Genomic DNA, 144,179 nt, shown 5'->3' with positions numbered 1-144,179 from the left:
CGTGTATTGGTTCTCATGACTATATGCACAAACAACTATAAATTTATTCCCCAGTGTATTGGTTATAATGACTATATCAACAAACAACTGTAATTTTATTCCTTTGTGTATTAGTTATTATGTCCAATTTAGCTACTAACTGTAACTTTATTCCACTCTATCAGTTATCATTTTCATTGTCACAATTAACTCTAATGTTATTACTTCTATGATTCTATGGAGATCAGAGAAAGAAAAATAACAAATAAAATCAGAGAATTAGGGAGAAACAGACAGAGGGAGAGAGGAGAGAGGTAAACCGATAGAGGGAGGGAGAGAGAAACAGACAGCTTTTGCCCTCTCTCTCCGCATGGCTTTCCAGAAAGTGCAGACTGTTTCGATCGCAGGATAACTTCGGCTAAAGCAGGCAGTGACTCTTTCGATAATCGGGGTGGGGGGGGGGGGGCGTGGGGTGGGGTGGACTGCATCTTATTTCACCTTAGTGTCAGACACACACTATTTGTTAAACAGGTATGACATTTGCTCTCCGTTTTCATCAGATAACCAACAAGGAATCATTTTTTGAATTTGATCCAGAAATATTGAAGTTGATTTAATGATGCCAATGGAGGATTGGATAACTTGAGGAGATGTGGAGCTGTGTCCTCTCCTCACTGGGCAGACTGATCCTGGGTTTGTACCTCGACAGATTCGGCTTTTTCGATCCTGTCCCTTAATGTCACGATGCACAGGTTTAGTTCTCAGTCCTGAAACTGGGGACTTCCCAGGAGACCAGATGCTATCACTCTGAGATCTTCACGTACATTGTACCTTCAATCCTATTCATATCTTGACATCTGTAGCGTGGCTCATTCATACAGGTGGATTTAGATTTCATTCCATACTAGTGTTCGCTGTGGTTCAGTGGGAGCACATTCGATTCTGAACCAGAGGGTTGTGTGTTATAAGCCCGTTAGAGCGCTGGTATTCAGTGTCCCAACAAATACATGGCAAGGGATCAGATGAACCTTTGACCCTTCATCTTACCTCCTCAATAAGGAACCGTCTGGGTTTAACCTCCCAGCCCATGTCCAGAAGTGAATGATGCCTAATATTTCTCGCTGAACTGTCTTACATCTCCCAGTTCAGATTGAATGAGTTCACCTCACCGACCATTAATTAGGATCCACACAAGCTACTGAGCGAATGGATTAACACTTTCTTACCAAATCTTCAAAGAAGTCAGAGAGTAAACCATGAACAAAAATGGTTTATTGGCTTGGACATCATAATTACCGTTGTTTCAACATTGAGTATACCAATAATAAGTACATATAAACAGTTGTATACAGGGTCATGTATCAATCCTAATAACAATGAATAGGCTGATGCTTAACACAATGAATAACCGATTGTAAAAGCAGCTGAGAGTATCACCGTAATTCAGCATTAGCTGGATCACTGATTATCACATTATAATTTAGATTAGTGTCTGACACGACTGCCGATTGGTGAGATTAATTTAGGATTCATTATTTAGATATCTGACAATTTAACCCCATTAGATCGCCAGTCCAGGGAACAGCTTAGAGAATAAATTCACGTCGGGCGTTAGAGCAAAACGGGGACAGCGAATTGGCAGCTCGTTTTTCACTCCGCCTGATTTTACATTCCCGAGATGAGATGATAAACCAGGGCCCCCTTCATTTCAGTGGATGCAACTGTGGAGCCCCACCCTGGGCCCTTCCTGTCTGTACATTGACCCAGTGTCCCACTGCAGCCCAGACTGAGCCCCACCCTGGGCCCTACATGTCTGTACATTGACGCAATGTCCCACTGCAGCCCAGACTGAGCCCACCCTGGGCCCTTCCTGTCTGTACATTGACCCAGTGACCCAGTGCAGCCCAGACTGAGCCCCACCCTGGGCCCTTCCTGTCTGGACATTGACCCAGTGTCCCACTGCAGCCCAGACTGAGCCCCACCCTGTGCCCTTCCTGTCTGGACATTGACCCAGTGTCCCACTGCAGCCCAGACTGAGCCCCACCCTGGGCCCTTCCTGTCTGTACATTGACCCAGTGCCCCATTGGGACCATCCAGCCCCGGATATCCTGCAGAATCATCACTGTGGGACCGGGTGACTGAGTCTCGTGACCCTGCAGCTGGGCCTCTGACGTCACAATGGGAGACGACGCTCGCTCAGCTCGAGCTGGAAACCGTTAAAGGGCCGTTAGGATTTCAACCTGGAGCGCGGCCGGTTAAAGGGGAGGGACAGAGAATCGGCCAAAAAATTTCATATCATGAGACCAGGAATGGTTATAAATTGAAATGTTCACAAAATGAGACCGGGAATGGTTAAAAATTGAAATGTTCATATAATGAGACCAGGAATGGTTATGAATTGAAATGTTCATATAATGAGACCAGGAATGGTTATAAATTGAAAAGTTCATATAATGAGACCAGGAATGGTTATAAATTGAAATGTTCATATAATGAGACCAGGAATGGTTATAAATTGAAAAGTTCATATAATGAGACCAGGAATGGTTATAAATTGAAAAGTTCACACTTCCATACTCAGTCCGGGTCTGGTTCCCCGCAGTGACTCCAGTTGTTTCTCTCCCTTTGAACTGAACTGATTGTAAAACAGCCTGAAACAGATTAAAGATTAAACATGAAATAAACAGATTGAACAACAGTGTAAATAACAGGGAGACTGGGGATAATATTTCAATAATAATTACAGACAAATATTACCCATAAAAGGGACTGAATCCCATTGATATTTTATTTATTTTATGAATCTTGAACACAAACACTCACACGATCCGCTCCAGACTCCTGCAGGTCAGTATGAGGGAGCGGAGAGCGGGGACAGATCGGTCTGTGAAGGAGTTTGATCCCAGGTTCAGCTCCGTCAGTGACCGGTTTGTACTGAGAGCAGAGACGAAATCCTCGGTACAAGAATCTGTGAGACCGACACCATCCAGCCTGCGAGAGAAATGACAGGAATCAGGGTAAATCCCCATTATTTATTTGTATTACTAATTTTGCTGACATTAATGTACCCTGTTCAGCATCCAGTTATTATGAACATAATCTCACACAGTCTGATACTCACTCAAGTTTCTGTATTTTACAGTCCGGGTTCCTCAGAGCCGCAGACAGTAGTTTCACTCCTGAATCTCCCAGTTTATTATCACTCAGGTCAAGAACCGTCAGTGACCGGTTTGTACTGAGAGCGGAGGAGAGATCCTTGGTACAAGAATCTGTGAGATCGTTATGCCATAACCTGGAGATCAGAAAGAGAGAGAGAGAGAGAAATAGATTACAGCAATCAAAGAAAATTCCCAGTGTTTATTTGCAGTATTATTACTTATACTGACATTAATATACAGTGTTCAGCATTCAGTTATTATCAACATAATCTCACACAGTCTGATACTTACCACAGTTCCTGTAATTTACAGTCCGGGTTCCTCAGAGCCACAGACAGTAGTTTAACTCCTGAATCTCCCAGTTTATTCTTGCTCAGGTCCAGAGCCGTCAGTGACCGGTTTGTACTGAGAGCGGAGACCAGATACTCGGTGCAAGAATCTGTGAGATCGTTACCCCATAACCTGGAGATCAGAGAGAGAGGAGAGAGACAAGCAGAGATAACAGGAATCAGATTATACTCCCAGTATTTATTTGTATTATTATTACTTATACTGACATTAATGTACAGTGTCAGACATCCAGTTATTACAAACACAATCTCACACAGTCTGATACTTACTCCAGTTTCTGTATTTTACAGTCCTGGTTCCTCAGAGCCGCAGACAGTAGTTTCACTCCTGAATCTCCCATTTTATTGCTCCCCAGTCTAAACCCAAACAGACAGAGAGTGAAAAACAAACTGAATCCAATCCCCGATCTGACACAAATTTCTCTGATATGACAGGAAGCACTGAAAAATCTTCAGGAAATTAATAACCAGATTTCCCTGTCATTGACAATGAATCACACTCTGTCCAACGCCCCATATATTCAGAGACTGTCAGTAAATGTATTTATGAAATAAAGTGCTGTCTGTGGGAAGCCTTTAAATGTCCCTCAGTCCGGTCTCATTCCCTGATGATCAGAATTACCCTCCTGGAGGTCAGTGACCGGTCCCGTCATGTTTGGGGAAACTTGTCTCATTTCTGTTGCTTCTCAAATCCCAGATGTTATGGAAATGGGGCGATTTCCCCCGAATTAAATGATAAAGCAGTGATTACGTACATTTTATGCAGTATTTCATTAATCTGTATAATATCTCAGGGTGAGTTATATTGTGAAACGGCGCTAACGGCTGCTGTGAAATCCGTCCCACAGGATTTTATTTAACAAGAGGAGTTTATTCTCTCCTGTTTACAAGTTATAAATGTTCCTTTACGCCTCGTTTAAAGGGAGGGGAATCTCTCACTTTATTCCCATTAAACTGGCTCTACATTTATTCCAGGTGTAACGGGCCTGACAGTTTTTAGGGGAATTTTCTGAAGTTCCCTCCCCGAGCGGGGCCTCACACACTGGGGGCAGATTATGGGAAATTCCCGGGTTCACTGCCCCTGGTTCACCCAGGAACTTCAAGGTGTGTGAGGCCCCTCGCTGGCCGGTGTGTGTCTGTACTTCCTGGACTAATACCCAACAACCCGTGAGATTTTAACCTTTTTAAAGTCAGATTTTAGTTCCCAAATCCACTGAAGTGTCGGCCTGGATTAATGAGCGAGGGGCCTGAATCCACGACCTTCTGACTCAGAGGCACGAGTGCTGCCAGCTGGGTGAAGAGATGGTGGATGTGTTGGAGAGTGTGAAGGGCTGTGTCATTGATGAGTTAAGATAACGGACCGACGTCCTGCGGGGAAAGCTCAGCTCGCCCACTGACGGTTGACTGCCCGAAAGCTGTGTTTTGCTCTTTGTTACTGAATGTTTGGTGTTTCTGCTTCCCTCTCCGACACACGTTGACAGTCTGGTAAGAGTGTGGGATGCTCCGACACACAGACTGCTGCAGTTAATATAATTTATTGCAAATAAATTATCAGACTTTTTCAGTGACCTGTATTTACTGATCCGAAAAAGACTTAAAATCCCGACTTGTTCACAAGGACCCATATTAGATTTTCCAGTTCTTACGGAATTACTAACAGATCCTCTTATCATTTGTCATATTTGTGTTGAATCTGCTTCTCTCTGGTTTAACTGAACTGTTTGTTTCCCTTCATTACGGAGCAATAATTCAATCCGTGACTGTTCTACAATTGGCCTAACAGTTAGAGACAAATAAACAGTGACCTCAACTCCTTGCATTTGTGCAGTACGGGTTCCAGCCGCTGGAGTCCTTCACACTGAATGGAGCAGTTCCCCAGATCGAGGTGTTTTATTGTGTCACACATTCCAATGACATGAGAGAGCACCGCACAGTCAATAGGGGTCAGTCCCAATCCACTAAATGTAAGTGTTTCCACAGATCCCACTGTGACCCGAGCCAGTGTTTGATTCTGAGACTCAAACAGGTAATGGAGTGCGTTCAGGAGGTTCCTTTTACCAGTTTCGCTCTCTGTCTTTCCAGTCTCTCCTTCAACCTTCTCCTTCACCCAGTCAATCACTCCGCAGATTGATTGATGAAGAAATGGACCCAGAAACTCCTCCAGGGGCCGAGCTGACTGTGCGGAGGAGAGACCAACAACAAAACGGAGAAATATCTCAAATCGCCCATCTTCCTTGCTGTGGGCTTCACTGAGGCGTTTCCGGATGTCACCTGGATCTGCAGTCAGGAATTGTGCGAGTGCGGCTACAAACTCTTGGATGGTGAGGTGCGGGAATGTGTAAACCACACTCTGGGCAGAATCATCTCTCTCCAAAAGTTCCATCATGAACCCAGACAGGAACTGGGAAGGTTGCAGATTGTACTTGATCAAATCTCCATTTCCAAACACAATCTTCTTCTCGGAGACTCCAGTGAAGGCCATCTCACCGATCTTCAGTAACACATCACGGGGGGATTCCATCTCTCGGCCATGGTTTTTCAGAATGTTGTAAATATAGTAGGAATACAGTTGGGTGATGGTCTTGGGAAATCGCTGCTGTTTCCTGTCTCTTTGTGTGAAGAAGGGACCCAGTGACAGACCGAGGATCCAGCAGTAGGAAGGGTTGTAACACATGGTGTACAGGATCTCGTTCTCCTCCACATGTTTGAAAACAGCTGCTGCCACCGCCTGATCTTCAAAAAACTTGTTGAAGTATTCTTTCCGTTCCTGACCAACAAATCCCAGGATTTCAGCCCAGACACTGATCTCAGCCTTTTCCAATAAATGTAACGCAGTGGGGCGGCTGGTCACTAGCACTGAACATCCTGGGAGCAGCTTGTGCTGTATTAAACTGTACACAATGTCAGACACTTTAAAACGGCATTCGGGATCTGTGCACATGTACTGAGGTTCTGTATTTCTCCGATTGTCGGCAAAATCGATACTGTCCTTGAATTCATCTAAACCATCGAATATAAACAGTAATCCCTCTGGGTTCTTCCAGAGCTCTCCCAGAATATTCCTCAAGTAAGGATAGAAAATTAGAATCAAGTTCCACAAGTTTATGCGACAGTTAAGAGCGTTTAACTCACGGAATTTAAAACTGAAAACAAATTGAAAGTGTGGGTATATTTTCCCAGTGGCCCAGTCATAAACAATCTTTTGTACCATTGTTGTTTTTCCAATCCCCGCGACTCCGCTCACTGCTGCTGAATTCCCAGATTTGGATTTTCTCCGGGAAAAACTGCTCTGGAACAATTGATCAGTTCGGATCTTTTCCAGTTCTCTCCGGAGATGTTTCTTTCTCCACTCTTCATGGTCTCGGCCTCTTGCCAGCAGTTCATGTTCTACAAGTGTCCGATCTCGAACAGTAGAAATTACCGTTAGCTCAGTGTATGGAGTGACCAGCTGGAAAATCTTAACCTTCTCCTTTATTAGGATCGTGTTCACTCTCAGTGTTTCAGTTTGGACCCGGAGTGTTTCCTTGTGTTTCTGTTGAACATCTTCAATTAGAACAGACAGAAAGTGGTTCTCAATGTTAGTTGTATTGACATAAAAACAAATTCTCATTTTCACTTTACCATTCAGTAAAATGTTGCGAGATTGAATTCACTGCTTCAATAGAGCTGCGAGCAGGAAATTAAACTCAGTTACTGAAAACCTCGCTTGAAAATGAATAATGGCTGAGAAAAGTTTGAAATCCACACTTGATTCTAATGTTCACTGAACATGAAGATTTCTATGAAGGTGATATTTTCCCTCTGATGATTAATACTATCAGCCCTGCCCTGTACTATGGACATCACAATACAAATCCAAAGGTGATTCTGGTTATAAGAAACTGGAGGTTCAAGTGGAATAATTTATGAAACCGTCAGTGGTGCTAATCCTTTGCGGAAATGGGAAATAGGGTGTTGTGAGCACTGGGAGAGGGACAGGCTGTTAATGGGCAGAAGTCCCACTGTTATTGTATCAGACCTCGGGCAGGTTTTCTGTGATATTGTGGGCACTGGGAGAGGGACAGACTGTGAATGGACAGAAGTTCCACTGTTATTGTATCAGACCTCGGGCAGGTTATGTGGGATATTGTGGACATTGGGAGAGGAACAGGCTGTGAATGGACAGAAGTTCCACTGTTATTGTATCAGACCTCGGGCAGGTTATGTGGGATATTGTGGACACTGGGAGAGGGACAGACTGTGAATGGACAGATGTTCCACTGTTATTGTATCAGACCTCGGGCAGGTTATCTGGGTTATTGTGGACACTGGGAGAGGGACAGACTGTGAATGGACAGAAGTTCCACTGTTATTGTATCAGACCTCGGGCAGGTTATCTGGGATATTGTGAGCACTGGGAGAGGGACAGACTGTGAATGGACAGAAGTTCCACTGTTATTGCATCAGACCTCGGGCAGGTTATCTGGGATATTGTGAGCACTGTGAGAGGGGCAGATTGAATAGACAGGAGTTAAGTTACTGTTGTGTCAGGACTCGGGCAGGTTAACTGGGGCATTACGTACATTTCTATATTCACCTGTTCACAGGTAAAGATTACTGCCACTTTGAAGGTACAGAGGGGAATCAGAATGATGATGTAAATTACTCGGACTTTAGGTTGAGGGAGTGGAGAGAGGGTTTGGTGTATTTTGTTTGTGCAAGCGAATTCGGGATTGAAATGTTTCAATGGAATTCACAACATTATTAAGAACATAAGAAATAGAAGAAAGAGTCGGCCATCCGGCCTCTCGAACCTGTGCCACCATTCATTAAGGTCATGGCAGATATATCTCAAATCCACTTGCCCACCCTGTCCACATATACATTGATTCCCTTCGTGTCCAAAAATCTATCGATCTGATTCTTGAATACACTCAACGGAAACAGGAAACAGGCTCAGAATCAACGAAATAATTAATAATGGAGAAGGGAAGTCAGGGTAATTTTCTCACCCAAAGGGCCCGAGAGCCTGGGAAGGACACTAATGGGGCAGTGCAAGTGGGGTCAAGATATAATTGAACGTGTTTCTGTGGATGCACTGAGAGGAGGGGTCGGTGGGGTCATCTCTCTAACAGGGATAGGCTTATTTAGAGACAGGAAAAGGTCATTTGGTCCAATCATTCTTCTGTTATATTGTGTTTCAGAATTTGCGAACAATTTTTCAGTCATTTTACACCTACATCGAATGTACTTTGAGAACAGTCTTGTCATATCACCGATTAGAATTAATAATACCACTACTGCCCAAATCACTCAGTGTAATGTTAGAGCAGAAAACAGTCACAGTTCATTTCAACTGTTCTCCCAATAATTATACTCCGTTGTTTTATATTGGTCTGAATTTCCGATAATGCAGGTTTGAGAAATTTCATTGGGTCCAAAAAGGCCCGTGAGTTAAAGGACTATTATTTGAGTAGAATAAGATTCTCTTTCACTGCCGTCATTCATTCCATTGGGTCTAAAAAGACCCTGAGATAAAGGACTATTCTTTGAGTAGAATAAGTTCTCTCTTTCACTGCCATTAGGAAGCCAGCCCACAACTTTCGAATTACCCTGAACATTGTCTTTCCCTCACATTTCTGCATGGATTCATGATGTGTGAACATCTGTACATCTTCTCAGATCAGATCGAACACGTTGACATCTCGTTCTGTACTGTGAAATGAAACATTTTTAATATTTCGGATTTCACCAACTCGTTCCCGACAGGGGATTGTGAGCAGCTTTCTGGGGGCGCAGGGAAATCGTGAGGTCTGGCAGAAAGCACTGTTCATTAATTGTGAGCCCAGAGCATCGATGGGGCAGATTGGAGTTGTGTCGAGGATTCTCAAAAAATCAGGATACGGTAGCATAGTGGTTATGTGACTGGGCTAGTAATCCAGAGGCCTGGACTAAAATCCAGAATCATGAGTTCAAATCCCGCCACGGCAGCTGGCGAATTTAAATTCAATTAATTAAATTCAATTAATTAAAATAAAATCTGGAATTAAAATACTAGTATCAGTAATGATGGCCATGAAACTACCGGATTGTCGTAAAAACCCATCGCGTTCACGAATGTCCTCTGAAATGACCAAGCAAACCACTCAGTTGTAAAATCTCGCTACGAAAAGTCATAATAAGAATAAAACCGGACGGACCACCCGGCATCGGACCACGAGGCACCGGACACGACAACGGCAAAACACCAAGCCCAGTCGACCCGACAAGGTCCTCCTTACGAACATCTGGGGACTTGTGCCAAAATTGGGAGAGCTGTCCCACAGACCAGTCAAGCAACAGCCTGACATAGCCATACTCACAGAATCATATCTTTCAGCCAACGTCCCAGACTCTTCCATCACCATCCCTGGGTATGTATTGTCCCACCGGCAGGACAGACGCACCAGAGGTGGCGGTACAGTGATATACAGTCAGGAGGGAGTGGCCCTGGGAGTCCTCAACATTGACTCTGGACCCCATGAAATCTCATGGCATCAGGTCAAACATGGGCAAGGAAACCTCCTGCTGATCACCACCTACCGTCCTCCCTCAGCTGATGAATCAGTCCTCCTCCATGTTGAACACCACTTGGAGGAAGCACTGAGGGTAGCAAGGGCACAAAATGTACTCTGGGTGGGGGACTTCAACGTCCATCACCAAGAGTGGCTCGGGAGCACCACCACTGACCGAGCTGGCCGAGTCCTGAAGGACACAGCTGCGAGACTGGGCCTGCGGCAGGTGGTGAGCGAACCAACACGAGGGATAAACTTACTTGACCTCGTGCTCACCAATCGACCTGTCGCAAATGCATCTGTCCATGACAGTATTGGCAGGAGTGACCACCGCACAGTCCTCGTGGAGATGAAATCCCGTCTTCGCACTGAGGACACCATCCAACGTGTTGTGTGGCACTACCACCGTGCTAAATGGGATAGATTCAGAACAGATCTAGCAGCTCAAAACTGGGCATCCATGAGGCGCTGTGGGCCATCAGCAGCAGCAGAATTGTATTCCAGCACAATCTGTAACCTCATGCACCCGGCATATTCCTCACTCTACCATTACCAACAAGCCAGGGGATCAACCCTGGTTCAATGAGGAGTGTGGAAGAGCATGCCAGGAGCAGCACCAGGCGTACCGAAAAATGAGGTGCCAACTTGGTGAAGCTACAACTCAGGACTACATGCATGCTAAACAGCGGAAGCAACATGCTACAGAGCGAAGCGATTCCACAACCAACGGATCAGATCAAAGCTCTGCAGTCCTGCCACATCCAGTCGTGAATGGTGGTGGACAATTAAACAACTAACGGGAGGAGGAGGCTCTGCAAACATCCCCATCCTCAATGATGGCGGAGTCCAGCACGTGAGTGCAAAAGACAAGGCTGAAGCGTTTGCAACCATCTTCAGCCAGAAGTGCCGAGTGGATAATCCATCTCAGCCTCCTCCCGATATCCCCACCATCACGGAAGCCAGTCTTCGGCCAATTCGATTCACTCCACGTGATATCAAGAAACGGCTGAGTGCACTGGATACAGCAAAGGCTATGGGCCCCGACAACATCCCAGCTGTAGTGCTGAAGACTTGTGCTCCAGAACTAGCTGCGCCTCCAGCCAAGCTGTTCCAGTACAGCTACAACACTGGCATCCACCCGACAATGTGGAAAATTGCCCAGGTATGTCCTGTCCACAAAAAGCAGGACAAATCCAATCCGGCCAATTACCGCCCCATCAGTCTACTCTCAATCATCAGCAAAGTGATGGAAGGTGTCGTCGACAGTGCTATCAAGCGGCACTTACTCACCAATAACCTGCTCACCGATGCTCAGTTTGGGTTCCGCCAGGACCACTCGGCTCCAGACCTCATTACAGCCTTGGTCCAAACATGGACAAAAGAGCTGAATTCCAGAGGTGAGGTGAGAGTGACTGCCCTTGACATCAACGCAGCATTTGACCGAGTGTGGCACCAAGGAGCCCTAGTAAAATTGAAGTCAATGGGAATCAGGGGGAAAACTCTCCAGTGGCTGGAGTCATACCTAGCACAAAGGAAGATGATAGTGGTTGTTGGAGGCCAATCATCTCAGCCCCAGGGCATTGCTGCAGGAGTTCCTCAGGGCAGTGTCCTAGGCCCAACCATCTTCAGCTGCTTCATCAATGACCTTCCCTCCATCATAAGGTCAGAAATGGGGATGTTCGCTGATGACTGCACAGTGTTCAGTTCCATTCGCAACCCCTCTGATAATGAAGCAGTCCGAGCCTGCATGCAGCAAGACCTGGACAACATCCAGGCTTGGGCTGATAAGTGGCAAGTAACATTCGCGCCAGATAAGTGCCAGGCAATGACCATCTCCAACAAGAGAGAGTCTAACCACCTCCCCTTGACATTCAACGGCATTACCATCGCCGAATCCCCTACCATCAACATCCTGGGGGTCACCATTGACCAGAAACTTAACTGGACCAGCCACATAAATACAGTGGCTACAAGAGGAGGTCAGAGGCTGGGTATTCTGCGGCGAGTGACTCACCTCCTGACTCCCCAAAGCCTTTCCACCATCTGCAAGGCACAAGTCAGGAGTGTGATGGAATACTCTCCACTTGCCTGGATGAGTGCAGCTCCAACAACACTCAAGAAGCTCGACAACATCCAAGATAAAGCAGCCCGCTTGATTGGCACCCCATCCACCACCCTAAACATTCACTCCATTCACCACCGGCGCACTGTGGCTGCAGTGTGCACCATCCACAGGATGCACTGCAGCAACTCGCCAAGGCTTCTTCGACAGCACCTCCCAAACCCGCGACCTCTACCACCTAGAAGGACAAGGGCAGCAGGCGCATGGGAACAACACCACCTGCACGTTCCTCTCCAAGTCACACACCATCCCGACTTGGAAATATATCGCCGTTCCTTCATTGTCGCTGGGTCAAAATCCTGGAACTCCCTTCCTAACAGCACTGTGGGAGAACCGTCACCACACGGACTGCAGCGGTTTAAGAAGGCGGCTCACCACCACCTTCTCGAGGGCAATTAGGGATGGGCAATAAATGCCGGCCTCGCCAGCGACGCCCACATCCCGTGAACGAATAAAAAAAAAAGATCCTGCCAGGTGTGTATGGGCATTCACAGTGCATCAGGATCCTGCCAGGTGTGTATGGGGATTCAGAGTGTATCAGGATCCCGCTGGATGTGTATGGGGATTCACAGCGTATCAGGAACCTGCCAGGTGTATATCGGGATTCACAGTGAAAAGCATCCTCCCAGGTGTGTATTGTGATTCCCAGTGTATCAGGATTCTGCCAAGTGTGTATGGTGATTGCCAATGTATCAGGATCATGCCAGGTGTGTATGAGGATTCACAGTGTATCAGGATCCTGCCAGGTGTGTCTCGGGAGTCACAGTGTATGAGGACCCTGCGAGATGTGTATGGGGATTCACAGTGTATCAGGATCCTGCCAGGTGTGTATGGGGATTCACAGCGTATCAGGATCCTGCCATGTGTGTATGGGGATTCACAGCGTATCAGGATCCTGCCATGTGTGTATGGGGATTCACAGTGTATCAGGATCGTGCCAGGTGTGTATGGGGATTCACAGCGTATCAGGATCCTGCCATGTGTGTATGGGGATTCACAGTGTATCAGGATCGTGCCAGGTGTGTATGGGGATTATCATTGTATCGGGATCCTGCCATGTGTGTATGGGGATTCACAGTGTATCAGGATCGTGCCACATGTGTATGGTGATTGCCAGTGTATCAGGATCCTGCCAGGTGTGTCTCGCGAGTCACAGTGTATCAGGACCCTGCCAGGTGTGTATAGGGATTCACAGTGTATCGGGATCCTGCCAGGTGTGCATGGGGATTCACAGTTTATCAGGATCCCGCCAGGTGTGCATGGGGATTCACAGTGTATCAGGACCCTGCCAGGTGTGTATGGGGATTCACAATATATCAGGATCCTGCCAGTTGTGTATGGGGATTCACAGTGTATCAGGATCCTGCCAGGTGTGTATGGGGATTCACAGTTTGTCAGGATCCTGCCAGGTGTGTATGGGGATTGACAGTATATCAGGATCCTGCCAGGTGTATATGGGAATTCAGAGTGTATCAGGATCGTGCCAGGTGTGTATGGGGATTATCATTGTATCGGGATCCTGCCATGTGTGTATGAGGATTCACAGTGTGTCAGGATCCTGCCAGGTGTGTATGGGGATTCACAGTATATTGGGATCCTGCCAGGTGTATATGGGGATTCACAGTGTTTCAGGATCCTTCCAGTTGTGTATGCAGTTGGATTAATTGGAGTAAATGTACGAAGAAATCAAAATTCGGAGTGACTGTTAACTTCAAGCTACGCAAAATATTCTTTGCCTGTGAAGCCATGGCAACTCACAGATGTGTATGAAGTGCTTCAGTGTATCAGGATCCTACCAGATGAGTGTGTTTTCACAGGATTAATGACAAATCAAATGAATATCTATCCTCTTTCATTCGCCCTCTGAATTTCTGATTCCCAGATGCTGACAATCTCTGAACAAAAGTCTACAGTCAAACATTCTGATTCTCAGAAGTGAAATAAACGGTTTGAAATCTCCATTTCATCACTTACCTTTCAGGTGACTGGGTATTTCAGGTAAACCTCGTCCGATGTTCATATAATCAAATGGATCAGGACCTGTTTAAATCAATTAAATTTCATGAAATCAGATCTGTGTAATATTATAGTAAATTCTGCAATGTTTCAATCTGAAATTGAACTCAGCGTGTGATTTTACCGTACCAAGTTCCTGCATCTCTTTCAGTATTTTGTCCAACTTTGGTACCGTATGGTGCATTTTCACAAAGGATTCCCACATCACCCTTCGGGCCCGAGAGCCTTTCTCCATCACCAGATTTAGGAGAAGTTTTGAACTGTCCGTCCTTTTTCCCTTCTCCACGAGATCAATGACTTTCTGCAAAGAATAATAATGAATATATTGAGGAGTGGAGTGAAAGACAAAGACTGAGAATGAGAAGGAAAGGAGCTTCTCCGTGATGGGATCTCCCAGTTTATATTTGTCCCTCCTTTTCCCAGTCCCACTAAAACTGTTTCTCTTTTTTTTTTCAAGTCCCGCGCAAGAGTTATACCTGAACCGTTCCCTGTCCTTTGTACAGACACTGAACGATCCACTGGGTAGTTTCACCTCTTCGTATCATTGTTTCAGATTCACTGTATTTTCAGTTTGATCCATTTCTTTCCTATTTGACCTGTTTCTCTTCTGTCACATTCTATGTTTCCAAGATCTGATATCCTGTTAGTTCTGTGTTGTTTAAATAATCCAAACTCATTCCATGTCGCTCCCACTTACCCGATGTTCCTGTCCACTGAAATGCCTATCGTATGTTAATAACGAGCTGACTCCGTCCACCCCTCCTTCAATCGCCTGTTCTAGTCTGTCCCGGTAGAATTTCGTCAACTGGAACAGTTGGTAATCGTCGCACTTTGTCAGGAACTCAGTGATTGCAGTGTTCGGATCTGTGAACAAAAATGGAGAAAAATAAATATATTATCGACTTTCTATCCGGGCGGCTACATTTCCTCTTGTACCAAACGGCTGAAGCCTCCCGTGAGGCACATTGTCAAACACCTTCTGAAAACCCATGTACACCGCATGTGCTATATTCCATCGATCTGTATCGTCACCTCGCAACAAAGCTGTGTCAGTTTTGTCGAATACAATTTTCTGCAGCGAATCAGTTCCAGCCTCCCCTCATTATCCCCTGTATCTCTAAATGTTCACTTATTCGACCTGGAATTATAGATTCGAGGAGTTTGCCCACTAATGAGGGAGATTAATTTGTCTCCAGTTACCCCTTGACCATCTCTCCCTATTTTAACAGGGACATTACTTGGTCTCCTTCAGTCCACCTGGATATTTTTGATAACAAATGAGGATTGAGAAATTGTGATCAGAGTCCCTCCTATCACCTCTCTGACTTCTATTAACAGCCTCGGGTGCCTTATCTCTGTGCCCAGTGAATTATCCACCTCGGCGATGTTTCTCAGATCCAAATCCTTCTCTACAGTTATCTCTAACTCTGGGCCCAGTTCCTCCTCTCGTACACCAACATTTTCACTTCGACCATCATTGTTAGAAACTAAAGGAAATATTCTGTATCTCCCCAAAACTTCATCTCCAACTAGTTTCCCCTCGTTCCCCCTCTATCTCACCTCCACTGCTGGCGGGTCTGAAAAACCTACCGAGAATTGTGCTATTTCCCTTCCTACTTATGGATTCTATCTGAACACAGCTCCCTGCACCATCCTTATGTTCAAAACCTCTCCTTCTCTCTGTTCTACTTTAAGATTCTCCTTAAAACCTATCTCTTTGTCCAAGCTTTTGGGTCACCCGTCCTAATATCTCCTTATTTGACTCGGTTTCAAATTTTGCTTGATAATCGCTCGGGTGAAGCGCCCTGGGTCGTTTTACTACATTAAAGGTGCTTTATAAATGCAAGTTGTTGTTGTTATAGCTCTGTAATTGAACCTTTTATTAATATTGGCGTCCAGAGCCAATTTTCTCTCCCCTCAAAATGTTATAACCGGGAACATTTCGCTCTGTATCCTGTGAAATCTCAGATTCTGTCTTATAAATACCAGATCATATCTCTTATGCTTCTGACTTTCCAAATGTGTTTGGAATGGTATGTATATTCACAGACATAAAACACAACCATAACTCCGATTTTTTGGAATGTTCATCCGTTTTCGTTTATTTGCTTTTTTTCAAATATCAAGTGACGTTATCTCTTTGTACTTCAAAACCACTTTCATTTTTACCTGCTAAGAACTTTTCACTATTTCTGAAATCTTCTGTTCCCGCTCCAACAGTTGCATTAATTCCACTTTCCAGTCTCAGACCCGGATATTTCACATTCTTCACCCCTGCTCCATTCACCCAGTCTATAAAACCATTGTTGGTCAGTTCAGACCGTGACCGTCCCTTCCCTTCTCCCTGAACTCACTCTCATCCCCAAGACCGTGAATCCTTCCCTCCTGCTCCATTCACCCAGTCTGTAAAACCATTGTTGGTCGGTTCAGACCGTGACCGTAACTTCCCTTCTCCCTGAACTCACTCTAGTCCCCAAGACCGTGAAACCTTCCCTCCTGGTCCATTCACCCAGCATGTAAAACCATTGTTGGACGGTTCAGACAGTGACCGTCCCTTCTCTTCTCCCTGAACTCACTCTAGTCCCCAAGACCGTGAGCCCTTCCCTCCTGCTCCATTCACCCAGTCTGTAAAACCATTGTTGGTCGGTTCAGACCGTGACCGTCCCTTCCCTTCTCCCTGAATTTACTCTAGTCCCCAAGACCGTGAACCCTTCCCTCCTGCTCTCGTCCTGCAGCCACACATTGACCTGCTTCATATTTCGCCCCTTAAGCGGCCCAGTGGAAAACCATCCGCAGATCACCACCTGACGGCCTTTTTTATGTCCAGTGCATGAGTCTTAATATTCCCTCGATAAACGTATTTCTATCCGTGTTATTGTTTCCGACCATGGCGATTCACTACTTTCCTTTCCTTCCCTGAGGTGGTCCCATCTGTTCCATGATGTTCTTCCCTCTGACACCAGGTTGGCAACTTATCATTGGGGACCTGCTCAGGGTTGCAGAAGAGACTGTCTCTTCCTATGACTACAGAACGTCCCACCACTATCACTCTCCGATTCCTGTGTCCCACCTGCCTCTCACCCCTGCTCCACTCGGGGTGTCCTCCTGCTCCCCGGTCTCACACTGTTACTCAGGAAGACCATCCTCTGAGTCATTGCCTCTATCCACCTTACAGTCCCCAACACCATGTATCTATTGGACAGTTCCAGTACTCAGGAGATCCTTCCACATGTGACTGCACTTTCCCTCTAAATGGTCACTCACTTCCCACGATCGACACAGTATCTGAGCTGTTACCTCTTCCTGCGTGAGCTGCAGGTTGATGCTTGTGATCCGGGACATTTGTCAGGACACAATTGATACTTTAAAGAATTTTCTGAACCTACCTGAGCCCATTCTCATTCTTGGTGAAGATGTTGCATCTCCTCCCTTGCTTGAACCTTCAGCCATGGCGGTGACAGACCATCCCAGATTCTGATGCTCTGTGATAAATATATTAATTGGAGAGTTAGACAGAAATATCAAAATGTACAGGAGAACATTTCTTTGTTAAACATGACACCAATTCCCTCCCCGCCCCCGCCCACCACCCCCGCGCCCCTCCCCCCCCCCCCCCCCATCAGTACAACAGTTGTTTGCTCTGGGATCGAGCATTCCCCGAGTGTTGTGATCAACACTCCACATCACATATGACACAGACAGCTGCCCAGTGAAATCCAGTGGGCCCCGCTGATCTCCACAATTGAGTTCCAGATGGGATCCCGTCGGCCGTGACTCTGCACTGGGAGCGCCCAATATTTAAGATTTACTGACAGTGCAGGCCAGAACAAGCCTTATTCCTGAGGTAGTGAATAATTCTGCAGGGAAATATGGAGCGGGGTGATCATTGAAGAATTAAATGATCCATCACTCGGTTTTACACAATCTGGGGCAATTGGATTATCTTTATTCACAGGTTTGTGTTGAATATTTTCGATTGTTGAGTTTCGTTATTAAATTCGGATAGTTAATGAATATGATATCTATCGACATACACAACATATAGCTGGGTGTGATTCCTCTGTTTTTTATGGGCACTGACAGTGTCCGTGTGTTCATGGAGATGTGTCCTCTTGGTGCTTCTTTTGGAATATATTTACCACATCACTCATGGTGTCAGCACCTGTAAAAAGTGCACTGTCGAAGGTGAGGAGATTTACCACTGTTCTAATATTAACACTGATGAACACTGTAGGCGATGAGGACATTTACCACTGTTCTAATATTAACACTAATGAGCACTGCAGGAGGTGAGGAGATTTACCACTGTTTTGATATTATCACTAATGAGCACTGTAGGAGGTGAGGAGATTTACCACTGTTCTAATCTTAACATTAATGAGCACTGTAGGAGGTGGGGAGATTTACGACTGTTCTAATATTAACATTAATGAGCACTGTAGGAGATGATGAGATTTACCGCTGTTCTAATATTAACACTAATGAGCACTGTAGGAGATGAGGACATTTACCACTGTTCTAATATTAACACTAATGAGCACTGTAGATGGTGAGGAGATTTACCACTGTTCTAATATTTACATGATGTGGAGATGCCGGTGATGGACTGGGGTGGACAAATGTAAGGAATCTTACAACACCAGGTTATAGTCCAACAAATTTATTTTAAAATCACAAGCTTTCGGAGATTATCTCGTTCGTCAGATGAATGAATTTGTGTCCTCTTGGTGCTTCTTTTGGAATATATTTACCACATCACTCATGGTGTCAGCACCTGTAAAAAGTGCACTGTCGGAGGTGAGGAGATTTACCACTGTTCCAATATTAACACTAATGAACACTGTAGGCGATGAGGACATTTACCACTTTCCTGACACAGATGTTCTTTCCTCCCGGGCTTACCGCTATCACACGTGCCTGTCTGCAGCCAATTCGGTTCACACCACGTGTGAATGAACATGAGACAGTGGATACTATTGGCCCTGACTGCATCCCACCATCGTGCCGAAGAACGAGTTGACGCTCAGCCAAACTCTGGCGGTGCACTAATTATACTGGCTTCACCCGCCAATGTACAAGGTGGATCTGCTGTGTCAAGTGCACAGAATCAAGGACTATTTGGACCCGGAAATCAGCACCCTATTAGTCACCTCTCAATCATCAGCAAAGTTGTGGAGGGAGTTGGTCCATCAAGTAACACTCGCTCGTCAATAATCTGCTCACCAGTGCTCAGAACCGATTCCACCAGAACCACTCGGTTTCAGACTTCTTTATAGTGTCAATCCATAAATGGATGCGAGAGTGGAGAACCAGAGGAGAAGTGAGAGGAACTCATCCCGTCAACAAGCGGCGTTTGACAGGGTGCGGCACCAAAGAGCTCCAGCAAACTGAGGTCAACGGGAGTCAAAGGGAAAACCTCCAGTGGCTGGAATCATCCGGGCCACCACATTAGGTTATGTTGGTGGTTGGGGGCTGTGTTGTATGTTGCAAAGTGTCAACCTCCAACTGTTTGTTCATAAGCGATGTAATAATTCAGAAATATATTCCAATAATATTTTAAACAATAGGATTTTAGCCGGAGAGAATAGATTTGGCGGTTTTAGTCTCTTAAATGACGCTCCAACGGATGTTAATTTCAGGAAATAAACAACCTTTACACTCTGATCCGTGAGTAACTCCCCGACTTTCAATATAATTCAATTACTTCACAAGTAAACGGTGAAAGCCCCATTGGTCTACTTTAAAACGCTTTAATTGTGCTCAGTATATTCGGGGTCCTTACCTTGTGCTGCGGCTCCTGATTCTGGTTCCACAGTGTCCGGGTAAGTTCGGGATGTGGGGTCTGCAGGTTAATGAACACACCCTGGTTAAAGATCAATTACACATCACAGTCATAAACACGACCTTCAGCCTGATCAGTACAATCCCTCCCCGCCTTGTTCTCTGGTGTGGGGTTCGTTCTGAATCACACACCTTCTCATTCAAATTGAAATGGTCTGATAAATTACTGATATTTTAACTAAAGTCATTCATTCTTTGTGTGGAAAAAAATACCAAGTCCCCCCAGCTCTTCCATCTGTGGTTCAGATGACCCCGCAGTGAAACTTTATTCTGTAGCCGAATTCAGTTCCGTGTCGTCAATTCGATTTTAATACTCACCATAAAACCTGTTTATTATCGAACCATAAAGGGGCACAGATGGCAAGGGGCAAAGATCGCTGTTCGTTTATTGGGGTCAAACACCAGAGGGAAGGATACAGTGAACTCTCTGAGTTGAAAAGTTAAGTGTTTGGAATTATATTCCCTTTCGATAATTGACTGTTTTTGGCCCGATTCTAACTCTATCAATGTAACACATTCCGATCCCGTCTCTACTAATCTCAGTATTGGGTCTATTACAATGTTAATCTGATCCTTATTGCCCTGAATTTGTACAATTCCTATCACATGACTGGTTACAGTTGATTTTCCAATGATGACCATTTATTACCAAGAGAGCAATGATTATAATCTCCTGCAGAAAGTCTCCAGTTAATGAGTAACAGTCTCGGCCTTGATCAGGATATTCACACCCTTCAGTATCAGGATCCAGGTTTCACTTACTGGAACTGAATCAGCAAATGTGTGCGGTAAACAACCGACTTTTCAGTTCATTGGCCTGTTCATCTTTATTGGGGGTGATGGAATTTCACCTTTTCATTTAATCGTTGTTATAAAAGTTTAGGAGCGAGTTCGATTTATTGTGAGGCTGAGAAACTCTGAACATGAAATTCATTTCCAAATTCGTATTTGTATTTAATATAAATATTAAAAGTTCATACTACCCATTGCGACTCCTGCACGTCTGATTCCCCTTCCTGCTTCTCTGTCCTCCCACTCCGTTTACGGCTCCTCCTTCTTCGTGTCTGAAATCCCTGCCTTTTACCTGTCTACTCCCCCCACCGATTCTGTACCGGAACTTTAACATTTGCTACACCCCCTCCACCGGTTCCATATCTGTTTCTCCCCTTGTTTCCATTCCCTCAGCTATATGTCTGATTCAGTTCTAACTTGCCTTCCCCAGATGCACTTTCCATCCCACCTGCTCCGTGACTGAATGTCCCCCTGCACCTGTAACCGCCTCCAGTTCGACGGCCTTCCCCCACTCCTATCTCTCCCCTAACCCTATATTCCATCCCCACCTGCTGCAATCCTAATTCTCCCCTTGCCCTTCCTTTACTCCTGTTCGGTGCCTGATCTTCCTCACATCCTTTCGCCCTCCTGCTCTATAACTGATTCTCCCCCTCCTTTCCATTCCACCTTCCCCATGCCTGATTACCTTTCCTGCTTCCTTCCCCATCCTGCTGCATGTCTGATTCCCCACCCACCACAAAGGATGCAACAAAGCTATTCTAAGTACTCCAGCGTCACACGAAGTGCGAGGAGAATCTAACATCTACTGCACAGCCCATCCCATTTCATTTTCACCGATTAGTTACAGACTCGAGAAATAATCCCCACAATAATCCACCAGCATCAGGCTAATGTTTCTCTTCACTATTCTTATCTGTTTGGTCACACATCTCCATGTTAAAGATTCCACTTGTGGTATTTTGCCGATTTTTAATCTCACTCGGTTAAGGCCTCATTCTAAATTCCAATTATGCTGTGTTTGTCTTTCACTTCTATTTCCCCATTGAATGAATAGTTCACATCTGGAAGTTTTGGTGATGTGGCAGCAAGTCATAGATTGTCATGAAACATAGGAACAGGAGTAGACCATTCCGACCCTGGAGCCGGCTCCACTATTTTTGACACCTTTATTTATCACAAAATGAAACGAATCTAGAATCAAATCCGAACTATATTCTCAGTGTCGATGATGCACTCCAGCCCCCGCGGCGCCCACCGGTGGCGAAAAGCCTCAAGCGCATACCTGCTCGAATGTTGAGTGAGATCATGGCTCGTCTCCAGCTGAATGAACAAACCCTGGGTAAACATCAGTTACACATCACCGTCATAAACACGACCTTCAGCCTGATCAGTACAATCCCTCCCCGCCCTGTTCTCTGGTGTGGGGCTCGGTCTGAATCACACACCGTCTCAATCGGATTGAATTGTTCTGATAAATTACTGATCTTTTAACCAAAGTCATTAATTCTTTGTGTGGTAACAATGATTAAATTGTCCCCCAGCTCTTCCATCTGTGGTTCAGGAGACCCCATAGAGCAACTGTGCTCTGTAGCCCGATTCAGTTCTGTGTCCTCAATTCGATTTGATTGCTCATCATAAAACTTATTTATTATCGGAAAATAAAAGGGCAGAGACAGCAAGGGGCAAAGCTCGCTGTTAGTTTATTGGGGTCAAACACCAGAGAGAAGGACACAGTGAACTCTCTGTGTTGAAATGTTAAGTGTTTCGAATTATCTTGCCTTTCGATCAGTAGCTGTTTCTTTATCCCTATTTTAACTCTGTGTAACTGAATTGCATTCGGATCCCGGCTGTATTAATCTCAGTATCAGGCCCTTTATAATGCCAATCTGATCCTTATTGCCCTGAATTTGTACAATTGCCCTCACGGGTTATTTTCCTATTAACAACAGAGCAATGATTACGCAGGCAGAAAGGAAATGGGTGACCGCCAGGCAGAGTAAAAGGACTAGGCAGGTAGAGCAGGAGTCCCGTTGGGCCATCTCCCTCTCGAACAGATATAACGCTTTGGATACTTTTGGGGGAGATGGCTTAACAGGGGAATGCAGCAAGAGCCAAGTTCGTGGCACCACGGGTGTCTCTGCTGCACAGGAGGGGAGGAATGAAGTGGCAGGGCGATATTGATGGAGCATTCAGTTGTAAGGGGAACAGATAAGCGTGTCTGTGGCGGCAAACGCGACGCCAGGATGGTATGTTGCCTCCCTGGTGCTCGGGTCAAGGATGTCACGAAGCGGGGCTGCAGGTCATTCTGGAGGGGGAGGGTGAACAGCCAGTAGTCGTGGTCCATATCGGTACCAACGACATAGGTAAAAAGGGATGAGGTCCTACAAGGTGAATTTAAGGAGTTAGGAGATAAATTAAAAAGCAGGACCTCAAAGGTAATGATCTCAGGATTACTATCAGTGCCACGTGCTAGTGAGTATATCAACAGGAAAATAGACCGGATGAATGCGGGATGGTGTAGGAGGGAGGGATTTAGATTCCTGGGACATTGGGACCGGTTCTGGGGGAGGTGGGCCTTGTACAAGCGGGAAAGATTACAGCCGAGCAGGACCGGGACCAATGTCCTCGCGGGGGGTTTTGCTAGTGCTATTGGAGAAGGTTTAAACTGGAGAGGCAGGGGGATGGGAACCTGAGCGGGAAGTCAGAAAGGAGTAAAGTTGAGAACAGCAAGAGAGGGGAAGACCAAGGGGAAATTTTCAATACAAATAGTACAAACAGTTGTTCAAGAACAAGTGAAAGGGAAAAGCATAGAGGAGCAGAAAGAAAGCACTACAGATAAAGTGAAAACTCGAAGGTGTAAAACGATTAACCTAGCATCAAAGCTGAAGGTCAGGCTAGGGCGTATGCCCCAACTAAGAGTTCTAAATACAAATGCACGGAGTATAAAGAATAAATTAAATGAACTACAGATTCAGATTCAAATTGGAGGGGATGTCATGATAGCTATTACTGAGACATGGCTGCAGGATGGTCAGGATTGGGCACTAAATATAACAGTTTATAAGGTCTACAGGAGAGATGGGGAAAATGGAAGAGGGGGAGGAGTAGCCTCAGTGATAAGAGATTAAATCACTTTATTGATAAAGGAGGATATAACGAGAGGTAAGCAGCCAACAGAGGCCTTATGGGTTGAATTGAGAAATAGGAAAGGATCTATGACTCTATGACTCTAAGACTATAGTGGGAGTTGTGTATAGGACCCCTGGCAGCAGCTCTGAAGTGCTCGATTGTGTAAATGCAGAGATTAGACAAGCGTGTAACAAAGGCATAGCGATCTTAATGGGGGACTTTAACCTTCACATAGATTGGGAAAAGCAGACTAGCAACTGTCAGAAAGGCAGTGAATTGATTGAGTGTGTCCGGGATAGTTTTCTACAGCCGTATGTCCTGGAGGCAACAAAGAGGCAAGCCATACTAGATTTAGTAATGAGTAATGAACCTGATTTAGTTAACAGCTTAAATGCGTGAACATCTATCCAATAGCGTTCGGAATATGATCGATTTCAAGGTAGTGTTTGAAAGGTTAAAAAAGTGAATCAGCTGCTAAGATTCTAGACTTGGGTAAGGCCGACTTCAATGGGATGAGACAGAGACTGTCCACAGTAAACTGGGCAAATCTGTTAATGGGTAAAACGTCTGATGATCAGTGGGAAATGTTTAAAGAATCGGTTTGTATCCCTGAGGGGCAGGAACTCTACTTACCAAAAAAAAACAGCCATGGACCACTAAAGAGGTCAGGGACAGTGTAAGACATAAGGAAAGGGCATACAAAAAGGGAAAAAATTGCAAATGGGAAAGATACAAAGATCAATAAAGGGTCACAAAACAGATAGTAAGAGCGACAAAAAGAGAGTATGAAAAGAAACTTGCAAGGGATATCAAAACCAATACAAAGAACTTTTATAGTTATATTAGGAAAAAGAGGTTCGTCAGGAGCAGTGTTGGCCGTTTAAAAACTGAAGGTGGGGATATTGTCATTGACAATGGGGAAACGGCGGACATGTTGAATAATTACTTTGCGTCAGTATTGACAGTCGAAAAAGAGGATAGCATGCCGGAAATCCCAAGAAAACTAATATTGAATCGGGGACAGGGACTCAATAAAATTAATAAATTCCCACGTATGAGACTGTTAGCTAAGATAGAAGCCCATCGAATCGAGGTAAAAGTACGGACTTGCAGGCGTCAGAGAGTCGGGATAAATTGTGGGTACTCACATTGGCAGGATGTGACTAGTGGAGTCCCGCAGGGATCTGTCTTGGGGCCTTCGTTATTCACAATATTTATTAACGACGTAGATGAAGGCATAGAAAGTCGCATATCTAAGTTTGCAGATGACACAAAGATTGGTGGCATTGTAAGCAGTGTAGATGATAATATAAAATTACAAAGCGATATTGATAGATTTGGTGAATGGTCAAAACTGTGGCAAATGGAAATCAATGTAGACAAATGTGAGGTCATCCACTTTGGATCAAAAAGGGATAGAACTGTGTACTTTCTAAATGGTAAAAAGTTAAGAACAGTAGATGTCCAAAGGGACTTAAAGATTCAGGTACATAGTTCATTGAAGTGTCATGAACAGGTGCTGAAAATAATCAAGAAGGCGAATGGAATGCTGGCCTTTTATCCAGAGGACTAGAGTACAAGGGGGCAGAAGTTATGCTGCAGCTATACAAAACCTTGGTTCGGCCGGAAATCCCAAGAAAACTAATATTGAATCGGGGACAGGGACTCAATAAAATTAACATAAGTAAAACAACAGTAATGAAGAAAATAATAGCACTAAAGAGTGACAAATCCCAGGACCAGATAGTTATCATCCCAGAGTCCGCCGTTTCCCCATTGTCAATGACAATATCCCCACTTTCAGTCTTCAAAGGGCCAACACTGCTCCTGACTACCCTCTTTTTCCTAATATAATTATAAAAGTTCCTTGTATTGGTTTTGATATCCCTTGCAAGTTTATTTTCATACTCTCTTTTTGTCGCTCTTACTATCTGTTTGGTTAGACCGCACATTGAGTACTGTGAGCAGTTCTGGGCACCGTACCTTCGGAAGGGCATATTGGCCTTGGAGGGAGTGCAGCGTAGGTTTCCTAGAATGATACCCGGACTTCAAGGGATAAGTTACGAGGAGAGATCACATAAATTCGGGTTGTATTCTCTAGAGTTTAGAAGGTTAAAGAATGATCTGATCGAAGTTTATAAGATATTAAGGGGAACAGATAAGGTGGATAGAGAGAAACTATTTCCGCTGGTTTGGGATTTTAGGAGTAGGCGGCACACTCCAAAAATTAGAGCCAGATCTTTCAGGAGTGAGAGTAGAAAACATTTCTACACACAAAGGGTGGTAGAAGTTTGGAACGGCAATTGATACTCGCTCAATTGCTAAATTTAAATCTGAGATAGATAGCTTTTTGTCAACCAAAGGTATTAAGGGATATGAGCCAAAGGCAGGTATCTGGAGTTAGATCACAGATCAGCCATGATCTTATCAAATGGCGGAGCAGGCATGAGGGGCTGAATGACCGACTCCTGTTGCTATATTCCTATGTTCCAAAACTCCAGCTGGTGCCAGTTTGACTCCGTTTGTATCTTTAACTGTGGTGTATCGGTGATTTAATAGGAACAACAAATGAACCCTCTCCGTGCCTCTCACCGTAACAAGCTTGCCCCTCAGTAAGATCGCTGCCTGATTGGCAGCCGTTATGCTTCAGGATCAGGGTGGCCATTTTGTCTTAGCTTCATGGCGGCCAATTTGTTCAATATGACCATCTTGCCCCCAAGTAAGTTGGCCGCCTTGCCCCTCAGTTAAATTGCAGCGTTGTCCCTCAGTAAGATGTCCAGCTTGCCCCTCAGTAAGATGACTGCCTTACTGGTGTCCATTTTGTTTCTGGTTCATGGCGTTGAAGTTGTTGTTCAGAGATTCTTGGTTTCATGGTAACTACGGCACAAGAGGAGACCATTCGGCCCACTGTACCACTGCCGGCTCTTTGAAAGGTTTGTCGAATTAGTCCCATTTCCCCCTCCGCTCTTTCCCTACACGCTTTATGGAGGCTTTATAATCGTAGTTGTATTATGGAAATACATATTTATCTTTATATGCAAATTGATGCTGTAGTAGTTGCTGTAATATATAAATACAAGTTGTTGTTGTCGATCAAGATTGTCTCTCAATCTTTTACTCTTTGGATTCTTCTCCTTTATAAACTGGGCTTTGTTTCTGTGTAAATGAATGTTACTGAGAGATTGTCCCTGTAACTGAGTGAGGGATCATGCTGTGTATTAGGTTTAAAAAAAAAACGTTTTTGCTTTGTCTGTTTTAAAAGTCATGAATTAGTTTCAACTCTTTGGCTAATTGGAAAAAGCCACAAACTGTAAGTTGACCACAAAGCCCGTGCATTTTTTGCTACTTTACCCCTATATGTTGCAGGCTTTTTATCCACTGCTAATTAAAACAAGAGAAAAGAGCAAAGGTAAAGTTCGTTCGCCTTTGCAAACTGCAACATATATGGGTAAAGTAGCAAAAAATGCCCAGGCTTTTTGCCCACGGCTCCAGGAACAGAACAGAAAATGAGCACAGGGGCCATTTGGAACCTGCATCAAACACTAACCAGGACAGACAGACAGACCAGCACCTTTTAGGGGAGGGGTGTGAGGCAGTGGTGAGTGAGGGAGTGAATGGCAAAGCAGGAGGGAAACCCTGCAAACTTGTATTGGAGAGAGAGAGAAGCAACATTTGCTCTTCAGTCTGCCCTGAGTGTCTTTCTGTCTCTCTCTCTCCCAACTTTTCTCTCTTTTCTTTCGATTCTCTGCCTTGTAACTGGGGATTTCGTTTGTCAGTGGTGTTTGCTGAGAGATTTCCTGCCTGTGTAATGGAATGAGTGAGTGAGTGAGTGTGAGGGAGCCCTGGGCTCCTGCTGTGCCTTTGTAATCGCTTGCTTTGTTTTAATCTATTCCATTTCACTAGCTTTCTCTTCCTGCAGAGGAATATTTTTGTGGAAATGCTGTAACATGAAGATGTGCAAATAGAATTTTTGGTAGGACGATGATTCCTTGGACAGGAAACTTTCTCTCCACAGGGGACTGACCGAGGCCTTCACCACAGGCTGCACGCAATTAACCTCACGTGAGTTGTGTCCGGGTCACCGTGAGATCAATGGGACCACTGTGGGATCACGGGTTGCTGAGGGATCTCTGAGACACGGCAAGTTCACTGGGATACTATGGGATCACTGGGACACTGTGGGATCGGGACAATATGGGATCATTGGGTTGCTGTGAGATCACTGGGACACTGTGCGATCACTGGGACACTGGGATCATGGGTTACTGTGTGATCACTGGGACACTGCAGGTTCACTGAGATATTGTGGGATCACTGAACACTGTGGGATCAGAGGGACACTGCTGGTTCACTGGGATATTGTGGTATCACTGGGACACTGTGGATCAGATTAAAAAGGCTAATGGAATGTTGGCCTTTATTCAAGAGGGCTGGAATATAAAGGGATGGAAATTAAGTTACAGCTGTACAGAACTCTGGTTAGACAACATCTGGAGGACTTCATTGAGTTTTGGGCACTGCGCCTCAGGAAGGATATTGGAGGGGGTGCGGCGCAGATTCACCAGAATGATATCAGGGCGAAAAGGGTTAAATTATGAGGCCAGGTTGCATGGACAAGGCTTGTATTCTTCTTAATATAGAAGATTAAGGGGTGATCTAATTGAGGTGTTTAAGGTGATTAAAGGAGTTGATAGGGTAGATGGAGAGAAACTACTTCCTCTGGTAGGAAATCCAGAACAAGGGGGCATAACCTTAAAATTAGAGCTTGGCCGTTCAGGGGTGATTTCAGGAAGCACTTCTTGACACAAAGGGGAGGAGAAATCTGGAACTCTCTCCCACAAAAGTCTGTTGAGGCGGGGGGTCAATCCGAAACTTTAAAACGGAGATTGATAGATTTTTATTAAGCAAGGGTATTAAGGATTCTGGAACCAAGGCGGGTTGATGGAGTTCAGATGCAGATCAGCCATGATCTAATTGAATAGCGGAACAGGTTCAACGAACTGAATTGTCTACTCCTGTTCCTATGCAACAGACTCGTGGGGCTGAATGACCTCGTTTGTTCCTATGTAACATGCTCGAGGAGCTGAATGACCTCCACCTGTTGCTATGTAACAGGCTCCACTGGCTGAATGGCCTCCTCCAGTTCCTGTACAACAGTTTTGAGGGGCTGAATAGCCTCCTCCTGTTCCTATTTAACAGGCTCGATGGACGGAATGTCCTCCTGTTCCTGTGTAACAGGCTCGAAGGGCTGAATGGCCTCCTCCTGTTCCTGTGTAGCAGCCTTGAAGGGCTGAATGGCCGCCGCCTATTCCGACCGAACAGGCTTGAGGGGCTGAATGGCCTCATCCTTTTCCAGTGTAATAGGCTTAAGGGGCTGAATGGCTTTCAGTTGCAGTATAACAGGCTTGAGGGGCTGAATGGCCTCCTCCTGATACTATCTAACAGGCTTCGGAAGCTGGTAAGCCTCCTGTTCGTGTCGAACAGTCTCGAGTGGCTAAATGGCCTCGTCCTGTACCAGTGTCACAGGCTTGAGGGACTGCATGACCTCCAGTTCCTGTATAACAGGCTCCAAGGGCTGAAAAGCCTCAACCTGTTCCTATCTAACAGGCTTGAGGGACTGATTGGCCTCCTGTTACTGTGTGATAGGCCCGAAGGTCCCAATGGCCTGTTGCTGTTCCTGTTTAACAGCCTTGAGGTGCTTGCCGCCAATTCATCCAAGATGGCTGCCGTACTTGCCGTCATGCGGGCAGTGTGTAAATACACACATATATATGTTATAAATACAGATTGTTGTTGGTGTAATCGTAGTTGTTGTGGTGGTGGTCTGAATATAAAGGTTGCCACTTTGGGTTCACTCCGGTATGACTGGTTGCACTGTGGGATCAATGGGTACAATCTTCATTCACTGTAGGGTCGCTGTGGGATCGCTGGGGAGGCTCTGCGCGGTACTTGCCGCCATTTTGTCCAAGATGGCCGCACTACTAGCCGCCATTTTGTCCAAGATGGCCCAAGTACTTGCTGCCATTTTGCCAAAGGTGGCTGCGGTACGTGCTACCATTCTGGCCGTGTGTAAATATGCACGCATATATATCATATAAATATAAATATGATACATTTCTAAAAAGACAAGTTATTGTTGTGGTCCTGTTCTAAATATAAAGACTGCCAGGTTGGGAATCACCCTGGGGTGACTGAGTGCACTCTGGGAGCACTCTGAAGTGACTGGATGCAAACTGGGAATCCTGGGTGCAAACTGGGACCACTCTGAGCTGACTGGATTCACTCTGGGATACTGCGTGTAATCCGGGATCACTCTGGGGTGACTGGGTGCATGCTGGGATCCCTCGGTGCACTCTGGAATCACTCTGTGGTGACGAGGTGCACTCTGGGGTCACTGAGGGATCACTGTCGACACTTTGCATGGTAATTTCCGCCGTTTTGTCCAAGATGGCAGCGTAGTTGTCGCCATTTTATCCAAGATGGGTGCAGCACTGGCCGCCATTTTGTCCAAGATGGACACCGGACTTGTGCTCATTTTGTCGAACATGGCCGCAATAGTTATCGCCATTATGTTCAAGATGACCGCCGTACTTGCAGCTTTTTTTCCAAGATGGCCGCCGTTATTACCGCCAATTTGATCAGGAAGGCCGCTGGACAAACCCGCGTTTTGTCCAAGATGGCTGCCGTACTTGCAGTCATGCGGGCCGTGTGCAAATACACATCTATATGTTATCAATACAAATTGTTGTTGTTGTAGTTGTTGCGGTGGTGGTCTAAATATAAAGACTGCCACTCTGGGATCCCTCTCGGGTGCCCATTGCCTCCCCGAGAGGGGACCGCCCGAGGAATCCTCCAGAGGGGGCCGACGGAGGCCTCCCCCAGAGGGGACCGACCATGGCCTCCTCCAGAGGCTGCGCCCAAACAGGGTCCACGTGAGTTTGGTCTGTTTATTGCCTTGGGTTTAATTTCCTCTCTGGGCCCTGGTTTTGGGGCCTCGGTTTAACATGTTCCTGTTCGATTGTGACCGATGTCTAGAAGTGAATAATGCCAAATATTGCTCCCTGAACTGGCTGACATGACCGAGTTCAGATTGAATGAGTTCACCTCATCGACCATTAATTCGGATCCCCACAAGCTACTGAGTGACTGTATCAAAAGTTTCTTGCCAAATCTTCAAAGAAGAAGAAGTCAGACAGCAAATCATGCACAAGAATGGTTTATTGAATTGGAATTCATAATTATCTTTATTTAAACATTGAATATAACAATAATAATTACATATAAACAGTTGTATACAGGGTCACCAAGCAATTTAAACACATAATTAATATGCAGATACTGAAAACAACGAATAACCGATTGTAAAAGCAGCTGAGAGTATCACCGTCATTCAGCATTAGCTGGAACACTGATTATCACATTATAGTTTAGATCAGTGTCTGACACGACTGCAGATTGGTAAGATTAATTTCGGATTAACCATTCAGATATCTGACAACGCAATCCCATGAGATCGCCAGTCCACGGAGTAAATTAGAGAATAAATTCATCTTGGGCGTTAGAGCAAAACAGGCGAAAGCGAATAAGCAGCTCGTTTTCCACTCTGACTGATTTTATTTTCGATTGAATGTTGCTTTCACCGAAGAGATGTTAAACCAGGGCCTACTCTGTCTGTTTCAGAGGACGGAACAGATCCAGCAGCAATAACACAAGAAAAGATAGGGAGTCCCTGGTGTTCCGATGAACATTGATCCAACAGTGACCCAGTGTCCAACTGCAGCCCAGACTGAGCCCCACCCTGGGCCCTTCCTGTCTGTACATTGACCCAGTGTCCCACTGCAGCCCAGACTGAGCCCCACCCTGGGCCCTTCCTGTCTGTACATTGACCCAGTGTCCCACTGCAGCCCAGACTGAGCCCCACCCTGGGCCCTTCCTGTCTGTACATTGACTCAGTTTCCCACTGCAGCCCAGACTGAGCCCCACCCTGGGCCCTTCCTCTCTGCACATTGACCCAGTGCCCCATTGGGGACCATCCAGCCCCGGATATCCTGCAGAATCATCACTGGGGGACCGGGTGACTGAGTCTCGTGACCCTGTCGCTGGGCCTCTGACGTCACAATGGGAGATGACGCTCGCTCAGCTCGAGCTGGAAACCGTTAAAGGGCCGTTAGGATTGAAACCTGGAGCGCGGCCGGTTAAAGGGGAGGGACAGAGAATCGGCCAAAAATGTTCATATCATGAGACCAGGAATGGTTATCAATTGAAATGTTCATATAATGAGACCAGGAATGGTAATAAATTGAAATGTTCATATAATGAGAACAGGAATTGTTATAAATTGAAATGTTCACACTCCCACGATCAGTCTTTGTCTTGTGCCCTGCAGTGACTTCATTTGATTCTTTCCATTCTGACTGAACCGATTCCTCCAAAGCCTGAAATGGATTAAAGATTAAACAGAAAGTAAAATATTTAACAACAGTGTAAATAACAGGGAGACTGTGGTTAATATTTCAATAATAATTACAAACAAATATTACCCATAAAACGGACTGAATCCCATTGATATTTTATTTATTACATTAAACATTAACACAAACACTCACCCGATCCACTCCAGACTCCTGCAGGTCTGTATGAGGGAGCGGAGAGCGGGCGCAGATCGGTCTGTGAAGGAGTTTGATCCCAGGTTCAGATCCGTCAGTGACCGATTTGCACTGAGAGCGGACACTAGATCATCGGTGCAAGAATCTGTGAGACCGACATTATACAGACTGGGGATCGGAGGGAGAGAAATAACAAGAATCAGAGTAAATTCCCAGTGTTTATTAATAACACGATTACTGATACTAATAATAATGTACAGTATTTATTAATAACGCTATTACTGATACTGATAATAATGTACTTTATTAGTAACACTATTGCTGATACTAATAATAATCTACTGTGTTAGACATCCAGTTATTATATACACAAACTCACACAGTCTGGTACTTACCGCAGTTCCTGTATTTTACAGTCCGGGTTCCTCAGAGCCGCAGACAGTAGTTTCACTCCTGAATCTCCCAGTTTATTATTACCCAGGTGCAGAACCGTCAGTGACAGGTTTGTACTCAGAGCGGAGACGAGATCCTCCGTACAAGAAGCTGTGAGATCGTTATCCCACAACCTGGAGATCAGAGAGAGAGGAGAGAGACAGAGACGAGCAGGGATAACAGGAATCAGAGAACATTCCCAGTATTTATTTGTATTATTATTACTTATACTGACATTAATGCACCGTTTTCAGCATCCAGTTATTATAAACACAATCTCGCACAGTTTTATACTCACTCCAGTTCCTGTATTTTACAGTTCGGATTCCTCAGAGCCGGTGACAGCAGTTTCACTCCTGAATCTCCCAGTTTATTATTACCCAGGTTCAGACCCGTCAGTGACCGGTTTGCACTGAGAGCGGAGGAGAGATCCTTGGTACATGAATTTGTGAGATCGTTATCCCATAACCTGGAGATCAGAGTGAATTCCCAGTATTTATTTGTATTATTATTATTTATGCTGACACTAATGTACAGTGTTCGACATCCAGTTATTATAAATACAATCTGACACAGTTTGGTACTTACCGCAGTTCCTGTATTTTACAGTCCGGGTTCCTCAGAGCCGCAGACAACGGTTTCACTCCTGAATCTCCCAGTTTATTTCTCCCCAGTCTGAACACAAACAGACAAAGAGTGAGTAACAAACTGAACCACATTCCCGATCTGGCAATATGTCTCTGATATTACAGGAAACACTGAAAAATCTTCAGGAAATTAATTCCCAGATTTCCCTGTCTCTGTAATGAATCTCACTCCAGCCAGGGAATGGATAGAGTGAGATTCAAGGACTGAATCAGGGACTGTCAGTAAATGTTTTTTTCAAATAAACTGCTGTTTGTGTGAATCCTTTTAATGTACTTCAGTCCGGTCTCATTCCCTGCTGATCAGAATTACCCTCCTGGAGGTCAATGACTGGTCCCGTCATGTTTGGGGAAAATTGTCTGCTTTTCTCTGTTTTATCTGAACTGTTTGCTTCCCTTCATTAGGGAGCAAGAACAAAATCTGTAAATGTTCTAAAATTGGGCTAACAGTTAGAGACAAATAAACAGTTACCTCAACACCTGGCATTTGTACAGTGCGGGTCCCAGCCGCTGGAGTCCTTCACAATGAATGGAGCAGTCCTCCAGATTGAGTTCTTTTATTGTATCACAGAGTCCAATGACATGAGACAGCACTGCACAGTCAATCGGGGTCAGTCGCAATCCACTAAATGTAAGTCTTTCCACAGATCCCACTGAGACCAGAGCCAGTGTTTCATCCTGAGACTCAAACAGGTAGTGGAATGTGTTCAGGAGGTCCCGTTTCGCAGTTTTACTATATGTCTTTCCAATCTGTCCTTCAACCTCCTTCTTCACCCATTCAATCACTCGGCAGATTGTTTGATGAAGAAATGGACCCAGAAACTCCACCAGGGGCTGAGCTGACTGTGAGGAGGAGAGACCAACAACAAAACGGAGAAATATCTCAAATCGCCCATCTTCCTTGCTGTGGGCTTCACGGAGGAGTTTCCGGATGTCCCCTGGATCTGGAGTCAGGAATTGTGCGAGTGCGGCTACAAACTCTTGGATGGTGAGGTGCGGGAATGTGTAAACCACACTCTGGGCAGAATCATCTCTCTCCAAAAGTTCCATCATGAACCCAGACAGGAACTGGGAAGGTTGCAGATTGTACTTGATCAAATCTCCATTTCTAAACACAATCTTCTTCTCGGAGACTCCAGTGAAGGCCATCTCACCGATCTTCAGTAACACATCACGGGGGGATTTAATCTCTCGGCCATCGTTTTTCAGAATGTTGTAAATATAGCAGGAATATAGTTGGGTGATGGTCTTGGGAACTCGCTGCTGTTTCCTGTCTCTTTGTGTGAAGAAGGGACCCAGTAACAGACCGAGGATACAGCAGTGGAAAGGGTTGAAACACATGGTGTACAGGATCTCGTTCTCCTCCACATGTTTGAAAACAGCTGCTGCCACCGCCTGATCTTCAAAAAATTTGTTGAAATATTCCTTCCGTTCCTCACCAACAAATCCCATGATTTCAGCCCAGATATTGATCTCAGCCTTTTCCAATAAATGTAATGCAGTGGGGCGGCTGGTCACTAGCACTGAACATCCTGGGAGCAGCTTGTGCTGTATTAAACTGTACACAATGTCAGACACTTCACACCAGTCTTCAGGATCTGTGCACATGTACTGAGGTTCTGTATTTCTCCGATTGTCAGCAAAATCGATACTGTCCTTGAATTCATCTAAACCATCAAATATAAACAGTAATCCCTCTGGGTGCTTCCAGAGATCTCTCAGAATATCCCCAAAGTAAGGATACAGATCCAATATCAGATTCCTCAGGTTTATTTTACAGTTAATTGCGTTCAAATCGCGGAATTTAAAACTGAAAACAAATTGAAAGTGTGGGTATATTTTCCCAGTGGCCCAGTCATAAACAATCTTTTGAACCATTGTTGTTTTTCCAATCCCCGCGACTCCGCTCACTGCTGCTGAACTCCCAGATTTGGATTTTCTCTGGGAAAAACTGCTCTGGAACAATTGGTCAGTTCGGATTTTTTCCAATTCTCTCCGGCGATGTTTCTCTCTCCACTCTTCATGGTCTCGGCCTTTTGCCAGCAGTTCATGTTCTGCAAGTGTCCGATCTCGAACAGTTGAAATGACTGTTAGCTCAGTGTATAAATTGACCAACTGGAAAATCTTAACCTTCTCGTTTATTATGATCGTGTTCACTCTCAATGTTTCAGTTTGGACCCGGAGTGTTTCCTTGTGTTTCTGTTGAACATCTTCAATGAGAACAGACAGAAAGTGGTTCTCAATGTTAGTTATATTAATATGAAAACAAATTCTCAATATCTCTTTAATATTCAGTTTCACAGCTTCAATCGAGGTGCGAGCAGGAAATTTAACTCAGTTACTGAAAACCTCGTTTGAAAGTGAACAAGGGCTGAGAGAAGTTTCAAATCGTCACTTGATTGTAATATTTAGTGAACATGGAGATTTCTTTGAAGGTGTTATTTCCCTCTGATGGTTCATACCATCAGCCCTGACATGCACTATAGACGTCTCGTTTCAAATCCACGCATTATCCTCGTTATGTGACAGTAGAAGTTCTCGTGAATCAATCTATGAAATTGTCAGTGGTGCTGACCTTCTGCGGAAATGGGAAATAGGGTATTGGGTATCAATGGGAGAGGGACAGACGTGAATGGACAGACTCCCACTGTTATTGTATCTGACCTCTGGCAAGTTATCTGGGATATTGTGGGCATTGGGAGAGGGACAGTCTGTGAATGGACAGAAGTTCCACTGTTTAACCTATGTGTTAGGGCAGCTTTTAGAAACTGGACTCGGGTTGGCCATCTGGAATATTTTCTGAACTTCTATCGTCACCTGAGCACAAGTAATGATTACAGCAATTCTGAAGGTACAGAGGGGAATCAGAAAGATGATTTCAGGTATTCGAGTTTGGGTTGAGGTTAGGGTGAGGAGGTTTGATGTATTTCGTTTGGACAAGGGACTTCGGTATTGGAAAGTTTCAATCGAATTCCCAACATTAGTGCAGGAAACAGGCTCACAATCACCAAAATAATTAATAACGGAGAAAATTGAAAGTCAGAAATAAGAATGGAAATTAGAGTAATTTTCTCACCCAATGTGGTGGGGTTCGGGGGACCCAGGAACCAAGGAAAGACACTAAAAGGGCAGTGTAAGTGGGGTCAAGACATAATTGAACGTGTTTCTGTGGATACACTGAGAGGAGTGGTAGGTGGGGTCATCTCTCGAACAGGGACAGGCTTATTTGCGCAAAATGGCCTTTTCCTGTCCCTCATCATTCTCCTGTTATATTGTGTTTCAGAAATTGTCAACAATTTTTCACCATTTTACATCTAGATTGAATGTGTTCTTAAAACAGTCCTGTCATATCACCGATTAGAATTAGGATTAGAACTGCTGCCCACATCACTCAGAGTAATGTTAGAGCAGAAAACACTCACAGTTCATATCAACTGTTCTCCCAATAATGATACGCCGTTGTTTCATTTTGGTCTGAATTTCCTCTAATGCAGGTTTGGGAAATTAAAATATATTTCCATCAGTCATTCCATTGGCTCCACAGAGACCCTGAGTTAAAGGACTATTCTCTGAGTAGAATAAGTTCTCTCTTCCACTGCCACCAGTCATTCCCTTGGGTCTAAAATGACCCTGATTTAAAGGACTGTTCTTTTCGTGGAATAAGTTCTCTCTTTCACTGCCATCAGTCATTATATTGGGTCTAAAAAGACCCTGAGTTAAAGGGCTATTCTTGAATTGAATAAGTTCTCTCTTTCACTGCCATCAGTCATTATATTGGATCTAAAAAGACCCTGAGTTAAAGGGCTATTCTTGAATTGAATAAATTCTCTCTTTCACTGCCATCAGTCATTCCATTGGGTCTAAAAAGGACTGTTCTTTGAGTGGAATAAGTTCTCTCTTCCACTGCCATTAGGAAGCCAGTCCGTAACTCCAAATTACACTGAACATTGTCTTTCCCTCACATTAATCAACGGCACTGCTTTTTACTTGTGAGCACAGAACATCTGGGCAGCACTTAGCAGGTGTGTTTGGAGGCAGGAAGTGTCGGGATCCTACCAGTTGTGTATGGGAATTCACAGTGTATCAGCATCCTGCCAGTTGTGTATGGGGGTTCACAGCGTATCGGGATCCTGCCAGGTGTGTATGGGGGCTCACAGTGTATCAGGTTTCTGTCAGGTGCATATGGGGATTCAGAATACATCAAGAACCGGCCAGATCTGTACGGGGATTCACAATCTATCAGGTTCCTGCCAAGTGTGCATGGGAATTCACAGTTTATCAGGATCCTTCCACGTGTATATGGGAATTCACAGTGCATCAGGATCCTGCCAGGTGTTTAAGGGGATTCACAGCTAATCAGGAGCCTGCCAGGTGTGTATTAGGATTCAGAGTGAATCAGGATCCTGCCAGGTGTGTATTGGGATTCACAGTGTATCAGGATCCTGCCAGATGTGTAGGAGTATTCACAGTGTACGAGCATCCTGCCAGATGTGTATGTGGATTCACAGTGTATCAGGATCCTGCCAGTTGTGTATGAGGATTCACAGTGTATCAGGATCCTGCCATATGTCTATGGGGATTGACAGTGCATCAGGATTCTCCAATTTGTGTTTGGGGATTCACAATGTACCAGGCTCCTGCCAGGTGTTTATGGGGATTCACAGTGTATCGGGATCCTGCCAGGTATGCATATGGATTCACAGTGTATCGGAATCCTTCCAGGTGTGTATGCGGATTCACAATGTATCAGGATCCTGCCATGTGTGCATGGGAATTCACAGTGATCGGTGAGCAGTGTTTTGGATTCACTTAAGTTTACGGAGGATGAAAGGAGCAAAGCCGGCTCGGAGAGTATTGGAAAAATCGAGTCTGCAGGTGATCAAAGCACGGAGGAGGGTTTCAGCAGCAGATGAGCTCAAGAAGGGATGGAGATGGACGATGTTACTGAGTCCACATGATGCACTGCAGCAACTCGAAACGGCTTCTTCGACAGCTTCTTCCAATCCTGGAACCTTCACCACCAAGAAGGACAAGAGCAGCAGGCACATGGGAACAACACCACCTGGACGTTCCCATCCAAGTCACACACCATCCCGAATTGGAAATATATCGAGGTTCCTTCATCGTCGCTGGGTCAAAATCCTGGAACTCCCTTACAGCACTGTGGGTGAACCTTCACCACACGGACTGCAGCGGTTTAAGAAGGCAGCTCACCACCACCTTCTCAAGGGCAATTAGGAATGGGCAATAAATGCCGGACTCGCCAGCGACGCCCACATCCCATGAACGAATAAAAAAAAATGTGGAAGTAGGCGGTCCTTGCGGTGGAGAGAATATCAGATCGGAAGCTCAGCTTGATGACACAGCCCGACTCCGCCGTACGGACCGACACCGCTGCACGCCCCGACAGATCGACATACCGCCCCCGACCGACCGACACCGCCCCACGCCCCGACCGACTGAAACACCACCCCCACCGACCGACAGCGCCCCACACCGGTAATACAACCTTTAGCTGATATGGAGAAGAACGGACAGTATTAATACACTACCTCACACAGATACGGTGTGATATTGACAATAATCATCCGCAGTTCCGGCCACGATGGTATGAATCCTCCCAAACACTCCCCCGCTCCATTACCCTCACTCTCGGTACTGCCCACTCCCTGCTCTGCAGCACCCACCTGCCACTTTCTCCGCCACCCTGGACTGCAGCCTCCGCTTCATCAAAGGGGAAATCGGCATTGCAGCCTGTAGTCGCCGGTCAGCGGCCTGGGCACGCTCTTCCGCAACCTGGAGTCGGCGCACCGCGGCCTGGGACCGCTCTTTCGCGGCCTCTGCTCGCTTTTCCGCGGCCTGGAGTCGCCGATCCGCCGCGGCATGGGTTCTCTCTTCCGCGGCCTGGGGTCGGCGCTCCGCTGCCTGGGCCCGCTCTTCCGCGGCCTGGGCCCGCTCCGCCACGGCCTGCAGTCGCCGCTCCGCGGCCTGGGCCCGCTCTTCCGCGGCCTCTGCTCGCTCTTCTGCGGCCTCTGCTCGCTCTTCCGCGGCATGGGCCGGCTGTTCCGCGGCCTGGAGTCGATGCTCCGCGGCCTGGGCCCGCTCTTCCGAGGCCTGGGCTCGCTCTTCCGCTGCCTGGGCCCGCTCTTCCGCCGCCTGGGCCCGCTCTTCCTCGGCCTGGGCCCGTTCTTCCGCGGCCTGGGCCCGCTCTTCCACCGCCATCACAACTCCCCGACCACTTGCCTCTCCGCCTCCCACTCCCTGAACAGGGGTTTAAATAACAGGAGCCACGTGACCCCCTCCGTGCAGGCAGTGAATCAGTGGGGCGGGACCGGGCTCCTGATTGTTGGACAGAGATGTCAATCAGATTGAACCTAATAGCTGGGACCGAAACTGAAACCTCCTGCAGCCTGACGAAAAAGCATCCCAGCTTTCGTACTGAAGACTTGTGCTCCAGAATTGGCTGCGTCTCTAGCCAAGCTGTTTCAGTACAGCTACAACACTGGCATCTACCCAACAATGTGGAAAATTGCCCAGTTATGTCCTGTCCACAAATAGCAGGACAAATCCAATCTGGCCAATTATCGCCCCATCAGTCCACTCTCAATCATCAGCAAAGTGATGGAAGGTATCGTCGACAGTCCCATCAAGCGGCAGTTACTCACCAATAAACTGCTCACCGATGCTCAGTTTGGGTTCCGCCAGAACCACTCGGCTCCAGACCTCATTACAGCCTTGGTCCAAAAATGGACAAAAGAGCTGAATTCCAGAGGTGAGGTGAGAGTGACTGCCCATGATATCAAGGCAGCATTTGACCAAGTGTGGCACCATGGAGCCCTCGTAAAATTGAAGTCAATGGGAATTAGGGGGAAAACTCTCCAGTGGCTGGAGTCATACCTAGCACAAAGGAAAATGGTATTGGTTGTTGGAGGCCAATCATCTCAGCCCCAGGGCATTGCTGCAGGAGTTCCTCAGGGCAGTGTCCTAGGCCCAACCATCTTCAGCTGCTTCATCAATGACCTTCCCTCCATCGTCAGGTCAGAAATGGGGATATTCGCTGATGATTGCAGAATCTTCAGTTCCATTCGCAACCCCTCAAATGATGAAGCAGTCCAAGCCCGCATGCAGCAAGACATGGACAACATCCAGACTTGGGCTGATAAATGGCAAGTAACATTCGCGCTGGACAAGTGCCAGGCCATGACCATCTCGAACAAGAGACAGTCTGACCACCTCCACTTGACATTCAATGGCATTACCATCACCGAATCCCCCACCATCAACATCCTGGGGGTCACCATTGACCAGAAAGTTAGCTGGACCAGCCATATAAATACTGTGGCTACAAGAGCAGGTCAGAGGCTGGGTATTCTGCGGCGAGTGACTCACCTCCTCACTCCACAAAGCCTTCACAAAGAGGTTGATCCTCTCCAGGGGAGGATGGCAGTGGATTGAGAGGATGGCGGTGGATGTGGACCAGTTGATCTTCTCCAGGGGGAGGAAGGCGATGGATTGAGATGATGGCGGTGGATGCGGACCAGTTGATCTTCTCCAAGGGTGATGGATTGAGATGATGGCGGTGGATTGGGACCGGTTGATCTTCTCCTGGACTCTCCCATCAGTCAGCTCGCGGCCCCGCCGCTCGACACACGTCACACGCACGCTGTGTCGGTTTAACTGCCGCGCAACTTTAAAATTAGCAGCCACATGACCCGAGCCGACGTCCCCAACTCGAGGTCAATCAATCAAACGCGGGGCGGGTGCTGAGCCCCGATTGGTGAGCAGGGATGTCAATCAGCTACTTCTGATTGTATTTCCGGTCATTCACTTCTTTCTGGGCAAAAACACCAAAGGAAAAGCGGCCCCACCGTGACGAATAAAAGAATTGAAGGATAGGATTAGATCGAAAGAGGAGTGAGATAAAGTGAGCAGAAAAAGCAGGAAGCCTGAGGATTGGGAGCAGTTTAGAATTCAGCAAAAAGGAGGAAGAGATTGATTGAGAGGAAAACCAGAGTATGAGAGTAAAGGTGGAAGGAAGATAAAAGCGGACTGGAAAAGATTCTACAAGTATGTAAAAAGAAAAAGATTAGGAAGACAAGTGTGGGTCCCTGACGTTCAGAAAGGGGAGAATTTATTGTGGGGAACGAGGACTGACTGGGTTCAAGGGCAGCTGTCTGTGTCCCACCTGACGTGGAGCGTTAAATCAGGACACTCGAGAAATGCTCGATCCCAGAGCAAACCGATGGTGTATTGATGTAAAGGGGCATCCTCGCTCACACTCACTGATATACAGGGGCATCCTCGCTCACACTCACCGATATACAGGGGCATCCTCGCTCACACTCACCGATATACAGGGGCATCCTCGCTCACACTCACCGATACACAGGGGCATCCTCGTCACACTCACTGATATGAACGGTCATCCTCGCTCACACTGACTGATATAAAGGGGCATCCTCGCTCACATTCACTGATATAGAGGGGCATCCGCGCTCACACTCACTGATATAAAGGGGCATCCTCGCTCACACTCAATGATATACAGGGGCTTTCTCTCTCACACTCACTGATACACAGGGGCATCCTCGCTCACACTCACTGATATACAGGGGCATCCTCGCTCCCACTCAATGATATACAGGGGCTTTCTCTCTCACACTCACTGATATACAGGGGCATCCTCGCTCCCACTCACTGATATAAAGGGGCATCCTCGCTCACACTCACTGATAGACAGGGGCATCCTCGCTAACACTCACTGATAGACAGGGGCATCCTCGCTCACACTCAGTGATATACAGGGGCATCCTCGCTCAATCTCACTCTCACTCACTCATATATAGGGGCATTCTCGCTCACACTCACTGATTTCAAGGGGCAATCTCGCTCACACTCTGATATAAAGGGGCATCCTCGCTCACACTCACTGATAGACAGGGGCATCCTCGCTCAATCTCACTCTCACTCACTCATATACAGGGGCATCCTCGCTCCCACTCATTGATATACAGGGGCATCCTCACTCACACTCACTGATATACAGGGGCATCCTCGCTCCAACTCAATGATATACAGGGGCTTTCTTCTCACACTCACTGATATACAGGGGCATCCTCGCTCACACTCACTGATATACAGGGGCATCCTCGCTCACACTCACTGATATACAGGGGCATCCGCGCTCACACTCACTGATATACAGGGGCATCCTCGCTCCCACTCACTGATATAAAGGGGCATCCTCGCTCACACTCACTGATAGACAGGGGCATCCTCGCTCACACTCACTGATATACAGGGGCATCCTCGCTCAATCTCACTCTCACTCACTCATATACAGGGGCATTCTCGCTCACACTCACTGATTTCAAGGGGCAATCTCGCTCACACTCTGATATAAAGGGGCATCCTCGCTCAAACTCACTGATATAAAGGTACATCCTCACTCGCACTGGCGGGTGGGGGGGTGGAGCGGGTTGTGGGTTGGTGGGGGGTGTGGTGGGGGGGGAGGTGGGGGGAGGTGGGAGGGTGGTGGTGGTAGATTGGGGGGAATATTGTGTGAGTGGTTAGAACCTCTTAAAGGCAGACTGCACTTCTTAAAGGCAGGCTGCACCTCACAAAGTCAAGCATTTGATTCAGATACAAATCTCCGGGGTCATGTCTTCTCTTAATTAAAAAGGCTAATAGAATGTCGGCCTTTATTTCAAGAGGGTTGGAATCTTAAGGGGTGGAAGTTATGTTCCAGCTGTACAGAGCTCTGGTTGGACCCCATCTGGAGGACTGCATTCAGTTCTGGGCACTGCACCTCAGGAAGGATATATTGCCCTTGGAAGGGGTACAGCGCAGATTTACCAGTATTATATCGGGGCTTAAAGGGTTAAATTATGAGGACAGGTTGATTAGACGAGACTTGTATTTCCCTGAATATAGAAGATTAAGGGGCGATCTAATTGAGGTGTTTTAAGATGATTAAAGGAGTTGATAGGGTAGATAGAGAGAAACTCCTTCCTCTGGTGGGGGAGTCCAGCACAAGGGGGACATAACCTTAAAATTGGAGCTCGGCCGTTCAGGGTTCATGTCTGGAAGCACTTCTTCACACATAGGGTAGTGGAAACCTGGAACTCTCTCCCACAAAAGTAAATTGAGGCTCGGTGTCAATACGAAATTTCAAAATTGAGATTGATAAATTTTTGTTAGGTTATCGTATTCAGGATTCTGGAACCAAGGCGGCAGATGGAGTTAAGATACAGATCAGCCATGATCTGAATGAGTGGTGGAACAGGCTCAAGGAGCTTATTGACCTCCTATTGCTCCAATGCAATAGGCTCGAGGGTCTGAATGGCCTCCACCTGTTGCTATGTAACAGGATCGTGTGGCTGAATAGCCTCCTCCAGCTCATGTACAACAGTTATGAGGGGCTGAATAGCCTCCTCCTGTTCCTACTTAACAGGCTTCAGAGGCGAAATCTCCTCCAGTTCCTGTGTGACAGGCTGGAGAGCCTGAGTGGCTTCGTTCTGTTCCTGTGTAATGGGGTCGAGGAGCTGAATGGACTTCAGTTCCCATGTAAAAAGCTCGAGGGGCTGAATGGCCTCCTCCTTTTGCTATCTGAAAAGCTTGAAGCGTTGAGTGGCCTCAAGTTCCTGTATAACAGGCTCGAGGAGCTGAATGGCTTTCAGTTCCTGTATAACAGACTTATGGGGCTGAATGGCCTCCCTCTGATACAATCTAACAAGCTTGTGGGGCTGATTGGCCTCCTCTTCCTGAGTAACAGGCTCGAGGGTTAGAATGGCCTCCTCTTGTTGCTATCTGACAATCTTGAGGTGCAGGTTCGCCTCCTGTTCGTGTGTAACAGGCTCGAAGGGCTAAATGGCCTTGTCCTATTTCAGTGTCATAGGCTTGAGAGGCTGCATGACCTCCAGTTCCTGTATAACAGGCTCCAAGGGCTGAAAAGATTCATCCTGTTCCTATCTAACAGGCTTGATGGGCTGATTGGCCTCCTGTTACAGTGTAACAGCATCAAGGGGTTGAATGACCTCCTCCTGTTACTGTGTAACAGGCTCGAAGGGCTCAATGGCCTCCTGCTGTTCCTGTCTAACAGCCTTGACGTCTTGCCGCCATTTTATCCAAGATGATCACCTTACTTGCCGCCATTTTGTCCAATATGACCGCCGTACTTGCGGCCATTTTATCCAAGGTGGACGCCGTACATGCCGTCATTTTTCCATAGATGGCTGCCGTACTTGCCGCCATTTTGTTTAAGGTGGCCGCCTTACTTGCTGCCATTTTGTCCAGATGGCCTCCATGCTGGCCGCCGTTTTTTTCATGATGGCTGCCGTACTTGCCATCATGTTGGCCGTGTGTTAACATACATATCAAAAATATATTATACACATCTTATAAATACAAGTGGTTTTAGTTGTAGTTGTTGTGGTGGTGCTCTAAATATAAAGACTGCCACTCTGGGATCACTCTGGTGGAACTGGTTGCACTCTGGGATAACTGGGAGCATTCTGGGATCCCTGGTGCACTCTGGGATCAATCTGAGGTGACTGGGTGCAGTCTGGGATCACTCTGTGGTGACTAGGTGAACTCTTGGATCACTGTCTGTTCACTGGAACATTCTGGGATCACTGTCGTATCACTGTCGACACTCTGCATTGTAATTTCCCCCATTTTGTCCAAGATTGCTGCGTACCTGCCGCCATTTTGTCCAAGATGTCTGCCGCACTTGCCGCCATTTTGGCCAAGATGGCGGTCGTACTTGCCGCCATTTTGTTAAAGATGGACGACATATTTGCCTCCAGTTTTTCCACGATGACTGCCATACTTGCAGTGATTATTTCCAAAATGGACGTCGTTCAATCCGCCATTTTGTCCAAGATGGCTGTCATACGTGCAGCAATTTTTACCAAGATGGCCGCCGAACATGCTGCCGTTTTGTCCAAGATGGCTGCTGTACTTGACGCCATTTTATCCCAGAGGTCCGCCGTACTTGGTGCCACTCTGGTGTCACTGTGGGGTGACTGGGTGCATTCTGGGATCACTGGGTGTATCTGGGATCACTCTCGAGTGAATGGATGAATTTTGGGATCAATCTGATGTGCCAGGGTTCACTCTGGGATACTACGAGTACTCTGGGATCACTTTTGGATGACCTGCTGCGCTCTTGGATACCTGGGTGAACTCTGGGATGAGCCTCTGGTGACTAGGTGTAATCTGGGGTCACTGTGGGTTCACTGAGACGTTCTGAGGTGACTGTCATATCACTGTCGACACACTACGTGGTAATTGCCGCCATTTTGTCCAAGATGGCTGTGTACTTGCCGTTATTTTGTTCAAGATGACCGCTGTACTTGGCGCCATTTTGTCCAAAATGGTTGCCATATTTATGGCCATTTTGTCCAAAATGGCTGCCATATTTGTGGCGATTTTTCTAAGATGGCCACTGAACTTGCGGTTATTTTGTCCCTGATTTCTGCGTACTTGCCGCCATTTTGTCCAAGATGTCTGCCGTACTTGCCGACATTTTGGCCAAGCTGGCGGTCGTACTTGCCGCCATTTTGTCAAACATAGCCGACATATTTGCCTTCAGTTTTTCCACGATGGCTGCCATACTTGCGGTGATTATTTCCAAAATGGCCGTCGTTCCTGCCGCCATTTTGATCAAGATGGCCGCCGTCTTTGCGGCCATTTTGTCCAAGATGGCTGCCATAACTGCAGCAATTTTTCCAAGAAGGCCGTTACCAAGATGGCCGCCGAACATGCGGCCGTTTTGTCCAAGATGGCTGCTGTACTTGACGCTATTTTATCCCAGAGGTCCGCCGTACTTGGTGCCACTCTGTTATCACTGTGGAGTGACTGGGTGCATTCTGGGATCCGTGGGTGTACTCTGGGATCACTCTGGAGTAACTGGTGATTTTGGGATCAATCTGATGTGACAGCGTTCATTCTGGGATACCACGATTATTCTGGGATCAGTTTTGGATGACTGAGTGCGCTCTTGGATCCCTGGGTGAACTCGGGGATCAGTCTGTGGTGACTCGGTGTAATCTAGGGTCATTGTGCGTTCACTGAGACGTTCTGGGGTGACTGTCATATCACTGTCGACACGCTGCGTGGTAATTTGTGCCATTTTGTCCAAGATGGCTGTGTACTTGCCGCTATTTTGTTCAAGATGACCGCTGTATTTGGCGCCATTTTCTCCAAGCTGGTTGCCATACTTTCGGCCATTTTGTCCAAGATGGATACAATACTTGTCGCCATTTTGTCCTAAATGACTGCCATACTTGTGGCGATTTTTTCTAAGATGGCCACTGAACTTTCGGTCATTTTGTCCCAGAGAGCCAGCGTACTTGCAGCCACTCTTGGATCACTACTGCACAGTGGGATCACTCTGGGGTGACTGGGTGCATTCTGATATCCCTGAATGCACTCTGGAATCATTCTGGGTTGACTGAGTGCCTTCTGTGATCACTGGGTGCGACTTTTGTTTAACTCTGGGCTCACTGGGACATTCTGGGGTTAGTGTGAGATCACTGGGCACCCTCTGGGCGGTACTTGCCATCATTTCGTCCAAGTTAGCTGCCGTACACGCCGCCATTTTTTCCATGATTTCTGCCGTACCTGCGGCTATTTTGTCCAAGCAGGCGGCTGCACTTGCCACCATCTTTTCAAGATGGCCGCCGTACATGTGGCCATTTTGGCCAAGATGGCAGTGCTATTTGCCGACATTTTGTACAACATGGCTGCCATACTTACGGCCATTTTATCCAAGAATGACGTTGTACTTGCCGCTATTTTTGTCCAGTGTTGCAGCATTACATTCCGCCATTTTGTCCATGATTGCCGCCATATATGCCACCATTTTGTCCATGATCGTCGCTGTACTTGACGCCATCTTGTCTAAGATGGCTACTGTACATGCCTCCATGCTGGCCGTGTGTATACTCTGCGATCACTCTGGGGTGACTGGGTTCACTCTGTGATCCCTGAGTGCACTCTGGGATCACTCTGGGTTGACTGTGTGTACTCTGGCATCCCTGGGTATCCCCTGGAATCACTTGGTGCGACTCTGCGCTAACTCCTGGGTCACTTGGACATTGTGGGATCACTGTGGGATCACTGGGGCAGTCTGTGCGATACTTTCCGCCATTTTGTTGGAGGTGGCTTCGTATTTGCCTCCATTTTGTCCAGGATGGCTGCTGTACTTGCCGCCATTTTGTCCAAGATGGCCGTCGTATTACCGCCATTTTGTCCAAAATGGCCGTCATATTTGTGGCAACTTTTTCTACGATGGCCGTCGTACTTGCCGCCATATTGTCCCAGAGAGCCGGCGTACTTGCCGCCATTCTGTGTTCAATCTGGGATCACTCGAGGGTGACTGGGCTCTCTCTGGGATCAATCTGGGGTGACTGGGTGCTCTCTGGGATCACTCTGTTGTGACTGGGTGCTCTCTGGGTTCCCTGGATGCAATCTGGGATCACTGAGCAGTGACTGGTTGCATTCTGTAATCCCTGAGTGCTCTCTCTGATCACTCTGGGGTCCCTGGGACATTCTGCTATCAGTCTGGAATCACTGGGTGGGACTCTAGTTTAACTCGGGGGTTACTGGGACATTCTGTGGTCACTGTGGTATCACTGTGGGCACTCTGCGGGGTATTTGTCGCCATTTCGACCAAGATGGCTGCCGTACTCGCCGCCATTTTTCGAAGATTTCTGCCGTATTTGGGCCATTTTGTCCAAGAAGGCCGCTGCACTTGCCGCCATTTTGTCCCAGATGGCTGCCGTGCTTGCCGCCATTTTTTCCACGATGGCAGCATTACCTCCCACCATTTTTACCAAGATAACCGCTATACTTACGGCCATTTTATCCAACAAGGACGCCGGACTTGTTGCCATTTTGTCCAAGCTGGCTTCCATACATATCACCATTTTGCCAAGATGTTCGCCGTAGTTGCGGTCATTTTGTCCATGATGGCCGTCGTAGTTTCCGCTATTTTGTCCAAGGCGGTAGATGTACTTGATGCCATCTTGTCTAAGATGGCTGCCGTACTTGCCGCCATGCTGGCCGTGTGTAATTCTCTGGGATCACTCGGGGTGAGTGGGTGCACTCTGTGATCCCTGGGTGCACTCTGGGATCTTTCAGGGTTGACTGCTTTCACTCTGGGATCCCAGGACACACTCTGCTATCAATTCTGGTTGACTGGGTGCATTCTGGGATCACTGGGTGCACTCTGTAATCATGCTGGTAAGGCTGGGTGCACTCTAAGATCCCTGAGTGCACAATGGGATTACTATGGACTGACTGGGTGTACTCTGAGATCCCTGGGTGCACACTGGGATTACTCTGAAGTGAATGAGTGTACTCTGGGATCCCAGGGTGCGCTCTGGGATCACTGGGTGTGACTCTGGGTTAACTCTAGGGTCACTGGGGACACTCTGTGCCAAACTTGCCTCCATTTCGACCAAGATGGCTGCTGTACTCGCCTCCATTTTGTCCAAATTGGCGGCCGTCTTTGCAGCATTTTTGTCCAAGATGGCCGCCGCACTTGCCGCCATTTTGTCCAAGGTGACCGCCGTACTTGCTGCCATTTTGTCGAAGATGCCGCCGTGCTTGCCGCCTTTTTGTCCAAGACGGCCGCCGCACATGCTGCCATTTTGTCCAAGACGGTCGCTGTATTTGACGCCTTCTTGTCCAAGATGGCTGCCGTACTTGCCGCCATGCTGGCCGTGTGTAAATACTCTGAAATCTCTCTGGGGTGACTGGTTGCACTTCGGGGTCATTGCACTGTCACTCGGACATTCTGGGGTCACTGTAGCATCACTGGGGACACTCTGCGCGGTACTTGCCGATATTTCGTCCATGATGGCTGCCGTATTTGCCTCCATTTTGTCCAAGATGGCCGCCGTACTTGCGGCTATGCTGACCAAGATGGCCGCCGTACTTGCGGTCACTTAGTCCAAGATGGACGCCGTATTTGCTGCCATTTTGTCCAAGTTGGCCGCCGTACTTGCCGCCATTTTGTCCAAGATGCCGTCATGCTGGCCGTGTGTGAATACATATATATAGCATATATTTTTATGAATACGAGTTGTTGTTTTTGTTGTTGAAGTTGTGCTGTTGGTCTAAATATAAAGACGGCCAGTCTGGGATTCCTCGTTTCACTCTGGGATCACTCTGGGGTGATGAGTGCACTCTGGGTTCCCTGGGTGCAGGCTGGTTTCACTCTGGATGACTGGCTGTACTCTGGAGTGACTGGGTGCACGCTGTCATCCCGGTTGCACTCTGGGATCACTTTGGGTTGACTGGGTGCACTCTTGGATCACTGGATGCACTCTGGAATCACTCTGGTGTGATTGGGTGCACTCTGGGGTCACTGTTGGGTAACTGGGGCATTCTGGGGTCACTGTGCGATCACTGCGCACTCTGTGCGCAATATTTGCCTCCGTTTTGTACAAGATGGCCGCCGTACTTGCCGCATTTTTCCAAGATGTCCTGCGTACTTAGAGCCATTGAGTCCAAAATGCCGTCATTTTGGCCGAGTGCAAATAGATTTATGCAGTATATCTATATTATATATCATAAATGCAAGTTGTTGTTGTAGTAGTTTTTGTGGTGGTGGTCCAAATATAAAGACTGCAACTCTGCGATCCCTCTGGGGTAATTGGGTGCACTGTGGGATCCATCTGGGCTGATTGAGTGCACTGTGGGATCCCTGGGAGCAGTCTGGGATCACACTGGGGTGACTGGGTGCACTTTTCTGTCACTGTGATATCACTGGGGACAGTCTGTGCGATACTTGCCGCCATTTTGTCTAAGTTGGCCGCCGTACGTTCCGCAATTTTGTGCAAGATGGCCGCTGTACTTGCCGCCAATTTGTCCAAGATGGCCACTGTGCTTTCCGTCAATTTGTCCAAGATACTGCTGTGCTGGCCGTATGTAAATAGACATAGATATACATTATAAATAGAAGTTAGTGTTGTGGTGGTAGTCTAAATATTAAGACTGCCACTCTGGGATCCCTCTGGGGTGCCCATTGCCTCCCCGAGAGGAGACCGGCCAAGGACTCCACTCCCAAATGGGAGCGACCAAGGCCTCCCACAAAGGGAAGCGTCTGAGGCTCCCCCAGAGGGGACCGACCGAGGCCTCCTCCACAGGCTGCACCCAAACAGGGCCCACGTGAGTTTGGTCTTTTTATTGCCCTGGGGTGTAATTTCCTCTCTGGGCCATGGTTTTGGGGCCTCGGTGTAACATGTTCCTGTTCGATTGTAACCGATTGTGATTTAACCAGGTTAAAGCCTGGGGTTAAAGTAGCCCGGCCTGCAATGTTATACAAACACGTTAACCCACTGTGAGACAAACAGGGGCTGAGAGGAGATTAACGTCGGAAACGTGAACCCCTCTCGGGGCTTCGAGGGTTTGTTATAATTTCAAAATGATGCTTGTGTTTCGGGGAGAAGCGACAACTTTGAGGGGACAAAGCGGCCATTTGAGGGGTTTTGATGGAGTAAATGAGGAGAAACTGTTTCCAGTGGCAGGGGGTCGGTAACCAAAGGACACAGATTCAAAATAATTGTCAAAAGAGACAGAGGTGACAAGAGGATTATTTTTATGCAGCAAGTTGTTATGATCTGGAATTTACTGCCTGAAAGGGAGGTGGAAGCCGATTCAACAGTAAATTTCAAACGAGAATTGGATAAATACTGTAACGTATCATTCTGTGATATTGCGGCAGGTGCATGGCGGACATTTTGCCTTGCATGTCGGGAGGACATTTTGTGGAGTCCCAGCTGAGCCTTTTGCTCACAGTCCGTCTCACTAATTTGTGAAAATGCATATCCCCGTGTAAGACCAACCCGGTTCAATGGACCGACCGGTCACATCTATGATGCCAGTTGGAGGAGGTGTGACGTCTTTTCCAGGAACATTTATTCAATATTTTAAAATACGAACACCAATATTTTTATTTTAAATAATGAGGAGTCCAGGCCTGAGCTGAAATAAATGGTGGAGTTTTAATAACACAGCACATGGACAACAAATTACATTTATATAGCGCCTTTATAGCAGTAAAACGTCCGAAGGTACTTTGCAGGAGTATTAAGGCAAAATTTGACACTGAGCAGCATAAGGAAATATTAGGACAGGTGACCAAAAATCTTGGTCAAAGAGGTAGGTTTTAAGGAGCATCTTAAAGGAGGGGAGAGATGGAGAGAGGTGGAAAGGTTTAGGGAGTGAATTCCAGAGCTTCGGGCCTCGGCAGCTGAAGGCACGGTACACAGGGACACGGTCCAGATTCTGACTCCTCACTGGGAGAGGAGCCCAATTATCACTGTCCTACTGCAGTCCAGACTGAGCCAACTCTAAGCCCTTCCTATCTGTACTTTGACTCAGTGTCCCACTGCAGCCCAGACTGAGCCCCACACTGGGCCCTTCCTGTCTGTACATTGACCCAGTGTCCCCCGACAGCCCAGACTGAGCCCCACCCTGGGCCCTTCCTGTCTGTACATTGACCCAGTGCCCCACTGCAGCCCAGACTGAGCCCCACCCTGGGCCCTTCCTGTCTGTACATTGACCCAGTGTCCCACTGCAGCCCAGACTGCGCCCCACCCTGGGACTTCCTGTCTCTGCATTGACCCAGTGTCCCCCTACAGCCCAGACTGAGCCCCATCCTGGGCCCTTCCTCTCTGTACATTGACCCAGTGTCCCACTGCAGCCCAGACTGAGCCCCACACTGGGCCCTTCCTGTCTGTACATTGACCCAGTGTCCCACTGCAGCCCAGATTGAGCCCCACCCTGGGCCCTTCCTGTCTGTACATTGACCCAGTGTCCCACTGCAGCCCAGACTGCGCCCCACCCTGGGACTTCCTGTCTCTGCATTGACCCAGTGTCCCCCTACAGCCCAGACTGAGCCCCACCCTGGGCCCTTCCTCTCTGTACATTGACCCAGTGTCCCACTGCAGCCCAGACTGAGCCCCACCCTGGGCCCTTCCTGTCTGTACATTGACCCAGTGTCCCACTGCAGCCCAGACTGAGCCCCACCCTGGGCCCTTCCTGTCTGTACATTGACCCAGTGCCCCACTGCAGCCCAGACTGAGCCCCACCCTGGGCCCTTCCTCTCTGTACATTGACCCAGTGTCCCATTGGGGACCATCCAGCCCCGGATATCCTGCAGAATCAGCGCTGTGGGACCGGGTGACTGAGTCTCGTGACCCTGTCGCTGGGCCTCTGACGTCACAATGGGAGACGACGCTCGCTCAGCTCGAGCCGGAAACCGTTCAAGGGCCGTTCGGATTTGAACCTGGAGCGCGGCCGGTTAAAGGGGAGGGACAGAGAATCGGCCAAAAATGTTCAATGAATGAGACCAGTTATGGTGATAAATTGAAATGATCACACTCCCACACTCAGTCCGGGTCTGGATTCCTGCAGTGACTCCAGGTGTCTCTTTCCGTTTGAACTGAATTGATTCCTCCAAAGCCTGAAACAGATTAAAGATTAAACAGGAAATAAACAGATTGAACAACAGTGTAAATAACAGGGAGACTGGGGTTAATATTTCAATAATAATTACAGACAAATATTACCCATAAAAGGGACTGAATCCCATTGATATTTTATTGATTACATTAAACATTAACACAAACACTCACCAGATCCACTCCAGACTCCTACGGGTGAGTATGAGGGAGCGGTGAGCGGGGACAGATCGGTCTGCGAAGTAGTTTGATCCAAGGTTCAGACCCGTCAGTTTACGGTTTGTACTGAGAGCGGAGACGAGATCCTCGGTACAAGATTCTGTGAGACCGACATCATCCAAACTGGGGATCAGAGAGAGAGAAATAACAGGAATCAGAGTAAATCCCCAGTGTTTATTAATAGCGCAATTGCTGACACTAATAATAATGTACAGTGTTTATTAATAACACTATTACTGGTACTAATAATAATGTACAGTATATTATTGATAGCACTATTACTGATAGTAATAATAATGTAATGTTTATTAATAACACTATTACTGATACTAATAATAATGTACAGTATTCATTAATAGCACAATTACTGATACTAATAATAATGTACAGTGTTTATTAATAACACTTACTGACACTAATAATAATGTACAGTGTTTATTAATAACACTATTATCGATACTAATAATAATGTACAGTGTTTATTAACAACACTATTACTGATACTAAAAATAATGTACAGTATTTATTAATAACACTATTACTGATACGAATAATAATGTACAGTGTTTATTAATAACACTATTACCGATACTAATAATAATGTACAGTGTTTATTAATAACACTATTACTGATAGTAATAATAATGTAGTGTTTCTTAATAACACTATTACCGATTCTAATAATAATGTACAGTGTTTATTAATAACACTATTACCAATACTAATAATAATGTACAGTGTTTATTAATAACACTATAACTGATAGTAATAATAATGTAGTGTTTATTAATAACACTATTACTGATACTAATAATGATGTACAGTGTTTATTAATAGCACTATTACTGATACTAATAATGATGTACAGTGTTTATTAATAACACTATTACTGATACTAATAATGGACAGTTTTTATGAATAACACTATTACCGATACTAATAATAATGTACATTGTTTATTAATAACACTATTACTGATACTAATAACAATGTAGAGTGTTTATTAATAACACTATTACTGATACCAATAGCAATGTACAGTGTTTATTAACACTATCACTGATACTAATAACAATGCACAGTGTTTATTAATAACACTATCACTGATACTGATGATAATGTATAGTGTTTATTAATAACACTATTTTGATACTAATAATAATGTACAGTGTTTATTAATAACACTATTACTGATGCTAATAATAATGTACAGTGTTTATTAACAACACCATCACTGATATTAATAATAATGTGCGGTGTTCGACATCCAATTATGATAAACACAATCTCACACAGTCTGATACTTACCCCAGTTCCTGTATTTTACAGTCCGGGTTCCTCAGAGTCGCAGACAGTAGTTTCACTCCTGAATCTCCCAGTTTATTATTACCCAGTCTAAACACAAACAGACAGAGAGTGAGAAACATACTGAATCCAATCCCCGATTTGACACAATTTCTCTCTGATATTACAGGAAACACTGAAAACTATTCAGGAAATTAATAACCAGATTTCCGTGTCGCTGACAATGAATCTCTCTCTGTCCAACGCCCCATAGATTCAGGAACTGTCAGTAAATGTATTTATCAAATAAAGCGCTGTCTGTGTGAAGCCATTAAGTGTCCCTTAGTCCGGCCTCATTCCCTGATGATCAGAATTACCCTCCTGGAGTTCAATGACCGCTCCCTTCATGTTCGGGGAAACTTGTCTCATTTCTGATGCTTGTTAATTCCCAGATTTTATGGGAATGCGGCGATTTTCCCCGAAATAAATGATAAAGCGGTGATTACCTGTACTTCATGCAGTATTGTATGAAACTGTACAATATCTCGGGGTGAATTATATTGTGAAACGGCGCTAACTGCTGTTGCAAAATCCGTCCCCCAGGATTTCATGTGATAAGGAGAGTTTATTTTGGCTTGTTACAAGTTTTAAATGTCTCTGCACTCCTAGTTTATAGGGGCGGGGGAGGGGAGTCTCTCTCTTTATTCCCATTGAACTGGCTCTTTACTTATTTCAGGATAACGGGCCCGACAGTTTATGGGGAATTTTCTGTGGTTACCTCCCCGAGCGGGACCTCACACACGGGGGGCAGACTGTGGGAAATTCACGGGTTGACTGCACCTGGTTTACCCAGGAGCCTCCTGCTGAGTGGGAGGCCCCACCGCTGACCAGTGTGTATCTGTATTCCTGGGCTAATACCCCACAACCCGTTAGATTGGAACCATTTTACTGGCAGATTTTAGTTCCCCAATCCCACTGAAGTGTCGGCCTGGATTAATCAGCGAGGGGCCTGAATCCACGACCTTCTGATTCAGAGGCACGAGTGCTGCCAGCTGGGTGAAGAGATGGTGGATGTATTGGAGAGTCTGAAGGGCTGTGTCATTGATGAGTTAAGATAACGGACCGACGTCCTGCGGGGAAAGCTCAGCCCGCCCACTGGCGGTTGTCTGCCCGAAAGCTGTGTTTTGCTCTTTGTTATTGAATGTTTGGTGTTTCTGCTTCCCTCTCCTACACACGATCACAGTCCGGTGACTGTCACTTGCCCCCAAACCTCGGTAAGAGGGTGGGATGCTCAGACACAAAGACTGCTGCAGTTAGTATCGGTCCACGTGTGAGTAACAGTGAGAATTAGCCTCTTCAATGGATGTATCTCAGGTAGTGATAAAAACAGCAATAAATATCATTTATTGTAATTAAATTATCAGACTCTTTCAGTGACATGTATTTACTGATCCGATAAAGACTGTAAAATCCCGAATTTTCACAACGATCCATTTTAGATTCTCCAGTCGTTAGGGAATTACTAACCGATCCTCTTATCATTTGTCGTATTTGTGTTGCATCTGCTTCTCTCTGGTTTATCGGAACTGTTTGTTTCCCTTCATTACGGAGCAACAATACAATCTGTGACTGTTGGACAATTGGCCCAACAGTTTGAGACAAATAATCAGTTACCTCAACACCTGGCATTTGTGCAGTGCGGGTCCCAGCCGCTGGAGTCCTTCACACCGAATGGAGCAGTTCTCCAGATCGAGGTGTTTTGTTATACCACAGAGTCCAATGCCATGAGACAGCAGCGCACAGTAAATAGGGGTCAGTCGCAATCCATTAAATGTAATTGTTTCCACAGATCCCACTGTGACCCGAGACAGTGTTTTATTCTGAAACTCAAACAGGTAGTGGAATGTGTTCAGGAGGTCCCTTTCATCAGATTCACAAGCTGTATTTCCAATCTCTCCTTCAACTTTCTCCTTCAGCCAATCAATCATTCCGCAGATTGTTTGATGAAGAAATGGACCCAGAAACTCCTCCAGAGGCCGAGCTGACTGTGAGGATGAGAGACCAGCAACAAAACGGAGAAATATCTCCAATCGCCCATCTTCCTTGCTGTGGGCTTCACGGAGGAGTTTCCGGATGTCCCCAGGATCTGGAGTCAGGAATTGTGCGAGAGCGGCTACAAACTCTTGGATGGTGAGGTGCGGGAATGTGTAAACCACACTCTGGGCAGAATCATCTCTCTCCAAAAGTTACATCATGAACCCAGACAGGAACTGGGAAGGTTGCAGATTGTACTGGATCAAATCTCCATTTCGAAACACCAATCTTCTTCTCGGAGACTCCAGTGAAGTCCATCTCACCGATCTTCAGTAACACATCACGGGGGGATTCAATCTCTCGGCCATGGTTTTTCAGAATGTTGTAAATATAGTAGGAATATAGTTGGGTGATGGTCTTGGGAACTCGCTGCTGTTTCCTGTCTCTTTGTGTGAAGAAGGGACCCAGTGACAGACCGAGGATCCAGCAGTAGGAAGGGTTGTAACACATGGTGTACAGGATCTCGTTCTCCTCCAGTGTTTGAAAACAGCTGCTGCCACCACCTGATCTTCAAAAAACTTGTTGAAATATTCCTTCCGTTCTTCACCAAACAAATCCCAGGATTTCAGCCCAGACACTGATCTCAGCGTTTTCCAATAAATGTAATGCAGTGGGGCGGCTGGTCACTAGCACTGAACATCCTGGGAGCAGCTTGTGCTGTATTAAACTGTACACAATGTCAGACACTTCACACCAGTCTTCAGGATCTGTGCACATGTATTGAGGTTCTGTATTTCTCCGATTATTTGCAAAATCGATGCTGTCCTTGAATTCATCTAAACCATCGAATATAAACAGTAATCCCTCTGGGTTCTTCCAGAGATCTCCCAACATATTCCCAAAGTAAGAATACAGATTCAGTATCAGATTCCTCAGGTTTATTCTACAGTTAATAGCGTTCAAAGCCCGGAATTTAAAACTGAAAACAAATTGAAAGTGTGGGTATATTTTCCCAGTGGCCTCAGTCATAAACAATCTTTTGTACCATTGTTGTTTTTCCAATCCCCGCGACTCCGCTCACCGCTGCTGAACTCCCAGATTTGCATTTTCTCCGGGAAAAAACTGCTCTGGAACAATTGATCAGTTTGGATTTTTTCAGTTCTCTCCGGAGATGTTTCTCTCTCCACTCTTCATGCTCTCGGCCTCTTGCCAGCAGTTCATGTTCTGCAAGTGTCCGATCTCGAACAGTAGAAATGACCGTTAGCTCAGTGTATGGATTGACCAGCTGGAAAATCTTAACCTTCTCCTTTATTAGGATTGTGTTCACTCTCAGTGTTTCAGTTTGGACCCGGAGTGTTTCCTTGTGTTTCTCTTGAACATCTTCAATAAGATCAGGCAGAAAGTGGTTCTCAATATTCGTTGTATTGATATAAAAACAAATTCTCAATATCACTTTCCTCGTCAGTAAAATGTTCCGAGGTTGAATTCACATCTTCAATAGAGGTGCGAGCAGGAAATTAAACTCAGTTACTGGAAACCTCGCTTGAAAGTGAACAAGGGCTGAGAAAAGTTTCAAATTCTCACTTGATTCTAATATTTACTGAACATGGAGATTTCTATGAAGGTGATATTTTCCCTCGGCTGATTAATTTTATCAGCCCCGCCCTGTACCATGGACATCTCATTTCAAATCCACACATGGTTCTGGTGATACGAAACTAGAGGTTCTGGAGGATTAACCTATGAAACCGTCAGTGGTGCTCACCTTTTGCGGAAATTGGAAATAGGTTATTGTTTGCATTGGGAGAGGGACAGACTCTGAATGGAGAGAAATTCCACTGTTATTGTATCAGACCTCGGGCAGGTTATCTGGGATATTGTGGGCACTGGGAGAGGGACAGACTGTGAACGAACAGAAGTTCCACTCCTATTGTATCAGGTCTTGGGCAGGTTATCTCGGGTGTTGTGCGCAATGGGAGAGGGGCGGACTGAATAGACAGGAGTTAAATTATTATTGTTTTAGGACTCGGGCAGGTTGTCTGGGGTATTACCTGCATTTCTATAGTCACCTGATCACAGGTAAAGATTACTGCCATTATGTATGTACAGAGGGGAGTCAGAAAGATGATTTAATTTATTACGAGTTTAGGCTGAGGCGATGGTGCGAGGGTTTGATGTATTTTGTTTGGTTAAGAGATTTCAGTATTGAAATGTTTTAATGGAATTCCCAACATTAGTAAGGACATAAGAACATATGAAGTAGGAGCAGGGGTGGGCCATACGGCCCTTCGAGCCTGCACCGCCAGTCAATGAGATCATGGCTGATCCACCTCAAATCCACTTGCCCGCCCGATCCTATTCTCCATTGATTTCCTTCGTGTCCAAAAATCTATCGATCACAGTCTTGAATATACTCATCCGAAACAGGAAACAGGCTCAAAATCAACAAAATAATTAATAACGGAGAAGGGAATTCAGGGTAATTTTCTCACACAAAGTGCCAGAGAAACTTGGGAAGACAATAAAGTGGCAGTGTAAGTGGGTCAAGAGACAATCAGACGTGTTTCTTTGGATACATTGAGACGACGGGTAGGTGGGGTCATCTATCTAACAGGGACAGGCTTATTTGGGCGAAATTGCTTTTTCCTGTCATAACACCGATTAGAATTAAAAAATACAACTACTGCACACATCATTCTGTGTAATGTTCGAGCAGAAAACATTCACAGTTCATTTCAACTGTTCTCCCAATAATTACACTCAGTTGTTTCATTTCGGTCAGAATTCCCCACATTGTAGGTTTGGGAAATTACAAATCTGTTCCCATCAGTCATTCCATTGGGTCTAAAAAGACCGTGAGTTAAAGGACTATTCTTTGAGCAGAATAAGTTCTCTCTTTCACTGCCATTATTCATTCCATTGGGTCTAAAAAGGCCCTGAGTTAAATACTATTATTTGAGCAGAATAGGTCCTCTCTTTCACTGCCATCATTCATTACATTGGGTTCAGAAAGACCCTGAGTTAAAGGACTATTCTTTGAATAGAATAAGTTTTCCCTTTCACTGCCATTAGTCATTCCATTGGGTCCAAAAAGACCCTGAGTTAAAGGACTATTCTTTGAGTAGAATAAGTTCTCTCTTTCACTGCCATTAGGAAGCTAGCCCATAACTTCCGAATTACCCTGAACATTGTCTTTCCCTCACATTTCTCCACGGATTAATGATCTATTGTGTGAAAATCCGCAAATCTTCTCAGATCAGATCGAATACTTTGACGTCTGTGAAAAGATAACATTTTCAATATTTCGCATTTCTCCACCTCGTTCCCTACAGGTGATTGGGAGCAGATTTCTAGGGGCGCAGGTAAACCGTGACGTCTGGCACAAAGCACTGCTCATTAATTGTGAGCCGAAAGGATCTGTGAGGCACACTGGAGTTGTGTGTAGGATTCACAATATATCAGGATCCTGACAGGTGTGTATGGGGATTCACAGTGTATCAGGATCCTGCCAGTTGTGCATGGGGATTTACAGTGGATCAGGATCCTGCCAGGTGTGCATGGGGATTCACACTGTATCTGGATCCTGCCAGGTGTGCATGTGGATTCACACTGTATCTGGGTCCTGCCAGGTGTGCATGGAGATTCACAGTGTATCAGGATCCTGCCAGATGTGTATGGGGGTTCACAGTGTAACAGGGTCTGCCCGGTGTGTATGGGGATTCACAGTGTATCAGGATCCTGCCAGGTGTGTATGGGGAGTCACAGTATATCAGGATCCTGCCAGATGTGTATGGGGAGTCACAGTGTATCAGGATCCTGCCAGGTGTGTATGGGGATTAAAGCTGTATCACGATCCTCCCAGGTGTGTATGGGGATTCACGGTGTATCGGGATCCTCCCAGGTATGAACGGTTTTTCACAGCTGTTAGCAATCAGCACCTGGATTAGTTGGAGTAATAAAACATCTACAAATTTACAAATAATTGGGAAACGTGAATAGTAAAAGATCGTGCAGACGATCTGAAGATTATTAACAAATCAAAATCAAACTTTATTCTGTTCCCTCCAACCTTTCAACTTCTGATTCACAGATTCTGACAATCTCTAAACAAAAGGCTACAGTCAAACATTCTGATTCTCAGAAGTGAAATAAACAGTTTGAAATCTCCATGTCGTCACTTACCTTTCAGATGACTGGGTATTTCAGTTAAACTTCGTCCGATGTTCATATAATCAAATGGATCAGGACCTGTTTAAATCAATGAGCTTTCATGAGATAAGATCTGTGTAATATGTTGGTAAATTCTGCAGTGTTTCAATCTGAAATTGAATTCAGTGTGTGATTTTACCGTACCAAGTTCCTGCATCTCGTTCAGTATTTTGTCCAACTTTGGTACCGCATGGTGCATTTTCACAAAGGATTCCCACATCACCCTTCGGGCCCGAGAGCCGTTCTCCATCACCAGATTTAGGAGAAGGTTGGAACTGTCCGCCCTGTTTCCCTTCTCCACGAAACCAGTGACTTTCTGTAAATAATTATAATGAATATATTGGTACCTCCTTTTCCCATTCCCACTTAAACTGATTCCCTTTTGTTTTCAGTCCACACAAGAGTTATACCCGAACCGTTCCCCTGTCCTTTGTACAGAGACTGAACGATCCACTGGGTATGTTCACCATTTCGTATCATTGTTTCAGATTCACTGTATTTTCAGTTTGATCCATTTCTTTCCTATTTGACCAGTTTCTCTTCTGTAACATTCTCTGATTCTAAGATCTGATATCCTGTTAGTTATGTGATGTTTAAATGACCAAATTCATTCTGTATCCTTCCCACTTACCCGATGTTCCTGTCCACTGAAATGTCTCTCCTATGTTAACAACGAGCTGACGCCCTCCACCCCCTCTTCAATCGCCTGTTCCAATCTGTCCCGGTAGAATTTCGTCAACTGGAACAGTTGGTAATCGTCGCACTTTGTCAGCAACTCAGTGATTGCAGTGTTCGGATCTGTGAACAAAAATGGAGAAAACTAAACACATTATCGACTTTCTATCCGGGCGGCTACATTTCCTCTGAAACCAAACGGCTGAAGCCTCCTGTGAGCCACATTATCAAACACCTTCTGAAAACCCATATATACCCCATGTGCTACATCCCATCGATCGATATAGTCATCTCTCAACAAAGCTGTATCAGATTTGTCAAATACGACTGACTGCAGCGAATCAGTTCCAGCCTCCGCTCATCATCCCCTGTATCTCTAAATGTTCGCTAATTCGACCTGGAATTACAGACCACGACTGACGGAGATTAATTGGTCTCCAGTTACCCGTTGACTCTCTCTCCCTATTTTAACAGAGACATTACTTGTTCTGCTTCGGTCCACCTGGATATTTTTGATAACAATCGAGGATTGAGAAATTGTGATCAGAGTCCCTCTTATCTCCTCTCTGACTCAATTTAACAGCCTCGGGTGTGTTATCTCTGGGCCCAGTGATTTATCCACCTCGGCGATCCAAATCCTTCTCTACAGTTATCACTAACTATGTGTCCACATCCTCCTCTCGTACACCAACATTTTCACTTCCACCATCATTTTTAGAAACGAAATGAAATATTTTTTATCTCCCCAAACCTTCATCCACAACTCGTTTCCCCCAGTTCCTCCTCCATCTCACCTTCACTGATTGCTGTCCTGCAAAACACACCGAGAATTGTGCTATTTCCCTTCCTATTGCTTAACTGCGTTCATAAGGAATCGACCTTAACATAGCACCCTGGAACATTCTGATGTTCGAAACCTCTCCTTTTCTCTCTTCTCCTTTAAGGCGCTCCTTAAAACCTACCTATTTGACCAAGCTTTTGGTCACCCGTCCTAATATCTCCTTATTTGACTCGGTGTCAATTTTTGTATGATAATCGCTCCTGTCACGCACCCTGGGTCGTTTTACATTAAAGGCAGTATATAAATGCAAGCTGTTATTGTTCTAGCTCTGTCATAGAACCTTTATTAATACTGGCGTCCAGAACTATTTTTCTCTCCCCTCAAAATGTTTTAATGAGAAACATTTCGCTCTGAGCCCTGTGAAAGCTCAGGCCTTGTCTTCCTGATACTAGATCACATCTCTTATACTTCTGATTTTCCGAATATGTTTGGAATTATTTGTATATTCACAGACATAACACACAATCCGAACTCCGATTTTTTGGAATGTTGACCCGTTTCCGTTTCTTTGCTTTTTTAAATACCAAATGAATTGATCTCTCAATATTTCAAAACGACCTTCTTTTTTTCCTGCTAATAACTTTTCACAATTTCATAAATCTTCTGTTCTGCTCCAACAGTTTTATTAATTTCACTCTCTAGTCTCAGAACCTGTGATTTCCCACCATGCAGTCTTATGAGTTGAAACCCTCCCATTGCTCCATTCACCCAGTCTGTAAAACCATTGTTGGTCGGTTCAGACCGTGACCATCCCTTCCCTTCTCCCTGAACTCACTCCAGTCCCCAAGACCGTGAACACTTCCCTCCTGCTCCAGCACTGCAGCCACAGATTGACCTGACTGATATTTCCCCCCTTAAACAGCCCAGCGTAAAGCAATCCGGAGATGGCCGACTCTAAACCTTGTTTTTTAGTCCAGTGCTAAGTCTCAGTGTTCCCTCGATACACGTATTTCTATCCTTGTTATTTGTTCCGACCATGGCTATTCTCTGTTCTCCTTTCCTTCCAAAAGATGGTCCCACACGTTCCAGGATGTTCTTCCCTTTGACACCAGGGCTGCAGAAGAGTCAGTCCATTCCCCTGACTATAGAATCTCCCACCACTATCGCTCTCCTATTCCTGTGTCCCACCTGTCTCTCACCCCCGCCCCACTCGGGGTGTCCCCCTGCTCCCTGGTCTCACACTGTTACTCAGGAAGACCATCCTCTGAGTCACTGTCTCTGTCCACCTTACAGCCCCCAACACCAGGTATCCATTAGCCAGTTCCAGTACTCAGGAGATCCCTCTACCTGTGACTGCACCGTCCCTCTAGATGGCCACTCACTTCTCTCTATCTACACAGTATCTGTGCTGTTACCTCTTCCTGTGTGAGCTGAGGTTCCTGCTCGTGATCTGGACCCTTTGTCAGGACAGAAATTATATTTTGATGAATTTTCTGAACCTACCTGTGTCCATTCTCATTCTTTTTGAAGATGTTGGATCTTCTCCCCTGTTTCAACCTTCAGCCATGGTGGTGACAGACGTTCCTGGATTATAATGCTCTGTAATCAATATGATATTAATAGGAGGTTAGGCAGCAATATTACAATGAGCAGGAGAGCTTTGCATTGTTAAACATGATACCAAATCCCTCCTCTCCCATCAGTACAACAGTTGTTTGCTCTGGGATGGAGCATTTCCCGAGTGTGATGATCAATACTCCACATCAGGTGTGACACAGTCAGCTGCCCAGTGAAATCCAGTGAGTCCCGCTGATCTCAACAACCCAGTTCCAGACGGGCTCCCGTCGGCAGAGACTCTGCACTGGGAGCGCCCATTAGTAAGATTTACTCACAGTGCAGGCCAGCATCAGCCTTATTCCTGAGTTAGTGAATATTCTGGAGGGAAATATGGAGCTGGGTGATCATTGATGTATTAAATGACCCCTCACTCGGTTTTACATTCTGGCGCTATTGTATTATTTTATTCACAGAAGTGTTTCATATTTTTGATCAGTTGTGTTTTGATATTAAATCCTGGTACTTTATGAATATGATATCTATCGACATGCACAATATCCAGCTGGGTGTGATTCCTCTGGTGTTTATAGGCAGTGACAGCCTCCCTGAGTTCAAGGAGATGTGTCCTGGTTGGTGCTTCTATTGGATATATATATATTTACCATATTTCTCATGGTGTCAGCACCTAATGAGAACCGTAGGAGGTGAGGAGATTTACCAATGATCTAATATCAACACTAAAGAGCATTGTAGGAAGTGAGGAGATTTACCACTGTTCTAATATTAACACTAATGAGCATTGTAGGAGGTGAGGAGATTTACCACTGTTCTAATATTAACATTAATGAGCACTGTAGGAGGTGAGGAGATTTACCACTGTTCTAATATTAACACTAATGAGCATTGTAGGAGGTGAGGAGATTTACCACTGTTCTAATATTAACATTAATGAGCACTGTAAGAGGTGAGGAGATTCACCACTATTCTAACATTAACACTAATAAGCACTGTTCGGAGATGAAGAGAATTACCAATGTTTTAATATTAACACTAATTGAAATGTTATCAATCGTGTAACGTTAAACCATTAGGTGATGTACGGAATTTATTTGTTGTATATCTTTCGGGGTCTTACAATCTCAGAAAACACCATCAATATATAAGTGGTCGATTTTACTGCTACTTTACAATGAAGATTCTCCACGTGTGTGTGTCTCGCGGTGTGTATGCCCACGAACGGACGTCCTACCAAACTAGAGTTGAAGTTATTCTCCGGCATTAATTTGTAACTAAATTTGAGACATTGTAAAATTGAGTTACTCTTGTTTCACTCACACTGACATTAGTATAATAAACACAAAACAGCAACAACTTGCATTACCACAGACCCTTTAACATCGAAAAACATCCCAAAGCCTTTCACAGACCCCGAATCAGACAAAAGATGGGCGCTGAATAAAGGAGGTAGAGGGAGGGGTGGCAAAAGTTTGGTCAAAGAAGTGGGTTTAGAAGGATCGTAAAGGATGAGAGGGAGGTGGAGAGGTTTCGCGTGAGAATTGCAGAACATAGAGCCGGGACAGCTGAAGGCCCGGCAGCCATAGATCGGGTGAGGAATGGGTGAAATGTGAAAGAGGCCAGAGTCGGAGGCTCATAGAGATCCTGGTGGTGGGGCTTGTACGGCTGGAATTGTGTTTGACTAATTTATTAGAGTTCTTTGTGGAAGCAACAAGCAACATGGATAAAGAGGATCCTGTGGATGTTGTGCACTTGGATTTCCAAAAGGCTTTTGGCAAGGTGCCACATCAAAGGCTACTACACAAAATAAGAGCTCATGGTGGAGGGGGTAAAATATTAGCATGGATAAAGAATTGGTTAGCTAACAGGAAACAGAGAATAGGCACAAATGGTTCAATTTCAGGTTGGAAAGATGTAACGAGTGGAGTGCCACAGGGATCAGTGCTTGGGCCTCAACTATTCACAATCTTTATCAATGACGTAGGAACATAGGAACAGGAGTAGGCCATTCAACCCCTCGTGCCTGCTCCGCCATTTGATAAGATCATGGCTGAGCTGTGATCGACCTCCATATACCTGCCTTTGGCCCACATCCCTGAATACCTTTGGTTGCCAAAAAGCTATCGATCTCAGGTTTAAATTTAGCAATTGAGCTAGTATCAATTGCCGTTTGTGGAAGAGTTCCAAACTTCTACAACACTTTGTGTGTAGAAATTTTTTCTAATCTCGCTCCTGAAAGGTCTGGCTCTAATTATTTGACTGTGCCCCGACTCCTAAAATCCCCAACCAGCGGAAATAGTTTCTCTCTATCCACCCTATCCGTTTCCCTTAATATCTTATAAACCTCGATTAGATCACCCCTTAACCTTCGAAACTTCAGAGAATACAACCCCACATTATGTAATCTCTCCTCGTAACTTAACCCTTGAAGTCCGGGTATCATTCAAGTAAACCTGTGCTGCACTCCCACCAAGGCCAATATGTCCTTCCGAAGGTGCGGTGCCCAGAACTGCTCACAGTACTCCAGGTGCGGTCTAACCAGGGTTTTGGATAGCTGCAGCATAACTTCTGCCCCCTTGTACTCTGGTCCTCTAGATATAAAGGCCAGCATTCCATTTGCTCTCTTGATTATTTTCTTCACCTGTTTATGATACTTCAATGAACTATGTACCTGAACCCCGAGGTCCCTTTGGACATCCACTGTTTTTAACTTTTTACCATTTAGAAAGTACCCTGTACTATCCTTTTTTGATCCAAAGTGGATGACCTCACATTTGTCTACATTGAATTCCATTTGCCACAGTTTTGCCCATTCACCTAATCTATTAATATCCCTATGCAATTTTATGTTTTCATCTACACTGCTTACAATGCCACCAATCTTTGTGTCATCGGCAAACTTAGATATGAGACTTTCTATGCCTTCATCTAAGTCGTTAATAAATATTGTGAATAATTGAGGTCCCAAGACAGATCCCTGCGGGACTCGACTCGTCACATCCTGCCAATGTGAGTACCGACCCATTCTCCTTACTCACTATCGCCCTTCGCTCAGCCAACTTCCTAACCAAGTCCGTACTTTTCCCCCGATTCCATGAGCTTCTATCTAAGCTAACATTCTCTTATGTGGGACCTTAACACATGCCTTCTGGAAGTCCAAATAAATAACACCCATTGACCTTCCCCTGTCCACTACTTTAGTCACCTCTTCAAAAAATTCAATCAGGTTTGTCAGGCACGACCGACATTTCACACATCCATGCTGGCTCTCACTGATTAACTGAAAGTTCTCGATGTGTTCAGTCATCCTATCCTTAATTATAGACTCCAGCATTTTCCCCACAACAGATGTGAGGCTAACTGGTCTATATTTCTCCGGTTTCCCTCTCTCTCCTTTCTTAAAAAGCGGAGTGACATGTGCAATTTTCCAACCTGGAGGGACAGTTCCTGAATCTAGAGAACTTTGAAAGATTATAATTAGGGCATCCACAATGTGCTCACCTCCTTCCTTTAAAACCCTGGGATGGAAACCATCTGGTCCTGGGGATTTGTCGCTCTTTAGTGCTATTATTTTCTTCATTACTGTTGCTTTACTTATGTTAATTTTATCGAGTCCCTGTCCCCGATTCAATATACGTTTTCTTGGGATTTCCAGCATGCTATCCTCTTTTTCGACTGTAAATACTGACGCAAAGTAATTGTTTAACATGTCCGCCATTTCCCCATTGTCAATGGCAATATCCTGACTTTCAGTTTTTAAGGGGCCAACACTGCTCCTGACCACCCTCTTTTTCCTAATATAACTATCAATGTTCTTCGTATTGGTTTTGATATCCCTTGTGAGTTTCTTTTCATACTCTCTTTTTGTAGCTCTTACTATCTGTTTTGTGACACTTTGTTGATCTTTGTATCTTTCCCATTCGCCAGGATCTGTGCCATTTTTTGCCTTTTTGTATGCCCTTTCCTTATGTCTTATACTATCCCTTACCTCTTTAGTTGTCCATGGCTTTTTTTTTGTCAAGTAGAGTTCTTGCCCCTCATGGGTATAAACCGATTCTCTATCACGTTCAATGTTTCTTTAAACATTTCCCACTGATCATCAGTCGTTTTACCTATTAACAGATTTGCCCAGTTTACTGTGGACAGTCTCTGTCTCATCCCATTGAAATCGGCCTTGCCCAAGTCTGGAATCTTAGCAGCTGATTCACTTTTTTTCCTTTCAAACACTACATTGAATTTGTTCATGTTATGATCACTATTGGATAGATGTTCACACACAGTTAAGCCGTTAACTAAATCTAGTTAATTACTCATTACTAAATCCAGTATGGTTTGCCCCTTGTTGCCTCTTGGACATACTGCAGTAGAAAACTATCCCGGACACACGCAAGAAATTCACTACCTTTCTGACAGTTGCTAGTCTGCTTTTCCCAATCTATGTGAAGGTTAAAGTCCCCCATGAAGACCACTATGCCTTTCTTACACGCTTGTCTAATCTCTGCATTTATACAATTATACTTGGATGAAGGGACCTAATGTATGGTTGTTAAATTTGCTGATGACACAAAGGGAGGTAGGAAAGTAATTTGTGAAGACGACATAAGGAGTCTGCAAAGCGATAGGGATAGGTTAAGTGAGTAGGGAAAAATTAGGGAGATGGAGTATATTGTTGGATAATATGAACTTGTCCACAAGGATTAGAAAAGCAGTATATTATTTAAATGGAGAGAGATTGCAGAACTCTGAGGTCCAGAGGGATCTGGGTGTCCTAGTACATGAATCACAAAAAAATAGTATGCAGGTACAGCAAGTGATTCGGAAGGCACATGGAATGTTGCCATTTATTGCAAGGGGAATGGAATGTAAAAGTTGAGATGTTTTGCTATAGTTGTTCAGGGCATTGGCGAGACCACATCTCGAATACTGTGTGCAGTTTTGGTCTCCTTATTTGGGAAAGGACATAACTGCTTTGTAGGCGGTTCAGAGAAGGTTCACTCGACTGATTCCTGGGATGAGGGGGTTATCTTATGAGGAAAGTTGGACAAGTTGGGCCTGTATACATTGGAGTTTAGAAGAATGAGAGGTGATCTTATTTAAACATATAAGATCCTGAGGAGACTAGAAGGGGTAGATGCTGAGAGGATGTTTCCCCTTGTGGGAGAGACTAGAACTAGGGGGCCACAGTTTAAAAATAAGGGGTCTCCCATTTAAGTCGGAGATGAGGAGAAATGTTTTCTCTCAGAGGGTTGTGAGTCTGTGGAATCCCTTCCCCAGTGAGTGGTGGAGGCAGGGTCATTGAATATTTTTAATATCTCTCTCCATTTAAATATTTTGAGTTGAATAGATTCCTGATTAACAAGGGAGTCAAAGGTTATAGTTGGAACCAAGCGAGGGGAGCCCCACTGAGCTGGACAATGGAGGAGAGGCGTTGGAGGAAGAGATCGAGATGCACGAGTCCACCTATTCACCCACGTGTCAAACTGGGCGTGTCTCTTTGATCAAACCCTCTCGTCTGTAATACAAAAGTCTCATTGGTGGTTTAATGTTATAGAACAAGTTAAACTCATTTCACTTGTGCATCACATAACTCTCTGACTGGGCGACTAGAATCTCTCCGTTCCACTCGAAGAGTTCACGTGTTCCAGACTACAGAATGAGAGAAAAGATTCCGATATTCGCATTCTACAAAACTGCTGCAGAAAACGCAGCCTCGTCAATTCCCTTTATTTTACGTAGAATTATGCAGGATGTACAGCACAGAAATAGGCCATTCGGCCCAACTGAACCATGCCGGTGTTTCTGCACCTCGTCAGCCTCCAACCTCCCTCTTGCATCTCACTCTATCAGTATATCCTTCTATCTTTCTCCCTCATGTGTTTATCGGGCTTCTCCTTAAAAACATATTTTCTTTGCAGTGAGGCTCTGTTACCTGGAGATTGCCTTCTCATCGACCCTGTACAGTTCATACGCTGCTGTTCCACCGTCCCACAAATATAATTCCGCGCCCACACCCCACCGACACGACCCCGCGCCCACAACCCACCAACACGGCCCCGCGCCCATACCCCACCCACACGGCCCCAAACGAACACCCCACCTACACGGCCCCGTGCCCACGCCCCACTGATTTGGCCCCACATCCGTACCCCACTGACACGGCCCCAAACCCGCACCCCACCGATCAGGCCCCAATCCTACACCCCACTGACCCGGCCCAGCGCCCACACCCCACGATCCGGCCCAAAATTCACACCCCACCGACACGGCCCCGCGCTCACACTCCATTGACTCGGCCCCAAACCCATACCCGACTGAACTAGCCTCACACCCATTCCCAACCGACCCGGCACCGTGCCCATATCCCACTGATCCGGCCTCGCACACCCACACCCCATTGACCTGGCCCCACACCAATACCCCTCTGATCCGGACCCACACCCACACCCCATTGACCTGGCCCCACACACATACCCCTCTGATCCGGACCCACACCCATACCTCACTGACCTGGCCCCACACCCATACCCCTCTGATCCGGACCCACACCCAAACCTCACTGACCTGGCCCCACACCATTACCCATTTGACCCGGACCCACACCCATACCCCCTGACACGGCCCCACACCCATACCCATCTGACCCGGCCCCACACCCATACGCATTTGACCCGGCCCCACACCCATACCTCACTGACACGGCCCCACACCCATACCCACCTGTCCCGGCCCCATACCCACCCCTCACTGACACGGCCCCACACCCATACCCACCTGAGCCGGACCCACACCCATACCTCACTGACACGGCCCCACACCCATACCCATTTGACCCGGCCCCACACCCATACCTCACTGACACGGCCCCACACCCATACCCACCTGACCCGGCCCCATACTCATCCCTCACTGACACGACCCCACACCCATACCCATTTGACCCGGCCCCACACCCATACCTCACTGACACGGCCCCACACCCATACCCACCTGACCCGGCCCCACACCCATAACTCACTGAAACGGCCCCACACCCATACCCACCTGACCCGGCCCCATACTCATCCCTCACTGACACGACCCCACACCCATACCCATTTGACCCGGCCCCACACCCATACCTCACTGACACGGCCCCACACCCATACCAACCTGACCCGGCCCCATACCCATCCCTCACTGACACGGCCCCACACCCATACCCACCTGACCCGGCCCCACACCCATACCTCACTGACCAGGTACCACAACCATACATCTATGACCCGGCCCCACACCCACGACCCACTGACCCGGCCCCACACCCACACCCCACTGATCCGGCCCCAAACCCAAACCCCATTGACCCAGTCCCACACCCATACATCTCTGACCCAGCCCCACAACCATACACCACTGACCCGGCCCCACAACCAAACGCCACTGACACAGCCCAACATCCACACCCTACTGACCCGGCCCCACACACACACACAACTGACCCGGCCCCACACCCATACGCCACTGACAGGGAGCGAGAGGTTATACTCCAAGTTTAATTTCTGAATTATGAAGTTTGATGTGTAACAGCGAGTGAATGTGACAGGAGACGAGTGCAGCATTAAGTGTGACACTTACAGGAAGTGTGCGTTGGAAATAAAACTTTTAATTCATTACTAGTGCATCTCGATGGCCTTGCTCACACTGGCATAGATGAACTGGAATGTGTTCTCACTGTTTGTTGAAACAGGCCAGAATGGGAGGAGGACATGTGTGAATGTTCACTACAGTGCCAGCAGTGCTGGGAGGACTGAATAACTGGTGGAATAATAATCTCCATTAAAAAAGTATTCACGCAGGAGTTATCGATTTCAGAAAATGATCATTAAACCATGGCAACAGGAAGTCTTATGAATTATATATATCTACACAACCTACTGCTGTATTATAATATTATTCTTCTGGAGTAAAAGCAACTCTTAAAATGTTTTCATCGTATCCAGACGATGTCCCTACTCCTGGTATGCCGAATACATAGATAGGAGTTTATATTGAATGTTTCATGGTCTGAATATATAGATAGGAGTTTACACTGAATGTTTCATGGTCTGAATATATAGATAGGAGTTTACACTGAATGTTTCATGGTCTGAATACATAGATAGGAGTTTACACTGATTGTTTCATGGTCTGAATATGTAGATAGGAGTTTACACTGACTGTTTCATAGTCTGAATAGACAGATAGGCGTTTACACTGAACGTGTCAGGTTCTGAATATATAGATAGGAGTTTACACTGAACGTTTCATGGTCTTTCGGATATAATTTGGAAACAACGCCTCTTGTACTGAGATCTGACAGATTGTTAACCTGGCATAGAGGAACTCACTCAACGATAGTTGCTGAAAAGGACATAACGAAAACCACCATCACGTGTTTGGAGTTTAGTTAAGATGAAGATTAACCCTGAACATTCAGACACTTTTTCTAACCATGAAGCTGCGATTCCAATAACGGATTTTTTACATCACAAGGCCTGATAATGGGGATTTAGTGAATTCACCAGCAGTTTGAGCTCGACAGAACATTAAGCAGCATCGCATCTACAGAAGGACATCGATAAAATAGTCACATTGTTAAAAACAGACCACGTCTGCTCTGAAAATCTGATTGTCTTATACCATCTAAACCTGTAACTGTTAACAGTGACCATTTAAATTACTGCCACAATACTGAATTCGATGGCGAAACATCTGATCGTCACATTCTTTGTACATGTTACAACATTTGGATGAACAATATTTCCGCAAACTCCAGTTAGTGTTTAAAGGGCTGAAAGACCTGTTTATATTTTCTGCCAAAAGCAGGTCCCCATAATAATCAGGTGATTGTGTTGAAAGAGCACGGAAATGAATCTGGATTGTATCGGGACAAACTTCACTCTCAGTTTAATAAAAAGAACCCTCGGCCGAGGCCGGGAGATGGATAAGTGATCACCCAGAACATTTATTCTGACAACAGACAAAATAATCAATTGGAAGAAATTTTAAAAATTATTATAAGAATCCGATTTACGTATCAGTTTCTCACAAGTTTGTATTTAAATTATCATTTAATTCAACAGTAATTGTGAAATCCAGAAATAGATTTACTGATAGGAAATAACATTAAGTATCCAGTTCAGAATTGTCAGATGATTTATTTTGAGAGTTGGATCTGAAATATACTTGAATTCATTAACGCTGTCTGGTACTACATTAACACACAGTGTAATATTCACATCATGGGAGACAGAAAGGTGGGTTCCTTCCGAGTTGGTGCTGGGGACGGGGAGACACTGGAGATCTGCTGGGCTCTGCCTCAGAATGGAGTTACCTCTTAGATCAAACCCCTTCACTCTAAAATACAAACAAGATTAATTTGTGACTGTGTGTTTTGAGACAGAAACTGATCTCACTTCACGTTTCATTACACGGCCTCATGCTGGATAATTGTACTTGGTGATCAGACTCTCCCAGTCTCATTCTCACCATTTCCCCCCTTACCTTGTAACCTTTGTGGACTGTCAACAAGACCAGTGTTTATCTGAGGAAATGGGACTTTCTCTTACCTTTCTCCCCAGTCGATCTCTGGAAGCTCTTTGAATCGGAAGGGTTCTCTCTGGTTGCTGCTCTCACAATCCTGTGCTGATTCCCCTGCTGTTGTTCCTCAGTCTACAATCCCTGTTTACTTCCAGCTGTGGACTTTTCTCAATCACTCCATCATTCACCGGAGATCTAATTATGGCAGGGCAGAAAATGAGACCAATATTGACGGTGTGAAGGAGAATCTAATCTGCACTCTCCCTCGCTGCAGAAATTAATGTCCCTCACGGAGTCCGCCCCTTCTATTGGTTCAAAACAAGTGATTGATACCCCCACCCGCCAATCAGAGCCTGGTCCCTTTCACAGCACCACCCCCGCTAGTTTTGAAGCAACAGAAAGGGCGGAATTCACTCGTTGATGACAATCTGTATTGGAGTTGTTTGAGGATGTAACTGGCAGTCCAGATAAAGGGGAACCAGTGGATGTTGTGTGTTTGGATTTTCAAAGGCATTCGATAAGTTACCACATTAGAGTTTGTTACACAAGATAAGGGCTCATTGGGTTGGAGGTAATATTGAGGATTGAGAATTGGTTCACGGACAGAAAACAGAAAGTAGGGATAAACGGGTCATTTTCAGGTTGGCAGGCTGTAACTGGTGGAGTGCCACAAGGATCAATCCTTGGGCCTCAGCTATTTACAATATATATTGATAACTTAGATGAAGGTACCGAGTGCAATGTATCCAAGTTTGCTGACAATACAAAGCTAGTTGGGAAAGTTAGCTATGAGGAGGACATAAAGAGTCTGCAAAGGGGTATGGACAGGTTCAGTGAGTGGGCAAGAAAGTGGCAGATGGAATATAATGTGGGGAAATGTGAGGTTATTCACTTTTGTAAGAAGAAAAGAAAAACTGAATAAGTTTTAAATGGTGAGAAACTATTAAATGTTAGTGTTCAGAGACATCTGGGTGTCCTCGTACAAGAAACACAAAAAGTTAACATACAGGTGCAGCAAACAATTATGAAGGCAAATGGCATGTTGGCCTTTATTGTAAGGAAGTCTTCCTACAATTGTACAGGGGTTTGGTGAGACCTCACCTGGAGTACTGTGTACAGTTTTGGTCTCCTTATCTAAGGAAGGGTGTATTGTCTTACAGGCACAGCAACAAAGGTTCACTGGAATGATTCCTGGGATGAGAGGGTTCTCCTATGAGGAGAGATTGAGTAGAATGGGCTTATACTCTCTGGAGTTTAGAATAGTGAGAGGTGATCTCATTGAATCATATAAGATTCTGAGGGTTTTTGACAGGGTAGATGCTGAGAGGTTGTTTCCCCTGGATGGATAGTCCAGAACAAGGGGCATATTCTCAGGATACGGGGTCAGACATTTAGGACTGAGAGGAGGGGAAATATCTTCATTCAGAGGGTTGTGAACCTATGGATTTTCTTTTCCCCAGGGAGTTGTGGATGGTCAGTCGTTGACTATATTCAAGGCTTAGATGGATAAATTTTTGGACTCTAAGGGAATCAAGGGCTATGGGGATCAGACGGGAAAGTGGAGTTGAATGGCGGAGCAGGATCGAGGAGCCTTGTGGCCCACCCCTGCTCCTATTTCTTACGTTCTTATGAGGTAACCCAGGGCATGGACTGGGCTGTAAGACCAGGCAGTGAGACCAGGCGGGGTGAGCGGGAGTGCAGCTCCAAACTGACTGAGGCCCAGGGTTCAGGGAGGGGGAGATTTCTCTGAGCCACAACCACAATTCCCGGAGCTACCAAACTTTCCCGGGCCCAGAGAGAGGGACAACGCAGTCACTCTCATGCCCCTCCCTCCACATTCACCCACATCCCCATCTCTCCATCCTCTTTCACATCCCTCTCCCTGCACTCTCACCCACATTTAGCCTCTTTCCACTCTCACTTAATACCCCACCCTCTACCCTCACACATCCCCCTCCCTCCACCCTCACACAAATACCCCTCCCTGCACCCTCAATCACATCCCCCTTCCTCCACATTCACTCACATACCCCTCACTCCACTCTCACTCACATCACACTCCCTCAACACTCACTTATATCCCTATCTCTCCACCTTATTTCACATCGCCTTCCCTCCACTCTCACTCACATACCCCTCACTCCACTCTCACTCACATTCACTTCTGTCCAGCCACACACACATACCCCTCCCTCCACCCTTGCTCACACCCACTTTCGCTCCACCCACACTCAAATCACTCTCCCTCCACCCTCACTCACAACCCCTTCCCTCCACCCTCACTCACAAACCCTTCCCTCCACCCTTACTGAATATCAGCTCCCTCTGCACTTACTCTCATCCCCCTCCCGCCATCCTCACTCACAACACCCTCCCTCCAACCTCACTGACATCCCTTCCCTAGACCCTCACTCGACTTCCACTCCCTCCACCCTCATTCACATCCCCTTCACTCCACCCTCATTCAACCTTCACCGACACTCACACATCTCCCTCCCTAACCCCCCACCCCACCCACAACCCCTTCCACAACACTCACTCCACCTCCACCAACACATCCACCTCCCTCCACCCTCACTGACACATGCCCCTCCCTCCACACTGATTCACATCCCCCACCCTCACTCACATATTCACCTCGTTCCACCGTCACTCACACATCCCACCCCTCCACCCTCACTCACATCCCCCTCCCGCTACCCTCTCTCACATTGCCCTACGTCCAAAATCACTCACATTCCCCTCGCTCGACCCTCAATCACACAGTCACTCACACATTTATCTCCCTCCACCCTCACTCACATTCCTCTCCCTCCAGCCTCACTCAATATCCCCCTCCTCCATCACTCATACAGCCTCCTCCGTCCACCCTCACTCACGTCACCCACTCTCTACCCTCAATCACACGCCCCCCACCCTCAAACGTCACTCACACAATCCCCTCCCAAAAACCAAACTCAGACATCCCACTCCCGCCCCCTAATACACATCTCCCTCCCTCCACCCTCACTCACATCCCTTCCCCACCATGCTCACTCACATCGCCCCACATCCAACATCACTCACATCTGCCTCCCTACACACTTAATCAAACATCCCCCTCACTCCACATTCACTCACACAATCACCTCCCTCCATCCTCACTCACATCCCTCTCCCTCCAGCCTCACTCACACATCCCCCTCCCTCCATCCTAATTCAGATCTCTCTCTCTCCAGCTTCTCTCCCACACCATCCCACCAACCTCACTCACACATCCCACTCCCACAACCATCATTCACATTAACATCTCATTATCGTCACTCACCTCCCCGTCCCTCCAACATCACTCACATCCCCCTCCCTCCACCCTCACTCACAACCCCTCCCTACACACTCAATCGACATCCACTCCCTCCACCCTCAATAACAAACTCCTCCCTCCACACACACATATTCCCCTCCCTCCATCCTCACTCAAAACCCCTTCTTCCACCCTCACTCTCTTCACACTCCCTCCACCCTCACTCACATCCCGTTCCTCCACACTCACTCTCAAACAAATCACCTTCACCCGCACTCATATACCCTTCATTCCACCCTCATTCATACATCACTCTCCCTCCACTCTCACTCACACGTCCCATCCCTCCACTATCACTCACATCCCTTTCCCTCCACCCTCACTCAAATCCTACTCCCACCACACTCACTCATATATCCGTCCCTCCACCCTCACTCACATCCCCTAACTCCACCTTCACTCACGTCCCCCTCCCTCCACACTCACACATACTTCCCTCTCCCACCCCATTACTCACACATCCAACTCCCTGCACCCTCACCAACGTCACCCTTCCTCTACCCTCATTCACGTCACCCTCCCTCCGACCTCACTCACACATTCCCAGACTCCACACTCATGAACATCCCCTCACTACATGCTCACTCACATTCCACTCCCTCCACACTCACTCACATACTCCTCCTTCTTCCCGAACTAACTAAACCAACACTCAGTCATGTTGTTCACCATCCACCATCACTCATATACCCCGCCCTCCAACCTCAGTCACTTAGCCCTTCCACCAACCCCACTTACATCCTCCTCCATCCACCCTCACTCACAAATCAACTCTCTCCACCCTCAATCACATCCCCCTCCCTCCACCCTCACTCACAAATCATCCCCGACCCTCACACATATCACTCTCCCTCCACCCTCACAAGCATCCCCCTCAAACCATCCTCACTCACATCCCCCTCCCTCCCTTCTCACTCACATCACCGTCCCTCCACCCTGACACACATCACCCTTCTCGAATTCTTACACACAGCCCCTTCCCTACACCTTCACTCACGTCCCCCTCCCACCACACTTACACACATACCCCTCACTCCACGCTCACTAACATACCCACCCTCCTTTCTAACTCACATCCCCCACCCACCACCCACACTCACATCCCCTCCCTCCCTTCTCACTCACATCACCGTCTCTCCACCCTGACACACATCACCCATCTCGAATTCTTACTCACAGCCCCTTCCCTACACCTTCACTCACGTCCCCCTCCCACCACACTTACACACATACCCCTCACTCCACGCTCACTAACATGCCCTCCCTCCTTTCTAACTCACATCCTCCACCCACCACCCACACTCACATCCCCTCCCTCCCTTCTCACCCACAAACACCTCACTCCACTCTTAATCACACATCACCCTCCCTCCATCCACACTCACATCACCCTCCCCCCACCATCACAAACAAACCCCTCACTTCCCTTCACTCACGTCACCCCCATCAACCTCACTCACATCCCCATCCCTCCACCCTCACTCACATTTCCCTCCCTCCACTCTCACTCACATCACTTTCACTGCACCCTCAATTACATTTCCCTCCCTCCACCCTGACTCACACATCTCCCTACTTATCCTACACCCACACACACACTCCTTCCGCAACACTCACTCACACATTCACCTCCCTCCACCCTCACTGTCACATCCCCCTCCCTCCACCCTCACTGTCACATCCCCCTCCCTCCACACTCACATCCCACAACCTCCACCCTCACTCACATATCCCCCTGTCTGCACCCTCACTCACATCCACCTCCCTCCACCATCACGCAAATCCCCCTCCCTGCACCCTCAACCACACATCCCGCTCAGTCCACCGATACTCACACATCACCTTTCCTCCACTCTCACTCACACATCGCCCTCCGTCCATCCTCACTCACATATCACCCTCCTTCCACCCTAACTTGCACATCCCAAACACACAACCCTCATTCACATGCATCTCCCTCCACCTTATCTCACACTCCCTACCCTCAGTGACATCCCACACCCTCTAACATCACTCACACATCCAACTCGTTCCACCGTCACTCATACATCCCACTCCATCCACCCTCACTCACAACTCCCTCCCTCCCCCTCACATCGCTCTACATCCAACATCACTCACACCCCCCTCTCTCAACCCTCAATCACACATCCTCCTCAATCCACAGTTAATCACACATTCACCTCCCTCCACCCTCACTCACATCCATCTCCCTCCAGCCTCACTCACATATCACCACCTCCATCACTCACACAGCCTCCTCGCTCCACCCTCACTCACGTCACCCACCCTCCACCCTCAATCACATGTCCCCCACCCTCAAACGTCACTCACACATACCCCTCCCAAAAACCACACTCCCTCCCCCAGTCCCAGTCACTCCCCGCACGGTCTGAACCTGATCCCGCTCCCTCCCTCCCCCAGTCCCAGACACTCCCTGCACAGTCTGATCCTGATCCACCTCCCTCCCTCCCACAGTCCCAGACACTCCCGGCACTGTCTGATACTGATCCCCCTCCCTGCCTCCCCCAGTCCCACACACTCCCCGCACGGTCTGATCCTGATCCCCCTCCATCCCTCCCCCAGTCCCAGACACTCCCTGCACAGTCTGATCCTGATCCCCCTGCCTCCCCAGTCTCAGACACTCTCCGCACAGTCTGATCCTGATCCCCCTCCCTCCCCAGTCCCAGACACTCCCCGCATGGTCTGATCCTGATCCCCCTCCCTCCCTCCCCCAGTCCCTGACACTCCCCGCACAGTCTGATCCTGATCCCCCTCCCTCCCTCCCACAGTCCCAGACACTCCCCACACGGTCTGACCCTGATCCCCCTCCCTCCCCAGTCCCAGACACTCCCCGCATGGTCTGATCCTGATCCCCCTCCCTCCCTCCCCCAGTCCCACACACTCCCCGCACGGTCTGATCCTGATCCCCCTCCCTCCCTCCCCCAGTCCCAGACACTCCCCGCACGGTCTGATCCTGATCCCCCTCCCTCCCCAGTCCCAGACACTCCCCACACAGTCTGATCCTGATCCCCTTCCCTCCCTTTCGGATATAAATTTGAACCAACGCCTCTTGTACTGAGATCTGACAGATTGTTACCCTGGCAACAGAGGAAATCATTCAACGAAAATAACGAAACGGAAATAACAAAAACCACCATCGTATTGGGAGTTTAGTTCAGATGAAGATTAACCCTGAACATTCAGACACTTCTTCGAACCATGAAGCTGCGATTCCAATAACGGATTTTTTTACACCACAAGACCGGATACTGGGGATTTAGTGAATTCACTATCAGTGCCAGCCCTACAGAACATTAAGCAGCACCGCATCTACAGAAGGACATGGATAAAACAGTCACATTATTAAAAAAAAACCCTGTCTGCTCTGAAAATCTGATTGTCTTGAACCATCTAAACCTGTAACTGTTTACAGTGACCGTTTAAATTACTGCCACAATATTGGATTCGAGAGCGAAACATCTGATCGTCACATTCTTTATACATCTGGAATGTTACAAAATTTGGATAAGCGTCATTTCGGCAAACTCCAGTTAGTGTTTAAAGGGCTGAAAGACAGTGTTTATATTTTCTGCTAAAAGCAGGTCCCCATAATAATTGTGTTGAAAGAGCACGGAAATGAATCCAGATTGTATGTGGAAAAAAATCACTCTCAGTTTAATAGAAAGAACCCTAGGCCGAGGCCGGGAGCTGGATCAGGTGATCACCCAGAACATTTATTCTGACAACACACAAAATAATCAATTGGAAGAAATTTGACAAATCATTATCAGAATACGATTTACGTATCATTTTATCACCAGTTTATATTTAAATTATCATTTAATTCAACCGTAATTGTGAAATGCAGAAATAGATTTACGAATACGAAATAACATTAAGTAAAACTCAGTTTCCAGTGCAGAATTGTAAGATGATTGATTTTGATAGTTGGATATGAAATATATTTGAATTCAATAACACTGTCTGGTACTACCTGAACACACAGCCTAATATCGATATTATCGGGGCCATGAAGGTGGTGTCTTTCCGAGTTGGTGCAGGGTCGGGGTGGGGGTGGAGGGTGGCGGGGAGGGGGTGGAGGCACTGTATATCTGCTGGGCTCTGCCTCAGAATGGAGTCACCTCTTAGATCAAACCCCTTCACTCTAAAACACACACAAGATTCATTTGTAACTGTGTGTTTTGAGACAGAAACATCTCATTTCACGTTTCTTTACACGGCCTCATGCTGGATAATTGTACTCGGTGATCAGACTCTCCCAGTCTCATTCTCACCATTTCACCCTTACCTTGTAACCTTTGTGGGCTGTCTCCAGGACCAGTGTTTATCTGAGGAAATGGGACTTTCTCTTACCTTTCTCCCCATTCGATCGATGGAAGCTCTTTGAATCGGAAGGGTTGTCTCTGGTTGCTGCTCTCACAATCATGTGCTGGTTCACCTGCTGTTGCTCCTCAGTCGACAATCCCTGTATACTTCCAGCTGTGGACTTTTCTCAATCACTCGGCCATTCACCGGGTGCTCTAATTATGACAGGGCAGAAAATGAGACCAATATTGATGGTGTGAAGGAGAATGTAATATACAGTTGCCCTCTAATGTTGAATTAAAATAAAAGTAATTGAAACTTAAACATTTGAAAAACTATAAATATTTGATTGAATAAACACTGTTTGATGAACTCTGTTCCAACATTCCATGTCTCTTTACCACTCCGACCACAATATGTGATCGTTTCATTCTCCAGCCCCAGTTCGAGACAATTCCTTCTCCATGTCCCACCCTTGTTTTTAGGATCACATTTGCTATTTGTGAATCAGTGAACATTCCTTTATATTTTCTGGCTGAACTCCATCCAGGGGCCAGACTCCTATTTTCCAAGTGCATTTGAATGGCATCATCGACAAACAGGGAGAGTTGATAGGACAATATCCTCAGTGACATGGTTCTACCCTCAGAAGGCAGCTGTACTGCCCCAACATCGTGACTGGGAAGTGGGACTATTGTAGTGAGTTCACTTCACTGAATATTTACACAAAATAACATAACATGGGACTGATTTATCACAGAAAGAAGAGCTGTCCCCTGCTGTGAGTGTTACTGTTTAGTGTGGACACTCCGATGAGTAAAAGTCCTGTTGACAGCTGTGGACTGGGTTTCCAACCGTCTTGAATTGACAGTTCCTGACTCAGAGGCTGGGTGTGTCTCCAGTTAGCTGCAAATTCCAAAGTTTTGGCATGTGGGTGTGGGAACGTTTGTAACTACAAGTGAGACATTATAATAAGAATATTTAACTGTCAAATAGGTATTAACTGTAATAACAACACCTCAGAGTGGGAATGTGGAGGGAACGTTGACCATATTTAAGAGAACAAGAGAAAATAAAAGCTCTCAGCAATTAATTTTTTTCTATTTTGCTAAAAATGGTCATTCATGTAGACAACTGTACAACAGGTTACATCTCATTCTCATGGCTGTAATAAAATATCTCTGTTTAGAGAAAATCAGGATTAGTAATCAAATGATTTAAAGTAGAATGTTTAATGAAATATGGCCCACTCTTAGTTTTAGGATAAATCAAATCACTAAAAATATCAGTAGTTGCTGGCGAATTGGAGTTGAAAGATTTACCAGGGCCACACTCCAGACACAATGGATGTGACCGAGGGACACACACTTCAGCTGGAAAAGAAAATCCCACTGAAAGGCCACAGCTTTTTATCCCAATAAACTGCACGTTTTACAAACTCTATATTTCAGGCTTCAGATCTATATCGTTTGGACAAGATGTAAGCAACTTTTCACGGAAAAATGTAACGGTTTTAAAACCACCCCATTAAAGGACACGATCCCTTCCCTCTCTGCGTGTTGCCAGAAGATATGTTCTATAAATGAGGAAGTTTAGTTCAATAAGTTACTCAGAGTTCAACTACAGAAACCTTCTTTACTGATCAGTGCAAAACTGTTTTGCAGTTTTCCAAACTTTCCTTTAAGATCATAAACAGAAAAAAACAGATGACTAGTTTTGAGAATTGTTCAGCTTAAACTGGAAGTTTAGAAATGTAATATCTAGAGAACAGTAACAAATCAGGCCATACATTTCAGTTTGAAATATTTGGTGAAATGTCAAAGTGTTAATAAAAAATCCTTACTGCGTAACATTTGCCTAAATTAAAGTAATGAGGAATTATGAATTTAAATTTACTGATATAAGATTTCTGAAATATATAACAGAACACTTAAAAGGTTATTGAATATTATAATCAGCAAAGGCAACAGTGCTCAATGTTACACTAAAAATATATAGATAGGAGTTTACACTGAATGTTTCATGGTCTGAATATGTAGATAGTAGTTTACACTGAATGTATCATGGTCTGAATATATCGATAGGAGTTTACATTGAATGTTTTATGGTCTGAATATATCGATAGGAGTTTACACTGAACGTGTCATGGCCTGAATATATCGATAGGAGTTTACACTGAATGTTTCATGGTCTAAATATATAGATAGGCGTTTACACTGAATGTTTCATGGTCAGAATATATCGATAGGAGTTTACACTGAATGTTTCATGGTCAGAATATATCGATAGGAGTTTACACAGAATGTGTCATGGTCTGAATATATCGATAGGAGTTCAAAATGAATGTTTCATGGTCTTTCGGATATAATTTGGAACCAACGCCTCTTGTACTGAGATCTGACAGATTGTTTCCCTGGCAATACAGGAAATCACTCAACGAAAATAACTCAACCGGAAATAACAAAAACCACCATCACGTACTTGGAGTTCAGTTAAGATGAAGATTAACCCTAAACTTTCAGACACTTTTTCTACCCATGAAGCTGCGATTCCAGTAACGGATTTTTTACACCACAAGACCGGATACTGGGGATTTACTGAATTCACTATCAGTTCGAGCTTCTCAGAATATTAAGCAGCACCGCATCTACAGAAGGACATCGATAAAATAGTCACATTGTTAAAAACAGACCCCGTCTGCTCTGTAAATCTGATTGTCTTAAGCCATCTAAACCTGTAACAGTTAACAGGGACCATTTAAATTACTGCCACAATACTGAATTCGATGGCAAAACATCTGATCGTCACATTCTTTGTACATCTGGAATGTTACAAAATTTGGACCAACCACATTTCTGGAACCTCCAGTTAGTGTTAAAAGGGATGAAAGTCGGTGTTTATATTTTCTGCCAGAAGCAGGTCCCCATAATAATCAGGTAATTGTATTGAAAGTGCACGGAAATGAATCTAGATTGTATCTGGAGAAACATCGCTTTCAGTTGAATAAAAAGAACCCTCGGCCGAGGCCGGGAGCTGGATCAGGTGATCACCCGGAACATTTATTCTGACAACACACAAAATAATCAAATGGAAAAATTTTACAAATCAATATTAGAATACAATTTACGTATTATTTTATCACCAATTTATATTTAAATTATCATTTATTTCAACTCCAATTGTGATATCCAGAAATAGATTTACTGATGGGAAATAACATTAAGTAAAACCCACCAACCAGTTCAGAATTGTAAGAGGACTGATTGTGATATTTGGATATGAAATATATTTGAATTCGGTAACAGTGTTTGCTACTGCATTAACATACAGTGTAATATCGATATTATCGGGGCGATAATGGTGGGTTATTTCCGAGTTGGTGCTGGGGGCGGGGAGACACAGTTTATCTGCTGGGCTCTGCCTCAGAATGGAGTCACCTCTTAGATCAAACCCCTTCACTCTAAAATACAAACAAGATTAATTTGTGACTGTGTGTTTTGAGACAGAAACTGATCTCACTTCACATTTCATTGCACGGCCTCATGCTGGATAATTGTACTCGGTGATCAGACTCTCCCAGTCTCATTCTCAACATTTCCCCCCTTACCTTGTAACCTTTGTGGACTGTCTCCAGGACCAGTGTTTATCTGAGGAAATGGGACTTTCTCTTACCTTTCTCCCCAGTCGAACTTTGGAAGCTCTTTGAATCGGAAGGGTTCTCTCTGGTTGTTGCTCTCACAATCCTGTGCTGTTTAACATGCTGTTGTTCATCAGTCTACAATCCCTGTTTACTTCCAGCTGTGGACGTTTCTCAATCACTCTGTCATTCACCTGGAGATCTAATTATGGCAGGGGAGAAAATGAGACCAATATTGACGATGTGAAGTCGAATGCAAAATACACTTTTCCTTTAATATTGAATTAAAATAAAAGGAATTGAATCTGAAACGATTGAATATCAAATATTTGATTGAATAAACACACTGTTTGATGAACTCTGTTCCCACATTCCATGTCTCTTTACCACCCCGACCACAATATTTGATCGTTTCATTGTCCAGCCACAATTAGAGGCAATTCCTTCTACATGTGCTGCCCCTGTTTTTAGGATCACATTTGCTATTTGTGAATCAGTGGCCATTCCTTTATATTTTCTGGCTGAACTTCATCGAGGGGCCAGACTCCTAGTTTCCAAGTGTATTTTAGTGGCATCATCGACAAACAGGGAGAGTTGATGGGACAATATCCTCAGCGACATGGTTCTACCCACAGAAGGCAGCTGTACTGCCCCAACACCGTGACTGGGAAGTGTCACTATTGTAGAGAGTTCACTTCACTGAATAATTATATAACATAACATGGGACTGATTTATCATAGAAAGAAGGGGTTTCCCTTGCTGTGAGTGTTACTGTTTAGTGTGGACACTCCGATGAGTAAAAGTCCTGTTCACAGCTGTGGAGTGGGTTTCTAACCGTCTTGAATTGACATTTCCTGACTCAGAGACTGGATGTGTCTCCAGTTAGCTGCAAATTCCAAAGTGCTGGTATGTGGGGGTGGGGACGGAACGTTTGTAACGACAAGTGAGACATTTTAATCAGAATACTTTACCCTCAAATAGATATTAACTATAATAACAACACCTCAGTGTGGGAATGTGGAGGGAACTTTGACCATATTTAAGAGAACAAAAGAAAATAGAAGCTCTCAGCAATTAACTTGTTTCTATTTTGCTATAAATGGTCATTGATGTACACAACTGGACGATAGATTACAACTCATTCACATGCCTGTAATAAAATATCTCTGATCAGAGAAAATCAGGATCAGTAAGTGAATGATTTGAAGTAGAATGTGTAAACAAATATGGCCTACTCTTAGTTTTAGGATAAATAAAATCACTATCTCCAAAAATATCAGTAGTTGATGGGGAATTGGAGTTGAAAGATTTCTCGGGGCCACTCTCCAAACACAATGGATATGATCGAAGGACTCACACTTTAGCGAGGGCACGGTGTCACCAAAGGATGACGTTGTACCGTGCCTGACACAACGGGGCGGGGAGGGCACTGTGTTACCACAGGATGACAGTTTACTGTTCCTTACACAAGAGGCGGGGCAGGCACTCGAGGGCACCGACCCCAAACGATGGCAGTGCACCATATGAGAGAGAGAGGAGGCGTGTGTACATCAGTCAGTGACTCTGTGTGTGTTTCATAGAGAGAGATAGGGGAAGTGCTTACTTATCTATATCAATGAATGAATCTGAATGTGTATGTGTGTATATGAGAGAGAGGGAGAGCGAAACAGATTTTATCAGTGGGCAACTGAGGATTGTGTGAGTATGAGAGAGAGAATGGATGCCTCTGTATAACTGTGAGACTCTTAATGTGTGTTTATGTGAGGGAGCCAGTTACATAGGGTATCAGTGAACAACTGAGTGAGTGCGTGTGTATGAGAGAGACAAAGAGAGAGAGGGAGGATGCATCTGTATATTTGAGTGACTCTGAGCAGGTGTGTGTATATGTGATGGAGGGAGACACAAAGTGTATCAGTGAGGGACTGACTGAGTGTGTGCGTATGTGAGAGGCAGAGAGAGGAGAGAGAAAGAGAAAATGGCTCTGTTTTTCTGAGTGACTCTGAGCAGGTGCGTGCATATGTGATGGAGGGAGACACACAGTGTATCAGTGAGGGACTGACTGAATGTGTGCGTATGTGAGAGGAAGAGAGAGAGAGAGAGAGAAAATGGCTCTCCATATCTGAGTGAGTATGCGCATCAGAGAGGGAGACAGAGGATGCCTCTGTATATAAGTGAGTGACTGAGTACCTGTGTGTATTTTCTGTTGGGGAGAAGTAGCAGGATGATGAAATCTAACCTTTAACCATCAACCAAATCTAAAATCCTACACAGACAGGCATTTAACAAGTTAAATTGCCAGAAGACACGTGCCCATATCAAACGTTGAATCAGACATAGCAAGGGCAGACAACGTGAAAAGTGCAAAAACCTCTTTCTCTTATCGATAAAAAGTTGGAGGATGTGAGTTCCCACAAATGGAAACCGTTCGCCTCTGTCTCTGCAAGATTCAGCATGTTGCTTTTAATTTGTGTCACTCAGGGGCAGACATTTTGAGACGCACTCAGTTCCCCCTTCAATTTGTTTTTTTTTTACCAGAAGGTTTATTCAATCCCACTGTGTTCTGATTAAAGTAGCTCTGGGTTTCAATTCGACCCTAACATTCACCTGAGAATAATGGGATCACCCGCATTTGGTGTTGATTCATTCTCTGCATAAGGTTTTATCTTTAATTCTGATCACCATCTGGTTTCTACCCAGAACCGTGTGTGCGACGAGCTGTGCACTTAATGTAGAAATGTGTTTCCTTCGAAATAATCCCCCACTCTGAGACATTCTCAGTCACTCACCCAATTCATCCATTGAAAAGACTGAAGCGACATGAGATCCGGTCCGCACGGCTCCTGTCCCCAGTCAGGACTCTGATACTCGGGGATTCGGCTGAGCTCCCCGCCTTGCTCTCCCTGTCCCCAGTCAGGACTCTGATACTCGGAGATTCGGCTGATCTCCCCGCCTTGCTCTCCCTGTCTCCAGTTAAGACTCTGATACTCGGGGATTCGGCTGATCTCCCCGCCTTGCTCTCCCTGTCCCCACTGAAGGCTCTGATACTCGGGGATTCGGCTGATCTCCGCGCCTTGCTCTCCCGGTCACCAGTGAAGACGCTGATACTCGGTGATTCGGCTGATCTCACCGCCTTGCTCTCCCTGTCCCCAGTCAGGACTCTGATACTCGGGGATTCGGCTGATCTCCCCGCCTTGCTCTCCCGGTCACCAGTGAAGACGCTGATACTCGGTGATTCGGCTGATCTTCCCGCCTTGCTCTCCCTGTCCCCAGTCAGGACTCTGATACTCGGGGATTCGGCTGATCTCCGCGCCTTGCTCTCCCGGTCACCAGTGAAGACGCTGATACTCGGTGATTCGGCTGATCTCCCCGCCTTGCTCTCCCTGTCCCCAGTCAGGACTCTGGTACTCGGGGATTTGGCTGATCTCCCCTCTTTGCTGTCCGCTCGACACAATCTGAGTGGAGCCTCCAGGAAGTGTCAGCGCACATCAACCTCGCTGTCACCTCTTCCGCTAAATGTTACTGACATACAAAGTTCGTGTGGGGCAAAACCCGAAACCTCGGGTTCCCTTTACTCTTCCTACCAGCTGATTCACGTGGGTTTGATGCGGGTTAAATTTTCTATTAAATGCTCAAATGATGTAAATGCTTCGATTTACAATCACCCCATTGATTTGAATCAAACTGCACAGAAGGAGGCCATTCGGCCCCTGGTGTCTGTGCTGGCTCTTTGAAAGAGCGATCCATTTAGTCCCACTCCCCTGCACTTTCCCCATGGCCCTGCAAACTTTCTCCTTTACAATTATTGATCCGATTCTATTTTGAACATCACTAAACTGCTTTATTTCACTGGGACCGACTGGACAGAGAGAGCATCAGTTATACACTGAGTCATTGGGGTAGATTTTAAACACGAATCTGCTTCCACCGCCCTTTCAGGTATTCGGTTCCAGATCAGAACAACTCGCTGCGTAAAGAAAATTCCACTCATCTCCCCCTGGCTTCTTTGCCAATTATCATCACTCTGCGCCCTCTGGTTACCGACCCTCCTGCCAGTGGAAACAGTTTCTCCCTATCTACCCTATCAAAACTCCTCGATTAAATCTCCCCTTATCCTGCTCCAAGGAGAACAACCCCAGCTTCTCCAGTTTCGCTACATAACTGAAGTCCCTCATCCCTGGTACGGTTCTGGGAAATCCTTTCTGCATCCTCTCCAAGTTATGGACAACCACCTCCCCTCTAATTTGTAGGGAAGTCTATGGTCTTGGACGCTCTTACACGCTGAATGGGGTGAAATTGAACATGGGCGTGGACGAAAAAGAGGCGGTTTCTCATGGCTGACCCGTTATACAGTCCCATTGAATTCAATACAGCTCAATATCAGGTGTATGGTGTAAGTGGCGGGAAAAGCGATTCCGAATATTTTACGCCCGCTGCCAGTGTCCAATTTTACCCCCAATGATTTAGACCCTCCCGTGTTGTGAAAACAGTAGTATAAAAAACAAACAACAACAGTGAGGGCCAGACTCAGAAAATTAGGTTGCAGGATAGTTGCTGGAAATTAATGTTATTGAAGTCTCTGTCGTTCTCCCTCTTCCCCCCATCCCACCCATCACTGATAAATGTAAGGGGCTCCCTCTCATTCTCCCTTTCCCCCACCCCACGCCCTTCACTGATTAAAGTAACGGGCTCTCTGTCATTTTCCCTCTTCCCACTCCCCCTTGGGACCATCCGATGATCGGGGGCGGCGCGGCTGGTCATGCGCGCTGCGGACTCGGCAGCAATAAACGCCCTCTCCCCCCGCCACCATAGAGTCGGTCCATGCCATTGGGTCAAACCTGATTGACATCTCTGTCCAATAATCAGGTGCCCGGCCCAGCCCACGAACACCGCCCCACATCCGCACAGGGTTCACGTGGCTCCTGATTTTTAAAAGCGTGCGGCGGTTTAAGCTGTCATGTGTGACTTTAGTAAACCGGCAACAGCGCGCGTGTGACGTGTGTCGAGGGGCGTGGTCGCGAGGTGACTGATGGGAGCGTTCAGGGGTCTGGAGAAGATCAACCGGTCCCCATCCACCGCCATCATCTCAATCCACCGCCATCCTCCCCCTGGAGAAGATCAACCGGTCCCCATCCACCGCCATCATCTCAATCCAACGCCATGCTCCCCCTGGAGAGGATCAACCGGTCCCCATCCACCGCCATCATCTCAATCCACCGCCATATTCCCCCGGAGAGGATCAAACGGTCCCCATCCACCGCCATTATCTCAATCCACCGCCATCCTCCCCCTGGAGAGGATCAAACGGTCCCCATCCACCTCCATCATTTCAATCTACCGCCATATTCCCCCGGAGAGGATCAACCGGTCCCCATCCACCGCCATCATCTCAATCCACCGCCTTCCTCCCCCTGGAGAGAATCAACCGGTCCCCATCCACCGCCATCATTTCAATACACCGCCATCTTCCCCCTGGAGAGGATCAGCCGGTCCCCATCCACCGCCATCATCTCACTTCCCTACTGTCTTGCTCCTAATCGTGGACAAACGGTGAATTCCACTGGGGTTTCATTTTGCAGGTTCGAACCCTGCCAGTTACGGTCCTAATGCATCATTTAAATAAGAAATCAATGGGGAAGGATTTTTTTTAACTTAACCATAAACGTCAACACAGGTGCACAGATCTGAGCAGGGCACCACCAGCAAACAGGCTCCAGGCACTGAATGACCTTCACCTTTTCCTATGTAACAGGCTCGAGGGGCTGAATGACCTCCTTCTGTTCCGAAAAAACAGGCTTGAGCGATTGAATGGCCGCCGCCTGTTGTTATGTTACAGGCTCAAGGGACGAAATGGCCTCCTTCCGTTCCAACGTAACAGGTTCGACGGCCGGAATGGTCCCTTTCTCGTGCTATTTAACAGGCTCCAGTTGCTAAATGGCCGCCTCCTGTTCCGATGTGACAGGCTCGAGGGGCTAAATGGCCTCCTGTTCCTGTGTAAAAGGCTCGAGGGGCTGAATGGCCTCCTCCAGTTCCAATCTAAAAGGACAATTTCCTGAATCAAGAGAGCTTTGGAAGATTATGGCTAAATCAAAGAACCATAGAATCTTACAGCACAGAAGGAGGCCATTCAGTCTATCTTGCCTTTGCTAGCTGTTTGGAAGAGCAGTGCAATTTAGTCCCACATCCCAACTTTTATCCCCATCACCCTGCAAATTAATCCTCTTCAATTACTTGTCCCATTACCTTTTGAAAGCTCCTTTCAGGAAGTGCGTTCCAGATCTTCACAAACATCTGTGTGAAAAGATTTCTCCTCAATTTCCCTCTAGTTCGTTTGATTTTATTTTAAATCGATTACCTCTGGTCACTGACCAAGTTGCCAAAGGAAACAGTTTCTCCCTATTTGCTCTGTCAAAACCCCTCATAATTTTGAACACCTCTATTAGTTCTCCCCATAACCTTCTCTGCTCTAAAGAGAACAATCCCAGCTTCTCCAATCTCTCCACATAACTGAAGTCGCTCACCCATGGTATCATCCTGGTAAATCTCCTCTGTACCCTCTTCAAGGCCTTGACATTCTTCCTAAAGTGTGATGCCCAGAATTGTACACAATACTCCAGCTGGGGTATAGCATGGCTTACTTGTTTTTGTATTCAATGTCCCTATTCACTAATCGAATTATCCCAGGCGCTTTCTTAACCGCATTATCAACTTGCCCTGTCACTTTCAAAGATTTGTGCATATGCGCCGCCAGGCCCCTGTGCTCTTCCACCTCCCTTAAAATACCATTCAGATTATACTGTTTCTCCATGTTGTTCCACACAAAGTGCATCACTTCACACTTATCCGTGTGAAATTGCATCTGTCATGTGCCTGCCCATGTCAACAATCTGTCTATGTCCTCCTGAAGTCTGCCTCTGATGTGTAACACGCTCGAGGGGTTGAATGGCCTCGTCTTATTTTAAATCATTTCCTCGAGGGGCTGAATTGCCTCCTCCTGTTCCTACATAATAGGCTCCAGGGGCAGAATGGCCAACTCCTGTTTCTGTGCAACAGGTTCTAGGGGAGAATTGGTCTCCTCTTCCTGTGTAACAGGCTCGAGGCGTTGAATGACCACGTCCTATTCCTGGGACCAGGCCAGAGTGACTGAATTTTCCGCACCTGCTCCTATGTAACAGGCTCCAGAAGCAAACTGGCCTCCGGTTCCTGTACAACAGGCTTCAGTGGCTGAATGGCCTCCTCCTGCTCCTGTATAACAGGCTCGATGGACTGAACGGCGTCCTCCTGTTCCTTTGTAAAAGTCTCGAGGGGCTGAATGGCCTCCTCCAGTTCCTGTGTAACAGGGTCAAGACGTTGAATGGCCTCCTATACCTGTGTAATAGGCTCGAGGGGTTGAATGGCCTCCAATTTCTGTGTAATAGGCTCCAGGGGTTGAATGGCCTCCTGTTCCTTTGTAATAGGCTCACGCAGGCTTAATGTCTTCTCCTATTCTTCTGTTACAGGCTCGAGGGTCTGAAAGGCCACCTACTGCTCTTTGTAACAGGCTCGCGGCATTGAATGGCCACATCCTGTTCATGGTACCAGGTCAGAGGGACTGAACGGTCTACACCTGTTCCTATGTAAAACTTTCTAAGGGGCTGACTGGACTCTTCTTGTTCCTGTATAATAGGCTCGAGGGGCTGAAAGCCTCCTCCAGTTCCTGTGAAACAGGGTCTACTGGCGGAATGACCTCCTCCTTCCTGTCCAACAGACTCGAGGGGCCAAATGGTCTCCTTCTGTTCCGATGTAACAGGCTCCAGAGTCTGAAACGCCTCCTCCTTTTCCTGTGTAACAGGCTTCACGGGCTGAATGGCCTCCTCCTGTTCATTTGTAGAAGGCTCTTGGGCCTGAATGAACTCCTCCTTCCGATGTAACAGACTCCAGGGGTTAGGAACATAGGAACAGCAGTAGGCCATTCAGCCACTCCTGCCTGCTCTGCCATTTCATAAGATCATGGCTGATCTGTGATCTAGCTCCATGTACCTGCCTTTGGCTCATATCCCTTAATACCTTTGGTTGCCAAAAAGCTATCCATCTCACATTTAAATGTAGCAATTGAGCTAGTATCAATTGCCGTTTGCTGAAGAGAGTTCCAAACTTCTACCACCCTTTGTGTGTAGAAATGTTTTCTAATCTCCCTCCTGCAAGGTCTGGCTCTAATTTTTAGACTCTGCCCCCTACTCCTAGAATCCCCAACCAGGGGAAATAGGTTCTCTCTATCCACCCTATTCGTTTCCCTTAATATCTTATAAACTTCGATCAGATCACCCCTTAACCTTCGAAACTCTCGAGAATACAACCCCAATTTGTGTAATCTCTCCTTGTAACTTAATCCTTGAAGTCCGGGTATCATTATAGTAAACCGACGCTGCACTTCCTCCAAGGTCAATTTGTCCTTCCGAAGGTGCGGTGCCCAGAACTGCTCACAGTACTCCAGGTGCGGTCTAACCAGGGTTTTGTATAGCTGCAGCATAACTTCTGCTCCCTTGTACTCCAGTCCTCCAGATATAAAGGCCAGCATTCTATTAGCCTTGTTGATTATTTTCTGCACCTGTTCATGACACTTCAATGATCTATGTACCTGAACCTTTAAGTCACTTTGGACATCCACTGTTTTTAACTTTTTACCATTTAGAAATTACCCTGTTCTATCCTTTTTTGATCTTCAGTGGATGACCTCACATTTGTCCACATTGAATTCCATTTGCCACAGATTTGCCCATTCAACTTAACTATCAATATCCCTTTGTAATTTTATGTTTTCATCTGCACTGCTTACAATGCCACCAATCTTTGTGTCATCGGCAAATTAGATATGAGACTTTCTATGCCTTCATCTAAATCGTTAATAAATATTGTGAATAATTGAGGCCCCAAGAGAGATCCCTGTGGGACTCCACTGGTCCCATCCTGCAAATTTGAATACTTAGCTATTATCCCTACTCTCTGTCGTCTTTGGCTCAGCCAATTTCCTAACCAAGTCCGTAATTTTCGCTCGATTCCATGGGCTTCCAACTTAGCTAGCAGTCTCTTATGTGAGACCTTATCAAATGCTTTCTGGAAGTCCATATGAATAACATCCATTGACGTTCCCCTGTCCACTACTTTATTCACCTCTTCAAAAAATTCAATCAGGTTTGTCAGGCACGACCTACCTTTCACAAATCCATGCTGGCTCTCTCTGATTAACTGAAAATTCTCGAGGTGTTCAGTCACCCTATCCTTAATAATAGACTCCTAATGGAGAATCGTCTCCTCCTGTTCCTATGTGACGCCAGGGGCTGAATGGCCTCCTCCTCTTTCTGTGTAACAGACTCCAGGGGCTGAATGGCCTCCTCCTGTTCCTGTGTAACAGACTCCAGGGGATGAATGGCCTCCTCCTGTTCCTGTGTAACAGGCTTCACGGGCTGAATGGCCTCCTCCTGTTCATTTGTAGAAGGCTCTTGGGCCTGAATGAACTCCTCCTTCCGATGTAACAGACTCCAGGGGTTAGGAACATAGGAACAGCAGTAGGCCATTCAGCCACTCCTGCCTGCTCTGCCATTTCATAAGATCATGGCTGATCTGTGATCTAGCTCCATGTACCTGCCTTTGGCTCATATCCCTTAATACCTTTGGTTGCCAAAAAGCTATCCATCTCACATTTAAATGTAGCAATTGAGCTAGTATCAATTGCCGTTTGCTGAAGAGAGTTCCAAACTTCTACCACCCTTTGTGTGTAGAAATGTTTTCTAATCTCCCTCCTGCAAGGTCTGGCTCTAATTTTTAGACTCTGCCCCCTACTCCTAGAATCCCCAACCAGGGGAAATAGGTTCTCTCTATCCACCCTATTCGTTTCCCTTAATATCTTATAAACTTCGATCAGATCACCCCTTAACCTTCGAAACTCTCGAGAATACAACCCCAATTTGTGTAATCTCTCCTTGTAACTTAATCCTTGAAGTCCGGGTATCATTATAGTAAACCGACGCTGCACTTCCTCCAAGGTCAATTTGTCCTTCCGAAGGTGCGGTGCCCAGAACTGCTCACAGTACTCCAGGTGCGGTCTAACCAGGGTTTTGTATAGCTGCAGCATAACTTCTGCTCCCTTGTACTCCAGTCCTCCAGATATAAAGGCCAGCATTCTATTAGCCTTGTTGATTATTTTCTGCACCTGTTCATGACACTTCAATGATCTATGTACCTGAACCTTTAAGTCACTTTGGACATCCACTGTTTTTAACTTTTTACCATTTAGAAATTACCCTGTTCTATCCTTTTTTGATCTTCAGTGGATGACCTCACATTTGTCCACATTGAATTCCATTTGCCACAGATTTGCCCATTCAACTTAACTATCAATATCCCTTTGTAATTTTATGTTTTCATCTGCACTGCTTACAATGCCACCAATCTTTGTGTCATCGGCAAATTAGATATGAGACTTTCTATGCCTTCATCTAAATCGTTAATAAATATTGTGAATAATTGAGGCCCCAAGAGAGATCCCTGTGGGACTCCACTGGTCCCATCCTGCAAATTTGAATACTTAGCTATTATCCCTACTCTCTGTCGTCTTTGGCTCAGCCAATTTCCTAACCAAGTCCGTAATTTTCGCTCGATTCCATGGGCTTCCAACTTAGCTAGCAGTCTCTTATGTGAGACCTTATCAAATGCTTTCTGGAAGTCCATATGAATAACATCCATTGACGTTCCCCTGTCCACTACTTTATTCACCTCTTCAAAAAATTCAATCAGGTTTGTCAGGCACGACCTACCTTTCACAAATCCATGCTGGCTCTCTCTGATTAACTGAAAATTCTCGAGGTGTTCAGTCACCCTATCCTTAATAATAGACTCCTAATGGAGAATCGTCTCCTCCTGTTCCTATGTGACGCCAGGGGCTGAATGGCCTCCTCCTCTTTCTGTGTAACAGACTCCAGGGGCTGAATGGCCTCCTCCTGTTCCTGTGTAACAGACTCCAGGGGATGAATGGCCTCCTCCTGTTCCTGTGTAACAGACTCCAGCGGCTGAATGGCCTCCTCCTGTTCCTGTGTAACACGCTCGAGCGACTGACAGGCTCCCTCCTGTTTCCACAAAACATCCTTGCTCACACACACACTCACTGATATACAGAGGCATCCTCTTTCTCACACACTCACTCAGAGTCACTCACTGGTATACAGAAGCATCCTCTCTCTCTCGCACATTCACTCGGAGTCACTCGCTGATATACAGAGGCATCCTCTCTCTCTCACACTCACGCACTGATCTATACACACAACCTTTCTCACTGTCTCTCTCACACGTTACCCTGCCATTGTGTTGTGACACAGTGCCTTCCCCAAAGTGTGTTACACTGTGTCATTACCCGTCGGTTTCACACCCCACCCAATAAACAGTACACAGGAACAGGAGGAGGCCGTCCAGCCCCTCGACCCCGTCACTCGGGAACAGGAGGTGGCGGTCCATCCTCTCTCCTATGACTCTGTAACAGGCTCGAGGGGTTGAATGGCCTCCTGTTCCTCTGTCATCGACTCACGCAGGCTGAATGGCCTCCTCCTGTTCCGATGTAACAGACTCCAAGGGCTGAATCGCCTCCTCCTGTTCCTGTGTAACAGGCTCCTGGGGCTGAATGGCCTCCTCCTGTTCCTGTGTAACAGACTCCAGGGGCTGAATTGCATCCTCCTGTTCCTGTGTAACAGACTCCTGGGGCTGAATGGCCTCCTCCTGTTCCTGTGTAACAGACTCCTGGGGCTGAATGGCCTCCTCCTGTTCCTGTGTAACAGACTCCAGGGTTGAATGGCCTCCTCCTGTTCCTGTGTAACAGACTCCAGGGTTGAATGGCCTGCTCCTCTTCTTGAATTAAAGGCTCAAGGTGCTGAATGGTCCCTTGCTGTTACAGTGTAACAGGCTCGACGCACTGAATGGCCTTTTTCTGTCCCTGTGTTGCAGGCCCGAGGGTCTGAAAGGCCCTCTGCTGTTTCGACAAAACATTCTCGCTCACACACTCACTCACTGATATACAGGGGCATCCTCTCTCTCACACTCACTCACTGATATACAGGGGTATCCTCTCTCTCACACACTCACTGATATACAGGGGCATCCTCTCTCTCACACACTCACTGATATACAGGGGCATCCTCTCTCTCACACACACTCACTGATCTACAGAGGCATCCTCTCTCTCACACACACTCACTGATATACAGGGGCATCCTCTCTCTCACTCACTCACTGGTATACAGGGGCATCCTCTCTCACACACTCACTCAACGATATACAGGGGCATCCTTGCTCACATATTCACTGATATACAGGGCCATCCTCTCTCCCACACACTCACTCAGAGTCACTCACTGATATACAGGGGCATCCTCTCTCTCACACACTCACTCAGAGTCACTCACTGATACACAGGGGCATCCTCTCTCTCACACACTCACTCACAATCACACACGCACTCACTCACTGATATACAGAGGCATCCTCTCTCTCACACACTTGCTCAGAGTCACGCACTGATATACAGAGGCATCCTCTCGCTCTCTCACACACTCACTCAGAGTCACACACTCACTCACTCACGGATATACACAGGTATCCTCTCTCCCACACATTCACTCACTCAGAGTCACGGACTGATATACAGAGGCATCCACTGTCTCACACACTCACTCAGAGTCACCCACTGATATACAGGGGCATCCTCTCTCTCTCACACACTCTCACTGATCAACAGAGGCATCCTCTCTCTCACACACTTGCTCAGAGTCACGCACTGATATACAGAGGCATCCTCTCGCTCTCTCACACACTCACTCAGAGTCACACACTCACTCACTCACGGATATACACAGGTATCCTCTCTCCCACACATTCACTCACTCAGAGTCACTCACTGATATACAGAGGCATCCACTGTCTCGCACACTCACACAGAGTCACCCACTGATATACAGGGACATCCTCTCTCTCTCACACACTCTCACTGATAAACAGAGGCATCCTCTCGCTCTCTCACACACTCACTCAGAGTCACCCACTGATATACAGAGGCATCCTCTCTCTCACACTCACTCAGAGTCACTCACTGATATACAGGGGCATCCTTTCTCACACACTCACTCAGTCACTCACTGATATACAGAGGCATCCTCTCTCTCCCAAACACTCACTCAGAGTCATTCACTGATATACAGAAGCATCCTCTCTCTCCCAAACACTCGCTCAGAGTCATTCACTGATATACAGAGGCATCCTCTCTCTCTCACACTCACTCACTGATATACAGAGGCATCCTCTCTCTCTCACACACTCACTCACTGATATGTATACACATCCTCTCTCACATAGTACACTGCCATTGTGTGGTGACACAGTGCCTTCCCCAGAAAGTGTGACAGTGTCTCATTATCCGTCGATGTCACACCCCACCCAATAAACAGTACACAGGAACGGGAGGAGGCCGTCCAGCCCCTCGAGCCCGTTGAACAGGAACAGGATGAGGCCGTTCAACCCCTCGAGCCTGTCCCGCCATTCCATTGGATCAGCTGGACAGAGCTCTGGTTCGAGCCCATCCAGAACTCGGTCAATGAGGTAGGTTTTAAGGAGCGTCTTAAAGGAGGAGAGAGAGAGGTGGAGAGGTTTCGGGAGGGAATTCCAGAGCTTGGGGCCCCGGCAGGTGAAGGCACGGCTGCCAATGGTGGAGCGAAGGAAATCGGGGGATGCACGGGAGGGCAGAATTGGAGGAGCGCAGAGATCTCGGAGGGTTGTAGGGCTGGAGGGCGTTACAGAGAACGGGAGAGGGGCGAGGTTCCTGGCGGGATTTGAAAACAAGGATGAGAATTTTAAAATGGAGGCGTTCCCGGACCGTGAGACAATGTTGGTCAGTGAGCACAGGGGGCGATGGGTGAACGGGACTTGGTGTGGGTTCGGATATGGGCAGCAGAGATTCGGATGAGCTGATGTTTATGGAGGGTGGAAGATGGGAGGACGGGCAGGAAAGTATTGGAATAGTGGAGTCTGGAGGTGAAAAAGGAATGGATGAGTCTGATTCACCGTCTGATTCACACCCCCACCCGGGGGAGGATGGCGGTGGATGGGGAGCGGTTGATCCTCTCCAGGGGGAGAATGGCGGTGGATTGAGATGATGGCGGTGGATGGGGACCGGTTGATCCTCTCCAGGGGGAGGATGGCGTTGGATTGAGATGATGGCGATGGATGGAGAACGGTTGATCCTCTCCAGGGGGAGGATGGCGGTGGATTGAGATGATGGCGATGGATGGAGAACGGTTGATCCTCTCCAGGGGCAGGATGGCGGTGGATTGAGATGATGGCGATGGATGGAAAACGGTTGATCCTCTCCAGGGGCAGGATGGCGGTGGATTGAGATGATGGCGGTGGATGGGGACCGGTTGATCCTCTCCAGGGGGAGGATGGCGGTGGATTGAGATGATGTCAGTAGGTGGGGACCGGTTGATCCTCTCCAGGGGGAGGATGGCGGTGGATTGAGATGATAGCGGTGGATGGGGACCGGTTGATCCTCACCAGGGGGAGGATGGCGGTGGAATGAGATGATGGCGGTGGATGGGGACCGGTTGATCCTCTCCAGGGGGAGAATGGCGGTGGATTGAGATGATGGCGGTGGATGGGGACCGGTTGATCCTCACCAGGGGGAGGATGGCGGTGGAATGAGATGATGGCGGTTGATGGAGACCGGTTCATGCTCTCCAGTCCCCTGAACTCTCCCATCAGTCAGCTCGCGACCCCGCCCCTCAACACGCGTCACACGCGCGCTGTTGCCAGGTTACTGACGTCACACATGACAGCTTAAACTGCCACACGCGTTTAAAAATCAAGAGCCACGTCATCCGGTGGGTTGGGCGGTGTTCGTCGGGCATCACTCAGGTTTGACCCAATGGCAGGGACCGATGCTACGGCCCACGGTGGAGTGGGGAGAGGAAGAATGACAGAGAGCCCCTTACTTTAATCAGTGATGGATGGGGAGAGGGGGAGGGGGAGAATGAGAGAGAGCCCCTTACTTTAATCAGTGATGGGTGGGGGGAGGGGGGAGAGGGAGAATGACAGAGAGCCCCTCACTTCAATCAGTGATGGGCGGGGGGAGGGGGTAGAGGGAGAATGAGAGAGAGCCCCTTACTTTAATCAGTGATGGGCGGGGGCAGGGGGAGAATGAGAGAGAGCCCCTTACTTTAATCAGTGATGGGCGGGGGCAGGGAGAGAATGAGAGAGAGCCCCTTACTTTTATCAGTGATGTGCGGGGGGAGGGGGAGAGGGAGAATGACAGAGAGCCCCTTACTTTAATCAGTGATGGGTGGGGGGAGGGGTGAGAGGGAGAAAGTCAGAGAGCCCCTCACTTCAATCAGTGATGGGCGGGGGGAGGGGGGAGAGGGAGAATGAGAGAGAGCCCCTTACTTTAATCAGTGATGGGTGGGGGGAGGCGTGAGAGGGAGAATGAGAGAGAGCCCCTTACTTTAATCAGTGATGGGCGGGGGCAGGGGGAGAATGAGAGAGAGCCCCTTACTTTTATCAGTGATGTGCGGGGGGAGGGGGAGAGGGAGAATGACAGAGAGCCCCTTACTTTAATCAGTGATGGGCGGGGGGAGTGGGGAGAGGGAGAATGACACAGAGCCCCTTACTTTAATCAGTGATGGGGGAGGGGGAGAGGGAGAATGAGAGAGAGCCCCTTACTTTGATCAGTGATTGGCGGGGCGAGGGGGCAGAGAGTGAATGACAGAGAGCCCTTTACTTAAATCTGTACTATTGGTTTACGTGTTTTGATGTAAAATTCTGACTGTTCAGATTTCCCTCATCCCTGATCTGCTTCCATTGACTTCAATAACAGGGCGGTGGAAGCAGATTCGTTTTTAAAATCTACGCCAATGACTCTGTGTATAACTGATACTCTGTCTGTCCAGTCGCTCGCGGTGAAATGACGCAGTTTAGTAACTTTCAAAATGGAATTGGATACATATTTGAAAAGGAGAAAGTTTGCAGGGCCATGGGGAAAGGGCAGGTGAATCTGAAAAAATGAATAGCTCTTTCAAAGAGCCGGCACAGGCACCAAGGGCCGGAAGGCCTCCTTCTGTGCTGTTTGATTCAAATCAATGGGGTGATTGTAAATCAAAGCATTGATATCATTTGATCACTTAATAGGAAAGTTAACTCGCGTCAAACCCACGTGAATCAGCTGGTCGGAAGAGTAAAGGCAACGCGAGGTTTCTGGTTATGCCCCACACGATCTTTATATGTCAATAACATTTAGCGGAAGAGGTGACAGCGAGTTTGATGTGCGCTGACACTTCCTGGAGGCTCCACTCAGATTGTGTCGAGCGGAGAGCAAGGCGGGGAGATCAGCCGAATCCCAGAGTATCAGAGTCCGGACTGGGAACAGGGAGAGCAAGGCGGGGAGATCAGCCGAATCCCCGAGTATCAGAGTCTTCACTGGGGACAGGGAGAGCAAGGCGGGGAGATCAGCCGAATCCCCGAGTATCAGTCTTCACTGGGGACAGGGAGAGCAAGGCGGGGAGATCAGCCGAATCCCCGGGTATCAGAGTCTTCACTGGGGACAGGGAGAGCAAGGCGGGGAGATCAGCCGAATCCCCGAGTATCAGAGTCCTGACTGGGGAGAGGGAGAGCAAGGTGGGGAGATCAGGCAAATCCCCGTGTACCAGAGTCCTGACTGGGGACAGGGAGAGCAAGGCGAGGAGATCAGCCGAATCCCCGAGTATCAGAGTCCTGACTGGGGACAGAGAGAGCAAGGCGGGTAGATCAGCCGAATCCCCGAGTATCAGAGTCCTGACTGGGGAGAGGGAGAGCAAGGCGGGGAGATCAGCCGAATCCCCGAGTATCAGAGTCTTCACTGGGGACAGGGAGAGCAAGGCGGGGAGATCAGCCGAATCCCCGAGTACCAGAGTCTTCACTGGGGACAGGGAGAGCAAGGCGGGGAGATCAGCCGAATCCCCGAGTATCAGAGTCTTCACTGGGGACAGAGAGAGCAAGGCGGGGAGATCAGCCGAATCCCCGAGTATCAGAGTCCTGACTGGGGACAGGGAGAGCAAGGCGGGGAGATCAGCCGAATCCCCGAGTATCGGAGTCTTCACTGGGGACAGGGAGAGCAAGGCGGGGAGATCAGCCGAATCCCCGAGTACCAGAGTCTTCACTGTGGACAGGGAGAGCAAGGCGGGGAGATCAGCCGAATCCCCGAGTAACAGAGTCCTGACTGGGGACAGGAGCAGTGCGGACCAGATCACATGTCGCTTCAGTCTTTTCAATGGATGAATTGGGTGAGTGACTGAGAATGTCTGAGAGTGGGGGGTTATATCGAAGGAAACACATTTCTACATTCAATGCAGTTCTCGTCACACACACGTTTCTGGGTAGAAACCAGATGGTGATTAGAGTTAAAGATAAAATCTTATGCAGAGAATTAATCAACACCGAATGTCGGTGACCCCATTATTCTCAGGCAAATGTTTGGGTCGAATTGAAACCCAGAGCTACTTTAATCAAAAAACAGTGGGATTGAATAAACCTTCTTGTAAAAAAACAAATTGAAGGGGGAACTGAGTGGGTCTCAAAATGTCTGCCCCTGAGTGACTCAACATAAAAGCAACATGCTGAAAGTCGCAGAGACAGAGGCGAACGGTTTCCATTTGCGGGAACTCACTTCCTCCAGCTTTTTATCGATAAGAGTAAGAGGTTTTTGCACTTTGCACGTAGTCTGCACTTGCTGTGTCAGATTGAACGTTTGATATGGACAAGTGTCTTCTGGCAATTTAAATTGTTGGGATTTTAGAAGTGGTTGATGGTTAAAGGTTAGATTTCATCTTCCTGCTGCTTCTCCCCAACAGAAAATACACACAGATACTCAGTCACTCACTGATATACAGAGGCATCCTCTGTCTCCCTCGCTGACACACATACTCACTCAGATATACAGAGCCATTTTCTCTTTCTCTCTCTCTCTCTCTCTCTCTGCCTCTCACATACACACACACTCAGTCAGTCCCTCACTGATACACTGTGTGTCTCCCTCCATCACATATACACACACCTGCTCTGAGTCACTCAGATATACAGATGCATCTTCTGTCTCTCTCTCTCTGTCTCTCTCATACACACGCACTCAATCAGTTGTTCACTGATACACTATGTATCTGGCTCCCTCACATAAACACATATTCAGAGTCTCACAGTTATACAGAGGCATCCATTCTCTCTCTCATACTCACACAATCCTCAGTTGCCCATTGATAAAATCTGTTTCACTCTCCCTCTCTCTCATACACAAACACACACACACACACACACACACACACATTCAGTTTCACTCACTGATTTCGACACGGATTCACTTCCCCTATCTCTCTCTATCAAACACAAAGAGTCACTGACTGATATACACAAGCCTCCTCTCTCTCTCATATGGTGCACTGCCATTGTTTTGGGTCGGTGCCCTAGAGTGCCTGCCCCGGCCCTTGTGTAAGGAACAGTAAACTGCCATCCTGTGGTGACATAGTGCCCTCCCCGCCCCCTTGTGTCAGATACAGTGCACTGCCATCCTGTGGTGGCAGAGTGCATCCCCTCCCCCTTGTGCCATACACGGTTCACTGCCATCCTGTGGTGACACAGTGCCCTCCCTGCACCCTTGTGTCACAGGCGGTATAGTGCCATCCTGTGGTGATACAGTGCCCTCCCCGCCCCCTTGTGCCAGACACGGCACACTGCCATCCTGTGGTGATAAACTGCGCTCCTCGCCCTGTTGTATCAGACACGGTATAATGTCATCCTTTGTTGACACCGTGCCCTCTCAAAAGTGTAATTGCCTCGACCATATCCATTGTGTTTGGACAGTGGCCTCGATAATTTTTTCAACTCAAATTCCCCATCAACTATTGAAATTTTTGGAGATAGCGATTTGATTTATCCTAAAACTAAGAATGGGCCATATTTGTTTACACATTCTACTTCAAATCATTCACTTACTGATCCTGATTTTCTTTAATCAGAGATATTTTGTTACAGCCATGAGAATGAGTTGTAATCAATCGTCCAGTTGTATAGAGCAATGATCATTTATAGCAAAATAGAAACAAGTTAATTGCTGAGAGCTTCTATTTTGTCTTGTTCGACGAAATATGGTCAACGTTCCCTCCACATTCCCACACTGAGGTGTTGTTATTACAGTTAATACCTGTTCGACGGTTAAATATTCTTATTAAATTGTCTCACTTGTCGTTACAAACGTTCGTTCCCCACCCCACATGCCAAAACTTTGGAATTTGCAGCTAACTGGAGACACATCCAGCTTCTGAGTCAGGAACTGTCAATTCAAGACGGTTAGAAACCCACTCCACAACTGTTAACAGGACTTTTACTCATCGGAGTGTCCACACTAAACAGTAACACTCACAGCAGGTGAAATCTATTCTTTCTGTGATAAATCAGTCCCATGTTGTGTTGTGTTATATAAATATTCAGTGAAGTGAACTCACGACAATAGTCACACTTCCCAGTCACGGTTTGGGGCAGTACAGCTGCCTTCTGTGGGTAGAACCATGTCGCTGAGGATATTGTCGCATCAACGCTCTCTGTTTGTCGATGATGCCACTAAAATACACTTGGAAAATAGGAGTCTGGCCCCTGGATGGAGATCAGCCAGAAAATGTAAATGAATTGCCACTGATTCAAAATAAACAAATGTGATCCTAAAACCAGGGGCGGGACATGGAGAAGGAAGTGTCTCTAACTGGGACTGGACAATAAAACGATCACATATTGTGGTCGGGATGGTAAAGAGACATGGAATGTGGGAACAGAGTTCCTCAAACAGTGTGTTTATTCAATTAAATATTTGTTATTCAATTGTTTAAGATTGAATTACTTTTATTTTAATTAAACATTCGAGGAAAAGTGCACATTACACCGTCAATATTGGTCTCATTTTCTGCCCTGCCATAATCAGATATCCCGGTGAATGAGGGAGTGATTGAGAAAAGTCCACAGCTGGAAGTAAACAGGGATTGTAGACTGAGGAACAACAGCAGGTGAATCAGCACAGGATTGTGAGAGCAGCAACCAGAGAGAACTCTTCTGATTCAAAGAGCTTCCATAGATCGACTGGGGAGAAAGGTAAGAGAAAGTCCCATTTCCTCAGATAAACACTGGTCCTGTGGACAGTCCACGAAGGTTACAAGGTAAGGGGGGAAATGGTGAGAATGGGTCTTTGAGAGTCTGATCACTGAGCACAATTATCCAGCATGAGTCCGTGCAATGAAATGTGAAGTGAGATCAGTTTCGATCTCAAAACACACAGTCACAAATGAATTTGGTTTGTGCTTTAGAATGAAGGGGTTTGATCCAAGAGGTGACTCCAGTCTGAGGCAGAGCCCAGCAGATATACAACGTCTCCCCGCCCCTAGCACCAACTCGGAAAGAACCCACCTATATGGCCTCCATAATATCCATATTACACTCTTTGTTAACGTAGTACCAGAGAGTGTTACCGAATTCAAATATATTTCATATCCAACTATCAAAATCAATCATCTTACATTTCTGAACTGGATGCTGGGTTTCACATCATGTTATTTCCCATCAGTAAATCTATTTCTGGATTTCACATTTGCAGTTGAATTAAATGATTATCATTTCAATATAAATTGGTGATAAAATGATGGGGAAATCTTATTTTATAATTAAGATTTGTAAAATTTCTTCCATTTGATTATTTTGTGTGCTGTGTCAGATTAAAGACCATCCTAAAACCCACTTCTTTGACCAACACTTTGGCCATTTTCTTTGGGATGTTTTTTCGATGTTAAAGGCTCTGTGGCAATGCAAGTTGTTGCTGTTGTCTGTTTATTATACTAGTGTCAGTGTGAGTGAAACAGCAGTGACTGAATTTTAAAAAGTCTCAAACTTGGTTATGAATTAATGCCGCAGAATAACTTCAACTATAGTTTGGAGAAATTAATGATCCGAGACATAATCACTTTTACATTTCCACAGTGGGGAAAGTAAAAGACACTGACTGATAGTTTGATTGGACGCACGTTCGTGAGACACACGCACCACAGCGAGACACACACAGGTGATTGTGTAACAGCAGTCAAATCTACCACTTGAATGTTACGGTGTTTATGGAGATTGTAAGGCCGCTGGCGACATTCCATAAATAATTGCTGTGCATCATCTGAATGTAGAAATTTACATGATTCATAACATCATACATTAGTGTTTATTTTAGGACAGTGGGAAATCTCCTCACCTCCTACAGTGCTCATTAGTGTTAATATTAGAACAGTGGTGAATCTCCTCACCTCCTACAGTGCTCATTAGTGTTAATATTAGAACAGTGGTAAATCTCCTCACCTCCTACAGTGCTCATTAGTGTTAATATTAGAACAGTGGTAAATCTCCTCACCTCCTACAGTGCTCATTAGTGTTAATATTAGAACAGTGGTAAATCTCCTCACCTCCTACAGAGCTCATTAGTGTTAATATTAGAACAGTGGTAAATCTCCTCACCTCCTACAGTGCTCATTACTGTTAATATTAGAGCAGTGGTAAATCTCCTCACATCCTACTGTGCTCATTAGTCAGGTGCTGATACCATGAGGGATGCGGTAAATATATTCTAATAGAAGCACCAACCAGGCCAAATCTCCATGAGCACACGGTCTATGTCACTGGCCATAGATACCAGAGGAATCACACCCATCTGTATATTGTGTATGTGGATAGATACCATATTCACAAAGTACCAGGATTTAATATCAATTCTCAACAAATCAAAAATATCATCACTTATGTGAATAAAATAATACAATAGCGCCAAAATGTAAAATCGAGTCAAGAGTCATTTACATCATCAATGATCACCCTGCTACATATTTCCTTCCAGCATATCCACTCCCTCAGGAATAAGGCTGGTTCTGGCCTGCATTGTGTGAGCAAAGCTTACCAATAGGCGCTCCCAATGCAGAGTCTTGGCCGACAAGATCTGGGTTGTGGAGATCAGCGGGACTCAATGGGTTTCACTGGGCAGCTGTCTGTGTCACACCTGATGTGGGGCGTTGATCATAACACTCGGGGAATGATCGATCCCAGAGATAACGGCTGTTGTGCTGATGGAGGAGGAGGGACTTGGTATCATGTTTAACAAGGGAACGTTCCCCTGCTCATTTTAATATTTCTGTCTAACCCTGCTATTATTATATTTATTACAGTGTATCAGAATCTGGAAACGTTTGTCACCACCATGGCTGAATGTTCAAACAGGGGAGAAGGTCCAACATCTTCAACGAGAATGAGAATTGACAATTCTTCAAAATATAATTTCTGTCCTGACAAAGGTTCCAGACCTCGAGCAAGAACCTGCAGCACTCACAAGAAGAGGTAACATCACAGATACTGTGTAGATAGAGGGAAGTGAGTGACCATCTAGAGGAACAGTGCAGTCACAGGTGGAGGGACCTCCTGAGTACTGGAACTGCCCAATTGATACCTGGTGTTGGAGCCTGTGAGGTGGATAGAGACAGTGACTCAGAGGATGGTCTTCCTGATTAACAGTGTGAGACCGGGGAGAAGGGAGACACCCCGAGTGGGGCGGGGGTGAGAGGTAGGTGGGGCACAGAAATAGGAGAGCGATAGTGGTGGGAGATTCCATCGTCAGGGGAATAGACAGACTCTTCTGCAGCCCTGAGCAGGTCCCGAATGGTAAGTTGCCTCCCTGGTGCCAGAGGGAAGAACATCCTGGAACATGTGGGACCATCTCTGGGTAGGAAAGGAGAGCAGAGTATTGCCATGGTCAGAGCCAATTACACGGATACGTTTATACAGGGAATATTAAGACTGAGGCTCAAGAATATAAAACAAGGCCTCAAGGTGATGATCTCCGGATTGCTTTACGCTGGGCCACTTAAGGAGGGAAATATGAGGCAGGTCAATGTGTGGCTGCAGGGCTGGAGCAGGAGGGAAGGGTTCACGGTCTTGGGGACTAGAGTGAGTTCAGGGAGAAGGGAAGGGACGGTCACTGTCTGAAACGACCAACAATGGTTTAACAGACTGGGTGAATGGAGCAGTGGGGTGGTATCAGCTGATATGAATGGAGGGTGGGAAATATCCGGATCTGAAGCTGGAGAGTGGAATTAATAAAACTGTTGAAGCAGGAACAGAAGATTTCTGAAATAGTGAAAAGTTATCAGTAGATAAAAAGGATGTTGATTTTGAAGTATTGAGAGATAACGTCACTTGATATTAAAAACAACGAAGAAACGAAAATATTCGAAAAAATCGGAGTTCGGATTGTGTGTTATGTCTATGAATCTACAAATCATTCCAAACACATCCGGAGAGTCAGATCATGAAAGATGTGATCTAGTATCTTTAAGACAGGGCCGGACTTTACACATGGCTCAGAGTGAATTGTTCTTGGTTATAACATTTTTAGGGGAGAGAAAAATAGTTCTGGACGCCAGTATTCATAAAGGTTTTATGACAGAGCTGGAACTATAAAAACTTGCATTTATATTGCGCCTTTAATATAGTAAAACGAACAAGGTGCGTGACAGGAATGATAATCAAACAAAATTTGACACCAAATCAAATAAGGAGATATGAGGACGGGTGACCAAAAGCTTGGTCAAAGAGATTGGTTTTAAGGAGAGTCTAAAAGGAGAAGAGACCGAAGGAGGGGTTTGGAACATAAGGATGTTCCAGGGGGCTATGTTAAGATATAATCCATAAGAACGCAGTTAAGCAATAGGAAGGGAAATAGTACAATTCCCAATGGGTTTTGCAGACCAACAATCGGTGGAGATGAGATAGAGAGGGAATTTGGGGAAACTAGTTGTGGATGAAGTTTTGGGGAGATAAAAAAATATTTCCTTTAGTTTCTAAAAATGATGGTGGAAGTGAAAATGTTGGTGTACTAGAGGAGGATGTGGGACCATAGTTAGAGATAACTGGAGAGAAGGATTTGGATCTGAGAAACATCGCCGAGGTGGATAAATCACTGGGCCCAGAGATAACACACACGAGAGAGGTGATAGCAGGGACTCTGACCACAATTTCTCAATCCTCGTTTGATATAAAAATATCCAGGTGGACTGAAGGAGCCCAAGTAATGTCTCTGGTAAAATCGGGGAGAGGGTCAATGGGTAACTGGAGACAAATTAGTCTCCGTCAGTAGTGGGCAAACTCCTCGAATCTGTAATTCCAGGTCGAATTTGTGAGCATGTAGAGGCACAAGGGACGATCGGGGGAGGCTGGAACTGATTCGTTGTAGACAAGCCGTATTTGACAAATTTAATACAGCTTTGTTGCGAGGGGACCATAGAGATCGATGGGATGTAGCACATGCGGAGCATATGGGTTTTCAGAAGGTGTTTGATAATGTGCCTCACAGGAGGCTTCACCCGTTTGTTATAAGAGGAAATGTAGCCGCCAGGATAGAATGTCGATAATGTGTTTAGTTTTCTCCATTTTTGTTCACAGATCCGAACACTGCAATCACTGAGTTCCTGACAAAGTGCGACGATTACCAGCTGTTCCAATTGACGAAATTCTACCGGGACAGATTAGAACAGGCGATTGATGGAGGGGTGGACGGAGTCAGCTCGTTGTTAACATATGAGAGGCATTTCAGTGGACAGGAACATCGGGTAAGTGGGACGGACATGGAATGAATTTGGATTATTTAAACATCACAGAACTAACAGGATATCAGATCTTAGAATCAGAGAATGTTACAGAGGAGAAACAGGTCAAATGGGAAAGAAATGGATAAAACTGAAAATGTAATGAATCTGAAAGAATGATAGGAAGAGGTGAAAATACCCAGTGGATCGGTCAGTGTCTGTCCAAAGGACAGGGGAACGGTTCGGGTATAACTCTTTTGAACAAAGGGAAACAGTTTTAGTGGGATTGGGAAAAGGAGAGACCAATGTATTTATTATTCTTTCCAGAAAGTCACTGATCTCGTGGACAAGGGAAACAGGGCGGACAGTTCGAAACTTGTCCTAAATCTGGTGATGGAGAAAGGCTCTCGGGCCCGAAGGGTGATGTGGGAATCCTTTGTGAAAATGCACCATGCGGTACCGAAGTTGGACAAAATACTGAAAGAGATGCAGGAACTTGGTACAGTAAAATCACACTCTGAATTCAATTTCAGATTGAAACACTGCAGAATTTACAATAATACTAAACAGATCTGATTTCATGAAAGCTCATTGATTTAAACAGGTCCTGATCCATTTGATTATATGAACATCGGACGAGGTTTATCTGAAATACCCAGTCACCTGAAAGGTCAGTGATGAAATGGAGATTTCAAACCGTTTATTTCACTTCTGAGAATCAGAATGTTTGACTGTAGTCTTTTGTTTAGAGATTGTCAGAATCTGGGAATCAGAAGTTCAAAGGGTGGAGGGAACAGAAATTAACATTGATTGGATTTGTCATCAATCCTCAACTATTCTGCATAGATTCAAGCAACAATTCATACAATTTATGACATATTCTTTAAATATACGGATGTTGCATTATTTCACTTAATCCAGCTGCTGTTCGCTATAATTTATGAATTCTGATGCACAGCTGGCAGGATCCTGATACACTGTGAATCCCCATACACATCTGGCAGGAACGTGATACACTGTGAATCCAGATACACACCTGGCAGGGTCCTGATACACTGTGAATCCCCATACACACCTGGCAGGGTTCTGATACACTGTGAATCCCCATACACACCTGGCAGGATCCTGATACACTATGAATCCCCATACACACCTGGCAGGATCCTGATACACTGTGAATCCACACACACACCTGACAATATCACGATAAACTGTGAATCCCCATACACACCTGGCAGGATCCTGATACACTGTGAATCCAGATACACATCAGGCAGGATCCTGATACACTGTGAATCCCCATACACAACTGGCAGGATCCTGATACACTGTGAATCCCCACACACAACTGGCAGGATCCTGATACACTGTGAATCCCGATACACATCTGGCAGGATCCTGATAAACTGTGAACCCCCACACACACCGGGCAGGATCCTGATACACTGTGAATCCCCATACACACCTGGCAGGATTCTGTTACACTGTGAATCCCGATACACATCTGGCAGGATCCTGATAAACTGTGAACCCCCACACACACCGGACAGGATCCTGATACACTGTGAATCCCCATACACACCTGGCAGGATTCTGATACACTGTGAAATCCCCATTCACACCTGGCAGTATCCTGATACACTGTGAATGCCCATACACACCTGGCAGTATTCTGATACACTGTGCATCCCCATACACTCCTGGCAGGATCCTGATACAATGTGAAACCCCCACACCCAACTGGCAGGATACCGAAGTGCCGCCATAACGTTCTGGGCTCTCAAGTAAAGAGCGTTGCCTTGAGAAGGATGCTATGGGTTATCTGCTCCCCTAGAAATCTGACACACCATCAAGTGTAGGGAAATAGGTGGAGAAATGCGAAACATTAAAAATGTTTTCATTTCACAGCACAGAATGAGACAAAGTGTTCGATCTGATCTGAGACGATGTACAAATGTTCACACAACAGATCATCAATCCGTGGAGAAATGTAAGGGAAAGACAATGTTCAGGGTAATTCGGAAGTTATGGGTTGGCTTCCTAATGGCAGAGAAAGGGAGAACTTATTCCACTCCAAGAATAGTCCTTTATCTCAGGGGTCTTTTTAGGTCCAATGTAATGACTAATGGAAACAGATTTGTAATTTCCCAAACCTGCATTGTAGTAAATTTAGATCAAAATGAAATAACGGAGTATCATTATTGGGAGAAGAGTTGAAATGAACTGTGAATGTTTTCTGCTCTAACATTACACTGAGTGATGTGGGCAGTAGTTCTAATTCTAATTCTAATCGGTGATATGACAGGACTGTTCGAAAAACACATTCAATGTTGGTGAAAAACTGCTGAAAAATTGTTCACAATTTCTGAAACACAATATAACAGGAGAATGATGAGAGACAGGAAAAGGCCATTTGACACAAATAAGCCTGTCCCTGTTAGAGAGATGACCCCAACTACCCCTCCTCTCAGTGTATCCACAGAAACACGTCCGATTATCTCTTGACCCCACTTACACTGCCTCTTTAGTGTCCTTGCCAGGCTCTCGGGCCCTTTGGGAGAGAAAATGACCCTGACTTCCCTCCCTTCTCCGTTATTAATTATTTTGTTGATGTGAGCCTGTTTCCTGTTTCCGACGAGTATATTCAAGACTGAGATGGTTAGTTCTTTGGACACTAACGAATCAATGGAGATTGGGATAGGGCGGGAAAGTGTATTTTAGGTCGATCAGCCATGACCTTAATGAATGGTGGAGCAGGCTCGAGGGGCCGTATGGCCTACTCCTGTTCCTATTTCTTATGTTCTCATATCCTAACTGATGTTGGGAATTTCATTGAAACATTTCAATATCGAAGTCTCTTGCCCAAACAAAATACATCAAGCCCTCTCGCCAATCAGGCAACTTGAACTCCGAATACCTTACACCATCTTTCTGATTCCCCTCTGTGTCTTCAAAATGGCAGTAATCTTTATCTGTGATCAGTTGATTATAGAAGTACAGGTAATACCCCAGATAACCTACCCGATTCGCGTTTCTAAAAGCTTCCTCACCACCGAGATTAAAGAGTGGGACTTCTGTCCATTCACAGTCTGTCCCTCTCCCAGTGCCCACAATATCCCAGATAACCTGCCTAAGACCTGATACAATAACCGCAGAACTTCTGACCATTCACGGTCTGTCCCACTCTCAATGCGCAGAATAATCTATTTCCCATTTCCGCAGAGGGTGAGCAACACTGACGGTTTCATAAATTATTCCACCAGAACCTCTAGTTTTGTATAACCAGAATCACGTTTGGATTTGGAATGGAATGTCCATGATACAGGGCAGGGCTGATAGTATAAATCATCAGAGAGAAAATATCACCTTCATAGAAATCTCCATGTTCAGTAAATATTAGAATCAAGTGAGGATTTGAAACTTTTCTCAATTATTATTCACTTTCAAGGTTTTCTGTAACTGAGTTTAATTTCCTGCTCGCACCTCTATTGAATCTGTGAATTCAATCTCGGAACATTTTACTGAATAGTAAAGTGATATTGAGAAGTTCTTTTTATGTCAATGCAAATAACATTGAGAACCACTTTCTGACTGTTCTAATTGAAGATGTTCAACAGAAACACAAGGAAACACTCCGGGTCCAAACTGAAACACTGAGAGTGAACACGATCCTAATAAAGGAGAAGGTTAAGATTTTCCAGCTGGTCACTCTATACACTGAACTAACGGTCATTTCTACTGTTCGAGATCGGACACTTGTAGAACATGAACTGCTGGCAAGAGGCCGAGACCATGAAGAGTGGAGAGAGAAACACCTCCGGAGAGAACTGGAAAAAATCCGAATTAATCAATTGCACCACAGAAGTTTTTCCAGGAGAGGCAGTTTGTTCCGGAAAATGAAGGGTTTCTTCCAGGGATCCAGTTCTTGGAGTTCAGCAGCAGTGAGCGGAGTCGCGGGGTTTGGAAAAACAACAATGGTACAAAAGATTGTTTATGACTGGGCCACTGGGAAAATATACCCACACTTTCAATTTGTTTTCAGTTTTAAATTCCGGGATTTGAACGCTATTAACTGTAGAATAAACCTGAGGAACCTGATACTAGATTTGTTTCCTTACTTTGGGAATATTCTGGGAGAGCTCTGGAAGAACCCAGAGGGATTACTGTTTATATTCGATGGTTTAGATGAATTCAAGGACAGTATCGATTTTGATAACAATCGGAGAAATACAGAGGCTGATTACATGTGCACAGATCCTGAAGACCGGTGTGAAGTGTCTGACATTGTGTACAGTTTAATACAGCACAAGCTGCTCCCAGGATGTTCAGTGCTCGTGACCAGCCGCCCCACTGCATTACATTTATTGGAAAAGGCTGAGATCAGTGTCTGGGCTGAAATCCTGGGATTTGTTGGTGAAGAACGGAAGGAATATTTCAACAAGTTGTTTGAAGATCAGTCGGTGGCAGCAGCTGTTTTCAAACATGTGGAGGAGAACGAGATCCTGTACACCATGTGTTACAACCCTTCCTACTGCTGGATCCTCGGTCTGTCACTGGGTCCCTTCTTCACACAAAGAGACAGGAAACACCAGCGAGTTCCCAAGACCATCACCCAACTATATTCCTACTATATTTACAACATTCTGAAAAACCATGGCCGAGAGATTGAATCCCCCCGTGATGTGTTACTGAAGATCGGTGAGATGGCCTACACAGGAGTCTCCGAGAAGAAGATTGTGTTTACAAATGGAGATTTGATCAAGTGCAATCTTCAACCTTCCCAGTTCCTGTCTGGGTTCATGGTGGAACTTTTGGAGAGAGATGGTTCTGCCCAGAGTGTGGTTTACACATTCCCGCACCTCACCATCCAAGAGTTTGTAGCTGCACTCGCACAATTCCTGACTCCAGATCCTGGGGACATCGCGAAACTCCTCAGTGAAGCCCACAGCAAGGATGATGGGCGATTTGAGATATTTGTCCGTTTTGTTGTTGGTCGCTCCTCCTCACAGTCAGCTCGGCCCCTGGAGGAGTTTCTGGGTCCATTTCTTCATCAAACAATCTGTGGAGTGATTGACTGGTTGAAGGAGAAGGTTGAAGGAGGGATTGGAATGACAGAGAGTGAAACTGGTAAAAGGGACCTCCTGAAAACATTCCACTACCTGTTTGAGTCTCAGAGTCAAATACTGGCTCGGGTCACAGTGAGATCTGTGGAAATACTTACATTTAGTGAATTGCTACTGACCCCGATTGACTGCGCGGTGCTGTCTCACGTCATTGAACTCTGTGACACAATAAAAGAACTCGACCTGGAGAACTGCTCCATTCAATGTGAAGGACTCCAGCGGCTGGGACCCGTACTACACAGATGCCAGGTGTTGAGGGAACTGTTTATTTGCCTCTAACTGTTCGGCCAATTGTGGAACAGTCAGGGATTGTGTTGTTGCTCCGTAATGAAGGGAAACAAACAGTTCAGTTAAACCAGAGAGAAGCAGATTCAACACAAATATGACAAATGATAAGAGGATCGGTTAGTAATTCCCTCAGGACTGGAGAATCTAAAATGGATCCTTGTGAACAAGTGGGGATTTTACAGTCTTTATTGGATCAGTAAATACTGGTCACTGAAAGAGTCTGATAATTTAATTGCAGTAAATGATATTGATTGCTGTTTTTCTCACTCCCTGAGATACATCCATTGAAGAGGCTCCTTCTCACTGTTACTTACACGTAGACCGACACTAACTGTCGCAATCTGTGTGACTGGGCATCCCGCCCTCTTACCGAGGTGTGGGGGCAAGTGACAGTCACCGGACTGTCAACGTGTGCAGGAGAGGGAAGCAGAAACACCAAACATTCAGTAACAAAGAGCAAAACACAGCTTTCGGGCAGTCAACCGCCAGTGGGCGGGCTGAGCTTTCCCCGCAGGACGACGGTCCGTTATCTTAACTCATCAATGACACAGCCTTTCACACTCTCCAATACATCCACCATCTCTTCACCCAGCTGGCAGCACTCGTGCCTCTGAGTCAGAAGGTCGTGGATTCAGGCCCCTCGCTCATTAATCCAGGCCGGCACTTCAGTGGGATTTGGAATCTAAAATTTGCCGATAAAAAGCTTCCAACCTAACGGGATGTGGGGTATTAGCCCAGGAGTACAGACACACACCGGCCAGCGGTGGGGCCTCACACACAGCGGGAGGATCCTGGGTTAACCAGGGGGCAGTGAACCCGGGAATTTCCCATAATCTGCCCCCTGTGTGTGAGGCCCCGCTCGGGGAGGGAACTTCAGAAAATTCCCCATTAAATGTCGGGCCCGTTACACCTGAAATAAATGTAGAGCCGGTTTAATGGGAATAAAGTGAGACACTCCCCTCCCCGATAAACGAGGAATACAGGAAACTTTAAAACTTGTCACAGGACAGAATGAACTCTCCTTGTTATATAAAATCCTGGGGGACGGATTTCGCACCAACAGTTCACGCCGTTTCACAATATAACTCACCCCGAGATATTATACAGATTAATATAATACTGCATAAAGTACAGGTAATCACAGCTTTATCATTTAATTCGGGGAAAATCGCCGCATTCGCAGAAAATCTCGGATTTGAGAAACAGCAGAAATGCGACAAGTTTCCCCAAACATGACGGGACAGGTCACTGATCTCCAGGAGGGTAATTCTGATCATCAGGGAATGAGACCGGACTGAGGGACATTTAAAGGCTTCACACAGACAGCACTTTATTTAATAAATACATTTCCAGACAGTCCCTGAATATATGGTCGGTGGACACAGTGAGATTCATTGTCAGTGACAGGGAAATCTGGTTATTAATTTCCTGAAGAGTTTTCGTATTTCCTGTAACATCAGAGAAAAATTGTCAGATCGGGGATTGGGTTCAGTTTGTTTCTCACTCTCTGTCTGTTTGTGTTTAGACTGGGGAGAAATAAACTGGGAGATTCAGGAGTGAAACTACTGTCTACGGCTCTGAGAAACCCGGACTCTAAAATACAGAAACTGCAGTAAGTATCAGACTGTGTGAGATTGTGTTTATAATACTTGGATGTCTAACACGGTACATTAATGTCAGTATAAGTAATAATAATACAAATAAATACTGGAAACTTACTCTGATTCCTGTTATCTCTGCTCGTCTCTCTCCTCTCTCTGATCTCCAGGTTATGGGCGAACGATCTCACAGCTTCTTGTACCGTGGATCTCTCCTCCGCTCTCAGTACAAACCGTTCACTGACGGTTCTGAACCTGAGTAATAATAAACTGGGAGATTCAGGAGTGAAACTACTGTCTGCGGCTCTGAGGAACCCGGACTGTAAAATACAGGAACTGGAGTAAGTAGCAGACTGTGAGACTGTGTTTATAATAACTGGATGTCTAACACTGCATATTATTATTATTATTATCAGTAATGGTGTTATTAATGTCAGTGTAAGTAATAATAATACAAATAAATACTGGGAATTTACTCTGATTCTTTTCATCTCTGCTCGTCTCTCTCCTCTCTCTGATCTCCAGGTTATGTGATAACGATCTCACAGCTTCTTGTACCAAGGATCTCTCCTCCGCTCTCAGTACAAACCGGTCACTGACGGTTCTGGACCTGAGTAATAATAAAGTGGGAGATTCAGGCGTGAAACTACTGTCTGTGGCTCTGAGGAAACCGGACTGTAAAATACAGACATTGTGGTAAGTATCAGACTGTGTGAGATTGTGTTTATAATAACTGGATGTCTAACACTGAACATTAATGTCAGTACAAGTAATAATAATACAAATAAATACAGGAAATTTACTTTGATTCCGATTATCTCTGCTCGTCTCTGTCTCTCTCTCTCTCTCTCTGATCTCCAGGTTACGGGCCAACGATCTCACATATTCTTGTACCAAGGATCTAGTCTCCGCTCTCAGTACAAACCGGTCACTGACGGTTCTGGACCTGAGTAAAAATAAACTGGGAGATTCAGGAGTGAAACTACTATCTGCGGCTCTGAGGAACCCGGACTGTAAAATACAGAAACTGGAGTAAGTATCAGACTGTGTGAGATTTTGTTTATAATAACTGGATGTCTAACGCGGGACATTAATATCAGTGTGAGTAATAATAATACAATAAATACTAGGGATTTTCTCTGATTCCTCTATTTCTCTCTCTCCGCCTGATCTCAAGGTTATGGAATAATGGTCTCACAGATTCTTGCACCGAGGATCTCTCCTCCGCTCTTAGTACAAACCGTTCACTGACGGTTCTGAACCTGAGTGATAATAAACTGGGAGATTCAGGAGTGAAACTACTGACTGCGGCTCTGAGGAACCCGGACTGTAAAATACAGGAACTGGAGTAAGTATTACACTGTGTGAGATTGTGTTTTAATAACTGGATGTCTCACACGGTACATTAATGTCAGTGTGAGTAATCGTAACACAATAAACACTGGGAATTTACTCTGATTCCTGTTGTTTCTCTCTCTCTGATCCCCAGTCTGTCCAATGTGGGTCTCACAGATTCTTGTACCGATGATCTCGTCTCCGCTCTCAGTACAAACCGGTCACTGACGGTTCTAACCATGGGATCAAACTCCTTCACAGACCGATCTGCCCCCGCTCTCCGCTCCCTCACATTGACCCGCAGGAGTCTGGAGTGGATCGGGTGAGTGTTTGTGTTAATATTTAATGTAATAAATAAAATATCAATGGGATTCAGTGCTTTGTATGTGTAATATTTGTCTGTAATTATTAATGAAATATTAACACCAGTCTCCCTGTTATTGACACTGTTGTTCAATCTGTTCATTTCCTGTTCAATCTTTAATCTGCTTCAGGCTGTGGGGGAATCAGTTCAGTTCAAACGGGAAGAATCAGCTGGAGTCACTGCGGGAATCCAGACGCGGACTGAGAGTGGGAGTATGAACATTTCAATTTATAACCATTCCTGGTCTCATTATATGAACATTTCAATTTATAACCATTCCTGGTCTCATTATATGAACATTTCAATTTATAACCATTCCTGGTCTCATTATATGAACATTTCAATTTATAACCATTCCTGGTCTCATGATATGAACATTTCAATTTATAACCATTCCTGGTCTCATTATATGAACATTTCAATTTATAACCATTCCTGGTCGCATTATATGAACATTTCAATTTATAACCATTACTGGTCTCATGATATGAACATTTCAATTTATTACCATTCCTGGTCTCATGATATGAACATTTTTGGCCGATTCTCTGTCCCTCCCCTTTAACCGGCCGCGCTCCAGGTTTAAATCCGAACGGCCCCTTTAACGGTTTCCAGCTCGAGCTGAGCGAGCGTCGTCTCCCATTGTGAGGTCAGAGGCCCAGCGACAGGGTCACGAGACTCAGTCACCCGGTCCCACAGCGCTGATTCTGACGGATATCCGGGGCTGGATGGTCACCAATGGGGCACTGGGTAAATGAACAGACAGGAAGGGCCCAGGGTGGGGCTCAGTCTGGGCTGCAGTGGGACACTGGGTCAATGTACAGACAGGAAGGGCCCAGGGTGGGGCTCAGTCTGGGCTGTAGAGGGACACTGGGTCAATGTACAGACAGGAAGGGCCCAGGGTGGGGCTCAGTCTGGGATACAGTGAGACACTGGGTCAATGTACAGACAGGAAGGGCCCAGGGTGGGGCTCAGTCTGGGCTGCAGTGGGACACTGGGTCAATGTACAGACAGGAAGGGCCCAGGGTGGGGCTCAGTCTGGGCTGTAGAGGGACACTGGGTCAATGTACAGACAGGAAGGGCCCAGGGTGGGGCTCAGTCTGGGCTGTAGAGGGACACTGGGTCAATGTACAGACAGGAAGGGCCCAGGGTGGGGCTCAGTCTGGGATACAGTGAGACACTGGGTCAATGTACAGACAGGAAGGACCCAGGGTGGGGCTCAGTCTGGGCTGCAGTGGGAAACTGGGTCAATGTACAGACAGGAAGGGCCCAGGGTGGGCCTCAGTCTGGGCTGTAGAGGGACACTGGGTCAATGTACAGACAGGAAGGGCCCAGGGTGGGGCTCAGTCTGGGATACAGTGAGACACTGGGTCAATGTACAGACAGGAAGGGCCCAGGGTGGAGCTCAGTCTGGGCTGCAGTGGGACACTGGGTCAATGTACAGACAGGAAGGGCCCAGGGTGGGACACAGTCTGGGCTGCAGTGGGACACTGGGTCAATGTACACACAGGAAGGACCCAGGGTGGGGCTCAGTCTGGGCTGCAGTGGGAAACTGGGTCAATGTACAGACAGGAAGGGCCCAGGGTGGGGCTCAGTCTGGGCTGTAGAGGGACACTGGGTCAATGTACAGACAGGAAGGGCCCAGGGTGGGGCTCAGTCTGGGATACAGTGAGACACTGGGTCAATGTACAGACAGGAAGGGCCCAGGGTGGAGCTCAGTCTGGGCTGCAGTGGGACACTGGGTCAATGTACAGACAGGAAGGGCCCAGGGTGGGACACAGTCTGGGCTGCAGTGGGACACTGGGTCAATGTACACACAGCAAGGGTCCAGGGTGGGGCTCAGTCTGGGCTGTAGAGGGACACTGGGTCAATGTACAGACAGGAAGGGCCCAGGGTGGGGCTCAGTCTGGGATACAGTGAGATACTGGGTCAATGTACAGACAGGAAGGGCCCAGGGTGGGGCTCAGTCTGGGAAACAGTGAGACACTGGGTCAATGTACAGACAGGAAGGGCCCAGGGTGGGGCTCAGTCTGGGCTGCAGTGGGACACTGGGTCAATGTACAGACAGGAAGGGCCCAGGGTGGGACTCAGTCTGGGCTGCAGTGGGACACTGGGTCAATGTGCAGACAGGAAGGGCCCAGGGTGGAGCTCAGTCTGGGCTGCAGTGGGACACTGGGTCAATGTACAGACAGGAAGGGCCCAGGGTGGGACACAGTCTGGGCTGCAGTGGGACACTGGGTCAATGTACAGACAGCAAGGGCCCAGGGTGGGGTTCAGTCTGGGCTGCAACGGAACACTGGTTCAATGTACAGACAGGAAGGGCCCAGGGTGGGACTCAGTCTGGGCTACAGTGGGTCACTGGGTCAATGTACAGACAGGAAGGGCCCAGGGTGGAGCTCAGTCTGGGCTGCAGTGGGTCAATGTACAGACTGGAAGTGCCCAGGGTGGAGCTCAGTCTGGGCTGCAGTGGGACACTGGGTCAATGTACAGACAGCAAGGGCCCAGGGTGGGGTTCAGTCTGGGCTGCAATGGAACACTGGTTCAAAGTACAGACAGGAAGGGCCCAGGGTGGTGTTCAGTCTGGGGTGCAGTGGGACACTGAGTCAATATACAGACAGGAAGGGCCCAGGGTGGGGCTCAGTCTGGGCTGCAGTGGGACACTGGGTCAATGTACAGACTGGAAGGGCCCAGGGTGGGGCTCAGTCTGGGCTGCAGTGGGACACTGGGTCAATGTACAGACTGGAAGGGGCCAGGGTGGGGCTCAGTCTGGGCTGCAGTGGGACACTGGGTCAATGGACAGACAGGAAGGGCCCAGGGTGTGGCTCAGTCTGGGCTGCAGTGGGACACTGGGTCAATGTACAGACAGGATGGTACCAGGTTTGGGCTCAGTCTGGGCTGCAGTGGGACATTGGTTCAATGTACAGACAGGAAGGGACCAGGGTGGTGCCCAGTCTGGGCTGCAGTGGGACATTGGGTCAATGTACAGACAGGAAGTGCCCAGGGTGGGGCTCAGTCTGGGCTGTAGAGGGACACTGGGTCAATGTACAGACAGGAAGGGCCCAGGGTGGGGCTCAGTCTGGGATACAGTGAGACACTGGGTCAATGTACAGACAGGAAGGGCCCAGGGTGGAGCTCAGTCTGGGCTGCAGTGGGACACTGGGTCAATGTACAGACAGGAAGGGCCCAGGGTGGGACACAGTCTGGGCTGCAGTGGGACACTGGGTCAATGTACAGACAGCAAGGGTCCAGGGTGGGGCTCAGTCTGGGCTGTCGAGGGACACTGGGTCAATGTACAGACAGGAAGGGCCCAGGGTGGGGCTCAGTCTGGGATACAGTGAGATACTGGGTCAATGTACAGACAGGAAGGGCCCAGGGTGGGGCTCAGTCTGGGAAACAGTGAGACACTGGGTCAATGTACAGACAGGAAGGGCCCAGGGTGGGGCTCAGTCTGGGCTGCAGTGGGACACTGGGTCAATGTACAGACAGGAAGGGCCCAGGGTGGGACTCAGACTGGGCTGCAGTGGGACACTGGGTCAATGTACAGACAGGAAGGGCCCAGGGTGGAGCTCAGTCTGGGCTGCAGTGGGACACTGGGTCAATGTACAGACAGGAAGGGCCCAGGGTGGGACACAGTCTGGGCTGCAGTGGGACACTGGGTCAATGTACAGACAGCAAGGGCCCAGGGTGGGGTTCAGTCTGGGCTGCAACGGAACACTGGTTCAATGTACAGACAGGAAGGGCCCAGGGTGGGACTCAGTCTGGGCTGCAGTGGGTCACTGGGTCAATGTACAGACAGGAAGGGCCCAGGGTGGAGCTCAGTCTGGGCTGCAGTGGGTCAATGTACAGACAGGAAGTGCCCAGGGTGGAGCTCAGTCTGGGCTGCAGTGGGACACTGGGTCAATGTACAGACAGCAAGGGCCCAGGGTGGGGTTCAGTCTGGGCTGCAATGGAACACTGGTTCAAAGTACAGACAGGAAGGGCCCAGGGTGGTGTTCAGTCTGGGCTGCAGTGGGACACTGGGTCAATGTACAGACAGGAAGGGCCCAGGTTTGGGCTCAGTCTGGGGTGCAGTGGGACACTGGGTCAATATACAGACAGGAAGGGCCCAGGGTGGGGCTCAGTCTGGGCTGCAGTGGGACACTGGGTCAATGTACAGACTGGAAGGGCCCAGGGTGGGGCTCAGTCTGGGCTGCAGTGGGACACTGGGTCAATGTACAGACAGGAAGGGCCCAGGGTGTGGCTCAGTCTGGGCTGCAGTGGGACACTGGGTCAATGTACAGACAGGATGGGACCAGGTTTGGGCTCAGTCTGGGCTGCAGTGGGACATTGGTTCAATGTACAGACAGGAAGGGCCCAGGGTGGTGCCCAGTCTGGGCTGCAGTGGGACATTGGGTCAATGTACAGACAGGAAGTGCCCAGGGTGGGGCTCAGTCTGGGCTGCAGTGGGACACTGGGTCAATGTACAGACAGGAAGGGCCCAGGGTCGTGCTCAGTCTGGGCTGCAGTGAGACATTGTATCAATGTAACGACAGGAAGAGTCCACGGTGGGGCTCAGACTGGGTTGCAGTGGGACACTGGTTAATTTACGGACAGGAAGGTCTCAGAGTGGGCTGAGTCTTGTGTGCAGTGTGTCACTGATATTTGGACTCAGTGCACCTGGGTGCCTGTCCCAGTGAGGATTCAGAATCTGGAACGTGTTCCTGTGTACCTGCCTTCCGCTGCCGAAGCCCTAAGCTCTGGAATTCAGTCCCTAAACCTCTCCATCTCTCTCCCTCTCTCTCTTCCTTCCAGATGCTCCTTCAACCCTGTCTCTTTTACCAAGCTTTTGGCCACCTGTCCTAATATTTCCTTATTAGTGTCAAATTTGTCTTATTGCTCCTGTGAAGCACTTTGGCACGTTTTGCTACTCTGAATGCGCTATATAAATATAAGTTGTTGTCAATGTGCTGTGTTAATAAAACTCCATCATTTACATCAGCACAGCCCTCGTCTCCTCATTATTAAATTACTGGTGTTTGTATTTGAAATATTCCACGAAATTACATCACACCTCCTCCAAATGGCATCATACATGTGACCGGTCGACCTATTTAACTGGGTGGGTCTTACCTGGGGTGTGGGGCTGGATATGGAATTTGCACAAAATGGTGCGACGGACTGTGAGCAAAACAGCTCAACTGGGACTCCACAAAATCGCTTCCCAACATCAATGTAAAATGTCCGCCACGCACCTGTCACAAAATGGCCGCCATGAAGCTGTCGCAAAATGGCTGCCGTGAACCTGCCACAATATCACAGAATGATACATTACATTATTTATCCAATTCCCTTTTGAAATTTACTTTTGAATCTGCTTCCACCTCCCTTTCTGGCACTAAATTCCAGATCATAACCACTCGCTGCAGAAAAATAATCCTTCCTCATGTCACCTCTGGCTCTATTGACAATTATTTTGAATCTTTGTCCTCTGGTTACCGACCCTCCTGCCACTGGAAACATTTTCTCCTTATTTATTCCACTAAAACCCCTCAAATGGCCGCCCTGTCCCCTCAAAGTTGTCCCATCTCTCCGAAACACAAGCATCATTTTGAAATTATAACAAACCCTCGAAGCCCGTACAGGGAGGGGTTCACGATTCAGACGTTAATCTCCTCTCGGCCCCTGTTTGTCTCACACTGGGTTAACGTATTTGTATAACATTGCAGGCCGGGCTACTTTAACCCCAGGCTTGAACCTGATAATATCACAACATTCACAATCGAACAGGAACATGTTAAACCGAGGCCCCAAACACAGGGCCCAGAGAGGAAATTAAAGCCCAGGGCAATAAGTCGACCGAACTCACATGTGCCATGCTTGGGTGCAGCCTATGGAAGAGGCTTCGGTCGGTTCCCCCTAGAGGAAGCCTCGGTCCGTCCATTCTGGAGAAGGCCTCGGTCGATTGCCTCTTAGGGAGGCCTCGATCGGTCCTCTCCAGGGATGGAGGCCTCGATCGGTCCCCTCTGAGGGAGGCATTGTTCATCCCAGAGTGATCCCAGAGTGGCTGTCTTTGTATTTAGACCACCGCCACCACAACTAATAATTCAACAACAACAACCTGTGCTAGTACAGTGGCCATCTGGGACAAAATGGCGGCAAGTACCGCATAGAGTGTCCCCAGTGACACCACAGTAACCCCACAATGTCCCAGTGACCCCAGAGTGCACCCAGTGATCCCAGAGTGCACCCAGGGAAACCAGAGTGCACCAGTCACCCCAGAGTGATCCCCGAGTGGCAATCTTCATAATTAGACCACCACCACAGCTACTACTACAGCAACAACTTGTATTTATAATATATATAATATATATGATACATATTATATCTATTTGTATACGGCCAGCATGTACGGCGGCCATCTTGGACAAAATTACTGCAAGTCCGGTGGCCATCTTCAACAAAATGGAGGCAAGACCGGCAGCCATCTTGGTCAAAATGGCAGCAAGTACTGCGCAGAGTGTCCCCAGTGATCCCAAGGTGACCCCAGAATATCCCAGTGACCCTCCAGAGATCCCAGCGTGCACCTGGTCAACCCAGATTGATCCCAGCGCGCACATAGGTATTCCAGGGTGCACCCAGGCACCCCAGAGTGGCAATCTTTATATTAAGACAACTACCACAACAACTACTACCATAACAACAACGACTTGTATTTATAATTGATATATATGTAACTATGATATATGTGTATTTACAAACGGCCAGCAAGGCGGCAAGTACTGCAGCTATCTTTGACGAATTGGCGGCAGGTCCCGCGCAGAATGTCCTAAGTGATCCCACAGTGACCTCTGAACGTCGCTGTGACCCCGCCCCGCCCCCGGTGACCCCAGAGTGCACCCAGTCACCCCAAAGTAATCCCAGGTTGCACACAGGGAACCCAGAGTGCGCCCAATCACACATGAGTGATCCCAGTGTTCACCCAGGCAGCCCAGAGTGTACGCAGTGAGAACAGAGTGATCCGAGAATGGCAATCTTTATATTTAGATAACCACAACTACTGTTACAACAACAATATCTTATATTTATAACATATACACATGGACAGCATGACGGCAAGTACGGCAGCCAAATTGGACAAAATGCAGCAAGTACGGCGGCCACTTTGAACAAAATGGCGGCAAGTATGGCCGCCATCTTGGACAAAATGGCGGTAAGTACGGCAGCCATCTTGGACGAAATAGTGGCAATTTCCTCAAAGCTGTTTGACAGGAACATGAGGAGGTCATTCAGCTCCTCGAACCTGTTATACGGGAACTGAAGGCCATTCAGCACCTTGACTATATTTCACTGGAATAGGATTAGGCCATTCAGCACCTCAAGCCTGTGACACTGGAACATGAGTAGGCCATTGAGCTTCTCGAGCCTGTTCCGCCATTCAATTAGATCATGGCGGATCTGTATAACAACTCCATCTACCCGCCTTGGTTCCGAAATCCTTCATATCCTTGCCGAACAAAAATCTTCAATTTCCGTTTTGTAATTTCGTATTGACTCCCAGCCTTAACAGACTTTTGTGGGAGAGAGTTCCAGATCTCCACTACCGTTTTGTGAAGACGTGCTTCCTGACATTACCTCGGAACGGCCTAGCTCTAATTTTAAGGTTATGCCCCTTTGTTCTGGATTCCCCCAACAGAGGAAGTAGTTTCTCTCTATCTACCCTATCAACTCCTTTCATCATCTTAAACACCTCAATTAGATCACCCCTTAATCTTCTATATTCAGGGGAATACTAGCCTTGTCCATGGAACCTGTCCTCATAATTTTACCCGTTAAGCCCCGATATAATTCTGGTGAATTTGCACTGAACCATCTCCAAGGCCAATATATCCTTCCTGAGGTGCAGTGCCCAGAACTGAATGCAGTCCTCCAGATGGGCTCTAACCAGAGCTCTGCACAGCTGGAACATAACTTCCACCCCTTTATATTCCAGCTCTCTTGAAATAAAGGCCGATATTCTATTAGCCTTTTTAATTATTTTTGTAACTGTCCACTAGCTTTTAATGATTTCTGTATTTGGACCCCTAAATCTCTCTGCTCCTCCACAGTTCCGAGCTCCTCACCATTTAGAAAACTCTCTGATCTATCTTTCTTAGATCCGAAGTGGATGACCTCACATTTCCCAACATTGAACTCCATTTGCCACAGTTTTGCCCACTCACATAATCTCTCAATGTCCTGGGAATGCTTGGTGCTTTTGTTTGGTTGGAGAATGCTTTCTATCAGGTCGTTATTTTAAAAAGATTACAATTCATTTTTATTTTGTACTTTTTGAACAAGATCGTTATTCCTCGATCAGTAAAATGTCCGTGTTTTTCTGATAGTGGAGACAGTTCAGAGATAGTTTCCTTTTTGTCTACTTTAATTAAGTGAAATTTTGATGATTTAAAATCAGCTGTATTTCTAAGCTTGAAAAAGCAGCTCATCTGTTAGGTGAGGCTTCACTGCCAATGTCTCAGTGTTTCCGCTTGTCCTGATATCAATGTAACATTTGAAGGGCTCCAGGTAATGAACAGTGAAACCCCTTCAGATTATCTCAGCCCACTCGTTCTATCCAGTGCCGAATAGTGCCTGATTTTCAGAGGGTGACAGAGTCACACTACACTGGACCTTGTTTTAGACTTTAACTGCAAAACAAATTGATGAAACAGTAAGAGAACAAACAAATATTAGCAGTAAGACAACAATTTTACTGTAAAGCTCAACCAGATCCTTACTGTAAAAGAAAATTATCAATAATTCACAAATACTATACGAAACTGTGACCGAACTTTCGAACATCCTGGTTCTTTGTTGTCTTTTTCTCACAAACTATGGAAGCTGTCGACTCGATTAACATTCTCAGAGATTCCAAACAGACTCACCAGTTTGAAAAAGGCACGCTGATAAATGGCTTCAAAACAGTGACTGGGAGCCAGTCATTTTAAGCAATGGTCTGTTTAATTCAAAAGAAGCTGCCAATCAGAACTGTCCGAGAAGAAATGACCCCGGAGGTGTGTCTCTGAATCAAATGTTTGACTTTGTGAGGTGCGGTCTGTCTTTAAGAGGTGCAGCCTGCCTTTGAGACGTGCAGCCTGCCTTTCAGATGTGAAGCCTGCCTTTAAGAGGTGCAGCCTGCCTTGAAGAGGTGGAGTCTGCCTTTAACAGGTGCAACCTGCCTTTAAGAGGTGCGAACCACTCACGCAATATCGGGGCTCCCGTGCAGGTGAGAAGCCGCTCAGCAGCGCAGCCAGGCCTGACTGCTCGCAGGAATCAGGTAAATCACCAGGCAGCACCAATCTCACGGTCTGTCTGCATCTCAACGACCGGTTGCAGGTTAATCACGTGGGGGTTAATCGACCCCCGCGCCCGGATTCGGGGGTGATCGAATTTAACCTCGTACATATCTTTATATATGTATTACATAGAATACAGCAAGGCACAGAAACAGGCCATTCAGCCCATCTGGGTAAATAAATTCCCCTGAATTTCATACTTGACAACAACAACTTCTAGAGTAGAAAATATAATAAAATATATAATCTAACAATATATTTATATATATTTAACATCTAATGTACAGTGCAGAGCAGTACAGAGGTCATTCGACCCGACTGCTATTTCTATTTTATGACAACTACTTCTTGTACGTATTATACAATAAAATATGTCTTCACATAAATATTACATAGAATGCACCACGTCACAGAAACAGGTCATTCGGCCCATCTGGGTCAAGATTTTCCCCTGAATTCCTCATTTGACAACAACACAAATTCTTGAACATGCAGTATAAAATAATATATAATATAATTATATAGTTATATATATTTTACATTGAATGTACAGTACAGCACAGTGTAGCACAGAGTCCATTCGGCCAAACTGCTATTTCTATTTTACAACATGTTCTTGTACATATAATATATTTATCTATCTATATATATAGCATAGACTACAGCACGCCACAGAAAGAGGCCATTCTGCCCATCTGGGTAAAGAAGTCTCTCCGGGAGTCCCTGCTTCACGACAACAACAACAGCATTATATATATTTGTATACTACATAGAATTACATCGAATGTACAGCAGAGAATCAGGGGATATTCGGCCCAACTGGATAAATAAATATCCCACAGTGTTCCCACAGTGACCAAGTGATCCCACAGTGCACCCAGTCATCCCACAGTGATCGCGGAGAGACCCACTGATCCCACAGTGCAATCAGTGATAGTGCCCCAGACATGCACAGTGTCCCTGTGATCCACCGTGCACACAATGACCCCATAGTCACCGCAGAGTGACCCAGTGATCCGACAGTGCACCCAGTGATATTGCCTCAGTGATGAAAAGTGTCCCAGTAATTCCAGAGTGTCCCAGTGTTCTCAAAGTGATCCCAGTGATCCTACAGTGCACCCAGTGTTCCCACAGTGCACCCAGTGTTCCCACAGTGCACCCAGTGTTCCCACAGTGCACCCAGAAGTCCGAGTATCCAAACTGCATTTGTGCAAATGTTTGACAGGCTTTCTTTTATACAACAACTTGTGTGCATAAAATTTCATGTATATATACATGTTTATAATATTTATATATGACATAGAATGGGTATAGAAGTTTCTCCTGTAACGCCATGAAGCTGAAACAAAATGGCGGCCAGTAAGGCGGCCATCTTAAATAAAATGGCCGCCACTGTCGCAGTGATCCCACAGTGTCCCAGTGATCCCACAATGTCCCAGTGATCTCACAGTGTTCCAGTGATCCCACAGTGCCCCAGTGATCGCACAGTGTTCCAGTGATCCCACAGTGTCCCATTGAACCCACAGTGTCCCAGTGATCCCACAGTGTCCCAGTGATCCCACAGTGTCCCAGTGATCCCACAGTGTCCCATTGATCCCACAGTGTCCCATTGATCCCACAGTGTCCCATTGATCCCACAGTGTCCCACTGATCGCACAGTGTCCCATTGATCGCACAGTGTCCCATTGATCGCACAGTGTCCCATTGATCCCACAGTGTCCCATTGATCGCACAGTGTCCCATTGATCCCACAGTGTCCCATTGATCGCACAGTGTCCCATTGATCCCACAGTGTCCCATTGATCGCACAGTGTCCCATTGATCGCACAGTGTCCCATTGATCGCACAGTGTCCAATTGATCCCACAGTGTCCCAGTGATCTCACAGTGTCCCATTGATCCCACAGTGTTCCATTGATCGCACAGTGTCCCATTGATCCCACAGTGTCCCATTGATCGCACAGTGTCCGATTGATCCCACAGTGTCCCATTGATCCCACAGTGTCCCATTGATCCCACAGTGTCCCATTGATCCCACAGTGTCCCATTGATCCCACAGTGTCCCAGTGATCTCACAGTGTCCCATTGATCCCACAGTGTCCCATTGATCCCACAATGTCCCAGTGAACCTGCAGTGTCCCAGTGATCCCGCAGTGTCCCAGTGATCTCACAGTGTCCCACTGATCCCACAATGTCCCAGTGATCTCACAGTATCCCAGTGATCCCACAGTATCCCATTGATCCCACAGTGTCCCATTGATCCCACAATGTCCCAGTGAACCTGCAGTGTCCCAGTGATCCCACAGCACGCCCGTTGATCCCACAGTGACCCAGATACAACTCACATGAGCCCCATTGTGTGCAGCTTGTGGTGAAGGCCTCAGTCTGTCCCATGTGGAGAGAAAGCTCCTTGTCCAAGGATTCCACCTCCTCCCAAAAATTCTCTTTCCACATCTTCATGTTACAGCATTTCCACAAAAAAAGTCCTCTGGAGGGAGAGAGAGATAGTGAAAAGGGATTGATTAGAAACAAAACAAGCGATTAAAACTGCTCAGCTGGAGCACAGAGCTCCCTCTCACTCACTCACTCACACACTTTCACACTCACTCACTCACTCTTTCCATTACACAGGCAGCAATCCCTCAGCAAATACCACTGACAAACAAACTCCCCAGTTACAAAGCAGAAAATCTAAAGAAAAGAGAGAAAAGTTGGGAGAAAGAGAGAGACAGAAAAACACTCACGGCAGACTGAAGAGCACAAGTTGCTTCTCTCTCTCTCTAATACAAGTTTGCAGGGTTTTCTCTCCTGTTTTGCCACTCATTGCCTCACTCACCACCCCCACCCCCGGCCTTCACCAACCCTCCCCTAAAAGGTGCTGGTCTGTCTGCCTGTGTTTGCTGCAGTGTCCAAATTGCCCCTGTGCTCATTTTCTCTTCTGTTCCTGGAGCAGGGGACAAAAAGCCTGGCCATATTTTGCTACTTCACCCTTTATGTTGCAGTTTGCAAAGGTGAACGAACTTTACCTTTGCTCTTTTCTCTTGTTTTAATTAGCAGTGGACAAAAAGTCTGAAGTTTGTGGTCAACTTATAGTTTGTGGCTTTTTCCAATTAACCAAAGAGTTCAAACAAATGCATGACATTCAAAACAGCCAAAGTAAAAATGTTTTTGTAAAAAACTAATAAAAAACAAGATCCCTCACTCAGTTACAGAAACAATCTCTCAGCAACATTCACTTACACAGAAACAAAGCCCAGTTTATAAAGGAGAAGAATCTGAAGAGTAAAAGATTGAGAGACAATCTATCGGCAACAACAACTTGTATTTATATATTAGAGCAACAACGACAACATCAATTTGCATCTATACATATATATGTATTTCCATAACACAACTACTATTACAAAGCCCCCATAAAGGCTGTGGGGAAAGAGCAGAGGGGGACATGGGACTAATTCGACAGCCCTTTCGAAGAGCTGGCACATGCACAGTGGGCCGAATGGCCTCCTCTTGTGCTGTACCTACCATGAAACAATGAATCTATGAACAACTTCAATGTCATGAACCTGAAACAAAACTGACACCAGCAATGCAGTCATCTTACTGAGGGGCAAGGCGGCCATTTAACTGAGGGGCAAGGCGGCCAATTAACTGAGGGGCATGTTCGCCATTTAACTTTGAGGAAGGACGGCCAACTTACTGGGGGGCAAGATAGACATATTGAACAAATTGTCCGCCATGAAGCTGAAACAAAATGGCGGCCCTGATCCTGAAACATAATGGCCGCCAATAAGGCAGCCATCTGATTCAGGGACAAGGTGGAGCTTGTTACAGTGAGACACACGGAGAGGGTTCATTTGCTGTTCCTGTTGAATCACTGTTGCACTACAGTTAAAGATACAAACTGAGTGAGACTGGAACTAGCTGGTGTTTAACACAAAGACAGCGGTGCAGTGAGGGAATCAAAGACCAAAATGTGAACTTCTGCAAAAAAATGGATTAATATTTGGTTATTTGGACTTAATTCTTACAGAGAAGGAGAGACCAGACATTCGGAGGAAAGGTCAAATGAGCCATTTGGTGTAGAGAATGCAATTCTTGCTTGTATTAAATAAATCAACGTAAAATTGGACTCAATCTGAATGTAGTTCTGATCTGGGATTTGGTTTATTTCTCCATTATTCATATTTTTCTTTAATCTGAAACAATAACAGTATTTGTAACAGTAACAGGTCAGGAGAGTGCTGAGGGACCCTGTCCAGTTTAGTAACACAGCAGAAGGGGTAAGAGTACATTGTGATTTATTACAGAATCCAGCAGCTCACTGGGAAACTTACACATGGTCCAGATGGAGGAGCAAAAAGGTGCAAAGTGATTTTACACTTTAATTTGGGGCAATTCCTTTTTATCTTCACAAGGTTTAATTTTACATTTAAATAATGGGCTCTTTATCCTAAAGAAACATCAGTCACAAACCATGGCTTTATGAACAAAACAATCATTTATTATTCTGAATACACTAGAAAAAATTACATTTCAATTTAATCAACACGTTGGATTTCTGTCCGATTTAGAATTGCTTTAACACAAATAAAACAACACATTCCGAATTCCCAAAATGCATAACCGTTTGGAAATCCAATGTCTATCTTCGACGAAGCTGATAACGAAAGTTATATCCTTATGGTTGACTCAAGCTTGCCTGGAAGATTCCAGGTATTTTGATGGATACCGTTATAGTGTACCCTGTCTTTCTCTTGTATCCAGCTCATCTGCTTCACAGGCAATCTGTGAACCAGCATCGAGGCATCAAGCTGGGAGGTAGCGAGCAGTCATGAAGATTCCAGGTGAGGTGGTGCTGCCAGGAAGCGAAAGGTGAGTTTGGAGCAGCAGTGGTGGATCTGCGTCTCTCCCCACTCAACTTCTGCCCAGCTGCTTTGTAACATCGAACCACACCTCTGGGACGTTAGCTGATCAAAAATAGGTTCCTACAAATACAACCCACGATTGTTTTCTCTCAGTGTCCACAACGTAACCAAGTCAAGCCGGCAGGTGTTCAAACCATCTCCAGCCCTCCTGGAATCGTTATTATTACTATGGTGACCTATCCTCTGCTGTGTGGTCTTTTACAACGTGTCATTAACAGTCCTTCCAACAGCCCTTCCTCCTTTTAATCGTCCTTTTACTTCAGACATGCTCAAGCCGATTTAGTCTCAGGCTTTCGCTTATCAGATGACTTTTTTTTACGACACAGAGCAGCTGGGAAACTCCTGCAGTAAGTAATGGTCAGGGTCAGGTACACAAGACTGAGTGACTTTATTGAGCAGCCTCCCGGCATCACCTCTCTCTTTGTTTCTCTCTGTGGATCTACTTTTCCCTTTTCCTTCTTTCGATCTGTCTCTTCCTCCTTCCCTTTCCATCTGTCTTTATTTCATTGTTTGCTTCTCAATCTCTCCAGCTCTAATTCTGTCTACTTCTTTCTCTCTGTTTCTATTTGACTTTTCGAACTCTTCTTTGCATCTGTTACTGTATTTCATTCCATCTTTCTCAGTCTCTGTTTTAATATTTGTATTTCTCCTCCTCTCTCCTGTTTTCTATTTTCTCCCTGATTTCTGTTCCTCTTTTTCTCTTTCTATTTTTCGTTTTATGTCCGACACTCTCCTGCTCTGACTCTCTCTCAGTCTCTAGTTATTTTGAATTGATTTCATCTGTCTATTTACCTATCCTCTCCAATCACTTTGTAATTACTTGGCAGTGTCTCTCTCTCTCATTATATATATATATATATATATATATATATATATATATATATATATACTTTCTTTCTCTCTTCATTTTTCTCTCTTGTCTTAATAATTTACTCTTTATTTCTCTCCGTCTCTGAGTAACTCTCTCTGCCCTTCTTTATTTCTGCACTTTTCTAATTGGTACATATATTTTGTCCTTATGTTCTCTCTCTGTCTATCCCTCTCTCTGGCTCTCGTCTCTCACTCTCTCTGTGTCTCTCTCTCCCTGCCTCTCTCTTTGTCTTTCTCCTGGTCTCAATCTCTGTCTCTCTCTGTGCCACTCTCTCTGTCTCACTCTCTCTCTGTCCCTCTCTTTCCCTCGCTTCCCACTCTCTATATCTCCCTCTCTGTCTCTCTGCCTCTCCTTCTTTATCTCTCTCTCTCTCTCTCCCACCCTCTCTCCCTCCCTTGCCCTTTCCCACTCTCTTCCCCTTTGTCTCTCTTTCTCTTTCTCTCTTTCTCTGTCTCTCTCCAACTCTCTTTGTCTCTGACTCTCCCTTTCTCATTCTCTCTGTCTCCCTCTCTCTGTCTCTCTCTAATTGCCTCGCCCTTTCTCTCCCTCTCTCTCGCTCCCTCACTCGCTCTTTCTCACTCTCTCTCTGTCTCCCGTTCTCCCCCTCCCTCTCTCTCTCTGTCCCTCTCTCTCTCTGCCTCTGACTCCCTTCCTCTCTCCCTTCCTCTCTCCCTATCTCTCACCATTTATGTGAAGTACACACATCCTGATCAGGTCCACAGAAATGACTTTGATTTCCAGCTTTGCCCATTTTGTCTTGCGGTCAGTTAATTAAAGTCCAGCTGAGCTCTTTAATGCCGCCATTTTGAGCAACAATTCACATGTTTTCTGCAAAGCAAACCCTGCCTCAATGGGTGAGATTATCAATAAAATATAATCTCAGAATTAGATTTAAGATCATTTCATATTTCTGTGCTGCTAATATAAAATGTACTTTCCATCCCCCGGGAAGTGTAGGGGATGGAGTATGAAATGGGATTTAGTTCTCGTGCTTGAAACCCTTCAGCTCTTTCTAAGATTTCATTAATTTAACAATTAGATTGAGCGGGTATTTCACCGCGTTCTTCAGCTCCTCTCTGAATTTAGTCTGGGTCAGGACATAAATACACGTGTTTGTGCAGGAACTGAGAAGCTGCAGCATCTTTGATGTGTGATCTGTGAGATAACCAGGGTCGATGAAGGAGTAAAAATACCGAATGTCTGCAATTCGCATATAAATGAAAAATACAACCTTTGTCAGCCACAACAGTATAAAACTGCCCGATATACTGAAGAGTAAAATGATGGATTTCTTTCGGTTCTCCATCTCTGGATCACTCTGATTCTCTCCATTGCTGCGGCCCCGGAGTCCCCTGCGGACTCGACTGGACACTAAAATACACCTGACCGTCAGAACATTGAACAGCAAAATCAGACAGAACGGGACACAAGGGGTTAAAATGAGGTGAAACATCTCAAATGCGGACCATGCGGGGGAAGTACGGAAGCTCGGTTTAACCTCACAAAACCAGGGAACATTATCAATTATAACGTAAGGTTCAAATGTAAAGTACGTGGGGACATTCACCAAACAGCCCAGCACACTCACTGTTCCCAGAACCACAGCCGCCGTTCTCTCGGTGCAATATTTAGTTTTCAGCTTCTCACAACAAATGGCCACAAATCGATCAAAGGTGAAAGCGACTGTGAACCACACAGAAACCACAGTGACTGCAGCACTCAAGGAGGCAAGAGAACAACACACTGGAGTAATGAGCAGGAATGAATCTCTGAAATAAATCAGACCAATCCAATTCAATATCACACTAATGATAACGACCAGGAGATCGGCCACTGCCATTCCCACCAGGTAGGCACTGATACATCTGGAGAGACCGCACTTTCCTCGGGACAGGATCACAATCGCCACCAAGTTAACTGTAAGGGAACAGAGAAATTACTGATCAGACCTGGAGTCATGAGGGGAGGATCTGAGGTGAAAATTCCAGCTTTGTTGCTGCATCGAAGTGTGGAAAGTGATTGATTGACCTGAGCAGCGCTTTCGGGCAGAGAGATGTTTTTAAACACAATGATCAATAATGAATTGGGAGATGGATACAGAAAGTGAATAAAGTGAGCACCGGATCCACTGGAAGGGCTGAGTGAGGGCACAGTGCCGGTGAGGAAGGGAGAAGGGGTTTTACACACCGGGAATCCAGCGGATTAAAGCCGGATTTGGGCTCCAGACGGATGGAAAAGAGAGAGAAGTGTCGGAAGGTGAGGGGACGCGGGAGGTGCAGCTTGTGTGTTGCTCTGGGTTAAGAGAGCCGACAGTGAGTGAGATTGGGAGGGAGTCAATGAAAAGAGTAGTGTACATGAACGTGTAGGAGCTCGAGAGGTGTCAGGATTGGATGGGTTGGGAGAACGGACAAACTGAAGGAACCGACGAGACAGAGGATTCATTGCAGCGTGAGCAGAGGCTGGGATTCAGATCGAGAGACTGTACACAATCCAACTATTACATTTAACAGTTCATTTCTATAGTTATTGGTGTCAGGGAACCTGTGTTTGGTACAAAATGTGTTTAATAAATTTAATTTGCAAATTCAATGAAAATTAAAATGAAAAGTATTAATAAAATTAATCACGTTGTTATTGAACTTATCCGAGCTTGAAAAAAACAGTTTCCGAATAATTGATTACAATCAAGAAATTTCTGATTCTATTTTTGAAGTAAATTTTTAATTATGTTTACTGTTAAGTTGGAAAGCAAGGAACATTCACAAAAACAGTCTGAGGACCTGACAATGATATGAACATGAGGAGCGAGTCCGACAGTAAAAACTCACCCAATCTGACCACATCATAAAAACACCTTCAAATCACATTTTCTCTGTTTAATTGTCCTGGAAGTTTCAGCAGTTCATTCTGATGAATTATTCACACCACAGTCTCTCGCTTTCCCTCTCAGTCGCCCTCTCTATCACTCACTCTAATCACTATCTCAAGTCCATTTTCATATCCGATTAAATCCTATCATCCTGTGCCTGCATTCTGTTCACCAGCCCCGTGTTCCACCGATCCTATTCTCAGTGTCAGTTTATTAAATAGTGAAGCCTCTGTGGAATAGTTTAATGTTTCTACAGATCATTCAATTCTCCACCTGTTCAACAACACTGTTCACTTCATCTACAAATCATGGAATAAACAGAATCGAATGCCTCTCCAAGGCTGATCTCACAATAATTGAGATTCCTTCTCCTGTAATTATAAAGTAAAGTGATAGATGGCGGGATTGTTGAATTTACAAAACGCCAACATCACACTTATAACCTACAGGTACATAGAAGGGCTGCTGATTCCAACAGGGACAGTGCAAATTGAGACAACAAAACATCAAAACATTTCATTTTACAGTGAAGTCCAGTGACAGTCAGTGAATTCATCCACAGTGAAGCAGAGAAGGAGATGTGAAAGAATCAGCAGCAAACTCAGTTCAGTAACCAGACATCTGAAACGGCGTCAGATACACACATAATGAAATAACATTTCATAACAGTGATCACCAATAAATACATTGAAATCCCAGTTAAACTGAAGCATGTTATTGGGGAGGGAGGACACTGCACTGCCTCCTTGTAACACTGAGACCGTGAGCTGTCTCATTATCAATCATTGAAAACACATTGATGAAAACATATTCCAGGGCAGGTTAGTTCCACAACAAGAAAACCTTAACAGCTCCTGATGGTCTGCTACCAACTCTTCGCCCAGAATCCAGATTCCAATATATTCAGTACAGAGAATGATACAGTAAGAATGCCAGTGTTGGATATACAAAGTTCATGACAGATATAATGCACCTCCGACATTCCACCATTCAACCAATAGTGCAGAACAGGTGACTATGAAATATGCAGGGGGAAAAACAATTTGCCAAGTACAGCAGCAGAGTTAACACCGATTTACACCATTAACAGCTGAAAGAACGGCTTACCCGGAACTCCAACGGCTGCAAGAACAGGATAATAAATACGTTCTATCTGAACCATCACTGGATATCCCATTTCTGTGAGAAGCACTGACTTCTGTTGGCCTGGAAACCGCAGCCACGGCAGGCACTCTGAGCTGATCCATTCCAACAAGCCCTGATTTATACAGGGGGTAATTCTCCACTGACACGGTTTTACCCCTGATCATTGCTATTAGTTACAGTCAGTTTAACAAACACATTATATTAGCAGCTTTGACTCCGATGTAAATAATGTGGTGAATGGAACACAAACATCTCAAAGCCCAGGTTATTAACTTAATCAGATCTCTCTCAGGAATAAAGTTTAAATCTGATCTCATACTGGACTGATCCAACAATAATGAGCAGCTCCATTTACAGTTTTTATATAATTGTATTGACCATGTTCACTCCTGGAGATTCAGTTGTAATTTAGACCGATTTCTCCGCTGTGTAGACTGAATCCAGGGACAAAAGCAGACCCGTTTCACTCTGTTCCTGCAGTTTCCCCAGTTAGAATATGAATTGTGAGTCTTTGACAGAAATGACTGTGGGTGATATTAGGGGACGGACACTGAACGTGTCCCATTGACATTCTTCTCTCCGCTATTTTACTGCAGATGTTTACTCGTTTATTCCACATTGGTTAACGGCTCCAGTAAAATTGTCCCCGTGCAACACCGAGATCAGCTCATGACCCGATTTGACCTCCTTCACAAAGGCCCCGTGATTTCCTCACCCGCCTCTATTCCTTCCTCAGCCCATTGCCATTGAAACCCTCATTAATGCCTCTGTTCCCTGCACCCCCCAACCAACAGACTCCATTCATCCGGCACTCCTGGCCGGCCACCCAACCTCCACCTTCCATAAACGTGAACTCATCCAAAACTGTGTAATCCGTGTCCAACCAGCACCAGGTCCTGCTCGGCCTCCCTGACCCTCACCGACTCCCAGTTCCATATCCCTTAAATTTAAAATTCTTATTCCTGGGATTAGATCCCTCCATGGCCCACCCCGCCTTACCGACAGACAACCCATACAGTTACCTCCTCATTCTCCAGACACTGGCCTCTTTTGCTGGGACTACCCTCAATTGGTTCCACTCACCTATCTGATCATAGTCAGGAGAAGCTTCTCTTCCCAATCCTTGGCTCCCTCCTCTTCATCATCTACATGCTGCCCTTTGGTGACACAGTCCACAGACATGCAACAGCTTTCAGATGGACGCTGACAAAACCACCGCCTCCCTTGACCCTTCCAATGTCTTTGTGTTGTCAGACCCACACCCTGATTGAGATGAGACACAATTTCCTCCAGTTAAAATTTGGGAAGTCATGATCTTTGGCCCCAAAATCTTCACATCCTTGCCACAGATTCCATCCCCACCGCTGGCTTTTTGATTGGTGAGTTGCTCACCAATCACCAAAGCCCTTACTGACCTGCGTTGGATTCTAGTCTCCAAAGCCTGTCGCTTATTTTTATTCTTTCTTCCATTCAAATCCATCAGAGCCTCACCACTCCCTGTCTCTGTCACCTCCTCCATTCCGATACCCCCTCCCAAACACTCTGCTCCTCCACCTCTGGCCGCTTGTGCATCCGCAGTCCATTTGCCATACTTTTGACAGCCGTGCCTTAAGCCATCTCAACGTTCCAGAAAGCCCAACCTAAGTTGCTCCATCTCCCTCTCCCCCTTTCAGGTGTCAGATGTGGATCAGTGGTAGCAGTCTCGCCTCTGAGTTAGAAGGTTGTAAATTCAAATCCAACTCCTGAGACATGAACACATAATCCGGGCAGACACAACAGTGCCATTCTGAGGGAGTGCTGCACTGTCGGAGGGTCAGTACTGAGGGAGTGTTGCACTGTCGCAGGGTCAATACTAAGGGAGGGATGCATTGTCGGAGGGGCTGTATGGACGCACTGCTGCACTGTCAGAGGGTCAGTACTGCAGGAATGCAACACTGTCAGAGGGTCAGTAGTGAGGGAGCACTGTACGGTCGGAGGATCAGTACGGAGGGAGCGCTGTACTGTCGAATGGACAGTATCGAGGTAGTTCTGCACTGTGGCAAGGTCAGTAGTGAAGGAGCGCTGTACTGTCGAAGGGGTAGTATTGAGGAAGTGCTGCACTGTCGGAGGGTCAGTAGTGAAGGAGCGCTGTACTGTCGAAGGGGTAGTATTGAGGAAGTGCTGCACTGTCGGAGGGTCAGTAGTGAGTGAGCTCTGTACTGTCGAAGGGGCAGTATTGAGGAAGTGCTGCACTGTCGGAGGGTCGGTAGTGAAGGAGCGCTGTACTGTCGAAGGGGTAGTATTGAGGAAGTGCTGCACTGTCGGAGAGTCAGTAGTGAAGGAGCGCTGTACTGTCGAAGGGGTAGTATTGAGGAAGTGCTGCACTGTCGGAGAGTCAGTAGTGAAGGAGCGCTGTACTGTCGAAGGGGTAGTATTGAGGAAGTGCTGCACTGTCGGAGGGTCAGTAGTGAAGGAGCGCTGTACTGTCGAACGGGTCGTATTGAGGAAGTGCTGCACTGTTGTGGATGCCGCCTTGCAGACGAGACGTTAAACTGAAGCCCCATCTGTCTAGATGAAAAAGATCCCACGGCACGATTCTAAAAGGTGCAGGCGAGATCTACCCGGTGTCCTGGTCAATATTTATCCCTCAACCAACATCACTAAAACCGATTTTCTGGTCATTCATCTCATTGCAGTATTTGGGATCTTGCTGTGTACAAATTGGCTGCAGCATTTCCAACATTACCACAATGACTACACTTCAAAATCAGAGAATCATACATTTGTTACAGCACAGGAGGAGGCTATTCGGCCTATCGATCCCGTGCCGGCTCTTTATAAGAGCAATCCGTTAGACCCAATCTCCCGCTCTACCCTGTCGCCCTGCAAAGTTTTTCACTTGAAGTATTTATCCAATTCCTTTTTGAAGGCCATGATTGAATCTGCTTCCACCACCCTTTCAGGCAGCGCATTCCAGATCATAACAATTCGCTGCATTAAAATGATTTTTCCTCATATCGCCTTTTGTTATTTTGCTAATCACCTGAAATGATTTTGAACGCTTCTATCAAATCACCTCTTAACCTTCTCTGCTCGAAGGAGAACAATCTCAGCTTCTCCAGGCTCTCCACGTAACTGAAGTCCCTCATCCCTGGGAACATTCTAGTAAATCTTGTCGGCACCCTATCTATCTTCTTCACTTCCTTCCTGAAGTGTGATGCCCAGAATTGGACACAATACTCAAGCTGTGGTCGAACCAGTGTTTTATAAAGGTTCCACATAACTTCCTTGCTTTTGTACTCCATGTCTGCATTTATAAAGCCCTAGACGCCACATGTTTTTTTAACCGATTTCTCAAACTATCCTGCCACCTTCAAAGATTTGTGCACATATACCCCCAGGTCTCTGTGTTCCTGAATTCCCTTGAGAATTGTACCATTTAGTTTATATTGCTTCTCCTCTTCCTGCCAAAATGTGTTCACTTCGCACATCTCTGCGTTAATTTCATCTGTCATGTGTCCGCTCATTCTACCAGCCTACCTATCTCCTCTTGAAATCTTTCACTATCCTCCTCACTGTTCACCACACTTCCAATTTTTGAGCCATCTGCAAATTTTGAAATTGTGCCCTGTGCACCCAATTCCAAGTCGTTAATATATATCAAGAAAAGCAGTGGTCCCAGCACCGGCCCCTGGGGAACACTTCCTCCAGTCAGAAACACAATCGTTCACGACTATTCTCTGTTTACTGTCACTGAGCCAATTTCGTATCCATGCTCCCACTGCCCCTTTAATTCCATGGGCTTCAATTCTGCTGACAAGCCTATTATGCGGTAATTCATCAAACATCTTTTAAAAGTCCATGTACACATCAAATGCAATCCCCTCATCAACCTCCTGTTACCTCATCAAAAAACTCAGTCAAGTTAGTTAAACACGATTTGCTTTAAACAAATTCGTGCTGGCTTTCCTTTATTAATCCACCCTTGTCCAAGTGACAATTAATTTTGTCCCATATTATCGTTTCTAAAAGCTTCCCCACCACCGAGGTTAAACGACTGGCCTGTAGTTGCCGGGTTTATCCTTACACCCTTTTTTGAACAAGGGTGTAACATTTGCAATTCTCCGGTCCTCGGGTACCACCCCCATATCTAAGGATGATTGGAAGATTATGGCCAGAACCTCTGCAATTTCCACCCTTACTTCCCTCAGCAATCTTGGATGCATCCCAGCCGGACCGGGTGACTTATTTATTTAAGTACAGCCAGCCTTTCTAGTAGTTCCTCTATCAATTTTTAGTCTGTCCCATATCTCAACGACCTCCTTTTTTTCTGTGAGTTTTCTTCTTCCTTGGTAACGACAGATGCAAAGTACTCATTTAATACCTCAGCTAGGACGCGGGGACTTGGCCTAACATTCAGAGCCAGGACGTGCAGGAGTGAAGTGAGGAAATGCTTCGACGCACAAAGTGTGGGAAAAGTTTGGAACGGTCTTCTGTAAAACGGCAGTTGATGTTAGCTCAATCAAGAATTCTAAATCAGAGATTGATAGATTTCTGTGAACCAATGGTATTAAGGGATATGGGGCTAAGGCGGGGATATGGAGTTAGGTAACAGGTCCACACTGATCTGATCGAATGATGGAAAAGGCTCGAGGGGCAAAATGCCACCGCCACTTGCTGCCTCCTGATATGTGCCAGCTTCTCCTGCAAGAAAGCGGGATGTGTGTCTGGTGATGTTCCTATGATGGTGAATAGCTGCCAGTGTGTGTGGCCTGTGAGTTGTGGCTGAGCGGCTTGCAATGTTGGTAATGTGTTAGGGCGAGAGGGTTGAGTACTGATGGGAAGAGTGTGTTGGTATGTGGGTGATGGGGTGTGTCGTGCGTGGAGCAATGGGTGCGGCTAGTGGTGTAGTTGGTAGGAGGCGCCACTTGAAAGTTGACCTCGCTCATCTTGACCACTCATGTCAAAGCATTGAACTTCTTCCTGTACTGCATCCGTGTTCATGATACTGTGCACCTGGCATTGACCTCATCCCCGACTGCCTCCCACTACCTTTTGGGTGTATGTCTGGAGGACCTCTTGCCTACCGTGGATATAGGATGTCCCTCCTTCAGTCCACCTCTTGCACCAAGAGATTCAGCAGAGAACCTTGGTGCAGGTGTTCTCAGACCGGCAGATTGGTGAGTTCTGGCATGCAGATTGGAGGATGTGGGATTGAGTGGTGTGCAACCTTTATTCGATATTTTAAATTAACTCATCAGTATGTCAAAATAGGGATGGGACCTGCATCCGTGGTATATGTGTGCGATGTCTCATCTCCGTTCATACTCCTTGCAGACAGCAGGCTGTTATATTCAGCAAATAACAGGTACCAGCTACCTTTAATAGATTTCTAACAGACAGCCTGCCTTTAAGAGATTGGAGCTTCCCCCTGCTGGTGGAAAGTGCGAATTTCATGCAATCCTCGTTCAACGCTGATCTCCAACGCAGATTGCAGGTGAGTCCTCAGGCCTGACGAAAATCTCGTCCTGCCTGCGCTGGGACCATTGGGCACGGGGTAACAGCGGATCGTGCTCCTCCCGCCCAAAAACAGGCCCTATCCAAATTTCCTCCTCAGTGTCCAGGTAACATTCTCGTAAATCTGCGCTGCACTCCCAAGACCAATATGTCCTTCTGAAGGTGTGGTACCCACAACTGAACACTGTACTCTCAGTGTGGTCTATCCAGGGCTTTGTATAGTTGTAGCATAACTTCTACCCCATTTTATTCTGGTCTTCCAGATATAAAGGCCAGCATTCATGAGACTTTTATGATTATTTTCTGTACCTGTCCATGACATTTTAATGATCTATATACATGGACCTCTAAGTCTCTTGTGATTTTGTGATTTCCGTTCCCACTGCTGTTTCCCTGCACCAGTTACAAAGTACAGTCCCGATCCCATTGCTGCTGAGACCCTGTGCTTCTGCCATCTCAAGCCTTCATTTCTCCAACACTCTCATCGCCTCACATATTTAAATTAGCCGAGCGAGGAAATACCACCTGGAATCACAGAGCCTTTCCCTGAGATCTCACGGTGTCACCCGTCCAGTTAAAGGAGCCTCACCCTGTGATCTCACCGTGTGACCCGTCCAGTTAAAGGGGCCTCACCCTGTGATCTTACGGTGTGATCCGTCCAGTTAAAGGGACTTCACCCTGTGATCTCACGGTGAGACCCGTCCAGTTAACGCGGCCTCACCCTGAGGTCTCACGGTTTGACCCGTCCAGTTAAAGCAGTCTCACCGTGTGATCTCACGGTGTGACCCGTCCAGTTAAAGGGGTCTCACCCTGAGATCTCACGGTTTGACCCGTCCAGTTAAAGGTGTCTCACCCTGAGATCTTATGGTGTGACCCGTCCAGTTAACAGGGTCTCACCCTGAGATCTCACGGTTTGACCCATCCAGTTCAAGTTATCTCACCGTGAGCTCTCACGGTGTGACCTGTCCAGTTAAAGCGGCCTCACCCTGAGATCTCACGTTGTGACCCATCCAGTTAAAGAGCCTCAGCCTCTGATCTCACGGTTTGACCCGTCCAGTTCAAGGGGCAAGAGAGAGACAGAGGAAATTGTCCCAGTTCCATTAAAGCGTGCAGGATCTGCTCCAGCTGCAGTCGATGGGGATCGATGTCGGGGAGGAACTCAGGGAGTTGAAGGGCCAGAAAGTCTCACTCTTCGCCTCCGAGGCCTCGAAGATCACCTTTCGGTCCAGAGTCCGCTCCGTGGGGCAGGGCGAGAAATGTTCGCGCTTCTTCTTCCAGAAGCTACACAGAGGGACCTCTGGTGATCAGCAGTCTGAAGGAGGAAGAGGGCTCGGTGACGTCTTCACAGACCGACATACTGAGGATCAGTAAATCCTTTTAGCCGGACTGTATGACGCAAAGCTCAGAGACAGCACGGCCTCCCAACCCTTCCTGTCCTCTATTACGGAA

General features: G+C 46.3%; 2 protein-coding genes and 1 long non-coding RNA gene across 3 annotated transcripts; 2 read left to right on the top strand and 1 right to left on the bottom strand.

The window, feature by feature from the left end:
- Positions 1-31,120: 31,120 nt before the first annotated feature.
- LOC137317437 (uncharacterized) lies at positions 31,121-88,405 on the bottom strand. The gene is given in 32 exon segments (XM_067980784.1): positions 31,121-32,355; positions 32,527-32,694; positions 32,922-33,092; positions 33,257-33,427; positions 33,547-33,633; positions 34,075-35,812; positions 39,290-39,863; positions 40,992-41,290; positions 44,747-44,998; positions 45,301-45,423; positions 46,089-46,319; positions 47,163-47,322; positions 47,748-47,954; positions 48,257-48,667; positions 49,058-49,557; positions 50,404-50,533; positions 53,001-53,082; positions 53,255-53,422; positions 54,608-54,694; positions 56,258-56,901; positions 56,903-57,153; positions 57,156-57,225; positions 57,227-57,640; positions 57,642-57,997; positions 60,800-60,865; positions 60,971-61,142; positions 61,458-61,624; positions 63,786-63,881; positions 73,442-73,607; positions 81,133-81,299; positions 84,757-84,923; positions 87,509-88,405. Coding segments are annotated over 26 exon segments (7,554 nt in total). The 5' UTR covers positions 61,077-61,142; positions 61,458-61,624; positions 63,786-63,881; positions 73,442-73,607; positions 81,133-81,299; positions 84,757-84,923; positions 87,509-88,405; the 3' UTR covers positions 31,121-32,267.
- Positions 88,406-101,775: 13,370 nt separating this feature from the next.
- Positions 101,776-109,894, top strand: LOC137317452 (uncharacterized). The gene is made up of 5 exons (XR_010961708.1): positions 101,776-102,043; positions 104,725-104,891; positions 106,991-107,159; positions 109,260-109,426; positions 109,730-109,894. It is a non-coding gene; the product is annotated as an uncharacterized lncRNA (long non-coding RNA).
- A 1,422-nt stretch (positions 109,895-111,316) lies between these two features.
- Positions 111,317-118,438, top strand: LOC137317436 (NACHT, LRR and PYD domains-containing protein 3-like). Its single transcript, XM_067980783.1, has 9 exons — positions 111,317-111,392; positions 113,009-114,788; positions 116,339-116,425; positions 116,582-116,752; positions 116,937-117,107; positions 117,273-117,443; positions 117,589-117,759; positions 117,901-118,068; positions 118,241-118,438. The coding sequence occupies exons 1-9, from the start codon at positions 111,317-111,319 to the stop codon at positions 118,326-118,328; spliced, it is 2,883 nt and encodes a 960-aa protein (XP_067836884.1). The 3' UTR covers positions 118,329-118,438.
- Positions 118,439-144,179: the final 25,741 nt, after the last annotated feature.

The sequence above is a fragment of the Heptranchias perlo genome, unplaced genomic scaffold (assembly GCF_035084215.1).
Source record: "Heptranchias perlo isolate sHepPer1 unplaced genomic scaffold, sHepPer1.hap1 HAP1_SCAFFOLD_62, whole genome shotgun sequence".
NCBI classification, from domain to species: domain Eukaryota; kingdom Metazoa; phylum Chordata; class Chondrichthyes; order Hexanchiformes; family Hexanchidae; genus Heptranchias; species Heptranchias perlo.
This window is presented reverse-complemented; position numbering and strand designations above follow the sequence as displayed.

What these genes read in the sequence shown, in the direction of transcription:
- LOC137317436 (XM_067980783.1), top strand. Translation starts at nt 111,317, where the DNA reads ATGAGACAAAGTGTTCGATCTGATCTGAGACGATGTACAAATGTTCAC. An exon ending in TCATCAATCCGTGGAGAAAT is followed by an intron (nt 111,393 to 113,008) that starts GTAAGGGAAAGA and finishes TTCTAATTGAAG; the next exon opens with ATGTTCAACAGAAACACAAG. An exon ending in TGTAAAATACAGGAACTGGA is followed by an intron (nt 117,760 to 117,900) that starts GTAAGTATTACA and finishes TCTGATCCCCAG; the next exon opens with TCTGTCCAATGTGGGTCTCA.